At 42.7% G+C, this 107,098-nt stretch overlaps 24 protein-coding genes and 1 long non-coding RNA gene across 40 annotated transcripts; 15 read left to right on the plus strand and 10 right to left on the minus strand.

Annotated features, from left to right (window-relative positions):
- Positions 1 to 227: 227 nt before the first annotated feature.
- Positions 228 to 20,441, plus strand: LOC132261281 (titin). 5 transcript variants are annotated; one of them, XM_059760016.1, is made up of 15 exons: positions 5,268 to 5,388; positions 7,629 to 7,878; positions 9,993 to 10,336; positions 10,398 to 10,547; positions 14,022 to 14,221; positions 14,347 to 14,481; positions 15,033 to 15,643; positions 15,707 to 15,732; positions 15,833 to 17,551; positions 17,605 to 17,824; positions 17,887 to 17,980; positions 19,151 to 19,606; positions 19,667 to 19,816; positions 19,901 to 19,915; positions 19,980 to 20,441. In XM_059760016.1, exons 2-15 carry the CDS (start codon positions 7,742 to 7,744, stop codon positions 20,268 to 20,270), a joined length of 4,548 nt encoding a protein of 1,515 aa, XP_059615999.1. In that variant the 5' UTR covers positions 5,268 to 5,388; positions 7,629 to 7,741; the 3' UTR covers positions 20,271 to 20,441. The 5 variants fall into 5 exon arrangements, with proteins under 5 accessions (XP_059615998.1, XP_059616000.1, XP_059615999.1 ...); XM_059760015.1 differs by lacking the exons at positions 5,268 to 5,388; positions 7,629 to 7,878 and adding an exon at positions 228 to 931; XM_059760017.1 differs by lacking the exons at positions 5,268 to 5,388; positions 7,629 to 7,878; positions 19,901 to 19,915 and adding an exon at positions 230 to 931.
- A 121-nt stretch (positions 20,442 to 20,562) lies between these two features.
- On the minus strand, positions 20,563 to 21,804 carry LOC132261282 (zinc finger protein 510-like). Its single transcript, XM_059760020.1, has 2 exons — positions 21,542 to 21,804; positions 20,563 to 21,477 (listed from the first exon to the last, which is right to left on the minus strand). The coding sequence occupies exons 1-2, from the start codon at positions 21,701 to 21,703 to the stop codon at positions 20,572 to 20,574; spliced, it is 1,068 nt and encodes a 355-aa protein (XP_059616003.1). The 5' UTR covers positions 21,704 to 21,804; the 3' UTR covers positions 20,563 to 20,571.
- Positions 21,805 to 21,883: 79 nt separating this feature from the next.
- On the plus strand, positions 21,884 to 24,119 carry LOC132259652 (proliferation-associated protein 2G4). Its single transcript, XM_059757375.1, has 4 exons — positions 21,884 to 22,076; positions 22,357 to 22,454; positions 22,734 to 23,481; positions 23,707 to 24,119. Exons 1-4 carry the CDS (start codon positions 21,998 to 22,000, stop codon positions 23,946 to 23,948), a joined length of 1,167 nt encoding a protein of 388 aa, XP_059613358.1. The 5' UTR covers positions 21,884 to 21,997; the 3' UTR covers positions 23,949 to 24,119.
- Positions 24,115 to 24,678, minus strand: LOC132259663 (MICOS complex subunit MIC13 homolog QIL1-like). The gene is made up of 2 exons (XM_059757388.1): positions 24,569 to 24,678; positions 24,115 to 24,506 (listed from the first exon to the last, which is right to left on the minus strand). The coding sequence occupies exons 1-2, from the start codon at positions 24,577 to 24,579 to the stop codon at positions 24,158 to 24,160; spliced, it is 360 nt and encodes a 119-aa protein (XP_059613371.1). The 5' UTR covers positions 24,580 to 24,678; the 3' UTR covers positions 24,115 to 24,157.
- Positions 24,679 to 24,776: 98 nt separating this feature from the next.
- Positions 24,777 to 25,955, plus strand: LOC132259653 (queuosine 5'-phosphate N-glycosylase/hydrolase). The gene has a single exon (XM_059757377.1). It carries the CDS (start codon positions 24,907 to 24,909, stop codon positions 25,915 to 25,917), a length of 1,011 nt encoding a protein of 336 aa, XP_059613360.1. The 5' UTR covers positions 24,777 to 24,906; the 3' UTR covers positions 25,918 to 25,955.
- A 116-nt stretch (positions 25,956 to 26,071) lies between these two features.
- Positions 26,072 to 27,880, plus strand: LOC132259654 (pyrimidodiazepine synthase-like). Of its 2 annotated transcripts, XM_059757378.1 has the most exons (4): positions 26,072 to 26,284; positions 26,380 to 26,960; positions 27,037 to 27,158; positions 27,307 to 27,462. In XM_059757378.1, exons 1-4 carry the CDS (start codon positions 26,128 to 26,130, stop codon positions 27,335 to 27,337), a joined length of 891 nt encoding a protein of 296 aa, XP_059613361.1. In that variant the 5' UTR covers positions 26,072 to 26,127; the 3' UTR covers positions 27,338 to 27,462. The 2 variants fall into 2 exon arrangements, with proteins under 2 accessions (XP_059613361.1, XP_059613362.1); XM_059757379.1 differs by lacking the exons at positions 26,072 to 26,284; positions 27,307 to 27,462 and adding an exon at positions 27,769 to 27,880 and having other exon boundaries at positions 26,358 to 26,960.
- Positions 27,881 to 27,885: 5 nt separating this feature from the next.
- On the minus strand, positions 27,886 to 28,499 carry LOC132259661 (uncharacterized). The gene is made up of 2 exons (XM_059757385.1): positions 28,433 to 28,499; positions 27,886 to 28,366 (listed from the first exon to the last, which is right to left on the minus strand). The coding sequence occupies exons 1-2, from the start codon at positions 28,477 to 28,479 to the stop codon at positions 27,886 to 27,888; spliced, it is 528 nt and encodes a 175-aa protein (XP_059613368.1). The 5' UTR covers positions 28,480 to 28,499.
- Positions 28,500 to 28,577: 78 nt separating this feature from the next.
- On the minus strand, positions 28,578 to 33,939 carry LOC132260027 (putative 1-phosphatidylinositol 3-phosphate 5-kinase). The gene is made up of 2 exons (XM_059757930.1): positions 29,061 to 33,939; positions 28,578 to 28,990 (listed from the first exon to the last, which is right to left on the minus strand). The coding sequence occupies exons 1-2, from the start codon at positions 33,823 to 33,825 to the stop codon at positions 28,641 to 28,643; spliced, it is 5,115 nt and encodes a 1,704-aa protein (XP_059613913.1). The 5' UTR covers positions 33,826 to 33,939; the 3' UTR covers positions 28,578 to 28,640.
- LOC132260028 (anaphase-promoting complex subunit 13) lies at positions 33,855 to 34,520 on the minus strand. Its single transcript, XM_059757931.1, has 3 exons — positions 34,410 to 34,520; positions 34,064 to 34,210; positions 33,855 to 33,965 (listed from the first exon to the last, which is right to left on the minus strand). Exons 1-3 carry the CDS (start codon positions 34,419 to 34,421, stop codon positions 33,885 to 33,887), a joined length of 240 nt encoding a protein of 79 aa, XP_059613914.1. The 5' UTR covers positions 34,422 to 34,520; the 3' UTR covers positions 33,855 to 33,884.
- A 163-nt stretch (positions 34,521 to 34,683) lies between these two features.
- On the plus strand, positions 34,684 to 37,157 carry LOC132259419 (exocyst complex component 3). Its single transcript, XM_059757051.1, has 2 exons — positions 34,684 to 35,077; positions 35,136 to 37,157. Exons 1-2 carry the CDS (start codon positions 34,839 to 34,841, stop codon positions 37,114 to 37,116), a joined length of 2,220 nt encoding a protein of 739 aa, XP_059613034.1. The 5' UTR covers positions 34,684 to 34,838; the 3' UTR covers positions 37,117 to 37,157.
- Positions 37,158 to 37,513: 356 nt separating this feature from the next.
- LOC132260998 (venom carboxylesterase-6-like) lies at positions 37,514 to 39,295 on the plus strand. The gene is made up of 2 exons (XM_059759461.1): positions 37,514 to 38,578; positions 38,637 to 39,295. The coding sequence occupies exons 1-2, from the start codon at positions 37,552 to 37,554 to the stop codon at positions 39,293 to 39,295; spliced, it is 1,686 nt and encodes a 561-aa protein (XP_059615444.1). The 5' UTR covers positions 37,514 to 37,551.
- A 316-nt stretch (positions 39,296 to 39,611) lies between these two features.
- On the plus strand, positions 39,612 to 41,451 carry LOC132259640 (venom carboxylesterase-6-like). Its single transcript, XM_059757355.1, has 2 exons — positions 39,612 to 40,683; positions 40,741 to 41,451. Exons 1-2 carry the CDS (start codon positions 39,651 to 39,653, stop codon positions 41,388 to 41,390), a joined length of 1,683 nt encoding a protein of 560 aa, XP_059613338.1. The 5' UTR covers positions 39,612 to 39,650; the 3' UTR covers positions 41,391 to 41,451.
- A 418-nt stretch (positions 41,452 to 41,869) lies between these two features.
- On the plus strand, positions 41,870 to 43,448 carry LOC132261021 (isovaleryl-CoA dehydrogenase, mitochondrial-like). The gene is made up of 3 exons (XM_059759511.1): positions 41,870 to 41,995; positions 42,058 to 42,211; positions 42,478 to 43,448. Exons 1-3 carry the CDS (start codon positions 41,870 to 41,872, stop codon positions 43,446 to 43,448), a joined length of 1,251 nt encoding a protein of 416 aa, XP_059615494.1.
- LOC132259649 (PDZ and LIM domain protein 3) lies at positions 43,448 to 59,489 on the minus strand. Of its 9 annotated transcripts, none has more exons than XM_059757366.1 (10): positions 59,282 to 59,489; positions 56,357 to 56,505; positions 56,133 to 56,255; positions 55,735 to 55,936; positions 46,502 to 46,648; positions 46,361 to 46,405; positions 45,836 to 45,927; positions 45,518 to 45,568; positions 44,147 to 44,297; positions 43,448 to 44,061 (listed from the first exon to the last, which is right to left on the minus strand). In XM_059757366.1, the coding sequence occupies exons 1-10, from the start codon at positions 59,393 to 59,395 to the stop codon at positions 43,939 to 43,941; spliced, it is 1,197 nt and encodes a 398-aa protein (XP_059613349.1). In that variant the 5' UTR covers positions 59,396 to 59,489; the 3' UTR covers positions 43,448 to 43,938. The 9 variants fall into 9 exon arrangements, with proteins under 9 accessions (XP_059613349.1, XP_059613348.1, XP_059613353.1 ...); XM_059757365.1 differs by lacking the exon at positions 59,282 to 59,489 and adding an exon at positions 57,403 to 57,845; XM_059757370.1 differs by lacking the exon at positions 59,282 to 59,489 and adding an exon at positions 56,697 to 56,744.
- On the plus strand, positions 46,657 to 48,805 carry LOC132259644 (cell division control protein 6 homolog). The gene has a single exon (XM_059757359.1). The coding sequence runs from the start codon at positions 46,980 to 46,982 to the stop codon at positions 48,462 to 48,464; it is 1,485 nt and encodes a 494-aa protein (XP_059613342.1). The 5' UTR covers positions 46,657 to 46,979; the 3' UTR covers positions 48,465 to 48,805.
- Positions 49,995 to 53,593, plus strand: LOC132259642 (kinesin light chain-like). Of its 2 annotated transcripts, none has more exons than XM_059757358.1 (3): positions 49,995 to 50,314; positions 50,825 to 51,854; positions 52,481 to 53,593. In XM_059757358.1, the coding sequence occupies exons 2-3, from the start codon at positions 50,850 to 50,852 to the stop codon at positions 53,018 to 53,020; spliced, it is 1,545 nt and encodes a 514-aa protein (XP_059613341.1). In that variant the 5' UTR covers positions 49,995 to 50,314; positions 50,825 to 50,849; the 3' UTR covers positions 53,021 to 53,593. The 2 variants fall into 2 exon arrangements, with proteins under 2 accessions (XP_059613341.1, XP_059613340.1); XM_059757357.1 differs by lacking the exon at positions 49,995 to 50,314 and adding an exon at positions 50,334 to 50,730.
- Positions 59,400 to 61,589, plus strand: LOC132259664 (uncharacterized). Of its 2 annotated transcripts, XR_009468320.1 has the most exons (4): positions 59,400 to 59,508; positions 59,666 to 59,762; positions 61,033 to 61,132; positions 61,200 to 61,589. It is a non-coding gene; the product is annotated as an uncharacterized LOC132259664 (long non-coding RNA). The 2 variants fall into 2 exon arrangements; XR_009468321.1 differs by lacking the exons at positions 59,400 to 59,508; positions 59,666 to 59,762 and adding an exon at positions 60,826 to 60,847.
- An 824-nt stretch (positions 61,590 to 62,413) lies between these two features.
- On the minus strand, positions 62,414 to 63,065 carry LOC132261022 (uncharacterized). Its single transcript, XM_059759512.1, has 3 exons — positions 62,844 to 63,065; positions 62,713 to 62,784; positions 62,414 to 62,557 (listed from the first exon to the last, which is right to left on the minus strand). The coding sequence occupies exons 1-3, from the start codon at positions 63,063 to 63,065 to the stop codon at positions 62,414 to 62,416; spliced, it is 438 nt and encodes a 145-aa protein (XP_059615495.1).
- A 3,207-nt stretch (positions 63,066 to 66,272) lies between these two features.
- Positions 66,273 to 68,270, plus strand: LOC132261023 (uncharacterized). Its single transcript, XM_059759513.1, has 4 exons — positions 66,273 to 66,948; positions 67,005 to 67,602; positions 67,930 to 68,044; positions 68,125 to 68,270. Exons 1-4 carry the CDS (start codon positions 66,273 to 66,275, stop codon positions 68,203 to 68,205), a joined length of 1,470 nt encoding a protein of 489 aa, XP_059615496.1. The 3' UTR covers positions 68,206 to 68,270.
- Positions 68,271 to 69,667: 1,397 nt separating this feature from the next.
- On the plus strand, positions 69,668 to 71,857 carry LOC132259641 (apyrase). Its single transcript, XM_059757356.1, has 3 exons — positions 69,668 to 69,867; positions 69,950 to 70,379; positions 70,672 to 71,857. The coding sequence occupies exons 1-3, from the start codon at positions 69,752 to 69,754 to the stop codon at positions 71,767 to 71,769; spliced, it is 1,644 nt and encodes a 547-aa protein (XP_059613339.1). The 5' UTR covers positions 69,668 to 69,751; the 3' UTR covers positions 71,770 to 71,857.
- Positions 71,858 to 72,181: 324 nt separating this feature from the next.
- LOC132259877 (arrestin homolog) lies at positions 72,182 to 73,753 on the minus strand. Its single transcript, XM_059757686.1, has 2 exons — positions 72,603 to 73,753; positions 72,182 to 72,540 (listed from the first exon to the last, which is right to left on the minus strand). Exons 1-2 carry the CDS (start codon positions 73,651 to 73,653, stop codon positions 72,395 to 72,397), a joined length of 1,197 nt encoding a protein of 398 aa, XP_059613669.1. The 5' UTR covers positions 73,654 to 73,753; the 3' UTR covers positions 72,182 to 72,394.
- A 434-nt stretch (positions 73,754 to 74,187) lies between these two features.
- Positions 74,188 to 75,925, plus strand: LOC132259784 (peroxisomal targeting signal 2 receptor). Its single transcript, XM_059757543.1, has 3 exons — positions 74,188 to 74,348; positions 74,645 to 74,847; positions 74,990 to 75,925. Exons 2-3 carry the CDS (start codon positions 74,650 to 74,652, stop codon positions 75,749 to 75,751), a joined length of 960 nt encoding a protein of 319 aa, XP_059613526.1. The 5' UTR covers positions 74,188 to 74,348; positions 74,645 to 74,649; the 3' UTR covers positions 75,752 to 75,925.
- A 1,322-nt stretch (positions 75,926 to 77,247) lies between these two features.
- On the plus strand, positions 77,248 to 106,024 carry LOC132259648 (HIV Tat-specific factor 1 homolog). The gene is given in 9 exon segments (XM_059757364.1): positions 77,248 to 77,372; positions 82,497 to 82,859; positions 82,861 to 82,925; positions 82,928 to 83,101; positions 83,104 to 83,381; positions 105,144 to 105,310; positions 105,385 to 105,571; positions 105,638 to 105,756; positions 105,830 to 106,024. Coding segments are annotated over 8 exon segments (1,245 nt in total). The 5' UTR covers positions 77,248 to 77,372; positions 82,497 to 82,704; the 3' UTR covers positions 105,930 to 106,024.
- Positions 77,408 to 80,805, minus strand: LOC132261024 (uncharacterized). Its single transcript, XM_059759514.1, has 5 exons — positions 80,793 to 80,805; positions 79,887 to 80,363; positions 78,888 to 79,019; positions 77,656 to 78,813; positions 77,408 to 77,588 (listed from the first exon to the last, which is right to left on the minus strand). The coding sequence occupies exons 1-5, from the start codon at positions 80,803 to 80,805 to the stop codon at positions 77,518 to 77,520; spliced, it is 1,851 nt and encodes a 616-aa protein (XP_059615497.1). The 3' UTR covers positions 77,408 to 77,517.
- Positions 84,189 to 92,397, minus strand: LOC132259646 (uncharacterized). Its single transcript, XM_059757361.1, has 6 exons — positions 92,145 to 92,397; positions 86,778 to 86,990; positions 86,342 to 86,569; positions 86,161 to 86,272; positions 85,965 to 86,021; positions 84,189 to 85,434 (listed from the first exon to the last, which is right to left on the minus strand). Exons 2-6 carry the CDS (start codon positions 86,815 to 86,817, stop codon positions 84,483 to 84,485), a joined length of 1,389 nt encoding a protein of 462 aa, XP_059613344.1. The 5' UTR covers positions 86,818 to 86,990; positions 92,145 to 92,397; the 3' UTR covers positions 84,189 to 84,482.
- Positions 106,025 to 107,098: the final 1,074 nt, after the last annotated feature.

Below are 107,098 nucleotides of genomic sequence, written 5' to 3' on the forward strand. Positions count from 1 at the left end.
CATTCTTCGACTCCCTGCACTTTCCAGCGCTGCTCCCCACGCGAGAGCTCAACCCCGGCGCTCGCTTGAGTGACCACGGCTCACCTGTAGTGGTGTATTGAAATCGAAAATGCCCGTGTTGATGGTCTGATACGGAGCTCGCTGTTTACTCGCCACGACAGAAAAACGTCGGGGCAGAACAGCTGCTGCGGCACGATTGCGCGCTCCGAGTCTCTCTAGTCACCACTCGAGCCTCCGCCACGACACTCTGTGGCTCCGTAGCGCCGCGTTTCCCCCCGTTTTTCCGTGTCTTTCCGGGTTTTCACGCCCCACGAGCGATCCTTGTGCGGAGGATATTCAAATTTCGCGCGTGTGTCTTTGAATTGTGACCAAAAATTAACGAATCTTAATTGGATTTTCGTGTGCAAATTGGCGGCTCGTTTTCCTCATTCCTCACACGGACAGTGAGGCGAGAGAGAGAGAGACTCTGTGACAATTCTCACCTAATTCTACCTCACTTTGCAAAAAACTCTCTGGGTAATTTTGTGTGTCTATCAGTTGTGTGAATTTGCTCCGAAATCTCAACCGGAATCGCAACGATAAGAGCCAACTTTCGAGACTTGAAAGCCACCGAACAGCTTCTGCATTATGTGCAACATGATCTCGCGCCAATGACGAGCCGGAAGTGTAGTGAATTGCGGTGCACGCTAGAGTAGCTCGCCAACTGATGTGCTCTCAGCCTAGACCTCTCGCTTGATTGTCTCTGTCCAAGTGCGGCGCAGAGTGACGAAAAAAGTGTCTCCGCCATGAGTGAAAATGTGGAAAACAGCGAGTACGATCGGATCTCGATCGAGGACGCGGTGGATCGACTGACCCTGGACGATTATCGGCGGATTCTGCGGGAGTTGGACCAGAATCGTGATCTTCAGAATCGGAGGCGCGAAAAATTGAGGTACAGTTGTCGATCACACGCCAATTTCACCCAAGAAAAACACTAGAACCACCGTCAGTGGAATTGAACTGCCAATGGCACAGCTCGCGATCCACACTCTGTGGTCATGCGAGTGTTAACGGTCGAACGGGCATCGCCTTGACCCACCAGCACACTCTTCGGTACATCATCGTCTGCATTTGAGCAATTAACAGACTTTTGCAATTAACGCCACGGAATTACACGAAACAGCTACGTTTATTGTACAATTAATTAGTCATATTTTATTCACTGACGAAAAAAGCACACAACTTTTTCCCATCACTGCCGTCGCTCTTCGGCAAGATCGTGCGCCAATTCAACTATCTTCAGGCGCTTTTGCTCTGCGATCATCGCATTTCCCGCTCTTTTTTGTCTCTCATCACATGAAGAAAAATTAACACATATCCAACTTAATTAATAACACTTGGCGTATTACGTGCGTTGTGGCAATTATCGGGAAAAGGTGCTTCTTGTCATCGCAAGATTGCCTAGCATTTATGCGATAACATTTGCAATTTGATTAAGGCGAGTGAAAAAGAGCTCATGAACATTTAATAAAGTCTAACAGACTGAGGAAATAGAAGCAAGGTTTCTTTCAAAATCACTGCTCTCAGGGATGAAATTCAGTGGATTTCCGAAATTTTGGATTAGAAATCATGATTAACAAATAACTCAGAAGAATTGTGTGATTTTCCTTGTTGCTCTTTGGGTTTATTGCGCTCCTTTTCAAAGTCAGAACCTTCTTGAGAGATTATCAGTTGTGAAAGTTCCAGTATTTCAAATTATTAGATTGTTTCCACAATAATTCGCAAATTACAAAAAAATATCAATATTTCTGTGAAAATCCACTGAAAACCGCTTTTCTGGGCGTCTTCTGAGCGTCGATCTGCGTTTTCAAATCATTTCCATCCAATTTTCAAGCTCTCTTATTAAATTTGAATAAAAAATGCATGTCTTTTAGTAGATTTCATCTATCATCAGTCAGAGATATCATGAGAAACACAATCATGCGCAGAATGCGTGTTTATCTTTCATTTTTCAAACTAAATTTTAATCCGTTTGTCTCAAGAATAATTCCATTCAGCTTGAAAGAGAAGAAAAAGTCACACAGTTTTCCCACTACAGTTCAGCTGAATTGCAGATCAAATATTTAATTTTTTCCATCCGGAGCGATATTATGCTCCATAAGAAACAATAAATTGTTGACTAAATATCGCTTTGGCGCACATTATCTGTGCAAAGAAATAGTGAGCACGCAATAAGGTGGCAAATAGAGACCCAATTTTGATGATATTGTGTGGCAGAGTGAATTAAAATATAAGACACATGATAAGATACACTGCAAAATGTGCGCAACTCCTGTATAATTAGCCAACGGCAGAAGAAGATCGTGGAAGAATTCTCAGGCATTCTTGCCACCAAAGTGTGCTAATTGAGCTTTTACGGCATGTGCTTGACACCTTATAAATTCACCTCTGGCGTCTCATGTTTGGCTCTTATCGTGAATTCGTCCAATGTCGTGAAAATACAAACAATTGAGCGCGCGGTAATCAAGATGATGCGACATGTTCACGTCGCACAGATTACAATCTGAGAGCGTAAAAATAAAAACTCTGAAAGAAAGAGGAGACAATTTTTCGTCCAGATGAGGTTTTTGACCGTCAACTTTTCAGGAAATGCCGGAAAGTGGTGAATTTCACTCAAAAAATCAACTCCAATTACGATCATTATGCAGATGCACAATACATGGAAGAAAAGTACATAATTATTATTTGTTGCACGATCATTAAAAAATCTGCAGATGCTATGATTTTGCAAAGCGGAAAAATATTTTTGTGTGAATACCGACAATTATTGGAGAGGTTTTAAATGTGTTTCTTTCACACATAATAAGATGGTGTGGAATTTTTCCTCATTATCTATGATTTTCTAGCTCAATGATTGAGCTGTTTATGCTGGAAAAGGATATTGAAGTTCAGGATTTGCACTTATTTAAAGAGTTTTCAAATCATAATTAACACTTTCATAAACACTCAACAAAGTGCCCAAAAATGTATAATAATTTTATGATATATTTCCTCTTTCTCTGCATCTTTGAAGCTCTGAAGCCTTAAGTGGTGATGTTTTGAATTCACTTTTAGCCAAACAATCTTTCACTCATCGAGTTGAAGAGTGTGTTGTAAAAATCTGACATAATTCAGAGATAAAGGCATTTCCTAATCATCTTCCACGGCTTATTGAACCACTTTCTGCACTCCAAGACATCTTGGAAGCATTGCAAAACAAGCCAATATTCAAATGAAGTGCGGAGAAAAGTTGCAGCTTTTCATATCACTTCATGTTCATGTTTTTCCATCGTTCTGATTTATGTAAATATGCGTCTGTTGCCGCTGAATCTGTTTCGGTGTAAGACAAGAATGTGAAAAAAGAAATGATCCGCACACAAAGCGAGAAGATATGCGCAATTCTCACGGACGGGAAAAGTAGGTGTGCTTCGCGGAGTGAAATTCCGGGCAGAATTGATGAAAGTATAGGTGAGAATTGGACAAACTCAAGGGCATTTACTTGAGAGTTTTTTCTTATGAGCAATTTCCCTGGCGAAAGATTGCATAAGTTGTGCAATATTTTGGAGAATTTCTTCCTCAAACTCGCACATAAAACCGTACACCATTCAAATTGAGCCGCGATATTTCTTTTCGCCGCACTCATTAACGCCATGGCGAAGAAACGGAGAGAAATGCGCGGTGAAAGATTTATCAATCGCCCGCTGATCGCTTCCACATCGTCAGATAACAGTTCAAACAATTACTTAATGCCATACAAACGAAATGCGAGAGTGAGAGAAGACTGGCAAAAACCAATGCAAATGATTAAAGCTGATCGAGCGGATTTTCGTGGCAGAGGTGAAAAATCTCTAAATAATCTCTCAAACAGCATCGCAAAAAGGCTTTCATTTTCGAGAGAGAGAGAACTTTGAACCACTTTTTTCTCTTGCAGCATCCGAAAATTGCCAACACAATTTTCTATTGTCAATCATTTCTCTTTCATAAAAGTGATCAAGCCGCAGAGATCAGTGGAAAAAACACAACCATGATGTTCAATTGTGATTTGGAGGAGAAATTGATTTTTTCCATCCAACTTCTTCACACCTTTTTCTCATCTTCAACATTAATATTGACTATTTGGCAGAAAATCTCTTCGATTTTTTTTCACTCCAAAGCTGTGTTGCATTGCAAAGTAGGAAAAGATTAGGAGTGAAAATATGATGTGTTTTTTGTGGATCTAATTGGATTAATTATGGTATCTGCAGAGCTTAATCATAGAGATTGCTTTGGATATCTGGTGGAGAAAAATGCCGAAGTGTTGATCTTTCCGCGGGGCAAATTGGCAGAAGCACGCCAAGATGTGCAAGAAGTGTTGCAGTGGGAAAATGCTAATATTGCCATTACTTATTCTATGATCAAGATAAATGGAATTTATGCAGAAGAAAATAAGGCAGAGGCTGACGAAAAATCACTCCCCAGTTTTCTCCCTTTTGCATGGCAAATTATGTGAAAGAGCAGACGATAAGTATACAAGTCGTCTTTATACTTCACAAATGATCACACGATGATCTTTGCATCTTATGTTTAAACAAAAAAAATCTCTTTGGCAAAGAAAACTAATTCCCGCTGAATTTTGGGTAAAGATTTCCATATCATTGCTCGCCAAGAAAGCTTTAACGTTGATAAAGCGGATAAAATAAATCGTTTGATCACTGATTTTAGGACGAAAAATCGTATAAAACAGCATTTTCGCTTTATCCAAAGCCAGATTCATCCAGATCGTGTTTTAGAGAAATATTTCTGCTGTTTTGTAAGGAAATATCGCAAAGATTTCTGCTGTGTTTGAATACAAAAATCACCATCCAACTGCTTTTTGAATGTCTCTTTTGGAAATTTATCGCGAGATCTTCATTAGAATATCTCCTCCCGTGATAACGCTGACAAACAGTTAGAGATTAGACTCTATAAATTACCACGCGCGAGATAATGCGCTAAAATTAGTGAAGTATACAATGTCAAAACTGGAAATCAAGATGGAATTCACTGCATCTCATCAATCAAAAACTAACTGAATTCGCGCGGACAATCTCATCTCTCTCTCTCTGATGGCGAATGAGAGGCATTTCTCTTCAGGTGCGCGTGATCACCTTCTCCGGAGCTTTTTCCAGTTCTCGTTGGGTCTCAAGTGGAAATGCTTTGCGTCTCACAATCAGTTGAGCGCCTTCACTCGAGCCGCGTGCCTGCTTTTTTCAACCTTCCACGGCGCCTTTGTCAATCCATTCTTGGTTGGAATTCCTTGGCAATTTGTGCTGCATTAAATCAGTGGAAGATCGCGCGGATGCAAGTGAAATTTCGTCAAGTGGTGAACCAATTTCTTGGACAGTTTTCAAGGTGTGACGATAAGGCACTTTCGCGAAACAGTGCACTTGAGGAATCCGCGTTCTGACCTTCTCTCAATGTACCTGGAGAATTATTCCAGGCAAAGAGTGTGTTGTGTATGCAATTGTGGGGATTTAGCCACATAAAACCGGATCACATCGACATCCACTTGGCAAGAATCTGTGAAATTTCTTCGCCTCGAACATTTTACCGTAGTAATCTTTCCAATGGGACTTTGCTTAGCGGACCCAGCACCATCATTTTTCGATCGATCTGATCGCGATGGTAATTTGCGTAGCTCTTTCTCCTCCTCTCTCTCTCTCTTGCACACCAACAAGGGTCACTGTCAACATATCTTAGAGGCACTTTCAGCTGCCATCCACGAAATGCGTGCCATTAATCGTGCGCCAAAGCAATTGCGAGATTTTCAAATAAGTATATGATAAAATATTTATGGTAATTGCAAGTGATCACAGCTGGCAGATGATCGAGAAATTTGCCTTTGCCGTTTTCACGCTTCACAATCACTTTTACTGGCTGTTTTTAGAAAGCACAACATGGCAATTTTTGTATCAAGAATACTTGATAAAATACTAGAGATCGCCTTTGATCACTTCCTGATCGCATGATTATGGATTTATTCGAAGATTTCTCAAAAATTTACATTGCAACTGAATTCTATTCAAATGTCTTAATTGATCATTCAGATTCAGACTGTGATCAGAGCTAAAAAAAAACACCCAAGATCTCAGCGAAAACCCACCTTGAAGGTGACTTACTCTCGAAAAAGATGATAAGAAGAAAATTAAACACAATTGCGACTATTTCACACAATTTTCACACACTCACACACCAAAAAGCCATGTTACAAATTGTTTCATGGCCGTTTAATGGGATTCTCTTGAGAAGAGATCAACATTTCATATTAGTATTTCCCACCAAAAAGCAGTAAAACACAGTGATCTTCCCTCTGGTGAGATGAGGAGATAAATTGAGCCACTAATTATGTTGATAGAGGCAAAATGTCTTGCAAATTGAATGGAAATTATAACATTAAATTTCACGTATGATTGCAACACAACCATCTCCCCAAAAAAAGTAGAAGCCATAGAAAGTGGCATTATATCGCATTTTGCACTCAATTTGAAGGCCAATTAAAATGCTATTTTATATTGTGCTATCCAGGCAGGGATTTTATGGGCTGAAGAAAGTCTCTTGCAAGAGAGAGAGAGAGGCGACAACTCTTCACAAATTCTCATGATTTGTGTTGCATTGTGACGCGCATTTTTCACATTACAATCCATTCATCCAGTGGAGAGGCAGAGACCTTGTCTGGTGACTGCAATGATTTTCTTGTCTTTTGCATACATCAAAACATTTTCCCTGGGCTTCGCATTCTGGGAAAAAAGCACTGGATAGAGCAAATATAACAAAAAACGTGATCTCTCGGGTGCAACACTAAAGGCATCATTTGGTAAATTGTCCAATTTCACACGTGATCCTTGCACAAATTGGATGAATGTGTGCGATTCCCGCAATTTCTGGCCACTCCGTGGGAGATATTCTGTTACTCTATTCACTGAATATTCATTTAATGATGAGAATCACTTGATTGTTGTCGTAAATTTGTCTTTTTGGCAGTTCCTCTCTTAGCTGCTAACGGTGTGTCCGTTATTGCATTCATCGACAGACAATTTCTGCTTTTATCACATTTAGAAAGGCAAGATTGCACCTTATCAAGTAATTCACTGAATTCCACTCGATAACTCGCGAAGGCCAACAAAAAGTGACCACAAAACCCCCAACATTTTGATTGATAACTGTTTATTTATGCACCAAAAATCACGTCAACGATCTTCACGTTCTTGACCAATTTGGGCAAATGTGTGGCAGCGAAAAAAAACTCATTCACATTGCAAAATCGTGTGTCTTTTCACTTTTCATAAAGTGTCACAGAAAAAATGCATTGTTTCCGAGTGATTTGGAAAAGCTTTTAGTGTTTGCATGGTGCAAAAAAAGTACATTAACTCTCTCGTGACGATCTGCACGTTTGCTATTAATTCAAGTGATTGATCATGATCAACTTTTTTCCATGAATGCACGTGATTTTTAGGAAAATTTCCCACCTCATTTGCTTATCGCGAATTTACTCTCTGCGAATTCCTCAAGTGGAGCTGTTGATAAGAAAGTGTGTCTCTTTCGCAATTGAATACATCTGAAACCACTTCTTTTTCCATTGTCGACATCAAAAGTGTAGACAATCTGCTGGTGTCCACTCAAGTTGTGCGCCTGAAAGTGGAGAGAAGTGAGCGCAAAAGGCGGGAAAATGTGTGAGAAGTGAAGTGAGTCGCGTGGAAATATTTGCATGGACTCTTGTGAAGGAATGAGGATCAGTTTTGGCGACAATTTGCCCTTCCGGATGACGATCGGCACGGGAATCACGTGCGTGATCGGCGTGGTTGGGAGCGCTCTGCTGCTCGTCCAGGGCGCCCGATATTTCAGGTAAGACGACGCTTTTACTGTGATCTTCCGACCGGAACTGCCGGAAATGCTCGCCATTGAACTCTTTTACACGCTTTTTTCCACTTGTCGCTGGAGCACTTCCAGCCGGCCGGTCAGTCACAGTTGAGACACACACAGTGAAGTTCACGCCAAAATGGCAGAGAGCAGAGCATCGAGGATCAGGTCAGATGTGCAAATTAGCCGTCTTATCAGACACACACAATTTCTGTCCCACGGCCCAGAAATAGTTCAGTGAACACAGAGCAATTTGTGAAGCTATCGCGTCTTCAATTGAGCGAGATTCACTGCTCGTCAATTGGATAATCTCGCGCCTCAGCAGCGCCCATAAAATCGATGGCTAAGACCACCTTCCACTCGCTCTTACATCAGCCCAGCAGCATTGCATAATTTCTCCCCGGCGAAATTTATTATTTCTTTATGCTGCGCGCCTCGGACTGGTTTGCCGAAGCATTCGCTTGACACACTCGGCCCTCCTTCACTCTCCAAAATTGTGCAATCCTGCCCAGAGTTGAGCCACAGCGCTGGCATTTCTCCTTCTAGATGACACTCAACTCATCATTAGCGGCAGAAGCGCTAATGCTCGTGTTTCATAACTCATTTTGCATGGCAATTATGTCTCAAATTCAATGTGTTGAGGTGTTTGCAAACAAATTTCAGGTAATTTCCACAAATTTTCCTCCTTCAACATTGGACAAATAAACACGTATGGCTTTCTAATTGGTAAATCCGGTATTAGATGTGATAAACTGTGATTCATAGAGAGATGTAAGCTAACACTGTCATTCGATGGGTGAATCGAAAACTGCAAGAAGTCAATCATTTATGTCTTATATATAAAATCCTATATTCAAAAAAGTTTAAAAAAAATGATTTCTTTCAATTTCTTTGGATAAAATGTTCTCAGTATCGATTTAAAAACAACTTTTGGATGCTAATATTTTCTATTTATCTATTAATTTGGCATATTTCATTCAATATTCCAATAAAATTCACTTAAAAATTCACAAAATAATTATTATAGGGCAAAAATTAACACTTTATCAAACCATTAGCGGATATTTGAGTAAAAATTCAGCAAATTTCGCAGCGAAATAACCGCTCAATTTTCAAATAGCTCTTCTAAAAATTGCAATTTTGACTTTTAATACAGATTTTTATACCCAGAAGGTTTTCAATTTATCTATGCTCTCAGCAACTCTGTGAGCGCCGCAACTGGCGCACTTTTCGCACGTCCAGCTGACCAGTGCAGCCAAGACGGACAATTGCGAGCCCAAAAGAGGCGAATTGTATGCAAAGCGAGCTCCAGTCTTATCACTAATTGCCAATTTGATACTTTCCGCAAAATGGTGGGGAGCCGCTGGCATGGTTCGTTGACCAAGAACTCTTACTTTCAGTTGGTTCGCGGCGCGCGATTAGATCAGTCTCTCTGGGTTTGACACAATTGTGGTTTAGGCTTGAGGATCATCATCCCAAATTGCCGTCGCAAGACTTTCGTCATTCAATTGTTTGCACAATTATCTGACGGCGTGAGGAAAAAAAGTGTGACTTTTAGCAAGTCACAGGTGGTTTTTGCTGCGTCGTGTTGAACTCCTTGAGCTGTTCGAGTGGATGATGTGAGGTTTTTTGCACAGGCTCAGAGAGATTTCTCACTCAAGTCAGTTGACTGATTGTCGTGTGAAAATGTGGTCCATCATCGGGATACTCGGTTTTTCAACCATAACAGCGACACTTGAGCCTCCGATTGGGATGAACGCGGTCAGTTCTGGGACTCAGTCCAATTTGGCGGTCTTCATGGTGCTCTTCATGTTCTGCGCCATGGAAGTGGTGCTGATAAAGATAATTGCCGCCACAGCAACGACGACAGAAGAGTCAGTGGATTTCCACGAGGAAGATCGCCTCAATAACAATCATTTTCCCGCCCAAACTCAGTGAAGCGAAGACGAAGAGAAAGTTGTAAAGAGGATTTTCTGTGATAGGAAAAAAACAGGTCGAGTCTAAAAATACGCCCAAAATGTGACATTATCGGCCTCTAATTGAAATTTCCCTTGCAAATTTCACACTAATTTTCACCTTGCCTTGTCCTTCTTCTCCAGTCAAGTGAGTCAGAGGCGCAATTTGCGAAAGAAGCGTGCCTCGGATGCAAATCAAGAGACCAGCACGCGCTCCTCCTTTTGCTACCTGTGCAACATCCGCGTGGCTCTCGAGGACATCACAACATTCGCCATCTGTCGCGGCTGCGACAGGACAGTGTGCCGCGGAAGGCGCTGCTCAGATTGGGACAGAGGAACCGGATATTGGGAGTGCATTTCCTGCATCCGCAGCAGAGACAGCCAAATCAGGGCCGGCGAGTGGATACTCGATCAGTTGAATCAGCGCTTCAAGAGTCCACGGAGTGACACATCGCGCGATGATCTGTCCTTCAAGGATGCAGAAACACGTGAGAATTCCGCCTATGAAATTCTTGTTGACAGAAATCTGAAAACGATGTGCTTTTGCAGAGTCCGAGGGAAGCTTCCTGGGATCGGCACACTCCATTTCTCTGGAGCAGAAGGAGAAGGTCAGGGAGTTTCTTGAGGACATCATAGCGTCAATGATCGGTGGATCACTGGACAATGTTCCTGTTAATCAAACACACAAGCATCCGAGCTGTGAGTATTTTATCCAACAAGACTTTCCTTTAATTAGAGTTTTTCACGATTTTCGCCCTCCTTAATGTGTTTCCTTATTGGCTGTCATAGATTTTTTTCTAATAATCACACAGACAAGTTGTTCTGTACCCTCTAAATGTCCGCTTGAGACAAAATAAAACTAAAGATTGTTGAGAAGATATTTTAGAGAGACAAAAAACCACAGAAACAATTCCCGATTTTTTGCATGATCGACAGAAGATTGTTTATTACAATCTGGTTTATCTGCAGCCAATGATGAGGTTGTTCTTATAGAGATTCATTTAGAGTCGAAAGAATATAAGAGAATTCTCTCCAAACCGCCTCCATATTCACGCTAAACCCTCTACATTTAGGCGTAATGTTTTCCTTTGAAGATATCCAGATATTCGTGAGATATCACAGAGAATTGAGCGGGCGATTGCTCAAACTGGAAAATGCCATTCAGCGATCAGTCTCAAAGAGTGGTAAGTCGAGTCAGTCTGTGTATTGCACGAAAGGCCACGTCTTTGATCGATTGCACTCTCACTCAGCACTTCTTTTCTCTCTCACCGCAATAATGTAAAGTGCGATTTCAAGCGGCGCATTGCATAACACACTTTTGGGCGGGAAAATTTCCTTTTAATAACTGCCACCGGCAGAAATTGCAGACTCTGTGTCACTGTTAATTGCTCAAGTGGTGCGGAGATTAGCGTCAGGCACACATCTCAAGGTTGACCCGCGCGCGAGGTGAGCAAAAAGAGTCACTGCCAAGACTTCACGTGCCTTTTTGCCTTAGTGATCTCTCCATTTTCGTAATGCGACTCCTCAATTTCGTGTGATGTTTGTTTTTTAGCAGCCGCTCAAATGATTGATTTCAGACACAAAAGCTCCGCTTTTTATTGACACGTGATTGAGCCTGTTTTTTATCATCGTCATTCCGCTATCGCTGCGATAAGAAGTGAAATGCAATTCTCAAGTAGATTTACGTTGAGTCGTAGGATGTGTTATCATCAAATTGTCTCTCTCTCACTCTTTATCAAGAAATGCCATTATTTACAGGTAGTTTTTTTCAGCAACGAATTGTGGAGGAAAAAAATATGTCTATTTATCTTGCAGAGCGAACAAATAACTTCACAGGTGTAAAAGAAACGCTCATAAAGACTTGTAAAATATCTTGATATTGAGAATTATTGGATCATATAAAATTCTACCTTTTTCCCCTTTGGAAAACTTACTGTCTTTTCCAATATTTTCCCAAGCACACTAAATATTTAATCACTTTAATTGATTTTCTCTGTCCACGCGTTCCATTTTCCCCCTGTTTTCGACCTCTCTTCAACTGTGAAATCTCGCAGTCATAAAATCCACGAATATTTTGATAATTATACACTTTTTCTGCATCACATTTTGAGTGTATTTTAAGGTGTATATTTCTCAAAAAACTTTGCTTCTGTGTGTTGGAAAAACACAACCAATAACGGCGATTTGTTGGCCAATTATTATTGCCGCCTTTTCCCACCTGTGAGCTTCCAACATCGTGCTTTTCTTGCCTTTTTCCTCGTCCGTCTATTCCGAGTGAAGCAGTCGTGCTGTCGAGACGCACTTCATATTTCGCTCCACTTCAGAGGACTTCGGCGGAATATCTTAACATTAAGAGACTCTATCTCACAAAAATGTGATCATTCGCCCTCTCGATTTGGTGTCTTATCGCGGGGGAAAAAAATGTTACTGTGTGAAGTGATAAGGGTATATCAGGGCAAAAAGGTGATTATCAGTTGAAATCTCTCGGGCAAAAGCGCGCGCTGATCCGCCTTGAAGCGAAAATGTTGTGAAATATCTTCAAGAGGCCACGGCTGGAAATTTAGTGTGGAAAAGCCAAGTGGACGGTGAAGAAGTGTTATTCCGTGGTCAAGTTTTCCCGAGAGAGTGAGAGAGAGGTGCTTTTCCGTCCAAGACAAACTCAGTCAATTGCCCAGATTAATTGCACAGAGAGTGGAAAATGTGCCGCTTTTTCCCACATTTACAGCGTTAAATAACCGACTGTAAAAGCAGATTTTCTCACCTTGACACTCGGCTATTGTGTTGTGCATCATTCAGTTCGGGAGTTAATGGATTTTTCTAGCTGGCGAATTGAGATTAATGCAATGCAGAAGTGAGAGCTTTTGCCTCTGCCATTGCTTTAAGAATTCCTCCAGCATTTTGCGAAATGGACGCATTCCAAAGTTGCAATCAATTCCATCGGGGTTGTCGAAATGAGGCATTTTTAGATGACTTTCCAACGCCACAAGTGTGACTTACCGAAAGCACATTACGTAATATAAGATATATTAAAATTGTTTTTCAATATTAATCGTTAAGTGTGAGTGTTGAGAAAAGTGAGGTAAAGTTGTACTTATAAAGTGAGAAAGCACGCAGTCAACGTGAAGCTGCGAGACCTTTTTTGGGGTCAACATGATCTCTTAATTGTTTTCACAAGGAAAATAATATACTTAGTCGCTGTGATTGTTTAATAACAGGGTGTACAGAAAGATAAACTTCAAGTTGACTTTTAATGGAGCTTCACTTAAACATCGTGTTTAGTCATGTACGAAAGCAAAAAAGTGGGAAAATCCTGAGTGAAGGGAGTTTTTTCAATGCACTTTTTCGCTCAGAATGCCGTCAATGTGCTTTTCTCTTGAAGGAATAAACGCGATAAAGGAAAGTCAATTAGATTGAAGCTTTAGAAATGAAGCAACGGCGTTGAAACTAGGAAATTGATATGATCAAAGCTTAATAAATATGATTTTTACGGTTTTTACACACCCTGTGACTTCCACAAAAAGTATCTTTATAGATTTTTTCTTTAATGATGTTTATCTATTCCAAGGCCGAAGCCACTCTCTCGATTTTCTGTGCAATTATCTGAAGATTATCCGCTTGTATTGTGCCTCGAAAAATTGCGCATCGCTGAGAAGAAGCAATTTTGATTGAGTGTCTGAGAATTTTGTCTCTGAAGCATCAAACGTGAATTCTCTCTGCAGAGAAAGCGCTAAGATGCTCGAAGTCATTGTGGGACTCCTTGGCATCGTCTTCTCCTGGTACTACGCCTTGGCGGCGTTCGTCCTCTTCGCCCTGGCGTACATCGTGGAGGTGGAGTTAGGTAAAGAGCAAAAAAGGCCAGAGAGAGGAGTACAAAAATCGATTCCCATTACAGCACCAGAGTATAAATAACTTCAGATAGAGCGAAAGCTTTCAATTTTCAACGGAATCATTGCGCCCAGCGATAAGATAAGAGTGACCAGGAATTCTTAAGCGACATGTAATGGGTTTTGTGTTTGGCCGCGAGATACTTTCGACTCTAAATTTGTGTGAATTATTGGAATTATTGCAACCTTCGCACGCTGACTATCTATTTTTTGCCTTTTTTATCACTTGAGCTGGGAAATCTGCGCGAATTCGCGGGATTAATCATCATCATTTTGTGGTCATTTTCAGATCTACCTCTTCAGGATGAGGAAGGCCCAGGCATTGCTCATGTCAATCTCAAGCGATTGATCCAGAAAGTCATCGAAGAGGCACTCAATCTGCCGGATTTGTTCAATTACAGCGGCTTTCCGCCTCGTCCAGAGTCCCATTTGCCCTACTTCAGCAGCAAGAAGTATGAGCAACTGCTCGCCACAGCTGTGCTCAACAAGGTAAGACCGTTGGAACCCCCAAAAGACACCGCCACAGATGATAAGACGCCCACACTTTTGAGGCTTCTGTGCCACATAAAAGCCCCGCAAATTTGCAATTCATTTCCGTTTGGTCTACTTTAAAGGTGGTTGATCACTATCGGAACCCCAAGAACCACCAAGAGAACTCGTCAGGCATCCAGTCGGGCAGTGAATTCGACAGCAATCACAATGCTGTGACCGAGAAGACGGGACTTTTGTCGCCAACAAGCCAGAAAGCGGTATAAAAAGCTCAAATTCTAACCAAGATCGATATTCAACGTGCTCTAGTTTGCTTATATTTGCCGTATTGGAGGCCAAAATCAATGGGCAGAGAGAGGAAGTGATAAAGGAAGCCTTCAATTTGATGAATTATTTCCTCCAGAAACTATTTTGAGGCCAGAAAAGGTCTGAAAACTTGTCAAATTTTCATTTTAATCAAACAAAATACTCATCAAACTAATTCAGAACACCAAAAAGCGCGTTGAATGTCTGGCACGTGGAATGGTAGTTGAGATTCATCAATGTAGTGAAGTGAAATAAAAAAGATAATTCGCTGAATTTAATTCATTCTATAATTCTCGGCCAAAGACACTTTCCCTGGAACACTCACTGGTCCGATGGGCATTCACTGATGAATATGGAGATGAAAAGTGAGAACTTGCGTTCTCAACTGTGACCGTCCATCGTGGCTGTTGCCAGGGAATTGGCCGAGAAGCTCCCCAGAGTGAATTAATGAGGCGTGAACAGAGATAGTGGAGGATTAATGTGACTTTCTTTGCTTCCTGTGTAGCTCGATAAGAGACTCGAGGAGGCTTCCCAAGCGTCGGAATCGAGCCTCAAGACGCGCAGCACTGACAGTGACGAGACATACCTCAGTGACTACATTCAGAAGCACCGGGTGCCGCTGCCGGACTTGTCTGCCGCCTCCTCAGAGGGCACAGTCGAGGACAACAGTTCGGAGATCGCGTCAACAGTGGGAACTGAGGGCACTTGGGAGGAGAATTGGTTGTTCAAGAAGCGCAAAGTCAAGACAGACACAAATTCCACGGCCATCGGGATGCTAGTCCCGTCGCCAACTGAGGAAGTCAAGGCGCTGATAGGCGATAAGAATGTCGATGAAGTCAGTGACTTATCAGAAGCCGGTTCAGACGCCGAAGAGGATCACCAAGAGCGTCCAGCAGCGAAGCTCGTCGAGAGCAAGACAATTATTGGTGGAAAGAATGAGTTGATCTCACTTGAAGACACCTCATCAGCCACTGAGAGTCTCCTCTCCAACCCAGACTCCGGGATTAACGTGACAGAGGCCAGGAATGAGGCGCTTCTCGATCAGGACTTTCCCGAACCCACTGAGGCCATCAATCCCACTGTCAATGGCACAGACGCTCCCATCCCGACGCCCAGGTGAGTTACAAATCCTCTCCTTGGCTAAACAACATCCATTAACTTGTGTTAATGATCTTACAGACAATCCACAGTGACTGAGAATCACGGTAAGTTGCTTTTTGCATTCAAACCTAGACTAACACTCACAGCTCACATTTTAATTGCACGCTAATTTGCATGTTTCTCACGTGAAACCAATTCACACAGTCACTCCCAGAAGTCAAGATCTGTACAGGGAGAATCATCTCAGCCACTTGAAGCCGGACGACCTTCCGGAGGGCAATGGAATTACCAATTCTCCCACTTTCCCGGGTGATTGGGTTCTCATTCAGGGATGTTGGGAAGTCAGCGATCCCAATCAGAGTATCCTAGTCAATTCTGGACAGTACACTTCACCTCTGATCGCTCTGACACCAGAGGAAGAGAAGCTGTCAGCTAATCATCAAGTTCTCTCGCCTGACAGACTCTTTGGCTATAAATTCCTCAACGATATGAAGCCAGATACTCTTCCGTCTCAGAATAAATCCACAGATGTTGGAGTGTCCGCACTGAGAATCTTCAGTTACGGATATCTGAGTGACATGAAACCTGTCGATCCACCGGCACAAGATCCTCTGCCCACGCCAGAAGTGGAACTCTCCAGTACGGATGAGTTTGTCTGCGTGATGAAGTACGATGAGAAGCGACAATTGGTCATTTGTGGATCGCCTCAAGCGCAAAGGAGGGAATTCTTTGAGGAGCAAACAGAGACTGAAGCTTCCAATGATTCTCCTCAAGATTGGGAGCCACAAGTGTGTGAAAAAGTCGAGGAAGAGGCGAAAGAAACTCCACCAGCGGCTGAAGAGATGAAAGATGAGGATGTAAAAGTTCCTGTTCCTCTTCCACGACAGAGAAGTCTGAATAAATCACCGGAAGAGGAAGAGCATCCCTTAGAGATCCGATCAATCATTCAGGAGGACTTGAAAAAAGAACTGCCCGTGGAAGAAGATAATCAAGTTGAGGAATTTGAAAGCAAACTCACTGAAATTCATGTGCGAGTTGAAGAAGTTCAGGAGGAAGTGAAGATTGTGGAAAAAGTGGAGAAAATTGAGCAGGAACATGTGGAAATTCACGTCAGGACAATTGAGGAGCCTGAAAAAGAAGCTGATGACACAGAAAAAGTCACTCAAGACAGTGATAAAGCTCAAGTTGAAGAGAAAAAGGAAGTAGAATCTGTTGAATTGATTGAGTTGGATGAACCTAAAGTTGAGATTCATTTAAGAACAGCCGAAGTACCAGAAATTCACTTGAGGACTGTTGACAATCCTGAAGAGAAGGAAGTAACAAAGCCATTAGTGCTTGAAACTGAGATCTTAACAGAACAGAAGATTGAAGAAAGCAAAGTGTTCTCACAGACAACAGAAACTGAGGAAGAACTCAATGCAAAAATTGCAGAAATCTTGGAAGAAGAAGAACCTGAAGAGCCAGTCAAAACTGAAGATATCATGAGTACAAGTCAGGAAATCAAGGAACAGCTCAAGAAGATCGTCAAGTCAGATGATGAGGAGAAACCGGAAGAAGTCCAGAGGCCAACGACTTTGGCAATTGAGCCTGAAGATGAAACTGTTCATCTTCGCTACAAGAGTCCCATTTTCCAGCAACTCCTCCCCAAAAGCCCTCCTCCTTCGGTCGTAAAACTTTCCACCATTCCGGACGATGATATTCAGAAGCTGATAAGCGTGGCGAATATCATCAAGAGATCCTCGTACAGTCCAGAAGAGATGGAGAGGGAATTTGGTGATGGTAGCACTAATCTTACTAACCGCGAAGAAGCACCCAAAGTCTCAACTAATGCTGAGTCTATTGAAACAGTGTCCAAGCCTAGATTGGGAACGGAATCGCTTACTCCAGAGCCAGACAGTCTTGAGGATGAGCACTTGATTCCTGGTGAGTTTCTCTATTTTAGAAAGTGGGACTGTTTGTAATTGATGTCGTTGCAGGATCCATTGCCGAGAGAGAACATCTGAAGTGGCGACATCCTGACACTGATATGCCAAACAATCCTTATTCCCCTGAAGCCTTGCAGCAGCGCCTCGTTGGGAAGACATATCACAGTCAGAGCTCAGTCACAAGCACGAGTTCTCACATTGAATCCCCACCGAAAACGCCAGAAAGGTCCTTGCAAGTGGTCCTGGGGGAAGAGAGTCCCGACTACAAGAGGTATTTTGAACACATTCCCAAGTGTCCTTCTTGGTGCTTTATCCTCTTGACTTTTTGTGCAGATACGGCAGGGATTATTACATCAACGACGCGAAGAAATCGTCCGGCAGCAGAAAGAAGCAGCCCGAATCGCTGAGTGCATCCGAAGAGGACAAAGTGAGTGTATTTAGTGACAATCCCTTGAATGACTCCTACATCCTCAACAAATTCCTCTCGGGCTCCGGAGGAAGCCTCGACTTAGCCAGAGGCACCAAACTGCGTCGCAGTGTGTCCCTGAAGTCCTTCCGCACGCGGAACCTCCTGGACGATCTGGAGGTGAACTCCGTGGACCGCAGAGTGCGGAAGACGAACTCCTTCAGACCCACACCCAAAGAGTTGGCAAGCTTCGAAGCTCAGATGCTTCACAGCGACCTCAAGAGGAATAGTTTTCGCTCCCTCAGCGGGACCAGTAATTTCGTCCTCAATCCCATTTTTGACGATCCCCACGAGGCTGAGGAGGAAGATCCTCTGCAGAGACTCAAGAGTGCCTCTTCAGTGTCTGTCCTGGACACGCGGGCGAGAGATTCTGATACAGAGAGTGATGTTTCCTGGAGATTTTTCGCTGGGCAGGGAAGTGAATGCGTGGAAACTGTCTTTGATGACCTCAGCTCTTTGCGGAGGCGACCGAAGAAACACGTGAAATCCGTGAAACCCTAAGCGACGTTCCTAAATGTGCCAACATTCCCACGCTTAAGCGTCCTTCGTTTTAATTTAATTCACTATGTGGAAAATGGTTGTAGAAAATTTGTTTCCTCTTCTTCTCTTGCAAATTTAAGCCCTCACGAAAGAAAAGCCAACGAATAACCACAATTTTTATGTACAAATTGATCCTCTTTCTCTCTACTTCTTTTTTTCTTCCTTTCTTCTGTACAAAAAGGCCAACCTATCGAAATGTGCAATGTAGCTTCTATAGTAATCAATATAAGCACTAAATAAATGATAAGCATTTGATAAGATCAATGGAAAAATTGTAAATATTGTCTAATACACTGAAAGGTTTGATAAATAGAAAATTGCAATGAATGCTGATGTTTCTCTCTAGCTCTTAAGAGACACTTGACACAATTTCTAGGGTAAGTCTCTGATATCACTGTACTTAAGCATTTACAAAAAAAACTGAGGGGTGGCTAACCTTCTAGACAGACATTCTCGGCTAATTATGGACTTGATGGCCTATCGAAATGCGCTCTCAAACTAACAAATCATCACAATCGCACTCTTAATTACCGAATTCATTGTGGCTGTGGCATCAAAAGTACCCTTTTTCCTCATATTTCTACTCCGCAGTCGGGACTTTTTGTCGCCACGCCGATCAGAGTGGATGAAACAGAGACAACAGGACTGAGCATTGAGTCCTCAGAGACCAGCAATACGTCCCTCCAACTCACGGACAGCCTCACGCCCAGCGAGGACTCGGACACCACGAGAATCTATGAAATTGAGACGCGCGAGACGCGATTGCTGCGCGAGAGTGTCATTATGAGTTCTAAGAAGGCCGTCGGAAGCACCAGAACCCCTCCCTCGACCCCAACAGAGGAGAACGCCCAGCCGCCGGCCTTTCCCATCTCCCCGCAGGCCATCGAGGAGGAGACCAGAGTGCTGCAGGAGATCGAGGAGAAGCGGACAGTGTCGCCGAGCACAGTCAAGTTCTTTGCGCCCAAGAAGCCTCCAGTCTTCTCCCCAACCACTCCCACTGCCCCCGAACAGCCGGCAGTGAATGGCTCATCGATGGAGAAGAAAGAGGTGAGTTGAAAGCAATGTAATTTGTCCAGGACTAAGTGATTTTCATCTTCTTTTCGTCAGATTAACAATAACAACGAGGAGATGAGCAAGACAGTCATTGAAGAGGAAGTTTTATCTACTCTGCCGTCCGTTAAGAAGTTAATGAGTGCCTTCACGACCGCCGATCAAGCGGAAGAGGCTAATAAACCAGTCCACAGAGCCAGACCAAAAGTAAGTCATACTTAGGCTTAATAAACTCCGAAGGAATGTCATTAAGAAATTCTTGCCTTTAACGCTCTCTCTTTGGATGATCAGATAAAACTGAGAACGGTATTTTCCGCGAAGAAAACCTAGATTTTTAAGATCTACAATTCCTCCTTGTGTGTCTTTTCAGTCCCTGCCCTTGGCGGCTGACCAGGAGCCTTTCAGAGCGACTGAAGGAAAGAAGATTTCTCCCAGCAATGGCAAGTCACCGATCGTGCCCGGCTACAGCATCACAGCCAGGAGTTTGTCGAAGCAATTCCGCGACGAATTGAAACATTCGACGAGCCAGGAAGACGAGACGCCCAGAGAGGAGGAGCGCGGCAAGAGGCACAGCAGCCCAGAGCGTCCGCCGAGTCCTGTACTCGTGCCAGGACGTCTCAAGAGCAACATCGCCTTCTTTGAGAACCTCCGCAATAAATGAAGCGCTTTTGCCCTCTCTCGAACCTTTGAGAGAAAGGCCAAAGGCGCTGTGGAGAGAGCCAGAAAGTGCCATTGTTAGGGAGATTCATCCGTTCATAAGTCTGTAAATACATTGTATATCGAAGGAGTGTCTATTCTATACGTGAAATATTATTATATCCTTTTTGCGAAATCACTTGTTTATTTGCAACAACCCTTAGGCCTAAGTCTTATTGTGTGGGAATTTAGAGATTCATAATGTAATAATCTGGTCAAGAGAGAGAGTGCAGAAAAAAGCCGAAATTTGTGCTTACCAACTTACTTCAAATAATCTGGCCATTTTCCTCGTGATTCCGCATGTGCCTTTGGTATGATATTCGGCATTTGAATTGCTTCCTGCAAATGCGACACACGCACCGAATTCCTCCCTGATGCAATTGCTGAACGTGCTTCTCCAGCGAGACTTTGTAGTCAAACTCCTTGCCACAGTGCGAGCAATCGAAGCGATTCAACTTGTTGGCTTCAGACAGCCGCTCAATCACTTTCTTCCGATGACTGTAGATTCGCGGATGAGCTTGCTGCTGGTGGGTTTTCAAGTGCAACTGACTGTCCAGGCATTTGCCGCACTGGTCACACTTGAAGGCCTCCTGATTCGAGTGATATTCCATGTGATCCAGCATGTAAGTGAGGCGAAAGAGCTTCTTGCCGCAGCACAGAACGAAGCCTTCTTGCTGGTGCATCTCCCTGTAGTGCGCCCGCAGCTCCTTCAGCCGCTCAAAGGCGACGAGGCAGTAAGTACAGGACAAGGCATAGAAAGCTTCCGCCCGGCGAAAGTCTTCATCTGTCTTGTAGCGTCGTCGTGGCACCAGAACAGCTGGCAGAGTCTCTTCTCTCTCCTCCTGAGCAACATATTGCGTACATTGCACTTCCCCACAATCCACTGACAATCTCCGCTGGGCAAATCCATCCTCCGAGTCGTCTATCACTTCGCCATCCTCCAGAATCTCCTGATCTTCAATTATCTCCACACCATCGCTGTCTTCAAAGTCCTGTTGCACTCCACCGGCCACGTCTGTCACGACGAACTCCACAACAGATCCATTGGCTCCGTAGATACCAGTGAAGAGCTTCTCACTCTCCCGGACGCTCCGGACGAACTTTATTGACTCTGTCGCTCTCAGAACACACTTCTGGCAAACACTCTTTGGCCACAAATCCTTTCGCCCAATCTGCAAAGCAGCACATAATTATAATTCAGTTATCTCTTGCTGTATCGCAAATCTCTTTACTTACACTGACACCCAGGAATTCCTCCAGAGATTCATGAAAATTGTCCTGGAATATGGACAAAGTCTCGCCTTCGATGTTTCTGGCACACAATCGGCATAATTCGCCAGCCTCTTGCTCAATTCCCGATTGCACAGACAATATCTTCAGTTCCCTCTCCCTGGACATGCTTTGGACATTGAAGAGATGCAGATTCAAAGCGCCCACGAGCGGTCAGAAATCTCCAAAACAAACGCACCCACGCGAGCTTCAAGTGACAGATCAAAATTTACCACCCTATGGTGAGAGTCGCTGATCGAGTGGGGAATCCGCCGGCGGTTGCAATTCAAATCCCCACCGCGCGGCGAAGCGGGCGAAATGCCATCGGCGAACGCTTGGCCGTGGTGAGTTTGCTGTGGTGCTGCTGCTTCGTGCCGTGTTGATAAAGATTCTGTGAATTTTCAAGTATTTCCCAGCAAAAGGATGGCCGACGGCAGCGAGAAGACGATTGCCGATGAAATCGTGGTGACAAAATACAAGACAGCTGGTGAAATTGTAAATAGTAAGTCGATGAGCGAGCGAATGGAAAGTTTTTGTGGCCACGCGGCGACTTGTCGTGGAAAAAGTCGTCATGCAGGCAAAATGGGTCGCTTCGTGGCACTTCCACGCCGTCGGGGATGATTGGGAGGATGTATTGGAGGTCCTGGGTGGCGAAAGGCGGATGTCTGAGGTGGGAAATTGAGAGAAAGGAAGGGTGAAAATGGGATGGGGTGACATAACCTCAAAAGGGGGTTGTTTTCTGTCATTCAGAGTTTCCCTGATAACATTTCACTTTCTTGCAGGGACTCTCAAGACTCTGCTGGAGCATTGCGTGGCCGGCGCCTCGGTCAAGGAACTATGTGACATGGGCGATAAACTCGTGACGGAGGAGACAGGAAAGGTGAGAAATGCGAAGCGAGGAGGGAAAGTCTTCCGGACGCCCAATGATCGGAACTTTGCGCTCGAGGGAGGTATTTCTCGCTGATGTGGCAACTCACTGAGGTTCATCTGAGTTCTGGGCATCTTTTGGGTGCTCAGCTGTGCCACGGAAATGAGAAATCACCCCGTGACGGTAGAAGATTATGAGATATGAGGGCTTTTCCGGGAAGAACATCAAGTTCTTTGTTCTTTTACTGTCTGGAGTTGTGATTTGATGGGGTTTCCGTCTCTCCCCGGGCAGGTGTACAAGAAGGAGAAGGAGCTGAAGAAAGGCATAGCATTCCCGACGTGTCTCTCGGTGAACAACTGCGTCTGCCACTTCTCGCCCATCAAGAGTGAGCCCGACTACACTCTGAAGGACGCGGACGTGGTGAAGATCGACTTGGGGGCACATATCGATGGCTTCATCGCCGTGGTGGCGTTCACGACGATTGTGGGCGCCACGGCGGACACGCCGGCCACGGGACGCAAGGCGGACGCCGTGCTGGCGGCCTACTGGGCCAGCGAGGCCGCGCTCAGGATCCTGAAGGCCGGGAATGGTAACTACAAGATCACCGAGGGCGTCCAGAAAGTCAGCGAGGCGTTCAAGTGCAAGCCAATCGAGGGCATGCTGAGCCACCAGCTGAAGCAGTTCAAGATTGACGGCGAGAAGACCATCATTCAGAACCCCAACGATGCACAGAAGAAGGAGCACGAGAAGTGCGAGTTCGACGTGCACGAGGTGTACGCCATGGACGTGCTGGTGAGCACGGGCGAGGGTGTGGGCAAGGAGCAGGACACGAAGGTGGCGATCTTCAAGAAGACGGACGAGAATTACCAGCTGAAGCTAAAGGCCTCGCGCGCCTTCCTGTCCGAGGTGAAGAGCAAATTCGGGACGATGCCATTCAACTTGCGACACTTCGAGGAGGAGACCAAGGCTCGGATGGGCGTCGTTGAGTGTGTGTCACACAAAGTCATCGAGCCATTCCAGGTTCTCTACGAAAGACCGAGTGAGTATCGCGCAAAGGATTCCCTCCTGATTGTCCTGTGCAAGGCTAAATTACACTGAATCGCCAGGGATTCAGTGGCCAGACACCTTGCTAGAGCAAACTCTCTCCCGGATGCCCCCACAATTAGCAATGTCCCAGACATTGCTCTTTGGCATCCTGGGATGAACAATCCTGCCACGCAATATCGGGAAGTAATTTGCTGACTTTCTCTTCCTTCTCTTGCAGCCGAATTTGTGGCACAGTTCAAACACACTGTTCTTCTGCTGCCCAACGGCGTGACTCTCGTCACTGGCCTCGACTTTCCGGAGGATCACTACAAGAGTGAGCACAGCGTGACGGATCCGGAGCTCAAGGAGCTGCTGAGCCACGCAGTGAGTAAAGGTGGCAAGAAGAAGAAAAAGAAGGCGGCCGCTGAGGTGAAGGCCCAGGAACCAGTTCCGGATGCCACGGAAGCTGCCAATGCGTAACTCAATCTTCCTTCCCGCGATTGCGATTGTCTCTGGCGCCTTTTGGATACCATCTCTTCTGCCCTGTGTTTTCCTCCATTACAACTGACACACACCCGAACTGTTCCCGTGAGACACTCAGTGACTGGATTGATGACCGTGAATTTCAATAAAGTGAAGAGACAAATCCTCCTTAAGAGCATTTAATCGAGCTACTGCGCGGATTCAGGCTACTTGTCCTTGACCGCTGGCGCCTCCTCGAAGGACGACAGAGCGCCTCCGACGGCATCCTTGGCTTTCTTCGTCCACTGGCCGACGTAGCAGGGAAACCGATGGATGAAGTTGAAGCTGGCTTTCACGCCCTGGTTCCAGTAATACTTCACCACGAAGCACGCCTCGCCGGATGACGGTAGCAGAGGCAGTTCCACCGGTACTTTCTGCCTCACGCCCTGCCAGTGAGGCCTCAAACTCTCTCCCACGTCATTGTACAAGGCTGTCGTCTTCGTGCTGGACGCCCAGACGCCCTGGTCAACGCTGTACTTCACGGCTCCGTACACCAGCCCGGATTTGATGAGCAGCCTTCCGGGAGTTACATAAAAGGTAAGGTTATGATTGCATCCAGTGTTGTGTGTCCAACTCACTTGATCACCATGACTTCTGCTGGGGATTGGAGGCTCGAGGATGGGTTAAGTTTGCTCCCAAAGAGGATTTTCGGGATTTTCAATCCCCTGCTGAGCTCAGAAGCAAAATAAAGTGGTGAGAAACTCAATTCGGGTTGCCTGAGTTGGCCAAGAATGTCTGAAGAGGGACTTGTCTGAGGATTTTCATGCGAATTGGTCAAAAAAGTCCAAGACTTTGAATTTCGCGACATGTCAAGACTTGTGCAATCGCGATTGACTCCTGAAACGGGCGGCAAAAAGCCGAAAAATAATCATTTTTGGCTTCACTAAGTGACCTTCCACTTGTTTGCGCGGAGAAAATGGCTCTTCAGCCTCGAGCTTCTGGTGAATTGATTGTGAAATTGGCGAAACACCTGAAAGTCAATGGATCTGGTGTTGATAAACTCTGCCGGGCTGTTTTGGAAGGACTCAAAAGCAAGGAAATCGACGTAGAGAACTTCTCTCAGCACGAATTCCATCCCAAACCTGAGGATCCGAAGTGTTTGAACTGGTTGTTCCTGATTGACACCCTGAACTTCTGCTTCTGGACGCCGGGAAATGCCACCAAGTGGAGAGTTGAGGGTCAGACCGGCTACTTTGCCCTCTGCGCAGCAATAAATCGCGCCCGGAAAGCCGGCGAGGATATCACGAATCCCGAATACTACGTGAAGCTCGATGTTGAGGATCTGGAGAGGATTTTGAGGTGTGACGATGGGGAGACAAAGGCTCCGCTGATCCAGGAGAGGGTGAAGTGCCTGAAGGAAGTGGGTCAGACGTTGCTGGAGAAGTACGGAGGGAATTTCGAGAATTGCGTGAAGCAGAGCGGAAAATCGGCTGAGAAACTCCTGCAGATGATTGTTGAGGACTTTCCATGCTTCAGGGATGAGGCCAGCTATGAGGGACAGCGCGTGGCGATCTACAAGAGAGCGCAGATCCTGATCGGTGACATCTGGGCGTGCTTCCGAGGAGAGGGAATTGGCGAGTTTCCAGACATTGGAAAGATCACAATGTTCGCCGATTATCGCGTGCCGCAGGTTTTGGTGCACTTTGGCGCTCTGGAGTACAACGAGGATCTGATGAAGCGCCTCAAGAGTGATGAAATTCTGGAGAATGGATCTGAGGCTGAGGTGGAAATCCGCGGAGCGTCGATTTTCATTGTGGAGGAGCTGAAGGACAAAGTTCTGGCGGAGATTCGTGAGAAGAAGCTGGAAATTTCCACGAAGAATGTGAATTCTGTGCTCTTGGATCACTTCCTGTGGGACTACAGACGTCGTCATGCTGCTGAGCTGGAGTACATCCCCTTCCATAAGACCTACAGTGTCTTCTACTGATAGTCAGGCGACAAAATGTAATCTCAGGGATTCTCCACGGGAGAAGCCACGATAATAAACTATTCATTCATTCATTCTCCACGGGAGAAATAAAGAGCATTTGCTTAACACCCTGTGTCTTTAGCACAGCCGCGACGCGAACCACTTCCAATTGAACATCTGGCCTCCACCGGCTGCCCCCCGCGGCTCCTCCCCCTCAAACTGGAAGCGATGTCAAAAGCGGTTCGTGAGTTCAGTCACTCGCTCAAGCCTTTGGTTACTGGGCACGCGGCAAAAACACCTTCATTGTCTGAGTTTTCAGTTTTTTCTCGGCGCCTCAGCAATCAAAAGCAGTCCAAAATGAGCAACGGGAAGCATTTGGCCACAGGTGAGAGCGATCATATGACTTTGCCGGCTGTAATCCTCGATTAAACAGCGGCAGTATTTTTAGAAGTGACGTAATGACCTTGTCACGCCTTTTAGGAGCCCCACTGCCCACACTCCAGGACGACGGCAAGATCAGGCTCTACTCCATGCGCTTCTGTCCTTATGCGCATCGCGTCCACCTCGTCCTGGACGCCAAGGAGATTCCGCACCACTCAATCTACGTGAATTTGAAAGCCAAGCCCGAGTGGCTGTACGAGCGGAGTCCCATGGGCACAGTTCCGGCCGTGGATCTGCCCAATGAGAGCGGCGGTGCTAATCTTTATGAGTCTCTCGTCATCTGTGACTATCTGGACGAGAAGTTCCCCCAGCGACCTCTCTATCCGCGCACGCCGCTGGCGAAAGCCAAGGACCGACTGTTGATCAAGAAGTTCGACACGGTCATAGATGTGATGTACAAGGTTTTCGTCGGTGAACACGTGCCGGGAACTGTGACGGAGATCAGCAATCGCCTGGACTTCTTCGAGAAGGAGCTGCAGACGCGCGGAACGGACTTCTTCTGTGGCAATGCGCCAGGAATGGTGGACTTCATGATCTGGCCGTGGTGCGAGAGAGCCGATATGTTCACCTTCTTGCTGGGCGACAAGTACGTCCTGGATGACGACAGATTCCCCAAACTGGTAAGGAATATTCAAGGATTGTTCATCTCTTCAGGCTCAGACTGTTTTGCAAATAAATTACCGCTCAATCTTCCAGGTTAAATGGCGAGGCCTGATGAAGGAGGACAAGGCGGTCAAAGGATTCGCCATCAGTGGCGAGCTTCATGCGAAATACATGGAATCTCGACAGCAAGGAGTGCCTGACTACGACATGCTCGTGTAAGCGCTGGACAATTGCCATAATTAACACTGCGACTCCAACTAATCACGCCATATCGCTTACCTTTACCCTAAAACTGCCCAGCACATTAATCGAACAAAATGCTCTCAAGTTGCTAGTTTAAGAGTTCCGGATTTTCTTTTGCAGCAATATTGCTAAGAAACAGCGAACATCCTAATGCAAGGCGTGCTTTCATCGCTGTTCTTATGATTTACACACTCTTTAAAATACATTTCACACGCTTGTCACGCGGGTCACGGAGTGCATTTCCACTTAATTTTGATGAGAGAGAGAGAAAAAGAATTTATATATACACACACTCGAAAAAACACACATTTTTCTACAATTGTATTGAATTAAATAAAGATTTTTCCAGAGGCAATTTTTGGTTGCTTTCTTGAGATGTTGAGAAATTGGATTTTCGAGAGTTTTATGCAAAGATATTTGTTTACTCGACCTTCTGTTTGCTTTTTTCTTTAAACCATGGTTGAAGCTTTTGTAATTAATTGTGTAATCATTCATATCTGAATTGCCCAATTTAAAGGGCAACCATGTCAACTTCTGCACTGAAACCACTGAAACACTTCCGTTGTTCTTCTATTTTTCCAGACGTCTCGGAAGGAAGAGAGTCTTCCACCATACAATCGAAAGAATATGAGAGAAAAATGTAGGTTCTAAGCTTCATTTCCTATTTATACTCTTTCTGTGGTTTTGGTTAAAGAGTCCTCAATCCTTGTACACTAAGAAGACAACTCCAAGAATAAAGAATGTGGGCGTTTCATACTTGTGACTTGCGTGGAGATCCTTCTTCGGGTCTTGGAAGAACATCATTGAGCAATGGACGCCCTGCTGAAGCTTGGGAATCACACTCACCAGCGTCACGACTCGAGAGCGTCGCATTCCCACGGATTTGGCGCTCCTCTTGATCTCCTGCGCCAGCAGTTGACAGAGAACTTTGCTCCTCTTCGCATTGTACTTCCTGTAGTCTGAGTAGATGTTGCAGCGATCCTCAAAAGCACTGTTCATCAGGCTCTTCAGCTGATCCGCCACAGTTTGTGGCGTCTTGTAGAAGCGCAACTTCCCATCGCAATTCTCATTGACGTCGAAGCGTGAGTCGCGACGGCGGGTTTTCTGGGTGACGAGGCCAAAGACTAGGGAATTCGTGTAGAGACTGTGATGAACAGGAGCCTTGATGATCGATTGCCTCCTGGAAGTGACAGAGAAAACAGTGGCGCGTTGCCTGTGGATTTATCTTCTGCACAGAGGATTTTACCTCGAGGGACTCCTGGATTGAGGCCTCAGGCTCATTCGCCGCATCATGCTATCCCTCCGGAAATCCATGGCGGAATGACTACCCATGAAACCCTCATCGACTCCAGCAACCCTCATCGACAGGCAATTATCCTGTCAATCATCGCTTGCATGTGAAAGTGATTTTATTATTGTGGATTTATTGTGTACAACATGAGGAAATAGAACTGTCACTTCTTCGCCAGTCCCTCCCATCGATCCGGCACCACCAGGAAGTACCTCTCCATGGCCTCGCTGAAGCGCTGCTTGTACGGCTTCGGCGAGATCACCGTGGGCAGCTTCCCTTGGCCGCCGAGCAGCCCTGTTTGCTTCACCAGCGACTCCAGTCGCTTGTCCAACGTGAAGGTGCGAATGTAGTCAATGATGCCCAGCACGAGCAGCTTCTCCTGCCCATCCAGACCGACCAGCAGAGAGTAATCCATCACATCGTTCTTCTCCAGGAATGACGCATCCCGATGAATAGCTTCGCGCAAAATAGTCCGACTATGCGTGAGAATGTAGAGCGGATTTGACCACGACACTGCAAAGAATTCACAGAAAAATATTTACCTAAATCATAAGAGCTTCGCTAACAATTGATTCACACTCACTTTGAATGAGATTCTGGTCAAGCAGCACAATTTCTCCCTCCTGATTTGTCGGATCCACCAAGCGATTCCTGTCCGATCCCTTGAGATCGAACTTATTGGAGATTTCACGATCGAAGAAGAGATTCTCCATCACCAGCACAGATTTCTCTCGATCGCTGTCCTTCTTCTTCACCACCACCTTGAACACGCCCAGGATCTTGGCCAGAAGCGTCGGCTTGTCGTGCTGCAGGCAATCGTGGATGTAGTCAAAGTAGTTGGGAGCGAAATTCTCAAAAATCGCCACATCCTGCTTCGTCATCTCCTTCAGCACGAAGCGATCGTCGGTGGTCTTGGAGAACTTGGAGCCACTCTTGCCACCCTTCGCCTCCCACTGGATGCTGCGGCACAGGGATCGGGCGAAGGACTGTCGCACCCGCTCAGTCTCCGCCGTGAGATACTCAGGCGGCTTCTGTCCCTGACTTCCCAGACTGTTGCTGCTGCACTTCCGATCGACAGTCGCCTTGGCCACATCCTCAGTCACCTCATCCATCGACTTGGACTCCTTCTCGCCGGAGAATCGTCCAGGCGGTGGGATTAGCACTTTGTTGCGCAGCAGATCAAATTCCCGCGCAAAATAGACTTTGCAGGTGAATTGCGTGGTGGAATCCTGGAAGTGGAGCTCAATGTGATGGGAAGATTTGCTCTTCTCACTCTCACGATCCTCCTTCTCACCCGACGACTCACTCTTCCTCTTCACACTCGGACTGTTGCCACTCTCCGACACCTGTGGCATCGCCATGATCTCCAGACACTTCTTGTAGTCATTCGACATGAGACTGTAGGAAATCATCGAGCTGAGATCCTGATCGTGAACGAGAATCGGAAAAGCACCCAGCGGAAGCGTGTGATGTTCATGCAGTGGCAGCGGTGATTGGAGTGTGTTCACTTGGCCAGAAGACGGAAGCAATTGACTCAGGAGACTCTTCACTGTCTTCTTATCGAAGAAGTCCTTGTTATTCTTCTCACTCTGAATCACATCCACAGCTTGACTCACTCCCTTTCCCGCCACATCATCCCCATCGTCTGTGGATTCACTGCCCTCCTCAACATCCGCCCCGGAATCGACAGATGAGGAATTCTTGGTCTGACTCTCCGCCTCATGAAGACGCGGACCCCAAACTTCAATACTCTCCGCCAAGGCTCTCTTCACCATCAGCATGGCATCATTGATGTCCCTGGAATTCACCTCGCGCTCCGTGAGCAGCGTCTGGACAATCTCCACACGCTGCTTGAAGATCATCTGATCCCGATTCACGAGACTCTTGAGACTCAGCAGCTTCGGCGATTCCACTTCCGTCGAAATCTGCGCCAGTCGATCGTAAATCTTCGCATACACTTCGTATCCCTTCTGCGCGAACATCTTAATGTCCTCCAGCACTTTGTTGCTGTCATACGGCTTGGCACGCCTCAGCTGGATCACCAGCGGCGGCAGGGAAATCTCCCACACCTCAATTGGCGTGTACATGAAACTGGCCACAATTCCCTTGTGGCTGAAGTAGTGAATGTGCTGCCGATGGAGTGAATGATTGCATTTGGCATTATTGTTCTCCTGCTGGACACTCACGTCGCGCCTCTTGTACGCGTGTCCGTGGAAGCGCTGCTCCAGATATTTGGCAAACGACAGACAGTGCGTGTCATTGGAGATGGGAACACTCGGTGTGGACTCTTTGCACACAGAACACCAGGAAGTGATCAGAATACTGCCACCATCGGGACTCCTCTTCTGCTGATCCTCCGCCAGCTGCACTTGGATGCATCCCATCGAGTGCACATACCTCCTCACGTGATCCATCATCGGGCAGTTGCACGAGGGACAAATGTAGGAACTGCGGAAGCAGTAGCGCTCCAGGAAGTGGCCCAGCATGATGTCATTCTGCCCGTAGAACTGCATATTGAGAAAAGAGGGCTGAGCACAGAATGTCGGCTGGTGGCATGAGGATTTCGGACTGTAATTGTAGCTGCAGAACAGCACAGGCAGTCTCTGGTGATTCTCAATGACCAGTGCATCCTTGTAGATGAAGGAATCCAGGCATTTTTGACTCTCCTCCTCACTCTTCTCATCAATCTTCTGCCTCCTCATTTGCCTGGTCTTCAACAGACGACCTCCAGTCGCTCTGAAACTCGCCAAAAGCCCCTGCAAATCCTTACTATCCATCGAACTGGTGATCTTGTGATTAACAAAGTCATGAGACTTCTTCACCATCGCCACATCCTTCTTAATCTCACTTCTCGTCGACTCCTCGAGACTGGGAATCCTCTCGATTGGACTGGAGAATTGCTTTGAGTAGTACAACTCATTAGGAAAGCGTGACCGCAAGTGACACTTCCGCCCAATCTCCGTCTCCAGGAAGGGCAGCGGAAAGGAGACAAATGGCGACACTGAAAGCACCGTCGAACTCAGGGCTGTTCGGAATTTGTTGTCATACAGTGGCTGCACGTGAAGCTCCACAACTGAAGACTCTGGCTCTTGATCGATTGCTGGCGGATTTGTGGCTCTCAGCGGATCTGAGCAATCCGGAACGTGTTCTTTGTGAATTGCCTTATCATCTATGCGACTCTTCAGCGACTTGCTCTTCGTCGTGGCCTCTTCCTCCTCCAGTGGCTTCACCGGTGACTGCTCCTTGGAGTCAAAGATGTTGGGCTTCGGTGATGGTGGTCTGGCGAATTCATCCAGCAGAAATGACATCTCCAGACGCCAATTGTATCTCACGTACAAGAGAAAAGAAGCCACTCTCTTCACTCTCGTCAATTCAGCATTATTCCCACCTCTCAAGAGGACACAGAAAGCCCGCGGAGACGACGGCATCTCGAAGAACATGAGTGTCTTCGTCACTCCTTGCTCATCAGTGAACGTCCGGATGCAAAACATATCACAAACACCAAGTGTCGGACGACCAATGTTGGAATCTATGGATGAAACGACGTCACACTCCAAGTATCTCGACAATCTCTCCAGCACAGACAATTTCACGTCCAGCACGAGAGTGATTCCTCTCTTCCTCAGCATATCCTGGGCAATTCCCGCCACATTCTTATGCACCAGCACCACATTCGGCTCCAGACTTCGAATCCTCGCCGTCACATTGCGCAGATATTCCTCCTCCTGCAGCATGAGAGTCTCCAGACTCACGAACTTCCCCTCCACGCGCTGATAGACAATCGGACACTGCAGCAGAAGTATTCGAGGACGCTCAACTTTTGTGATCATGTCCTTGTGCGCGACATTCTTCGTGAAAGCCACGCCGCCGATGATCTGGGATTCGGTTCTCTTGCCACCAGGGACTTTCTTGAAGTTCACAAAGCCACGGATATCCATGAGATCCGCTCCATACTGGCCAGGCTTAATGGTATTCGACACCCTGGCGCACAAAGGAATGAGAATCTTCGACCACTCCGGATCCAGATTCTCATTGCGCAGCAACTGATGCAGAAGACGCTCCTCGTGCGTGCAGAACGCCTCCAAGAGTGGCTTGGAACCCGCCGTGGACAGAAGATTGTTCTGCAGATCGAAGTCTTTGATGGAACTGATGGAATTGTCCTGGAAATCACCGAAAATGTTTCCCTCCGCAAAGGCAGGACGCGCCACAATGGACACATCGACATTCTGCTGTCCTCCGTGGCGCGAACAGATCTGCGAGGAGAGAATGTCACTCTTCTGGATGGTCTTGTACAGACTGTCCTCCTCAAATTCCGCCTCTTCACTGCCCGGCGGCACGACAAGCAGGAATCCCGCCTCAATCATGGTATTGAGAATGGCTTCGGCTTGCATCCTGTCCGATGACTTCTGATTCGCCATGAGATAGCGCACCAAATCCCCTCCGCGATTGTGCATTGGGAGATTCTTCAGAAACTCCTCGCTGAGCAATTGCAGGGATGTCAATTGCTGCAAAATCGTCTTCCTGTCGCCACTCGTGAGCGTTGTGTTGGGATACGACACCAGCTTCTCCTCCTGATATCCCACTGAGATCTTCCGCCTCAGCGGCGAACTCACAGACAAGTCAGGACTGCTGATATTCGGTCCTTCGGTGGCCAATTTGATGGACAAATCATCCTGCAACGCTTGCAAATCGGACTTCAAGTCGAGCTGAATTTCTGGTGAATTGAGATAGCGCAGAACAATCTTCGAGCAATATGTGCACACTTTCAGTGGCTCAGAGCACTTGATAATCTTTCCGGGAACCACTTGATTGCAGCACTTGGAACAGAAAATCTGCCCACAGAGGCGACAATGGTGCTTCCGACGGAATGTGGAGAACTTCTGTGTGCACTCGTAACACTCCTTGGACTTGGCGTCCGGCATCCAGAATCTCTGCAGCTCCGTGTCTCTGTAGCTCTGCAGGTCGCGATTCCCGAAGGCCACCAAGTTGCTGATCCGTTGCATGATGCTCGTGGGAGTTCTCACCTCTGCCGATTCAGCTATCGAGGCTGAGTCCGTGGGTGTGTTGGCGTAACTGCTCTCACTCACGTCAATGGGAGTCCCTTCCCTCTCCGCGGCGCCGCTGGGCATCGCCGAAGCGCCCTGGAGACTCTCCTCGACGATTGTTGGATGGAGAATCCTGGGCGGATCTGCCGAGGACGTGGAAGGAGCCACATTGACTGAGTTGTAGCTGGCATTGTAGGCATTGGTGATTTTTGTGACAAACTTGGAGAGCAGCGTCTCGGGCTCCTCATCCCAATCTCTGGCGAACTCCGTCAATTTGGTCGGGGAATGTAGATTTCTGTTCATTTTCACAACACTCACACTGCTAACGTCCTTAATCACTGATTCACTGTGCTGGGCGTGGCTCAGATACCACCGATATTCTGGTCAGTGAGCGCCAATTCGGGTGCCAGCGATCCCAGAGCTAGATCATTCCACTTTTGCTCCTGAAACCCAGAAGAAGAAAAACGCAATTATGCGCTGTAGAGAAATGGAAAGTGACCGAGAATCTGTGGAGCGTGGAGGAGAGAGATTGCGTGCTCACCTGTTCCTTGAGCGTTAAATGGGAATCTCCATTGTCCGCCTCCAGATCCGGCAGATTCTCAATTGGCACCGCAATCTGATCGTGCGGAAGCTCGTCTTGGCGCCACTTGTTGTCAATCACTTCCAGCAGATAACCATCACAAGGTGCCTGCGGGTGTTATTTAACATCATTATAAGCCATAATTTTGCTGTTTGCCAAGACAGTTTCGTCACAAACAGAGCACCATTGTTCGCATTGCCCCCACCAATGTGCGAAACGTCTCAATAAACACCCCGAAAACTGCGCTTCTCGCACAGCGTCTGCTGATAAAAATAGCCTATAGCATCTCCCACACCTGCTAACATACCTGACTGTCCATTCTACTTGCGAAATCCGCACTGAAAATGATCTTTTCTCACGGAACGACGCGCTCTTCTCCAAGAAAACACACAACTCATCGAATCAGCTGACGTGCCTCCCCCACTTCATCGACTTCATCGACTCGCGGAGAATTTCCCCCGAAAATCTTTCACATTCCATTTGCCAGCTGCCGATGCAATCGCTGAGTTTCTCTCAGTGTAAAAAGTCCTCACCATCAGTGAAAAGCTTGCGATTTTTCGGGAAAAATCCACATTTAATCCGATAGTCAAATACGTGAAACATATGTGAAACATGGCGTTTCAACGATGTTTTATACGAGTTGCACTGACGTCGTGACATTTGTTTTGTTTTCGTGGTGCAGCTGAAGGCTTTTCCACAATTTTCGTGATTTTGAGGCTTTTCCGTGGGATTTACAATGGATTTGCAAGAGCTGGAACGAGAGGCGAAGGAGTTGGCGATAAGAGATGTGAAAAATATGTTGCCACGCTCTGGGCAACTTGAGAAAGTTGATCAGTATCGCAACAGAATCTCCCGGAAGAAAGCTTCTGTGGAGTCACAACTGAAGACAGCGATGCAGAACCAATTGGACGGTGTGAGAGTGGGTCTGAAGCAATTGGAATCTTGTCTGGCCAACATTGAGGACATTAAAGTTAGGTAAGGGTAAAAAATTGTCCTGATTATGAAGTACAATCTTACGGAGTTTGTCTTGCAGGATGAAAGAAGTGGAGGATCTCCTGTCCACAGTGCCTGAAATCAATGATGCCCTGGATCCGGTGCGAGATGAAAACACAAAGCACTCTCAATATGCCACAGCAATGGAGAATCTGAAACATATCTTCACCGTGCAATCGAGTGTGTCAAAGACAATGCAGTGGATTGAGGAAGATAAGCTCCTCCACGCCCATCAGTGTCTGTCGGACTTGGAGAATTCTCGGGATGATCTTCTCTTTGAACTGCATAAGCTGCCAAAGCAGTATGTGCATGATAAAATCACTCTGAAGCGATACTTTGAAAAGGTGGAGACTGTTTCTCAGGAGCTGGAGAGAAAGATCCGCCTGATTCTCAATCGCGCTTTGAACACCGTTCGGAAGGAACCCACGGTGATTGTCACAGCACTGAGGATTATCGAGCGTGAGGAGAAGAGTGATCAGTTTGCTTTGGCGCAGCAAAAGCAGACGGGATTCTTGCCTCCGGGAAGACCAAAGCAGTGGCGAAAGATGGCCATGGATGTGCTCAACAAGTCTGTGGTGCAGAGAATTGAGGGATCAATGCTGGAGGAGCGCACAGACAACAAGCTGTGGCTGGTGAGGAACCTGGAGATCACTCGTCAATTCATGCTTGAGGATTTGAGAGTTGTTAAGTCGCTTTGCGTGCCGTGCTTTCCGCCGCACTATGACATCTTCAGTGAATACGTGAAGATGTACCATTCTGCTCTCTCCAAGTCACTGGAAGACATCGTGCTGCAAGGATTGGAGGGCAATGAGTACGTTTCGATATTATCCTGGATCACAAATACCTACACAGGTGCAGAACTCATGGCACATCCGGAACTGCGTGTGGATTTGACAATTGTGGGGCCACTTATCAAGCCTGAATTGCTGAAGCAGATGGAAACGGAGTATCTGAAGACTATGGAGAAGAATTACGAGGAGTGGATGACGAAGACGCTGGAGACGGAGAAGCAGGACTGGCAAAATGGATCACCGCCAGATGAGGAGGACCAGGAGAAGTACTATCACACCTCAGCGCCGGTGATCATCTTCCAGATGATAGACCAGAATCTCCAGGTCACCAACACTATTCACTCCGAATTGACCTTCAATGCTCTGGTGCTGAGCATCCAGCAAGTGGTGATCTATGGAAGGAAATATCGAGTGGGCATTTTTGAGTTCAAGGAGGCTCACTTTCGCGATCGCAGTCGGGCTCCATACTTCACACAGCACATGATCACCATCGTGAACAACTGCCAGCAAATGATTGAGCTGGCGCATCAGATGAAGCAGCTGTACTGGCCAAAGGCGCGCACTGATCGCTATGAGCACTTCGAGGAGTTGGTCAGTACATTCCAGCAACTAAGAGATGAGGCGGCGTCGTTCCTCCTCGAGGAGGCCTTCCTGGATCTCGAGGTACACTTCAATGAACTCTTCACGGCCAAGTGGACAGGCTCCAGTGTCACTGTGGAGACAATTTGCGCCACCCTCGCGGACTACTTTAATGACTACAATCATCTGAGAGTCATCAACTTCGAGTATGTGATCCAGGAGGCGCAGAAGATTGTCGTGAAGCGCTACCTTCGCGCCATGTTGTCCAAGAGGATCAGCAAACCGCAACAAGAGTGTCATGTGCTGGCCAAGAAGATCAACGATGAGACAAATCAGCTCAGAGCGCTATTCGATGAAACTGGATGTGGAATTAAGGGTGCAGATTCTCCGATTAAGATCATCTCGACGCTGGCAAATCTCCTGACTTGCGACTTTGAGATGCTCGTGTTGGATTTGCACACGCTTTTTGCAAATTATCCGTCAATCAGTGAGGATCAACTCGTGAGGCTCTTCTACATTCGCAATGACATCAAGATGAACGAAGTGAAGGAGAAGGTCCAGGACGCCATGAGATCTAGGAAGACAACAGTCAGTCACGATAAGCAAGATAGTATTTTCAAAGAGATTGTTTTCTCCGACAGATTGTGGTAATTCAACGAAGAAAAAAACCAATAAGAATAAAAATGGAGTAAAGCAAAGGTTTTTTATTGATCTGAAATAATCTTTAATGGTGGTCATTGAAGATATCGTCAACGTGAATGGGAAAAACCTAAATTGGGTCAATTATTTCAATCCACTTCAAAAGTTTACATATACATAATATATAATGGCTCCTAAATGAAAGTTGAAATGAAGCTTTTTCACTATGATTACTTCATATTGTGCTTTTCAGTGATATAAAGAGACTATATTCTTTTTCAATATACAGATTAATGTGCTGTTTTCCCAGAATTAAGAGAGACACGAGAGAGAGAGACACTATTTTGAGAGAATTAAGTGGGCAAAGAAACACGTTATCTGTGGAATACAGGGAATATTATCTGTTGTCTGATGGTTGGTTATCAGTCGTGCTTCAGAGCTTAAGTGATGCATTTCAAAGGTGGAATTTTTCTGTGTCTCCTCTTCGGAATATTGGCAATTGAATCGGCCAAAGATGAGGCTATTGTGGAACTCCTTAATGGTCCCATTCGAGGAGTGAAACTCCCAAATCTGTACGTCTTCAAAGGGATCCAATATGGAGATTCTCCTGTTGGGGAGAAACGCTTCGAGTCAGTTGGTCTCTTTCGAGAGAAGTGGACTGAAGTGAGAAATGCCACAGAATTCGGTCCAAAATGCATTCAACTTCCTCACTTGGGTGATCCAGACAAAACTGAAGTAGTTGGAGAAGAGGATTGTCTCTTCCTCAATGTCTACACCACCAGTTTGGACACTGAGAAGAATCTCCCAGTCTTCATTCACATCCACGGAGGAGCTTTCATGTACAATACTGCAAATAATTTGGATCCTGAGAGAATTCTTCAACATCAAGAGGCTGTCTTTGTCCTCTTCAACTACCGACTCGGTGCGATGGGATTTCTGAGTACTGAGGACGAAGTTGTGCCTGGAAACATGGGATTGAAGGATCAAGTTGTGGCGCTGGAGTGGATTAAGGAGAATATCAAGGCTTTTGGCGGGAATCCAGATTCAGTAACGATCACTGGACTATCTGCTGGTGGCGCAAGCACGCATCTTCACTACTTCTCACCACTCTCTTCGGGATTGTTTCATCGGGGAATTTCCCAGAGTGGATGCGCCCTCAATCCTTGGGTTTTCGCTGAGCGCTCAAAGAAGAAGGCCAAAATCGTGGCTGAGAAGCTAGATTGTCCAACTGGAAGTGTTAAAGAGATGATTAAATGCTTGAAGAGCAAATCTGCACAGGATATTGTGATGAGCGCAAGACTTTTCCAGCCATGGCTCTACAATCCCTTCTCGCCCTTCGGTGTGGTTGTGGAGAAGAAAGGAGTTCGTCCTTTTCTCACAGATCACCCAGAGGATCTCATAAGAAAGGGAAGAGTGTCTGATCTGCCGTGGATTGTTTCGCTAACGGACTCTGAGGGACTTTATCCAGTTGCAGGTGAGAAGCACTAGTCTAGATTCTAAGATAAGTAATGTCTAATCGGCTGTCCTTTCAGATCTCATCGATCCTCCTTCGAAGATTGAAGAGTTGAACAGCAGATGGGAAGAATTGGCTCCTGCTGTGCTTGATTATGGCGGCTCTGTCTCTCGCCACGATCAGCCAAGTGTGGCGAAAATGCTGAAGAAATTCTACCTCAATAGAGAAGATATCTCTGAAGAGAATTTCGACAAATTCGTAGACATGGTCAGTGATAGACTCTTTGCTGCCGGGATTAGTTTAAGTGCTCGTCTTCATGCTGAATACCTCAAATCTCCTGTTTATCTCATGTACTTCACCTTCCCCGCTCAATATGGAGTGCATCACATTTATGTGCCTGACCATAAATTCAAAGGAGCTGGTCATGGTGATGATATCTTCATGATTTACAAGACTGCCTTCAGAAAGACTCCTCTGAGTGGCGAGGAGCAGCAAATGGTGAAGCTCTACTCAGAAATCTTCACTTCTTTTGCCAATGGAAAGCCTCAAATGGCAGATTTGACGATGATTCCCATCACAAATAAATTAAGGATGCCTTTCCTGCACATCAAATCGCCATCTGACATCTCAATAGAGATCACCGAGGGATTTGGAAATGAGAAATTTTGGTATTCACTCCCAATTGCTGAATTCGCCAAATATAATGCTCCTAAGGCGCCTCCGAAGATCGAGCTGTGAGGCTTATCAGCTGTTATCAATGTCATAAAAAAATGTTGTTGAGCCAGAAGTTCATTTTATCGTAAAAGAATAAATAATAAATGGCTAGACGAATGTAAATTAGAGCAAATACTGATGATTTGTAGGGCATATTTGCACAGTTAGCGCAATATTGTTCTACAATTATTCAGAGTAATTGAGATCACGCAAGATCATTAAAAATTCATGGTGTTATGTCAATCTTCCCGACCATGTGGAAAACCCCTGAAACTAAACCTCACATGGAGATAATGAACAAAGTGAGATAGAAGGCGTTTTCATTGAACTGGTCAGTATAATATCTCGAACCAATCAGTCGTGCCTGATAGCTGAGAGAATGCATTACGCAAGTGTGATCATTTTCTGCCTCCTTTTGGGAGCAATTTCTGTGCACTCCGCCGAAGAGGAGGAGGACGTGATTGTGAATCTCTTCAGTGGACCAATTCGTGGTGAGAAATTCCCTAAATTCTACGCCTTCAAGGGAATCCAGTATGGAGAGTCTCCAGTTGGCGAGAAGCGTTTCGAGCCCGTTAAAGTGTATCGGAAAAAGTGGACAGAAGTGAAAAATGCCACGGAATTTGGTCCATTTTGCGTGCAACTATCTCATATTGGTTACACGGAGGCGGCCAATGTCCAGGGAGAGGAGGATTGCCTCTTCCTCAATGTCTGGACATCTAGTTTGGATAGTGAGAAGAAGCTTCCTGTCTTCATTTACATCCACGGTGGAGCTTTCATGTTCGGCAGCGGATCTTCGTTCACACCTGAAAGAGTTGTTGAGAATCAGGAGATGGTTTTCGTCACGATAAACTACAGAGTAGGAGCGATGGGATTCTTGAGCACTGAAGATGAAGTTGTGCCTGGAAATATGGGATTGAAGGATCAAGTTGTGGCCTTGCAGTGGGTCAAGGAGAACATCCACTTCTTTGGCGGAAATCCCAATTCTGTCACACTTACTGGACTGTCTGCCGGCGGCGCAAGCACGCATCTTCACTACTTCTCACCACTGTCAAGAGGACTCTTCCATCGCGGTGTGTCACAGAGTGGATGTGCCCTCAATCCCTGGGTACTGGCTGAGAATTCCAGGAACAAGGCCATGGCAGTTGCTGCCCATTTGGAGTGTCCGACAGGGAATGCGAAGAAAATGATTATGTGCCTGAAGAAGAAGCCTGCAGAGGAAGTCGTGAGGAGTGCTAAACTCTTCTTTCCGTGGCTGTACAATCCTTTCTCACCTTTCGGAGTGGTCGTGGAGAAGTCAGGATCTCTGCCTTTCCTCACAGAACACCCAGAAGTGCTCTTGAGAACAGGAAAAATAAACCATTTGCCTTGGGTTGTATCTCTAACGGACGCCGAAGGACTCTATCCAGTGGCTGGTAAGAATGAGCTCTAATTTCTCATTATGATTTCTACCAATATTGATATTCTTTCAGATTTCGTCAATCCACCATCAAGACTTGATGAACTGAACAGCAGATGGGAGGAATTGGCTCCTGCTGTTATGGATTATGCTGGAACTGTTGCTCTCAAGGATCAGCCAAGTGTGGCAAAATTCATAAGAAAAGTCTACTTTGAGACGGAAAATATATCAGAGGAGAACCTCGAGAAGGTCGTGAAAATGGTTGGCGATCGACTATTTGATGCTGGGATTAGTTTAAGTGCTCGTCTTCACGCTGAATTCGCTAAAGCACCAGTCTATCTAATCCACTTCACATATCCTTCACTCTTCGGTCTCCAGCGTGTCTTCGCACCATCGTACAAATTCAAAGGAGCTGGACATGCGGAGGAGAATATGATAATCTACAAGACTCCGTTAAGGAAACTTCCTCTTGGGACTCACGAGAAGATAATGGTGCAATTATATTCAGAGTTCTTCATCTCAGTTACCAAAGGCAAGCCACAATTTGGTGAAATGCCTCTGATTCCCGTCACCACCAACAAGCGGATGCCTTATTTGCTCATAAAATCACACAAGGATTTCACCATTGAGATCACCGATGGCTTCGGCAATGAGGACTTCTGGAAAACTCTTCCAATTCATGAAACTCCAAAGGGGAATGACTTCACGAAGACCGAATTATAGAGAACGTCGTCAACAGTGTGTGTGTGTTATCAGATAGTAATAAATCATATTGCAAAAAGCTGAACGAAATATTTTCATTTCTTCTGCTTTAAATAAATATTGGATGTTTTTAACATACATATCATTTTATATCTGTCGCCTTAAACAAGGTCATAAAGATGAAAGTGAATTACCTCGATTGTTGGAAAAAAATAGTTTAATAGGTTGTTGAAACATTCCATTAGATCTAGACTAGATCTAAACGATCCAAATTTCTACAAGTGTATCGAAAAAAATAGTTTCTTCAATGATTTTCATGATCGGATTACAAAATTTAAATTCATATTGCTAATAAAAATTATTTTAGAAGTCAATAATCGCAAAAGTACTGATAAGATTGATAAGCACATTGTACTTGATATGACAATTTTCAATAGCAAATTTTCGGAGTTGCTACAGTAGACAACATTGAGTGCTCTTGACATCATTGACCCTCTAAAATGGTTTTGAGAAGAATTCTCGCAAGTACAGTGACGAAATTTGCCTTCAGGGCAAATGCTGTGAGACGTCTGTCTTATTATCCAATTGACGAAAATCTCTATGGAACAACTAGTGAACAGCAACAGGTGCAGAATTTTCCAAAACTTTCTCTCAAACTCTCTCCTTATTGCGTTTTTCTTATTTTCAGCTGAGACAGGCAGCTTTTAGTTTCTTGCAGAAGGAATTGGCTCCACACGCGCAGGAAATCGATAGACAGGACAACTTCAAAGATTTGAGAGCGTTCTGGAAGAAAATTGGATCCCTCGGATTCTTAGGAATACTGGCTCCAACGGATTATGGAGGTAGTGGAAAAGTTTTCACGAAGAATGGTGCCGAGTTTGCTTATCAAATTCAGTATCAGCATACAAAACTAATGCCATGCAGATAAAATAATCAAATAATCTGGAAAATTCTAGTGAAAAGTAGTTAAGTGAAAGAGAAAGAAGTCTGAATCATATTTTCTTTAAGAATATCAGTGAATGTCACCCAATTAGATTTATGTTCTTAAGTACTTCAACCACCTTATCGTACTTTTCTCTCAATCTGCCGATGGTTTTTTCGGTGCTAGGCAGTGCGGGATCTTACCTGGATCAGATAATCGTTATGGAGGAATTCTTCAGGGCTAGTGGATCATTGGGCCTGTCTTATGGGGCTCATGTGAGTCTCTGTCTCAACCAACTAAAGAGGTTCGGCACTGAAGAGCAGAAGGAGAAATACCTTCCCAAGCTGTGCAGTGGAGAGCACATGGGCGCCCTCGCGATGAGTGAACCCAATTCCGGCAGCGATGTTGTCTCCATGAGCACTTGGGCTGAGAAGAAGGGAGATTATTACATCCTCAACGGCAGCAAGTTCTGGATCACCAACGGTCCTGATGCTGACACCTTAATTGTTTATGCCAAGACTAACTTAAGTGGTCCTGCGAAGCATTGCATCACTGCGTTTATCGTGGAGAAGGATTTACCAGGCTTCAGGACTGGTCGGAAGTTGGACAAGCTGGGAATGAGAGGAAGCAATACTGGAGAATTGATCTTCGAGGACTGCAAAGTTCCAGCAAAGAATATCCTTGGAGAAGAAGGACAAGGTGTTTATGTTCTGATGACAGGATTGGATTATGAACGCCTCCTTTTCGCTGCTGGACCATTAGGAATCATGCAGGCAGCTTGTGACGTTGCTTTTGATTATGCTCACCAGCGCAGAGCTTTCGGCCAAAGGATCGCGGAATTTCAACTCATTCAGGCAAAGATGGCCGATATGTACACCGCTTTGGTATCTTCCAGATGCTATCTTTACAATATTGCTCGTGCTGTAGACAAAGGAGTCGTCAGTGCTAAGGATTGCGCAGCTGTTTTGCTTTTTGGTGGTGAGAATGCAATTAAAGTGGCGCTTGACTGTGTCCAGATCTTGGGTGGGAATGGATACATTAATGATTACCCAGCCGGAAGACTTCTCAGGGACGCTAAAGTGGGTCAGATTGGAGGAGGAACGTCAGAGATTCGCCGTTTGGTGATTGGAAGGAGTCTCAATAAGGAATACAAGTGAAAGGTAAATTCTCTGTTTATTAGCTTCCAACTTTACACATTGATTCCTTTACATTGAATAGCGCAATATTTGCAATATAGACAAAAAAATATTTTACCGCTTGTGTGACAAGTTAATCAACATTCCAAATGAATCAACAAGATTTCCTTATCATACGTATTTTTTTTTACACGAAAAGAGGTGTGAAATAAATTGACTAGATTTTTACACTCGAGAAGAAAAAAATGAACGAAAGATGGTGAATTAAAGTATTGTTTTCAATAAAAATTAGAGTCATAAAATATACAATACAAGGAGACTATAAATAAATTCCTTTTATAAATATAATAATTAAGCAAAATATTTTCGTTTTGTGAATTATTCCCATTTGTTTTAATCATCACACGTAGAATTACACAAATATGCAAGATTTGATTTTAGTGTGAATGGTAAGTTTTGCGATGTGAAAAACATTTTTTTTTCTCTCTCTTTTCTAGAATATTCACTATGTTCAGTAGGACGTGTCGCCCATGACGCTGTACATCAGGCGCTTGAAGGAGCCGCTCTGGTGTATCTCGTTGGGATCTCCGAGAGCGTAGTTAGGCGAAACCGGTGGATAAGTTGCAGTTGGTTTCTGTGTAGTGGATTGAGGAAATAAATCAAGGACACTCAGTCAATTTAGCTGATACACAATTTGAGAACAGTTTTCAGGAACACACCTTTTGAGGAGCTCCACGGTGCGTGGGCTGAAAGACTTTGGTCTGCACCGGCTGGGGCACTTCATGGGGATTGCCTACGTCGTAGGTGTCCTCCTGAATTGCTCTGTATGTTTCACTCTTCAGTGGATCATAGAGGACGGTCTTCTTGTAGCTATTTAGCGGTATTTTTGTTTATTTGATATTTTTTGATATATTTTTTTAATTTTTGATTTGGATGGAGGAGCGACAAGAAAAAAAGAGAAAGAAAAAGGTGCCCAATTGAGTGTTAGAGTTATCAGTGAATTTTCTAACAAGAGAAAAAATCTAAATGAATAATGGGTGATGATCTTAAACAAAAAAATAAAACAGATAACATATTGTAACAACTTTTCTCTGTCATATAGTCTTGTATAAAATTTTCTTCTTTTTTTTCATCCTTAAGATTATTAGTCAACGAGTGATTAACATTGTAACATCACATTACTCAACAACGTTAGGTAACAGTAACGAACAAAAATTTGTTTTGTCTTTGGAATATGTTAGTAGCTTTGGGAACAGTCTGATCGAGGACAAGAATGATTGTGTTAGTGGAGCAAAAAGTTACCATATTGTGAAAGTGTCTTCAAAATATTTGAAGAGTTAATTAAATAACGATGAGTAGTAGTGATCACGTTTGAAAACAGACAGGCAATCCTAATTCTGCGGATAGCTGTAGGGATTGTAGTACGTGGGGATGGTTTTATTTTGGGTATCGTTAGCAGCAGTGAAACCACGATAGAATCGTGATTGTGTAGGATATGATGTGTGTTGAGACACAAATGGTGATGATGGTGATGGTTGCTGATGCTGAAGTTGCTGTTGTTGCTCCAAAATTTTTTGTTTTTGTTTCAGAAAAGAAAGATCGATGAAAATTCTACAATTAATGGTGTAGTCAAGTTCATTTGGCTATTATTCCAATATTGGACATTTTGGTTTTTTTTTTTTCAAACTACAAACTACTTTTTCAGCTTTTGTGACATTGCTAGAGTTAGGAACAGTTTGTTTTTTTTTAGTTCTTGAGATGCATTCTACAAAACATTCACTACAGCTAAGTTTTGAGGGGTTTTTCTTTTTTAGGGGATGCTTTGGGATTCTTAAGCAAGTTCTACGGACACTACGAATGGTTTCTGTTTCTGTATAGATTTTGTGCTTTTTTGCGAGATATAGTGAGAGATTTGCTGTATCGAAAGTGAAGCGGTTTTTTTTCATCTAAAGCAGCAAATACTAAATCCAACTGGTAACCACAATCTCAGTGAAACTCGAAAAGAAATCCAAAAATGGTAGTTTATCTTTTGGATGTGATTTTGAAACATGAGATCATGATTGATTTTGATACAACTCTCATCTGATTACCCTTGAATTTTTGTAGGTTTCGGCCGATCGAGAATAGTATAACCATTCGATCTAAGAGACAAATAATAATACAAGAACTGAATTATTCTCATCAAACTATACAATTTTTGACATTTTTCCCAAAAAAATCAAACGTCCTAAAGTGATCTAGTCGAGAGAGAGGAGGTACATTTTAATCTGAATTACATTCTGATTTAGAAATGATGTGAGAAATGGAAAGGGGAAACGACATTCTACATTTCGACATGGGCGTTCATAAATCAATTTTTTCTTCTAAATGTGTATGGAAAAGGCGAAGAGGTGAGGAAATGTACTTACGGTACAGAATTTGGAGCGGTCTGGTGAATTGTTTTCTCAATATTGTTGTCTGAGTACAGGCCAATCGGTGAGTTGAATTGCTTGTGAACAACCTGAGTGAGAAAAAGTAGTAAAGATTTACTTGTGAGACATTGCTTTTCTTCGGATGTTAAAAATAATTCATAAAAATTTTCTACGAATAAAGCGATAATTTTTGACGGACATTTGAGTCATTTTCCTGTCCCAATTCGTATATTATTTGGTTTGCGAGTGAACTTTGAAAGTAAGAGAAGGAAATTTGAGAGAAATTAGTGGGTGGTTGGGAAATTTACAGCGCAAGGAAGTGTAGAACTTTTCTATTGATACTCAAAGTATACTTTTCATACGCAATGAAGAGTTTACCATTTCATTAAGATCCATCTATAGGACTCATTTTAAGAGAATTATTACATGAATTTCACTACAAGTCCTACACCCCCTGGCAAATGCTACAGATAGAAAATTTGAAGGGTCACTGAAACACATAAGAATGCTCAATTTGTCCACCTTTGATCCATCATCTCCGACAATTCGATGAATAGTATCGGCCACCTTTAAGAGTGCAAGTTTAAAAACATTGACAAGGGCACAATGTATGCATTAATCACGGAAAATGATTACAAGAATTTCTTTTCTCGGGTCATTTACCTTCTGCTTCATGAGCACATCCTGGAAATCATGGTGAGGTGGGCCCCTCATAGCCGGATTCGGGTGGTGCCTCAGGTAGGACTCCGTTGGGCCGGTGTCCTTCTTCACCTTGGCACCGGGCAGGATCAGCGGAGTCGTCCGGTAAGGCTGGTGGGTGAGAAAGAATCAAATTTATTTTTGGCTCACTGACAAAAACATGGATCGCTCAGCCACAAGATCATCACATTCGTCAAGCTATTTATAGTTTGCTTATTATAAAACACTGACGCAGACGGGCTTATGAGTGTGGATTTTTCTCAATTTTCACGCCAAAGTAGCGAGGGTGAGGCGCTAAAGGATATATATTTTGTCTTGAATTTCCCGCCGTAGGAATTTGCCACAAGAGGGACATATTTGTGAGGTTAGACTAGTTCCCGCGCTTTCTGACAGCCACAGTGTTTGTTGTGTTTGAGTTCCTGGAAAGTTTTGACGGATTGCCATGCCTCAGACGCGCAGCAGGAGAGCAAAGGCGTTGGTGAAGGAGGAGGATGAGTCAGAGAGTAGTGGGAGTGTGAAGAAATTCGAGTCGAGAACTCCGCGGAAGCTGAGGAGGCCTTTGGACAGTGATGACGATGAGGAGTCTTCGGGTCAGGCTAGTGAACAGTCAACACCGCCCAAGGTGGGCAAGTTCCAGAGGAAACCCACGAGTGTGGATACACCAAAGAGATTACTCGAGAAGATTACCCTAGAGGATGATGAGGAATCTTGTTCGTCGTCTTATCAGAAGGCCAGAAAGATGCTAAACGGTTCAGCTACAGATAATCTTCCCGGGAGGGAGAAGGAAATTCAGGAACTAACACAAACTCTGCAGAAGGCTCGTGAAGAACAACAATCAGTTAGTATGTACATCAGTGGCCCTCCGGGAACTGGCAAAACAGCCTCCCTGACAAAGATTCTCTCTGATGACGCAATGTCGCGAGCCTTCAAGAAAGTGTATGTTAATTGCACTTCCATCGCCTCTATTGGAGCGGTGTATAAAAGAATCTACAGTGAATTGGACAGTAAGAAGACACCGAAATCCGAAAAGGACTCTCTCCATGCCATAGAAGAGGTGCTCAAGGGAATGCGAGGAAAAATGCTGCTTCTCGTGTTAGATGAAATTGATCAGCTTGTGGGCAATAAACAGGCTGTTCTCTATACTATCTTTGAGTGGCCAAGGAAATTCCCCGACAAGCTAGTTCTCGTGGGCATTGCCAACTCCCTGGATCTCACAGATCGCCTTCTGACACGCCTGCAGAGCCGCTGTGAGCTCCAGCCTCGGCTGATGCACTTCGCAGCGTACACAAAACAGCAAATTGCTGAGATTCTCACTAGTCGTCTCGAGGCAGGAGGAGTTTCTAAGCTCTTCTCTGCAGCCACTGTCCAGCTTCTCGCCGGGAAAGTGGCCGCAATCTCAGGAGATGTGCGCCGGGCACTGGACATTGGCCGGCGGATTGTCGAGGTGGCTGAACAAAACGCCAATTCGAAGAAGACTCTCTGCATGGATGACTTGGGAGTGGATTTCTTGCCGGAAGACACCCCAATCGCACCCAAGCAAGTTCTGGACGTTATGAATACTGTCTACAGCACTTCGCAAACCCTGAACGAGGATCTGGACGATGTTTTCCCGCTGCAGCAGAAAATCCTCATCTGCAGCATTGTGCTGATCCTGAAGAATGACAAAAATCGCGACATCACCCTTGGGAGGCTCCACGAGGTTTACCGGCGCGTGTGTGAGAAGCTGACAATCGTGGCTGTGGACAGGGCGGAATTCATGAGTCTCTGCTCCCTCGTGGAGACGCGCGGCATTGTGCGGATCCAGCGCAAGAAGGAAGTGAAGCTGCACAAGATCACGCTGCAGTGGGACGAGCAGGACGTGACGAATGCCCTCAAAGATAAACAACTCATTGCAACTATTCTCAACTCGACGTCGTGCCTCAAGTGAGCGCGCGGCGGTCAGGACGTGGGCGTGAGGATCCCAAAATAGCATCAAAAGTATCATGAATGACGGCGACATTTTAACAATGTGTATATTTTAGAGTTTAAAGTCACAATCTATTAATTTTATATTGCAAAATCTCTGCACGCATCCTTGGTACACTTTGAGCGGGAGCACAAAATAAATTTGTCCATAGCCTGAATTCTTCTCGTTTTATACTTAGAGAGTGAAATCTACATGCTTTTGTCTGTGGTGCGCTTTCAAAGGGTCGAATTCAGACATTTCCAAGGAACATTTATAACTCGAAATCAACAAATAACCAACCGATAGCGAGTAATATTTCCGACATATCACGATATACTGATCGTATTACGAGGTGCATTGAAACATATAATTGAAAAGTATTTATCAAGACCAGAATTCAACAATTACATGCTCTAAACTTAAAGATAAAAATTTATTTGTCATTACTATGGGTATAAAAGAGAAATTACTGTTTCGATCTACAGTTTTTCCGAATAATTGAATTCAGTTGCTAACACAGATTTTCTTTTGTGAAGAAAATGAAGACACTATTAGCAGCGGTGCTTCTCTTAATGTTTCTGGGCGGAAATCATATGAAAGGTATAAGTTTGTTCAATAGATTTCGACTAGAATTACATGTAAATTATGTCATTCCTCTTTTGGTTGTTATTATAGTTCATGCAACGTCTGTTTATTGTTATCCTGGACGGCCTGGATGTCACGATTGATAGTCAGAATAAGAATAAAATCTTTTGCAATGTCGCTTAAATTGAAGTCATTAATTATGTGTATAAAACAATGATTAACAACGAGTCAAACGCAAAACTATGGACTAACTAAAGCGACATGAATGTTTTTTTTATGAGTTATGCTCAATTGTATCGAAATAATTGAAAAAATTAACAATTTTATGGACCCATAAAATAATGTAATTGATTTTGTAGAGAAAAGTATTAGTTGTTTTCTTATAAAGTAAGATCTTTTCTACATATTCGGCAGTATTTTGTGAACACTGAGGTGAACAATGAAGCTATTTGTAGTAGGTGCTTTCACTGTTATCCTTTTGATATGCCAATTAACTAGATGGCCTGACAAAGGTAAAATATTTCTTTTATTTATGGCCACATCAGCACGATTACCCCTAATAAACTAGTTATATAATTTCTCTTTATTTATGTCTAGATCTCTCAAATTGTAACCTTTGTGGTTAAACTGGAATAACAAATCAAGCCATTGTAATGTTATTCATTGAAATAAATTAGTTAGAAATACAACATAAGTATTTTCTCTACAGCAAGATCTTTGGTGTTGAATTTAGAAATTTTCACAAAGAAATTCACTGAAATACACAAGATTTGTCATTTATTTTCCTCTTGCTTTTTGAAACTCAAACGTTTTTTCCAGCTGGTTTGAGACTGGAATACTGGAAGGGTTTAATTTGACAGATCGTCCAGTGCAAAAAGTCGCAATTGGTAACTTGTTGGAGTGCATCTTTTTCCCCATTTTTACGACCAGCGAGTGGAAAATCTAGTGCAAACTACTGAATTTCTCTCAGTCAAACATATCTGCTTTGCAATATCTGCAAATTTGTTCAATTCCCTCGTTAATTGAGTGCAAAAGGTGCAAAATCAGGAGGTGCAAGAGAATCCATTGAACCTGCATAATCCTCTTGTTTCTGGCCAGGAGAAACAGGGAAACAAGTGTTTGGGTGGTGGAAGGATATTTGGAAGTAGTTCAGAGGATCCTGAAGTACCTCTTCCTGGGGTTTCTGCAGGAAATCCGCCAGGAGAGAGCGCAGAAGAAGGTGTCAGCTGAGTTCGTGTTTTGCGGAGGTGAGAATGCTCGACGAATGACTAATTCTTGAGTGAATGTCAGGGAATTCGTGAATATCTGTGAAGGCAAGTGAGCTGAAAGATGGGCGAGTGGTTGACGGTGCTGAACAGCGCGTGTGGGTGGCCGGGAGATGATGGGTGGAGCGCTTGCGCGCTTTCCCCGTCAGTGGAAAAGGGCTGTTGGGTAAAGTCCTTATCGATTTTGTGCAGTTTTTCACCAGGACGTTCCTCAGGAGTGAGTCACTCGCGTGAAATTATGTAATTTATACGCAGTCTTTGTATTTGCTTGTGGTGGAAATTCCTCCAGAGTGACTTGTGACCACCAGCACTGCCCTTAACGTGCTTTACCGTAGATTTTTCGCTTAGGAAACCCAGAGAAAGTGAACAATGTCGAGGGTCATCAACGACTATAGGATGTAAGAATGTCCTCCAGTTGGCGTCAGTGTGTCTGGGCGGAGCAATTATATGAATACTGAGCAAACTCTCATGGTTGTTTTCCCTCTGTTGCAGTCGAAAGATCGAGTCAATTGGCAAGATGACGCAGATGTCCCAGGATGAGATCATCAGCAACACAAAGACAGTCCTGCAGGGCTTGGAGGCACTCCGTGTGGAGCACTTGACACTGATGTCCAGTCTGGCGGAGGTGAGAGCTGTGAACTCGGACAGAGACAAGTGCGATTTGGTGCAGAGGAACATTGAGAACATCGATTTGGGCCTCGGAGAGGCGCAGATGATCCTCGCGCTGAGCGCTCATCTGCAGAATGTGGAGGCGGAGAAGCAGAAGCTCCGCACGCAGATTCGTCGATTGTGCCAGGAGAATGCCTGGCTGAGAGATGAATTGGCCAACAATCAGCAGAAGTTGCAAGTGTCAGAGCAAATGGTGGCTCAGTTGGAGGAGCAGAAGAAGCATCTGGAGTTTATGGAGTCGGTGAAGCAGTATGATGATAATCAGGAGAGTGTGGAGACGATGGAGAAATCTCGTCGGGATCCCGTGGTTGAGCTCTTCCCTGAGGAGAGCGAGGAGGAGCGCAATGACTCAGACTCCACGTCTGTTCAGTCCGGCGGCGATCTCAACTACAGCCACATGTCGAATGTCACTGGCTACGAAATCCCCGTGCGCCTCAGAACACTCCACAATCTCGTCATTCAGTACGCCTCTCAGGGGCGCTACGAGGTCGCTGTGCCGCTATGCAAGCAAGCCCTTGAGGATCTCGAGAAAACCAGTGGTCGAGATCATCCCGACGTGGCGACAATGCTCAACATTCTGGCACTTGTGTATCGAGACCAGAGCAAGTACAAAGAGGCCGCCAGTCTCTTGAATGACGCCCTGGAGGTGCGACAGAAGACTCTGGGTGAGAATCATCCAGCCGTGGCGGCGACACTCAACAATCTGGCCGTGTTGTATGGCAAACGGGGAAAGTACGCCGATGCGGAGCCACTGTGCAAGCGCGCCCTCGAGATTCGCGAAAAGGTGCTGGGCAAAGATCATCCGGATGTGGCAAAGCAGCTGAACAACTTGGCTCTCCTCTGCCAGAATCAGGTGAGCTTCATTTTTTTATGCCTTCTCAAGGGGAACAATAAGATGTTTTTCTGCTGCTTTTGTCGCGATTCACTTGAGCGGAAAATTGCCAAATGGGAGTGCAACAGTGGCTGTCCGGGTTCCATTTGCAGATCGGAAAATGGCTTTGCTTGCGGTTAGAGTAGATATCTGAGTGTGAAGTGGCTGTAATTCACGCGGCAGGGATTGTTGGGCGCACACGAGACTTGAAGTGCTTCCAAAATGCAAGAACAGCTGAAATGCACTCAACATTCGTGACCTTTGTAATGGGTGAAGAAGCTATGACAAATGGACACCAAAGTTGCTTCGAGCATTGATTAATTGATTTCATCATGTAAAATGCCCGCCAATGTAGAGTTGAACAAAATTTGGCAGCGATCCAAGACTGGGCTGTGTTGGGAAAATGCTTTTTCCGATGGAGAAGAAATCACATCTCGTTCGGGTATTTTCACCATTGAAATTAATGGGCTTCACCCAGAATCTCGGGGGCCACTCAGTGGGTGAGAAATGAATGTCATCGAATGTTTTTCAAGCATAATTCCAACACGCGATCTATTTTTGCGTGTGCTGTTCTTCTGATTCATGTGTATGTTTTGCTGTATTTGCAGGGCAAATACGACGAAGTGGAGATGTACTATCAGCGCGCGTTGAAAATCTATGAGGCAAAATTGGGACCAGATGATCCGAATGTGGCGAAGACGAAGAACAACTTGGCCAGCTGCTTCCTCAAGCAGGGCAAGTACCATGAGGCTGATGCGCTGTACAAGCAAGTGCTGACGCGGGCTCATGAGCGTGAATTTGGAACGGTGGATGCGCAGAATAAGGTCATCTGGCAGATTGCGGAGGAGCGCGAGGAGAACAAGGAGAGGAATCGCGAGAATACACCGTTTGCCGAGCACGAGGCTTGGATGAAGGCGGCCAAAGTGAATTCGCCGACCGTCACGACGACGCTGAAGAATTTGGCTGCGCTGTACAGGCGTCAGGGCAAATATGAGGCCGCCGAGACACTGGAGGATTGTGTGCTGAGGTGCAAGCAAGACGCCATGGAGGCAATGAAGCACCAGAAGGGCGCTCAATTTCCACAATCTCATCACAAGACGGGAAAGAGGGAGAAGAATCCGCCAGCGACCCTCAATGGCAATATGTAAAATCCATCAGGACGCGCGATTGAGGGATCCTTGAGTGTGATTTTCGGTTTTGATGTGCAATAACAATTTTGGGTTTGCTTCCTGTGATTAATCAGAATTTTCGTCAGAATTTCTACCAAAGTACTTAGAAGGTATTTTCCTAAATATTTATAGAAGTGAACAAAGCTTAGAGTATTTTCAGTATAATTACGTAGTATTAGGCTAAATATTCACTGCTTCGCCTTAAATATCCGCCCAAAGACTAAGTAATTCAAGTGCAACGTGTGAAATTTGAAACAATTTCTTGGCTTTAAAGGACAAATTAAAGCACATATTTAGTTATTTTAGCATAAACATAGTGAGATTTGCTCAAAATCACACCCAAAAGCGATTAAGAAGCTCACTTAAGGATTCCTCATGGGCTTTAATTCATGAACAAAAAAGAAATGCTGCAATGAACAATATTCAATATGTGATTTCGTGTGTGCTTTTTTCTCATTTAATCGCGGCAATATCTTAATTTCACTTAATTTAACCATCAATTTGAATTGTAAGAGCATTGAAAGAAAAAAATGATGAAATGAAGAGCTTTTTCGAGTGAATCTTACTTGATATTGAATTGGTGCCTCGAAGTTTTCATCGCCGTGTCTACTAAATCGCTGACCGTGTCTGAAGGGATAGTGTGTGGTCATTTTGGACTGGAGCTAATCCTCAAGTGGACACAGATATTGGAACCTTGGCGGAGGATGAATTTCACAGATTAACAGCCGCGCTGATAACTCACGATATAAATTAGAGGATGATAGAGTTTATAAATACTTTCTCTAATGGTTGACTTTCTTCGCGCTCTTTTTTTTTTATTATATCCGACTTTGAAACTTCCTTTGCTTTGGGATGGGAAATTAAAAAGAGTTTATTTTTGGCGATGACACCACACATGTTATGCAATAAATTTACCAATATAGCCACTGAGAGAAAGCATTTATTGAAAAATCATCGTGATTTTTCCTCTAGTGCGACTCGATTTTTTGTATAATACTTGAAAGAATTCTAGATTGTAGAGAATTTATTACGGAATTTCTGTGTTGATTCCACTGGCGATATATTGTAGCACTACGTGAGATTGCTTCTCGGGGTTTTTTTGGTGGAGAAAGTGTGAAAAATTCTGTCGCTGCGACACCGTGAATTTCCCAAAAGCAACTGAAATTCCGTTGTAATAAAATTTGAGGAGAAACTGGGTGGATTTGCTTGACCCACACACACACATTGCGCACGCAATCGTCTCTCCGTCGTCCAAGGAATGATCGTGATCGGGATCCAAGTGTGAAAAAAGCACAACCGCGAGCCATCAACGTCATCCAGACAAGAATGCTTGGCGGTGAGGCGCCCGAAAGGGGATCACGTAAATTGCATTGAAAGCTTGAAATTTTCCATTAAGCGCCTTTTGTGAGCGTGAACATTTTTATGGACAAAAATGGGAGATAAAAATAAAGTGGAGAATCCAAAATATGTTATAATATTTGTGATGAAAACCACCCAATGGGTGATCGTGAAAAGAAGGTCTGTCGATGTGGAAATTGGGAAAAAAGGTCTTCCACACATCGACAGTGATCAGAATGTTGCGGCACATGTTGGAGTTGAAGAGCACAGATGATTCTGCACGGGACTTTTCCTTTTAATACAACTTCATGGGTGGGTGGAATGAGAAATTTATTGCCGATCTGCCTTCGGGAGCGCCTGGCCACTGTCCAATGTGACAATGTTGTGTGAAAGTTTGCAAATTATTTCTCTTTCCAACGCACAAAGTGATATAACGATGCCACAGGAATGTTATAAATCGCGACTTAAGCTGTTCTCAATTCTAAAGAGTCATTCTTATGGGTCTCTAAGTTATTTTCAAAATTGTTTTCAAACATTAACCCTTGAGTGGTGTTGAATTGTCCGGCAAAATGGCGTAGCGTGAAGTGGTAAGTGCATTGTTATTATGTAGTATTAGGGAATCTGTAGAATTTCGCCCAGTAAATTCACGATTCATCAATCTAATGGAAGTGTAAAAATGCAGAAATGCTTTTTAATTTCACATCATTGTGTGACTACGCCACTGAATTCTGGCGTCGATTAAGAGAAAATAAATTTATTGTACCTGATATTATATGAGTATATAATAGTTTAAGCAATTCATTAACATATGTCGGCTTCTGATGATTTGTCACTAATTGAGCCATTTGGTCTTATTTTAGAATCCTCGTCAGACTCTGCATTTTCACAACACCACTTCTACCCTCTCAGAGATAAGGTGAGTAATTGCGCACCAGAAGCAGTGCAAGATGATCAGAAGGCAAGAGAATCCACACATTTACATAACGTTAATCATCTAACCAGGGGGAATTGCATAAGTCCGACATTCACGAGAGTGAAACACTCGAGAACTATAATGGGGGTGTATTGTGAAATATTGGTTAACTTTTCAAGGGAACGGATTTTCATCCTTAATCTCATGGCATATTTCGAAATGCTCAGTTGTTTATTGCTCACGAATATTTCGTGGTGCCCTCACTCTGTTTTCATAATAAAATGGGTATAAGAATAAGTTCAAACCCGCCATTGAAGCCAGCATTTCTGTTTACGATTCGCATTGGACGCGTGCCAGTGAGGAGTGAAAATAAATTTTACATGATCACGTACTCTCACTTGTTGGATGTAATCATTCATTCGAGGGGGCTGCTGCTGCTCACCTGATTGAGGATCACGCTGGCCTCCTCCTGGGCCTCTGCCTGGTAGTCTCTGGTGAGATGTGGCGAGAAGCTGGCGCTGGACGGTGGCCGCGGCGACAGCTGGGGCGCTTCGTAGCCCCCGTACTCATTGAGACGTGGAAATACTGTTTGGGGCAGCGAGTCGTACGGGGATTGAAGCCTCGCTCCGGCCGGGGACACATGTCTTCATGAGATGCGTCATGAGCCACACACAGCGAGAGATGCGATTTGAGAGGGAGAGAAATGGACACAGATATGATTAGGACGTGATCATGATGGCTGAACGCACCATCGAAAGCCGTGATTGCGTGAATTAAGCGTTAGCATTTTGTTAGATGACGCAGACACTGAGCGGCTGCGTTGGGGGTGGTTTTCTCTACCTGTAAGGCTGGCTGTTTGGAATTGGACTGAGTTGCGACTGTGAGACTGGGCTCAAGGGTGGAACGGTGGATGAGCATCTCGATGATCCATTGCTCAGGCTCTGGTTGGCCACCACATTGTTTCTACAGCATTCAATGGCATTAGTTTGATCGATTAATCCGTGCACTGTGCGTCACGATCTCTACATGAACTCTCTAAACTCATTCGCATGTGGCTGACTCACCTCTGAACGACGACTTTTATCCTGTTTCCGGCATTCTTGAAGAGATGCTGGGCATCCTCGTGCCTCAAGTCGCGACTATCGTAGTCCTGGATTTTTGTTATCATGTCCCCGCGCACGAGTTCGCCATACGCTGGACTTCCCAGTGTGACCTAATGAGAAATTGTACGCATGATTTACGACACGGAGTTGTTTGCTGATCAAATAAATACTTGTGAGGATGTTGAAATTTTATGTATGTAGAAGATGATCAAGAATGCATAGAATTGGGTTAATTGCTTAAGTTCATTTAATTGCCATCCCAAAAATAAATCTTTTTATTAAAACTTCCAGGAAGATTCACCTTTTTCACACACTTTATATTCTTCAGTGCCATTAATCATTGAGGTCATGATCTTCCCGGAACGCGATCATTGTGCCTTAGCAAATGCTTCGAGTCAAAAGACGAGAAAGAAAACATCAAGAGAGAAAAACAACAATTTTTCGGGAGCAATATAACGAAAATGCGGGGAAATTTGAGTCACAATATCACTCGTCGCCTGAGAAGAATTATTGCTCATAGAAGAGATCAACAACACTCTTCGTCGTCGTGATCTTATTTGAGGTTCCTAAAAGAAACATTCTTTTATATCTGTCTCGAAGATCTTTTTTCAGCTATTGTGAGTTACAGAAAAAGATCCACAATCGATCGATTGACGATCGGTGGTCAATGAAAAGCTTTAGCCAAAGTGTACTTCACGATCCATTTGCTGTGTGTGTCTCTAAGTGGGACATTGTTGTAAAATTCTTCTCACAAATTTCGTTCTCTTTTGGCGCATGTGTGCTTGAGATGATGAGAAGCATTGATATTTCGAAAGAATGCCTCTTATTTTGACTAAAAATCACAGTGAAAGTCACACTTTTGACTTTAGTTGCCGAGCCCTCAAGGAAAGAAAAGCGCAATTGGAGCGAAGTCAATTTGCAGAATTGTGCGCCTGAAAGCGTGTCAAGGTGAGTTTTCGAGGATGTTGGCCCAGTTGTAGGGCTGATTCTCAGCATTCGGCGGCTACCTTTGTGATGATCAGCGGTGTGTCCAAGTCACTGCCACCCACGAGACGGATTCCCCATGGAGTTTGGGCGCCGTCTCGCTGCAGAATCACCACAAATTCATTCAATTTGGGACTCATTTGTCCCCTCGACTGTTTTCCTGACTCAAAAGTTTAGAGACGCTAAATTTAGCCACACTTCGACAGACGGCAAATTTTTGGCGAAAATTAATCACTTTTCCACAGCAACTGCCAAAATTGCAACACTTCTTGCAAATTTTCCCGGATAGAGAATGAAGAGAAGAACCAGAAATGAGCGAAGAAAAGAGTTCACTTTTTCAGATATGAGAAGAAGAAAATAAAATTGCACGATCAGAGTGAAAGAAAATTGGTCGAATCGGAAGAAAGTATCAGTTCAAAAGCTGCCAGTGTACTAATTTGAGAATCTTCCCTCTCTGCAACATTCACTCTCTTGATCAGATGAAGAATCCACGTGATTGTCGGACAGAGATGGGACTCACTGAGGAGGCGCACAATTGCATTTCTCACTCCCTCCGTCCCATTTACTCCGTCAGTGGCCAGAAATGCTATGGCAATTTACTATTTCGACTCATCTTTTTAGTGGCAGAAGAGCCAGGAAGTGGCGATCACAGTATTTGTGTCACAGTCTCAGTAAAATACGAGAGGATTTTCGATGTAAACATTTGAACTTTCACTCTTTTTTCACTCGTTTGTGGGATAGAGAAATGTTAGTGCCATAATTTCATTTGATTTATAATCATGCATGATCATGAGTTTTGATATTTGGCAAAGAAGAGAACATCTCACGGATGTTTGAAAGCACCAAATGGGCCAGAGATCAACGTATTCTGCATTTCTTGGAAAATTCTTAACCGAAAAGAATGCCGAGTGGAGAGAAAAATCATTAAATGTTATGGTTTTTCGTTCCACGAATTCTGTGAAAGTCAGAGTTGATAGTGATTAAGAGTGTGATGAAAAATTAATGAAATTATGCGGACTTTATTTAAGAGGGTAAAATAATTTCCATTTTAACATTAACCACGACGAATAGCTAAATCAATCCAATTATTTCCCCCAGTTCTGCCCTCAGTCTGACCTGAAATGGTGTAAATATTGTAAAGAGAAATGGATAATATTGCCGAAAAGTTTACTCTGCACAATATTTTCCGTCAAGATCATAAGCAGAAACACCGCTATTGTTGAGAACTTCATTGTTCGCAATGTGCTATTTAGTGAGAGTCTAAAATGTATCTTTTATACAAAAACCAATAATTGCGAGCGAAATTAGAAATTTAATTACGATTTCACATTGATAAGACTTCTATGTACTGCGAACACTTTAATAAAGTGTAATTTGTAAATTTCATTCTTATTTCCCATTTACATTTGCATGTTTTATCAACTCCACATTTATAGTTCTTTTTCTTATGCTTTTAAACTTCAGTTCAACAACCAAAGCACAAGAAAATTTTGGCATCCAATGTTGAGAAACTCAAAACCCACCCACATTTCATGTTTACAGTGATGGTAGAGTGAAATTCTGGATCAATTTCCCAAACGATCGTTAAATTAATCAATGGACTGGGAAGGCAACCAGGCGCCTCCATTGTCACAACACTTCAACAGCGTCTTCCGGCCATTCTGCCTGCCGTTAGGCGAATTGCGCGCGAATCACGAGTGAACATCGCGTTAGTTGGGGAAAACGTTGGAAAAATTTTTATTGAAAAGTACATTGTGTAAAATTGGGAAAGATCTGCTAAAAATAGTGCCTGAATCGCGCCAGAGATCGGGACAAGTGTTTCAATTGCGGCGTAATTTGAGTTTTTCGGTGGGATCATTTAGAGCATGAAAAGTGAGACAAGGAGAAATTGACATGACTTACGGCCTCATCGACAAATTTCACCCTCTTCTTCTGCGAGCGCGTGCTGAAGATCACCTCACGCGGGTCACTCTTGCTGTGTGGCACACGCCAGAAGGCCGGTCGCTGGTAGGACATTGCTGATGGGGGAGAGACACTAAAAAGGGCTTCACAGCACGAGCAATCAGGATCAACTTGTGGTGAGAATCACTGGGAGTCTGCGGATTGACGCACGTTCAGACGCTCTTCGGGTATGTTTGGGACAACTCACTCGGCCGCTCGAGAGAGTGAATCGTTCTACCACATGACGAAATTTATTGGCAAATCGAAATATTTGTTTTCATTACCGCTACACTGCCAGAAATCTAAGGGTTTTTGCTCAATGAGTGCCTCTTTTGACTCTTTCAGTATCTGCGCATTGATCTTCAATCCCAAAGACCGCATCTGTTCTGCCTATCCTTAATCATCAGGACATTCGCATGGTGTACTGCAAATTTCTTACAGTGTAGGTAACACAATACCATCTCGAGTCTTTGTGCCAGATTTTTACAAACGAAATTTTATCACAAGAAGTGCTGAGGAAAGTATTTTAATTGTTGTCAGGCGAAATGACAAGGCGTAGATATCAAGAAACATGTTTTCTCCCATCTATTTTAAGAGCATCTTCTTCCTCCCAAATGGCTCCACTGACCCCTTCAAAGTGCTCTGCTGAAAAAATGTGTCTCAGACTTTCCAACGTGCTTTTTGATCTCCGCCAGTCGAATTAATTATGCCCAGATAATTGTCCATCAATTCTCTATTTTGAGGCATTTCTCATGTCATTTGCCATGTGGAATGCCAGTCAGGAGGAGGCATAAAAAAAATAAGATAACATGAATGTAAATGAAAGTTTTTTATCTCAATAGTTTTGGCCCACGATTTTGAGAGACAAGCGAGACATTTCGCCACTGTGGGAAAAATCTCACGAGTCTTTCGCATAGTTTTACCCTTAAAAACCACTTTCGCCTCTGCAAGAATATAATTGAGGTATTTTTAGAACGCGAAATCACACCCAATTTACTCATTTTGCTCATCAAAACGATGCCAAAAAGTGCGAAGGCATGTCAAATGGTATTTTGTAATTTGTCGCTTGGCATTCCAAAATATATTCCTTGATATTTCGATAATTTATTGAATGATGAACTTCACATTAAATGCATTGATTTCTACTTCCGCTCCCAAAAAATATCGATTGAACTGAGTGTGTAAATTTAGTGTTTGAATTCATGTATGGACAAATTAAAGTCAATTTTCCGCATCATAAAAAGTCTTTAATGACATATCGTGAATTTATTATTATTACTGTAATTACTTTACACGCATTTATTTGAAGCGTGATTTTTGAAAAATTAACAAAAATATATTGATATAAATGAAGTATAATTACGACAAAAAAAATTCGCAACAAAACAAGCAATAAATTAATATTTACAATATATAAAAAGTAAAATTCTTCTCCAAAACTCCCAGAGCGCCAAATATTTCGTGAATTTCGAATATGTCTTGCGATGAATTTTATCTACAAAATTGCAGGCGTTAAGGATATTTTAAGTGAGTGTTAATTTTAAATTGTTCTATGCTTGGAATTATTTTAAAGTTCATATATTTATGGTAATTGGCGTTAATAAATTTACATTATTTCATGCATCACTCGTTGTAATTATTTTTTATAATTAGTATTAAAATGTAATTTCGTACTTTTGCATATAAACACATTTTTTGTGTGAAATTCCCAGTTTTGTGAGTTTCCTGCTCGCCTCAACAAGAGCTTGTGAATTGATCATAAAATGTGGATTTTCTTTGCAATTTTGAGTATTGCCATAATCATGGCTGCTGGTTAGTCCAAACATAAAGTTTATTTCCCGTTTTCTTCAACTATACTATGTGAAAAAACTTGTTGCAGATCCGCAGGAAGAAAGAGCTTGGACTACAATTTACAATCCCACTAATTGGGGTGATTGATAATTGCTATTTGAATTTGAAAATAAATCTATTTGATTAGTATTATTTTCAAAAATTTTCTTTTTCTGTCGTGAGTTCAGATTTGATGCCCAAGAAGAGAGACTGTAACTCTTCTCTGCCAGGAGGAAGAATAAAAACAATCACTGTGTGTATTTCATTATATTTTATTTGTCGTTTTCGCTGGTTTTTTTTAAATAAAATAATTCAATGGGATAAACAAGAAAATGAGAGATGAAGAAGAGCTAACTTAGGCCATCAATAAATAACTTATTCGTACTGGTAGTGCGTCTTCTGGGCCTGAGGCTGCTTGTAAGACGCCGCTCCGGAGTACTGCTGGTGGTTGTTGTGATGGCGATGATCGCTGAGGTGTGGCGGAGCTGGTGTCTTCACGACAATGTCCGTGGGCTCACGCACGACCTCAGCCTTGAAGCCCTCCTTGGGGTCCGCCGTGTACGTGACAGTGCGGATGAAGCCGTCCGAGTCCACGACGGAGTAGCTCCCCTTGATGACACCGCCATCCCTGATCTCCTTGCGGTTCTGGTAGTTGGTGTACTCGTCGTCTTTCACGTCGAAACCGAACTGGTAGGAAGAGTTGAACTGCAGGGCGGGAGGAAATCAATTTTAGAGCTGGAAGCATTGCACAATTGAGGCGCGACAGATGCCTGATCTCCACCCACCGCGAGATCGAGAAAAAGTGGCCAGGCATAATGTCGCGATCATGTAACGATCTCACGAGACCTGTTTCTGGTCTCTCAATCCACGCAGCGCGCATTTCAATTCAGTGAAAGTCCAGGTTCTCAAGCCCCACTTTGCACAATGTTGTGCTCTGTGTTGGCTTTTTGCAAAGAATTTAACTCTGTGCTGATCTTGGGCGATCTTCTGGTATTGCAAAATATTATGAGGAAAATTCCGCGAACGCGCGATATTGTGAATGAAAGGGAAAGTGATAAATTTATGTAAAAGATCTGGCTGATCAATTAATGAACACGACTCTCCGTGGAAGTTCAATGGTATATTCAAAATATACTCGCGATTGTGGTGTGCAGAAAAAAAACATGGAAAGAAATTAGCATTAAACGCCCGAGCTTGATCACACAGCTGAATTACTTTGCTTTGCCTCCATCGAAAGTGTAAGTCAGTGAGAGTTGAGCGATTTCACGCGAGACGCGCGGGGAGTGATCTTCGGCGGATACTTACATCATGGTCTTCCGGTTCCTCGTCTTGGTAGGATGGACGATGGTGGGAGGTCTTCCCGGATGACTTGTAGCCGCCGCTCTGGGGACTACTCACGTAGTGGAGCTGGAATAGAGATCATTGATCATGTGAGGTGAAAACCAGTTGAGAAAATCTCTGCCGAGTCAATGGCTTTATCGCTTTCCCCGGCGTGATAGCAAGAGTTGACGGTCAACTGCATAATTGCCACCAGGCAAAGGTTAAGGTTTCACTGAGATTACCTGTTGCTGCTGCGGCTGCGACTGCTGCTGATGATACTGCCGGACAGTGGGTGACACATAGGCTGTCTTGGGCTGAAAGAGGGTCAATGTGAGGTTGTATTGCAAAAGGGGAATTCACTCGCATCCCTTACAGCTTGCGAGGGGTGTGAGTAGTGCGGCGAGACGTCCTGGTTCGAGGGTTCGTAGATGGGTGTGGCGTCGCCTGAGGACTCTCCGGCCTGGTTAGCCTGGGCCAGGTGTGCGTAGTACTGTCGCAGATAGGCAGGATCCACTGTGGTCTGGGCCTTTGGCCGTGGTCGACCAGCAACCGTGGCGACAATCACGAGGAACGTGGCGATTTGGAAACTCTTCATTTTCTCACTTTGAGACGCGTTGGCACGATGGAAAACAAAGCACTGGATCCCCAAGAACAACTCACCTAACTTTTATATTGCAAGTTCACACAACCCCCAACAAGGCACGAGCACAGAAAACCGTGTGAGCTTAATCCAATTATCCAGGCGATACTCAAATGTTGAACTGGAACGGTGTCTGTTTTATAGTGGTGGCCACTTTCGACGTTCCACGCGAATCTTGGTGGGGAAAATTGTTACAAGCGCCAAGTCAGCTATCACCGAAGTGGAGAGACCATCGAGAAAAACGGAACACACCCACCTTTTTGGACACTGTCGACGGCTACAGACTCCTCAGCATCCCGCGCAAAGGCCAGCAAAAATCTGCGGCGCATTAGAAGAGGGCCGGAGATTTTCAAGGTGACGCCCAGACAATATGGGCATTCTTCTTAATGCCAAGAGGCCAGAGGAGCCCAAGAAGAGAGAGAAAGATCAATTGCTCAGCTGGATGAGGTTTTGGGGAGCTCTTTGCTGCATGAATGCTTAATTACATAATTTGCAAGCCATTGAATTTTTTCCACCTCAGCCTCAACGTCAATATATTCCCCAAATGCTCCCATGAGAATCGCGTGGAGGAAATAATCATATAACCATCTCTCAATTTTCATATACAGCCAAACTCTAATAAAAATGTGAAAGGTCTTAAACACTTTTCGACGCTATGATCTTGATGAATTTATAAAATAGAGTTTCCCCACTTACCTTTCCTCCATTCTCGCCATTTCTTCTCTCTGGTTGCAATTTTTTTTGTTATTCTGCACACTGACCTTATCAAAAGAGTCCAAGCATTCCGCCACACGAGACCTTTCTTAATAGCTCTGCTGTGCCATGAAACGAGAATTGGCCAATTAAACAAATCTTCCTCAAACTTTCGACACTTTTATTTCCCCAGCAACAAAAAGAAACACAGCATCTGGCCCACATTTCTCCATACAAAGAGACAATGATCTTCCATCTAGAATTACATCAATTCTGTCGTTTTTATGCAACGGTCCAACAAGATAAAATTGACAAAGTGATTTCATTATATAAGACTCGGGTCAGGCGTATCAGTTGGTCATATCTTTTGCATAATGCCTCACCGGCCGGTTTTCTCAGCAGAACATGACCTAGTCTCTGAGGAAAATTCTCTCTGTGTCTCTCTTTTCTCCAAAAATCCGTCAAATTTATGATCATCCAATGCAAATTGACAGAGAGCGCATGAAGAAAGTTGGGTAGAATTTTATAGCTTTGCTTGTAGAACAAAGTACAGTACCGGCCAGGGTAATTACACACAGAACGGTGGTCAACGTCTCTAGAATGCTGATTTCGAAAGGGATTTGAATTACTCCAAAGCATATATCTTTTATTTCAGAAGCATCAGAACAATTTCCATACAATGAAACCAATGAAACCTCTTGAGATGGATGAATTTTGTGAACATCCACTGTATTTACAGACCGCCAAATCCCCAGTAAATTGATGAGCCGTGGAATATTAAAGATGCAAGTTGACCTGAAGATTCGTGAGGTTCAATGTCATGAGGTGGCTTCTTCAGCTGCTTAAATTGCGGACATCGCGGTGCGGTGAAGAGTTGTTTTTATTGCATTTAACAACTCTCAAATATCCACCATTTTTTTTTCCTAGCTCCAAGAGATTGTATAGATCAGTATCGTGTGGATGTTTCTAGGTCAGTTTTCAACGTCTCTCTCTGCGTCGCGACATTTGAGATGGAATCAGGCATTTGTGGTTGATGCAGATCAGAAATTTTTCGGATGCATTTGACGGATGAGTGATTTCTCTGCTGTGGTAATTGAATAATATTGTTATCTCACTAATGGACCTAATTAAGTACTTTCACCTGTGGAGATTTTTCTCTCGCAGATCACTGATTTTGGGCGATTAGGCGTGGCGATACTTGTGACCCACATGGTGGCGAACACCCCACTTGAAGTTGGCATTCTTATCTGTCTTCACGAATGTGAACACCGGTCCAGTCCGTCCGCCGTGCGATTCTGGGAATTGCAATGGAGATTAGCTGGAAAGATCACAGTGCCATTTAGACCAGCGTGATCACCTGCATGATTGCCACAGATTAATACAGCAATGATAATTGCCAACACATAACCAATGAACTTCATCGTGCCCAAACACTTCCGAAGAAATTCCTCGCGCGCCAAGTACTGAAAGGTCTCGAGATCTCCCTCAGCATATTTATACAAATGGTTCTCGTCTGTTTTTTCTTTGTACCTTTCAGTGGGTCTGCAACACTTTCTTCTGCGGTTGACAATTGCCCAACTGCTGAACCATGAATCCAATGATCGTGTGAGATCTGCAATCAACATGACTCTGTATCTCACTTTGGTGGGGACAAATTTTGCTGTTCACAAATGTCCATTGCAAATGCGCCGACAAAAGAGAGAAAAATGCATTGCGCGATTGGAAATCGACATAGACAGACAAGTTGAAAGTTTATTGAACTGTTTAATGGCTAAATTGAAGTGCACGGAAGTTTTTCATACTAATACTTATTGTCTTGCGGTAATTCGTGGCTTTTTCAACGCCCTTTTTGTTACCCCGTCTCGTAATTCACTGCAAAAGGTGTTGAAGAGGAACTCGATTGTCCATTTGGTTTATTCCTCTATAGTGAAACTTTTACATTTTCCCACATAAACATACTGGTTTTCTGTAGATTACTTTAGAGAAATTCAAAACATGAAATGCAGATTTATATATTTTAACCTCGTAACTTAGGTCCTTATGACTTATATTATGGCATAAATTGCAAACTTTCAAGCAAATATTATCTTATACATTCGTGTGAGCATTCTGCGAATCTCACAATGCCTTTCTGTCTTCTCTCACTCTAAATATAATGATATTAATGCGTGAAGTCGCAAGCCATGAAGAAATCCGTGACATTGTGCATTGGAATGCGAAAAACCACCTTTATATTTGGTTAAATCGAATTTACTTTTGTCCATTCTTTTCACCTGACACCGCTTTTCTACCCAATAATTCGCTGCAGCCACAGGAGATCTCATAAATAGGTGATCACACGACACACGAACGTTCAGTTCTTGTGTGGTAGGAGAAGAGAAAATATATCCATTGTATTGTGTGAGGGGGAGGAAAATGATATAAAATTTAATATTTTGCCTGGGGTAAATCAAGCTGATCATCATAAAAATGCCTCACGCGCTGTGGCTAGTGATCTCACTGTCGGTCATTGGAATTGTGACATGCAATCCAACCACTCTGCGTCCACTGTATGGACAGAGGTATGAGGAAGAGGCCCTGCCGCCGATCTACAATAGTTTGAGTGATGTGCAGAAGTATCCACCGAGTGAATACACGGAGCCCATCTTCTTGCCTATTCCCGCCAAAAATTACCACCCCCAGAAGACGCACGAGACCTTAAGCCGGGAGCCGAAAGACTTCAACCCTCTGGACTTCAGTGCTTACACAGTGAGACCCAGTAGAAATTCTAAAGCTGAGGAATCCGAGGAAGTGACTGAGAGTTCCAGGGAAAGTACAGTGACAAATGCTCCGCCAAAGGACTTCCCAATGCCCAGTTATGTGACGTTTTATGGCAAAATATTGCCTCGAATTGAGAAACTACCGGATAACAGACCTCAGCCTTTGATAGCTCCTCGGCCAAAGCCTCGACGCTCTATGAATCAATTCCTGGGAAATCCTACAGCCATTCCGCTAAGGCTGAAGAATGATGAATTGAGAGCCAATAAGCAGACAAAGTTCAGGGATGTAGAATTTATCCATCCGACAGTTGGCAGGGCTCGAGATGTGGACAAAGCTCGTCTGATTCAATTTGAAGACACCACGGAGAAAAATCAAGATTTAGAAGGTGAGAAGTTTTCAATAGAAAATGCATTTTTTTTTAAACTAAACCCTCAATTTCAGTTGAGAGAGAATTGACAAAGAAAATCCTCTACGACGATGTATTTTACCATCCGGAAAGCAAGAGAAAACATAAGAGAAAGACACCCAAGTTGGCATCTTATAAGAATCCCAAGAATAAGCCTAATGACGGAGATTTCTCATTTATTGTCTTCACCGGTGACAAAAATGGGGGCAAGAGCTTGGACAAGAGTGCAAAGCTCAGGAGTCCTTTGAAGAATTTTCCGGGAAAGAAACGAGAGCGAGGAATTATCACTAACACGACTAAAGTGTATTATAACTTTGAGCACACTCACAAGCCGAATAAGCAACAGGCGCAGGCGTCGGATCACTACGAAACAACCCTTCCCAATCCTGAACTCTCAGACGCCACTGAGAGATATTCTTCCAAATATCGCACACCAGATTGGGAAATCCTCTCGGATGAGAAGGAATACTCTGGCCAACAGCGACCACCCTTTCTTCCCACTGTTCTCACACCACTGGTGAGAATTGAGAAGCCCCAAACTGATGACTACCTTGACGATCAAAAGGAGGCAAATAGTGATAAGTCTGAGAAGCAGAAGAACAGAGATTCAGACGATGTTCAGCAATACTTTCAGTGAGTATATGTGGGCAGTTTCAGCCTCAGTCATCATGTGTTCCCTTCCCACTCTGTCCAGGGATCTTTTCCGCTTCCAACTGGAGCCTGATGCCATTGAATTTGGGCATGTGATGGAAAATCCTCGTCACTGGGAGGAGCGTTATGAGCGAAATGACATGAAAAAGCATCGGCATCAGGGAAAAGTTTGTTAACTTTTCTCAATACTTATCCTTTTTCCCACCTTCACTTTTCTCCACCTTTTGAATGTAGCAAAAACACCGTAGAACAATTAATTCTTGTGACTAATGAAGCAAATATTCTCTTTTTGCATGAAATCACATCAAGATTCGTTAATGTACTAGGACATGATGGTAGTTATAATGCTGGTGCACGGAAAGGAAATGATAATCACTTTGTAGAATCTTTTGAGCGCAAGGGAAAGGGGAAATTTCAGAGAAAAGTATTTAATCTTGGTTTAGAAATAAGATGCTTGTGACCATTCTTGATTAACGTGAATTCTTCTCTTCCCCTTTTTCACAGGTTCGCTGGGGCGACAAGGAGGGTGGCTACGGCGAACACGTCTGGGATCTGAATCATCACAAGGAAGCAAAGTCCGCCTGAGAGAGAGACAAGAGTGATCTTAGAGTAGAGAATTTTATATACACACACACGTAGGGACAATTAAAGAAGAATGATGAAAAGTGTTTGGATTGTGTTTGATTTTGGCGCGAAGGGTGATTCCGGAAGGCCCCTATGCGTCTACCTGTCATGGTCAACATACCGGTCAGACCGGTTTCCAGGATGCCGGATCACATGAGGGTATTTTGCGTCCGAGAGAGTGATAAACAATCTCGTGATGTCTTTCCCATGAAAAGGGGTGACCCGGGAATGATCAAAATGTGTCACATTGACCCTTTGTGTAGACAAAAACCGGTTGTGACCATTCTCAGTGGACCCTCTTCCCCGGGGCCGAAGGGTCGTCGGTCATGGGAATCTCCTCTAGACTCAATAAATAACTCTGGTCATTCCCATCCGAGACACTCTCTCGGGTCAATAGCAATCTTCTTCTATGCTAATAGAAGACCCTCACAGAGGGAGAGGGTTGAAAACCGGACTGGCCAGTTTCGTCGCGTGAGAATTGACGAGAACAGGACTTAAATGCACTTGAAGGATATGCAAATGAGGATTCACGGAAGGGTATTTTGCTAATCTCACATTCCTATGAATTCCATGCCAGCAGTCATCATCATTTCTCTAAATCTCTCCGCATTCGCTCAACTCACGATCGGACAAGGGGATGCGCTCAGGAGTCTAAAGGACACGCAATTGCCATTAAGAGTTTGACTATCACGACCATTGACACTGATGAGAGAGTGGAAAATTATTTTCTCAGACGCGTGTAGAGGAGATGCACGATGTACACGTTATCAGTGTAATTAGAGATAGACCTGAATTATTATCATTTCAGCAATACCAGATGGATTACCTGAACAGAGGCGAATTTATGGAAAAACATCGGTGAAATAATAATAAATAAAATTTGTTTCTGGAAGTCTTCATGTGGCATTTTAGCACGTTTTAGTCTTAGTCTAGCACAATGTGCTTGGGCAAATTTTTCTTAGACAAATAATTTCTTGCTTTAGTGATCATACTTTTTCTATACGTAATTTACCTGCCAATCAATAAAACAAGTGGATTCCAATGGATGAAATTGATTATCCATTCATTCTTACGATTAATGTGGCTTTTGTGCATGCTATTTCGTCAATAAAGCTAGCGAAAAACGACTATAAAAATTACGAAATCTCCGCTTAGTTACGAACAATTGTGCAAAATAAATTCATGAGCTCTTTTTACCCGCCACTTTAACATCACACTCTTTGCCCATACGCAATATCTGTAAATTGTGCATTATATTGTTCAAATAACAATTAACACAGCAAATTAATGGCTATACTTTCTTACCCATTAATTTGCCATTGAGACTGACGACTGATAAGAGAATCTCTATTACCCAAGTCCAGCTCTTTTGGCTTCTGAAGACGATCCGTTAAGCCATAGTGATAATTTCGTCTCTGTGGCTCAGTTGAAAATTGGCATTTGACGAGAGTTTTGTGCAGTTCTGTCTCTGTTGACTGTCTTTTAGCCCTGTGATTGCAATCCTAGAATGGCTTTTCACTTTAGTAAATCAATTACAGTGTTTATGTGCATGTCCCTGTCACTTTTGGTTTCTGCACAACTTTTTCCAGTCTCAATTATCCACCTCAACGATTTTCACGCACGGTGAGTGTGCATGAGAGAAATACACTTCCGCTTCGCAATTATAGCGGCAAATTCGCGAAAACATCTCCTTGACCTTCACCAGGTTCGAAGAAGTCAACAGTAATTCCGGCACGTGCAAGCCCGAGGAGGGGGAGGTGTGCATTGGGGGCTATGGCAGGGTCGTGACCACCGTGAAGAGACTGTTGGAGGAGAAGAAGGACTTGAATCCCATCTACTTGAATGCCGGCGATAACTTTCAGGGCACTCTGTGGTACAACATTCACCGATGGAATGTCACCAGCTACTTCCTCAATCTCCTGCCCGCGGACGCCATCACGCTGGGCAATCACGAGTTTGACCATCAAGTCGCGGGCGCCGTGCCATTCCTGGAGACCATCAATTCGCCTGTTCTCGTGGCCAATGTGGACGCTTCGGAGGAGCCGACTTTCGATGGGAAATTCAGAAAATCTCTAGTCATTGATAAGTATGAGAGGAAGATTGGCATTATCGGCGTAATGCTACAGACAACTCCGGTAAGTCTAAATCACCCTTATCTCCATGGATTCTCACTGTCATGCTTTATCTGGACGAAGTGTGAGAGATATAAGCTTTTGGGATATTATTGATTGATGAGTGAAGATCGTGGACGGTTTTGTTGATATTTTTGTGTGAACTTGAGGGGCTAATCACTTCATTTGACGGAACATTTTCCACTCACTGATTTTCATGTCCAATAAATTCCAATAAATTGGAATTAATATGTATTGCCGCTTGAGTAATTATTTAATTCGAAAGTTTCATACTTGTTAAACCATCTCTCTGCAGAATATCGCCAGCACCGGAAGATTGAAGTTCACGGATGAAGCCACTGCGGTGCGAGAGGAGGCGGCGAAGCTCAAGAGCGAGGGCGTTGATATTATCATTGTCCTGTCGCACTCCGGACTGGATGTTGATATCAGGATCGCTGAGAACGGAGGCCCGGATATCGATGTGATCGTCGGAGGACACAGTCACACATTCCTGTGGACAGGAGATGAATCTCCTGGTCCTGATTTCCCCCGCGGAGAGTATCCAACCATCGTGCAGCAATCCCAGCACGGAAATAGAAGAGTCCTGATTGTTCAGGCGTCAGCATATACGAAATATTTGGGAGACATCACGGTGTATTTCGACGAGGCTGGAGAAATCGCAGACTATAGGGGAGCGCCTATTTATTTGGGTCCCGAAATCCAGCCTGATCCTGTGATTCAGGCGGAATTGATCCCCTGGAAGACGGTCGTGGATGAGGCGGGATTGAAGGTTGTTGGCTACTCAAAGATTGAGATCACGAAGCAAGGATGCAGCGATGGAGAATGCAATTCTGGAAATCTCATCACTGATGCTTACGTGCATTCCTACGTGACTCACTATCCCAAGCCCGAAAATGGCTGGATTCGCGCTGCCCTCAGCGTCACAAACACTGGAGGAATTCGATCTCTGCCCTCAACTCCTGGCCCTCTAAACTACGGAGATCTCGTGGCCATTATCCCGTTCGAGAACACGCTGGATTCACTGGAACTCCGTGGCAATTTTGTCAAGGATATGCTCGAGTTTGCCGCCACACAGTCGCTCACGTGGCTCCAAGTTTCCGGGATGCGGATCGTCTTCAACATGACAATGCCAGTGGGCGAAAGAGTTTCCTCCCTGCATCTCCTCTGTGCCGACTGCAGCGTTCCCAAGTATGAACCACTGGAAATGGACAAGATGTATCGGTTTATAATGCCATCCTTCCTGGCCGGTGGCGGCGATGGATTCTACGTGGTGTCGGAGAATAAGCAAAACCATGTCGTTGGCCATATTGATATTGATGCCTTCGAAGAGTACGTGGCCAAGATGTCACCCCTAATCAACCCCGTCACTGGTCGGATAACCGTTGTAACGTGAGGAAAAGTCGTTGGAAAGCTGTGCGGAAATTATATGAAGAATTTTTAACACCTGGAAGTCTGTTTATCCCCGAAGAGACTGTTAGAAATGCAAAAAATAATTTCCAACGATGCCTTTCCTTCATGCTCAAGACACTCTCCTTGACATCCTTGTTGACATCCCATTGGTGGAAGGAATACATAAGGGTTCCCCGCTCACAATGAAAACACCTTTCAGGGGTGGAGAATAGTCCTTTTAAACTTTAAATGGCCACCGAAGCCGGCATTTAAATGCCTTGAAGATCGCAGTCTCACAGCGACCTTCACCTTTGATAGTTTAAATATCCTTTTTCCCGTGTGTGCCTTCGAACTCAGTCAAGATTCTGTATCCATACAAGAGATCCATCAAGAGGTGTAAGTAAAAACCCATGCCATTCAACCCAAAAAGGACACTTTATTGAGCACACAATTTGGATTGGAAGCTTCTTTCTGTAAAATCAAAATCAATTGGGCAGGGATTGGATGGGGTTATGCAGCATTTCTTTTTTAAGCTTAAATACTCCATTCGCTTTTTCAAGCAAATGAAGTTCGTTCGTTCTTCTGGAGATTTCATGTCTTTCTTTTTATTTCAATTGCAATTTCTTGATTTACTCTGGTTCATTCATACGGAGTCGGGCAAAGTCTTCGAAGACAATATTGTCATCATCATCGGCATAGTGAGAGTTTTCATAGCGATGACGCTCGATGGACTTCATTTTCTTCATGGCATTCACGCGCTCCTTCTCAATGGTCCCTGTGGAATTGGAGGTGTTAGTAGAGTTGGTTTTTAGTGAACACATGCTTGAGAATTCTTACCTGGGGCCGGGTTAAGAAGTTTGAAAGGCACATCGGTGACAAGCTCGCCTCCGAGGCTTCCAGCACTGACTTTGACGCGCAGAGAGTAAGAGATGACGATGCCCATGGCGTCTGAGGGACTCTTGCCCTCGCAAATCAGCGTGGATGAAGCCAAGTTCACGTCGTCATCCTTGAGATGGCCATCAAGAGCGATTCCACGGCGATCCTTGTTGCTGGACGCCAGAGGAACGAGGTAGAAGGTCTTGGTGAAGCTGGCTCCGGGCGTGATGGGGCATCCCTCGCGGGTCTCCAGCGAGGCGACATGCTTGCTGAACTGAGCATTCACCATTGTCACTTCGCAATGCTGCACCACGAACACCTTGATGTTCTTCACCGCCTTGCGGGAGTTGTTGGTGATCAGCACGTTGGCGGCAATCTTCTCGCCATGATAGTAAGTCTCGCGGTCCAGCGTCACTTCCAGATTTATCTTGCCCTGGGAGAACGTAAATCCCTTGCTAACGAGCGAGCTGGGCAAGCGACGGCCACGAGTTGGCGGAGCGAATTGCAGCTTCTTCACCACGAGTCCCACTTGGCTCCTCTTGTGGTGCTTGTCATCCTCATTGTCGCCCACATAGCAGCGGATGGCATACTCGACACCCAGAGGCTTGCCTTGATCCTCCTCGCCAGCCTGGAGAGTGACTGAGCAGGGAGAGTTGTTGGGGAATTGGAAGGTGAAGGGGAAGGCGTTCGAGCCCAGCTTCTTCACAAGACGCTCCTGCGTGGGCGTCATCTCCATCTTCTGATTCACCATTGGCACAATCTGCTCCTTGGCAATCACCATCTCCTTGGAGAACTTCACTCCCATCACCTCATCCTCCTCGCGGCCGTAGCGATAGGTCGTGGTGAGCTGGCCGTAAATCTTCCGACCGCGCAAGTAGTCACTCTCCACCACTACGACACCGTCGATGGGATCGCAATAGTCCAGGTGATCGATGAAGTCGCGCTTCCCGAGGTACACCGTCATCTTCCCATTTGGGGCGGTTTTCTTAAACACTTTCACCGCAACAACCATATTTGCTTGATCTTCTATTTTTCACTGGCTTTAGAGAACTTTTAAGACGCTTTATGAAGGCTGGGGAGTTTCAACGTTGAAACACTGAAATCACCAGAAGTATGACACCATTCGGTTGGACTGCTCCTTATATACTACCCGACTTTGGCAACTTTTGGGGCTTCTCTTACGTGGAAAATCGATGGGGTTGATTTAATTTGCCTTCCTTGTTTTTACACACCTCACGGATTCCAAATGAGATTATTTCGTCACCAGAAAAAAACACACACCACGAATAAGGGTTGAATAATCGGCAGGCAACAGTCCAATTTATTGATTTTCCATGAAGGGCGTCAAGTGGAAAATTCTTTCACATCATCACCCACAGAAGCTTTGCAATTAGGTCGATTAAAGTAATATTGAACAGATTGAAGGGGACAATATTTAAGTAACTCATAGGGAAATCACAAAAAGTCCGTTATTCAGAGGCATTTCAAAATCTCATCTTAATTGGAATTTTACACACCACACAACAGGTGGCGCAACAGCAGTGACGTTCATCTGCTGAAAAATCCCACTTGAAAATAGAGATTCTGCATCAATATGCAAGGTTTTCCTGTGGTTACTCCTCAGCATTCCACTTAATTTTCACTGAATTACCACCTAAACTCGCCGTGCAATGCATAGGGAATAGATTTGTGCAATTACATCAAGTGGTAAGGCTGATTTTCCTCTTGCATTCTGGGCACTCTGATTTTCGCCTATCACACCCCAATTGCGTGGCTTTTTTATCACTCACCTGAGCAATTCTGCCACGGCAGATCATCCAGATTGCTAATCTGACGCCCTTGGGGTCTGTCATGTGGCCGGGTGGCTCGGGTGAGGCGGCAAAGTGGCCGCAGCAGGGCCACGAGTCGTGGTCAGTTTGTTTATGAAATCTCCATTTGGGGTGGCCTCTTCACTGTCTCTTTCTCTCGCATGTTCCGGCGCGGGACAACGCATAATTATCCAGTTGCCATGCCAACCTACTTGACCCCCAACCGGCATGGATACAGCGTGCGCTTCTCCAGGTTCAACGCCGACCGCCTCGCCGTGGCCACGAGTCAGTTCTTCGGGCTGGCCGGCGGTGGGACGCTGTTCATCCTGGAGCTGACGCCAGACGGAGGCATCCAGGAAGTGCAGTCCTTTCAGTGGAGCGACGGACTCTTCGACGTGGTGAGTAGAGAGGATGCTCATAATTTCCGCACAACTTGACTTACAGATAAAACTATTTATTATTAACTAAAATCGACCCGTAATCTATCGATTTGACCAGGAAATTCGACTGTGAAACTATTCTAATGGGCTAACTTTGCAGGTTTGGTCAGAAAGTCCGAGCGCGGTGATCACAGCATCCGGCGATGGCGGGCTGCAGCTGTGGAATGCCGACGTGGAAGGTCGCTCAACGGTGCCCCAGAGTTGCTACTCTGAACACCGGAAAGAGGTGTACAGCGTGGACTGGAGCCGGACGCGCCAGGAGCAGTTGATGCTGAGCGCCAGCTGGGACTGCACAATCAAGCTGTGGGATCCGCAACGGAGTGCCTCGCTGAGCACATTCCTGGGCCACTCGGAACTCGCGTACAGTGCCATGTTCTCCAGCCACATTCCCAACACCTTCGCCAGCGTGGGCGGCGATGGGTATCTGAAGGTGTGGAACACCCTGGGCCACCAGCGTCCCACGGCCGTGGTGAAGGCGCACGACGCCGAAGTGCTGTCGTGCGACTGGGCGAGATACGAGCAGAATCTGCTGGCCACGGGCGGCTCAGACGGATTAATCAGAGGCTTTGACCTGAGAAACTTCTCACTGCCGCTGTTCGAGCTGCAAGGGTGTGAATACGCTGTGCGGAGGATCAGATTCTCACCCTTCCAGCCGAACATCCTCGCGGCGGTGTCTTACGACTTCACGACGCGCATCTGGGACTTTCAGCGCACTCCTGAGGCCATCGAGACAATCCGGCACCACTCGGAATTCAACTATGGACTGGACTGGAACGCCTTGCGGTGCAACCAATTGGCGGACTGCGGCTGGGACTCGCTAGTGCACGTCTTCACGCCGCGATGCCTGAGTGGGGCGGCTTGAGTAAGTGTTAATTTGTATTGTGATGCCGGGAGGATGACCTCCCCAAGACATTCCTATTGCATGACACCGCGTGGTCAAGTGGACAAACGGTTTTTATTTATAGACGGTATCCTTTCTCCTCTAGAGTATCGTGAAGGGCAATAAAATATTTTCTCGAACCATGGTGATTGCTTCCTCGCGTGGCTCACGTGAGGGTTCAATGGAATTTCGTGGTGAGTCTGTGAACACCTCCCAAGACACTCGGGGACACTCCTTCAGGGAAATTTCCATTAACTCTGGCGCTCTGTCGACAATGTCCAACAGAGCCTCCGTGCTCAGTCCCGGACAGTTGATCATGCTGAGGCTTTGAAGGGTTCGCAGCCAAAGGTGGTGAGTGAGGAAGTCGTAGGAGAGATTCATGAAGCTGTTCAGCGTGAGCCGAGGCAGATTCCTCATCTTGGCCATGGTTCTCTGTGCTCGTGGTGTTAAGGTCGTGTCCTTGCTGCACTTCAGTTGTAATTCCTTGAGTTTCTTGCGTCTCAGCAGTTCAGCAATGGCTTGGAAGAGACTTTCGAAGCTCTTGTTCTTCAGATTCTCAAGTTTCAGCTCTTGCAGAGAGGTGAGATTGACCAATGACGAGCAGAACACGTGGTAGTTCTCATAATCTCCGTCCGGAAGGATGAGATGGACTCTCTGGAGAGTGGAATTGGCGCTGAAGCATTTGGAAATGTTAAGAAATCCGTCTCCAATTAAGTTTATGCTCAGATCCTGGACAGTTGTGAGAGCAATTAGGTAGTCGTGCGTAATGAAGCGACCGTAGATAATGATTGGACGCCCTATGCGGAGCTTCTTGAGATTTTCGGCGCACAGAATGAGACAGGAGAAGTCGCTGGCGATGGTTTCAGAGTGAGTGAGATATTCATCCACTTCCAGACACTCAATACTGCTCAAGAGTGGCAACATTCGGTACACTAGACTCAAGCTTACAGATACTTGATGCAGCTTGAGGCACTTCACGCTCAAACAGTGATCTGCGATGATCCTGAAGCACTCCTGATCACTGTTTCCCATCCCGAAGTACGTTATCTCACGAAGATGAGGACCGATGCGACGGAAGACATCCTCTTTGGTGCCTCCCAGAGATTTTTGCCACACAAACTTACGGATGAATCTATAAGCGTACAGTGCAATGTCATGGAAGCGCTGGCAAACCTTCTCCAGCGCCATAAGATCACGAATGGAGCAGCGAGAGAAGATCTCAAGGAGACAATCGTCGTTGAGAGTGAGAATGGACATGGCTCGCGCGTGAAAACTGCATCACAAAGACACCTCCCTCAGTTATATCACCGCCCAATCGATTGTTTATCTGACATTGATAAAAATAAATTAATTAGATTAATTGCATCAAGTTCATCGGCCATCGACATCGTTAGAATTCTTCTGTAAAGTGTGATTTTTGAATCGCATCCGCGCCTGAAGGTATGCAGAACTGGGCGTATAACAGTTTAAATGGCAATGTTGACAATTTGTGTGCTAAATGTATTGTTTTGGAAAGTCTTATCACCCTTTTCACCGTGATTTCCCAAAAATTCTCACCTGATTCTTCTCTTTATCGCAACCCGAATTGATCTCGCACAAGAAGGTGAGAAATTCTTTCTATAAATGAATGTTTATTGCTTATATTGATGTAAAAGTGCGCCAATATGCTTTTGAGGTTATATTTGTCCGGGAACCTTAATTGGAATTTACCCGGAGGAGAGTTTTTCTCTGGATTTTCGCAATTCCTTCTAGAGAATTGAACAAAATTCGGACTTCTGATTTCCTCTGTGAGTTTTTCCAGCCTTCTGAGCATCTGTCACTGAAATATAAAGGGAATTTATATGGTTGATATTCTGAATGCTGAATTTTGGAAATTAAATACTCACTTTCTTCCTCAATTCTGTCCACATTCTTGCAGGAAAACTCCTTCTTTGCATTCTTCAGGTCCTGCAGAACCTGCTTCATAAATCCCGGAGGTTTCTCGTCAAGCTTCTGAATCTCCTCGTCGTCTGGCTTGGAAGTCAGTGATGCTGTTGTTTCCTCATCTTCTGCGTCCTTTTCCGGGATTGGTGTTTTCCTCTGAATGGTCTCCACCATTCCCTTGAGATACTCCATCGTTTTGTCCTTCTCGTCTGACATTTTCCTGAGAGAGCGATCCTCCAGGCGCTCACCAAGGAGACTATCCACGAGACTGCCCTTGCGCTGCTGCTCAGCCGTGGTTTTATCCACGCCATTGTCTATGAAGCGAATCTGACCCTTGATGAAGTTCTCAACAGTCTCACCATTATTCCGGATGCACTGATAAATTTCTCCCTCGATGGGATCAATAATCTTCACCACTTTTATGTTCTCATCCTTGGCAAGTTCTTGCTCAACTTGTCGCTCTCTGGCCTTCTTTCGGTCTTCAGGGGTTTTCTTGGGCTCTGATTTGTGACTGGAATTTGAATCTTCCGATATAGAGTCTTTCTTCGACTGCACTTCCTCGTCTTTCTCGAGATTGCTCACGAAATCTTTGGAATCCAACTTTGTGAAGGTTTTGTTGAGATTATTGAGATTGTGGTCAGTATCGCCATTTGTCAGGGTGTCTGGGATTCTTTGTCTGGTGACAAAAGCCTTCTTTTCGTTCTTCACAGCATGAATAAGCATGTGATGGAGTCCTGAGGAGATCGCCAGGATGTCCATGGGCTTGAATTTTGTCAGTTCTCTGAAAGCCGACTCCTTTCGAATGTCTCTCGGCGAGGCCATGGTGGTGAAAAATCTCTGATCGTCTGTGAGGAAAGACATGGAATCCGCTCCAGTGGTCAGGAGCTTCATGTTCTCCCCATTGGGTGCCAAAGTGATCCTTTCGAAGAACAACTCTCTGAGTTGGGAGCACTTGTAGAGGAAATTGCAGCCTGTCAGCAGGAATATTTCATCCCTCGGTGAAATATGAATGGAAGTAATTCTGCATTCGGGCTGGAAATCCCTCAGTTGCGTCAATTCTATGTATGTCTTGCCACCAAAGTGTCCAACAATGTAGACAATGGACGTGTTACTGTTTCCTGCTGGTGAGGAGAGAGTTTGGACAAATATTTGTTATGAGAATTCTCACGCAGTGACGAGAAGTGTGTTTTCTCACCTGTGACGAGGAGGGTGAATGTTGAGCCACATTCCAGGATATATGGCTTAAACTTTTCATTAAGTTCAAAGGTTTTGAGGTCGCCAGGTGGTGTCTCAGTGAAATTCCCACAGATTAATAATTTGTCGCTGCCTAGAAGAAAGTGGGAAGTGAGAAAGAGAGAGAATCAGTCGTCCTCCTTTTCCCAATGAATTCACTGTTTGATTTGTGGCAAATTCCTCATTTAATATTGAGAAGCTCGACTTGATACACTTTGATGTCACAAACGTTCAAGCGAAGGAAGGATGTGTATGTCTATATATGGGGCAAAGGGAGGCATTTAGCTACTATTTAGATACATGATTTTCTCGGAAATTCACGTAATTTGTCACCACTAATGGATCCTTGTGCATAAACAAATAAAAAGTTGTCCCCTTGTGCTGAGTATTTGGCACGTGAAATGTTAATTATTTCAATATCTTTCATACATTAATATTCCTGAAGGGGTGTTTTAATTTAAGGATGGAAAAATTAGAGCTTGACGTTAAAGGTCATGCCTTATTGACGATAATATGTACCTAGAGTGCTTACTTTTCTTGAATTAAACTGTTTAATGAGTTCAGTGGCTTTTGAGTTCATCAGATAATGTCACAGAGTGAAAAATGTTCTTGAAATCTTCATTAGTTTGCGCATAAATACAAACTATTTAAGCATAAAATTTAACTGGATGATATTTTGTAGTCTTTCTGCAGTGAACAGAATCAATATTCTAGTGAAATACTTTGGTGATATCCAATGAAGTGTCCGCCTTTTTATTAAAACTAATGGAATGGAATTTGATACCCTTGAATTAGGGCTCATTTCGGGAGATTGATATGACCCTAATTAGAGGCAAAATAATTTTTTATGCTCGTCATCCACAAAGGAAAGTGGATATGCTTCATGTGCAAAAGGTTTTTCATTTAATTAATGGTGCTATTTTGGTTGCTTTTTGATGTATAAAATTGGTTTGACTTTCACCTGTTATCACTGCAAAATGTGACGTTCCAGCCGTGAGATGACTCACTTCCGATAAGTCGCTGTTCATGTCCTCAGTCATGGATAACGGGGTGTAAAAGTGGGCGTGAGGAGACTCTTTGAGGCTGCACAGGAAGTTCGTGGGCAGGAGATTTCGGCCACAGAAGAAGAGTCTGTTGTCCCGTGTTGCGATGACTGAGAAACCCTTCCCGAACACCATTCGCACGACTTTGTGACCCAGGTTTTTGATGTCCTTGATGCAGGTGGGCTTTGTGATGATAATTTCCTTGCTCTGTCCAACGCCCAGTTCTCCAAACTCATTGGCGCCCCACACAAAGCATCGGCCAGATTGGCAAATAACAGCGCTCTGGCCATATCGACCGGCGTTGACGGTGACGATGGCGTCGTTCCGGATGAAGAAGAAGTGTTGATGGTCGTCGGACAGGTGTGACTGTCCCAGAGTGAACACTGCCCCTGTCTCTGCGGGTGAGTGTGGACGATAAAAGGGGTTAGAATGTGTGTTGGCGCTCTTCTTGGGTTTATTGGCCGGCAAAGAGGGCGAATATTCGCAATTGTGGCCGGTTCGAGTGGTTGTCCGGATGTGGTGTGAGGATTTTCATTTTGTGAACGGCAGAGAAGCCAGGAGGAAGTCACTCCCCATCGCGAGTGGCCTACTTTGAACTTAGGGAGCTTAGCCGAAAGTCAGGAAAATTGTCAGGAGGCAAAGAGAGAGGGAAATTCCATTTGAAATTGTGTAATATTCTCAACTTGTGGTCTCTTTGAGGACTTCTTTGTCACTTCCGGCGTTTGTATTCTTTTGCAAAGCAGAAATATTTCTTCATGGATATATTTCATGCAAATTGTTAATGTAAAAGATACAATTTGAATGAAATTAGATAATTTTCTCACCAGGAATTTCCATTTGTGTCCGCAAAAGTCCTTCAATTGCCACTCAAATCCACAACAATGTCATAAAAAAAACGTAAAAATCCGTCCTTAATACGTGTTAATTTCAATTTTTTCCAACACCAGAAATCACTGATTTCCTTCCTTAAATCAATTGTTCCACATTCTTAAGTTAGGCACAATAGTAGATTAATTTTCACGTGTTATTCTTCAAGTATATTCGGAAATAATCACGATAGAGTGGAAAAAATTCACATTAATAACGCGTTCATTGTGGGTCACGTTAATATTTCACGTCTGGAACTAATGATGAATTGGGTCGATGGAATCCCAACGTGTGTTCCATTTTTTCGTAGCTAGACAAATGCTGAAGCGCTGGAGGGGTGGAAAGAAGGAATATTGCTCCCTGTTTTCTTGTGTGGGAAACCAGCACCGCTTAATGTGGTCAGTTCGCCGGGCAACGATCGACTGACTGTGTGGTGTGCTTTGTAGTCCTTTTGACCATTCATTGAGGCTTTTTTCCGGCGGGACTTCGTGCATATGTTGTAAAGACAGGGTGTGCCACATTCATCCATTTATTTGTGGCTCAGCCCACGCTGTAGAGCTTCTTTAGGGCACTTGTTCAGGTGGTGAAGCGTGTTTTGAGAACGTGGAAATGAAGTTAGACGAAAACATTGTCAAGTGAATCCCTACTTTCACATGTCATGTGATTAACTTGAAAGTGTATACTTGAATTGCGACCAATAAAAGTAAAGTGTGGGTTGATTCTGTGTAAAGTGACTAACCTGGCACACAAAGTAGTGTTTGAGCTTCATGGAAAGTCGTGTGAAAGAATAATTTGGGCAATTTTTTTCGGGATGGAAGGTGAAAAAGAAGGGAAGGTGGAAAGGTGGAGGAACGGAAAAAAATCAGATGTTGAAGTGTAAAAGCACGTGAAGAAATAATTTAGTAAATCAATGTAATTTAATCAGATATTAAAATAACTGTTGTGAGGTGAAAGGCAAGTTCTACGCCCTGAGCATTAGCATTTAAATACAGTTGAAACTCCATAATCAACTGCTCGTTTGGCGACGTAAAAAAAAATGTCCCATGAAGGGAAAAAGCTCAACCTTTTGCTACTCTTGAAACAGCACAATCAATATAGTTTGATTTTATCAGTCACTCTGTGAAATTGAAAAGATAGCTAAGAGTATAGGATAATGGTCTCTGCATTGGGTTATTGAAATGAATTTTGCGTGACGCGGATTTCCGTCCATTATGAATTTTTATTTGCGTTGTATTGACAGATTTCAATGGAGTGTGACAAATTATAATCTAGAGTTGTTTTAAATGAAAACTCGCATTAATTTGAAACAGATCGCTTCTAATTGTTGCAGAAGAATGTGAATTTATTTTAAAGTAAATAGTTTATATTATTAAAATTTCATCAGAACTAATTTGTTTCATCCATTCTCCATTTTGATTGTTGCCTTCATAGAGATTTCATTTTACTCAAAGACTGAATTCAGATCAGTTTTACTATTTTAGTGACTTTTTCCTATGTTTCACTGCGCAATTTTGCTCGTAATTCAATCCTAATGTTGTTATTCAAATGAATGGAGAATATTATGGTCAGTGATTCAAAAGTGTGTTAGTTTCGAATGTAATTAATACGGAAACATGATATGGTTGGTAGTAATTTTGGCTATTTCAATGGTCAAATTTCAGGCTGTCTCTCTGTCACATCTCAGCATGTCCGGAGTCGACGAGGAGACGGTCGACGCTGGGGCGGAGGAAGTGCCCAAGGGGGAGGCAAATGAGGTTGTTTCCGCTGAGCCGGCAAAAGCTGTGAATAGTGAGGAGCAAAGTGAGTGGTGTGACTTCGAGTGCGGCAGAAGTATTGAGTGCTTCGACGGATTTGGGTGGGAAGAAGACAATGAGTGTGGAGTACGCTAAGCACGTTGTGAGGGATGAAAGTGGGGCGGCAATTTACGTGGATCCCAGCACAAAGTTGAAATATCGCTGGTGCGAGGAGGCAAATGAGTGGGTGATGCAAGCGGCGACGGAGACGGAGCACTATTGCTGGTGTGCTGAAGGAGGAGCGGCTTGAGAATGAGTTCTACACGTGGTCGAGTGAGAGGGGTGAGTGGGTGCCCAAGGCGGGGGAAAAAATGGGGAATATGTGGACAAGGACGGCGTGCGGTATGCTTGGGATGCGGAAAAGAGCGCCTGGTTCCCTGCAATCGATGAGGATTTTATGGCACACTACCAGATGAATTATGGATTTGTCGAGAATACGGGTGAGGTGTCGAAGGGGGTGGAGCAGCCGGTGGGGTGGCCAAGCCGGAGACTCCGGCCAGTGAGCCGAACTGTGGGATGAAGAAGAAAACACCGCAGGAACCACCGAAATGGTTTGATTTACCACCAGAGCAAAACACTAAAGTTTACGTGTCGAATTTGCCGGAGGACATCACGGAGGAGGATGAGTTTGTGAGTGTCATGTCCAAGTGTGGCATGATTATGCGGGATATTCAGACGCAAAAGCTCAAAGTGAAATTGTACATGGAGACAGATGGGCAGCTTAAGGGTGACGGATTATGTGACTATATTAAGGTGAGTCCTTTTTATACACAAATCTCTACACATTCTCTTACAATGTATCTGGGTTAAATGTGACATAGTGAACTAATAAGAAAAAAATCCAGTCGATGGTTTTATCATATAAAATTCATGTTTTGTTTCCTGAGAAAGATTACTATGAAGTGATTCTTGGGATTCTTAATGTGGTATTGATTTGAGGGCTGGCATGGGCGTAACTTGCTCTGGTTTTCTTACAAATCAGAGTAAATGGTTATTGACTTACCTGCTGAAATCTTTATGGATAAATACGAAAGCGACAATTGAGACAATATGTTTTTCCAGCTTAGAATGAGAAGACGCTTTTCTAACGGCTCTCTGTCTGTGTCAAATCGATAAAAGAGCAGTTTATTTATTGTAATGCATCCGGTATAAATGATGCAATGACAGAGAAGAAACCTTGAGGAGTCTATAATGATTTTTCAGCATAATTTGTGTTGAAATGCGGGGTGTTTCTACGACACTTTATTAATGAAATAAATGCGTCGTTAGATTATCGCATTGATTTCGCAATATTTAAATTGGAAATATATCATTGACAATTCTACACAGAATTAATTATATGTAGGAATATAACTATAACTGCGATTGTATATTTTTTCCTTCTGTATTCGGCCCTAAAACGGTGACTGTTTTTTTTTTATCTTTTCTATTAATGGAAAAAAGCATTACACGCTAAAGAGAATTACATGAATTATATAGGAATAATATTCACAACAGAGGAATAACTCCTAAACAACAAATGTACATATAAATATTTTTAGACAGAAAAGTAACTTTTCATTTCTTTTTTTTTCTAAAGAAAAAAAGTATAAAAAAGCTATCCATCTCTTTCTCGCATCCTAAATAATACTTTGTATTAAAATGACCAAATATTTGATTGATTCTTTCATTTCTCCCTTCAAAAGCTATAAAAAAAGAGACATTTAAATTAAATACAAGCTAAGAAAAAAGATGGCACAACATACTTGTTTCTCACTGTGCGCTCTTATTGTATAAAAAGCTCCTATGAGAGAACTATATAGTAAAAAGGACTTTAATGGTAAAAGTGTCATTGTCAAATTAGATATGGATAACTTATGCGGTTTCATTTCTCATTTTCTCCTTCTGCTGAAGCTTCTTCTTGCGCATCAAAATATACTGTCGTTGCTTCTCAGGTGATAAGCTACTCAGACGGCGGCGCAATTCGTCACGACGGAGCTTCTTCTCAGCTTCAGATAGTTTCCTCGCGTTTGCTTCGTTGTCCTCTGTTGTTGTTGTTGTGGTTGATGTTGTCGTGACATCGTAGACTTGGCTGTACTCTTTCTGATTCCGATGGTGGCCGTGGTGATGCTCTCGATGGTGATGATGACGATGGTGGTGGTCTAGGTCAACGGGTTGCTCATCGATGTTGTTAGATCGATCGGTTGTCGTTGTTCTGGGAGTTGTTGTAGTTGTCGTTGTTGTTGTAGTTGGTGTTGGACGTGGTCTTTCATACGGATTCAGACCTGGCGGAAGAGTGACTATTCTGTAGTCGAGCGTTGAGGGTGTGGTTGATGTGGTTGTTGTCGTTGGTTGACGCTGATGATGATGTCTGGGATTGTAGGGTTTCTCGAATCTCTGCCTATGCTTGGCCTGTTGTCGTCGGTTGTCGAGTCGGATTTCAACAAGGGGATCTGGCGCATAGGACACAATTGGACGTCCAATGTCAACAATCTGTGGTCTTCTGCGATGCGGATTCCTCAAGTGATCCGTGCGACCTTGTCGATTGAGTCGCTGTTGTGACCTTGACACACCCTCCTGATTGAGATTGTCGACGCTTGGCACACTGTTTATGTGATATCCTCGCCGGTTGACTGATCTGTGGCGAATGTTTGATGACTGGTTGTTCGGATTCGATGTCACGATGACTTCAATCTCATTGGCCAATTCATTGGGGAATGTTTCGTTCCACTTTGCATACACTCGCTGACGATTGCGCTCACTGACGAAGGGCATTCGGTGCTGACAAATGAAATTATGCTGTTCCACACATGGCTTTGCCGACCACCTAAAAGTTCATTGATTGCCAAATTAAAATATACAGTTCTAATTACCACAAATAGACTAGAATTGTACATTCTAATTTGCAATTTTTAGCAACTTAAGTTTATTTTCTGCCTCTTTACATACATCGTGACAAGTTAATAAAGTGTTTGGTATGAATTTAGCGAAAGAGAGAGAGAGAATTTCTCAGAATAGCGCACTGCATATTCTTCTTATCTTATGGACAAAGTCATAAAGATTATGCGTTATTGCTCAGAGGTGATGATATAATGTACTGTAGAATTTCCCGTTCAAGTGTAACGAAAAAAATATTTGCATGGAATACAATATAAGAGATGATTGCATTACAATGTTAATTAATTTTCCAAATGTTCACGCGCGCGCGGCAGAAATAAAGCAATGCATCGTGCATGAAAGTTAATTAAATTGTGTCTCCTTATGGCCAAGTAAATCATCTGCATTAAAAGCCACGATGGAGGCTGATTGGAGGAGAGGTTGGCGAAAGAGTGCAGTGAGAATTTAATTTGCAATTACCTGAATTTCAAGGTGGGATTCATCATGGAACAGTGAAATTTCATGTCTTCGGTGCTCCTGCAAAAAAAAAACAAGCGTACACGAGTAATTTCTTGTTAATTTTTTAATTTTTTTTAATCACGAGATAACAAGAAAGTATCAGTCGATAAATTGTTGTCAAGCTTTTTAGCATAAATTAGTTAATAATTGCAATTACCCTGGTTTCATTTGACTGAATGCCTGGTACTTCATGGCACGTCCATTGTAGCCCCACTGCCATGTCTTGCGCTCCCAGTTGTAAATGCCACCAATCCACTTGGGTGTCCTCTCTGCAAGAGTGGATGGTTATATAGAGCGTGTGTGCTTCCCTTAATCCTGCACCGCATAATCTTCTTTACCTGTTTCTGCGCGCAAGAGATGCTTTCTCAGGCGATAGTCTTCGAATTTGAATGGCTCCGCGAGTTTGCTGTTGCGATCTTTGCACTCAAAGTGTGCATCCAGCCAGCTGGCCTTCTCGCTGGAGAAGTAATAGCATTCATTGCCGAGTCGGACGAATTTTGGCGGGCACATGGCATACATTCGTTTGGTGCGACGACCACTCACTGGACCACAACTGATCAGAATAGCTGGGCAGAAATGATATTTCCATAAATGGACAGATATTTGCATGCCACGAGAGAGGAAACATTCTTTTTCAATTTTTCAAATTGTTTAGCGGATGGAATAAAAGGGAGAGAAATGCTGGTTGGACATTTGCGGTAAATCACTCAGAATTAATCTCTATTTTTTGGCCAAAATACATTTTCGCGGATTATTTTTAAGCTTCAAACTTACAGAAGAGTGTGACGATAAGGAAGAATCTTGGGAACACCATTTTGTATGTTTTTTGTGTGTGTATCTCTTGAAATATTCTAAAGTGCTTCTTGTGATATATTAATGTGTTGAATGATCCGGATCCTGATTACAGCATCTCCAGTCGCTTAAGAGGAATCACAGATGTTCTGCCTCCCATTGGTAACTCACCCAGTGAATTAACACCATTTATGTCTGTAAGAAAAAAACGGACAAATGAAAATGGTGCCATTGTTGGGCATTTTATGGATAAGGTGACACTTGTGATCTGAAAATATTGGCATTGTATTTTATGAGTTTCTGTGCTAGATTCTCTCCAGTGAATATTCCCCATTCTTTCTCAGCACCGCAACAAGGGAATTTTCAATGTACGGTGTGTTTATATACATCTCTTGCGCACCGACAATAAGACAGCAATTCATAACGAGAGCGCTCGATAAGATTTACAAGGAGATGGTGTAATTGAAAATGAAAACAATAAGGCAGGAAATTCTCTCTAGAGCGATACTTCAAGAGTGTTTGGCATAAGACGTGATGTAAATTCACCTATTTATTCACCAATAATGAGATACTGCTTCTCGTCCAAGTAAATTTAACAATATATATTGTGTGATACAAAATGCAGAACATGTGATAAAGGAGAAAGCCTTAAATGTCGATTGGGAGAGACCTTAAAGTCTTGGTCAGATTGGGTCACGACGTGACACAGCGACAGAAACTGGCTGGAGAGCGTCTTGTTTTGGAAACTTGATCAATTCACACAATTCAACAGTTAAATGTTGGTGGAAAAAAAGTATCAAATTGTCGTTCATTTTTGGCAAAGACGAGAATGTGGGAAACATTAACTGCATGGCTCAATTCTTCCTTCCTTGTCTGAGAATTTATTTATTGTACAAATAGTTGAAATTTATGGGAAACAGATTGACTCTTGCCTGTTGAGCATTTTTCTCAATGGCTCTTGTGCTCAAATGTGATTTACGGATGGGAAGATGGTGTGCAATAACATGAGCAATTGAACTAATTAAATAGACATAAAATAAATTAAATGGCTAACAGGGAAATTAGTTGCATTTCTTCACTGCATAATTACTGTAATGCCGAGATTGTAAGCTGAGTAGGGGAGATTTAGAGAGTTTTAGCCACTAATGTGATGATTTGTGTTCATGACTAAATGTGTGACTAAAAACCTATTTTAAAGAAAATCAATTCAGAGGACTAACATCATCGGTTAAATCATTCATGAGTCTGTATGAGTTGTTATCCATTGGATACGTTGAATTGAGTTCCGATCGATAAAAGAACATCTTGTCTTGACTATGATATTTTTTTTTAGTATTTCTCAAATCATACACAGAATCTATATATTTGTTCCCAAACGATCAATTTAGATTGTTCAATAATGTCGAGAGAAGAATATAGTGAGGCTGCGTGATGAGAAAAATGATATTAGCATTTATTTTGGCAATTGAACGCGCCGGTCCGGCTTTCATTTGTGCTAATTTATGAAATGATATGCATATGTTTGATGGTATGACAAGACATTTGCATAAATTTGACATAAATATTTAAATGTAAATTGTGCAGAATTCTCACTGTTTCATTCACAAGATGGGCGTAAACCGGAGGAGTGTGACTCAGTGAAGAAGTCACATTGCGGAAAGTCGAGAAAAAATTCCATATTCATAATTATATTGGAGACTGTTGGTGTGGTTTTGCTTGTCCATTTTCTCAGGTTTGTTCTGTCTGTTCAGTTGACCTCTTGTACATTTGCTATATATATGTTGATTGTGCGTAATAAGTGAAACCTGAACTATAAATCATATATTTCGTGGAAATATAATTCTCCATCAGGAGTTGGCGTTCCATGCTTACGCATATAATTATAAAAGTTTAGACATTTGAATTTTGGCGCAGAAGCTGTACGGGGAATTTATGGTTCTTCTTGGTAAAGGGGTAAGAGTGCTTCCAATATGAGGTCTAACACAAATATAATTGAATGTGGCGGTATTTAGCATAATTTATGCGTCTAAGGAGTTTCGCACGGTTTGAGAATTCACCCATTAATTTGTTTATTTATTGGCTGGTGTGCCTGTGATACAGATTTTCGCAAAAAGCCAAGAGTGAGAGACACTTTAATATGGGAGAATTTGCGGCTTCACATTGTGCCAGTGGCAGTGATTTTCATCAGAAAGTCACGTTTGCCCATTTTCAATATTCGCCAAACTGTGTGTTCATGCAAAAAGGGATACAATTCTGGGCACAACCAGAGGCAATTGGTTTGAGGATGTCTGATTGGCATTTTGCAGCACAGTGAGCAGAAGAGAAGGGAAGAGGGGGAAAAGAGAGGGTGGAAAATTTTCAGCAATTTCCAATACTCTGGCGTCGCATAATTAACTTTTAAGAGGGAACAACATAAATTCAGTTCCAGTGTGTTGTAAATCAATTTGACCTCTTCCGTGAAAAATTTGGCCATTAATTCTAGTGATTAGGGTGGTTAAAAATTCAAATATTACAACTTGATTGTTTTATTGGATTTCTCTGTGTTCCTAATTGGTGGCCATAAAAGTTAGATTCTTTGGCCACAAGGAGCAGAGGCGATGATGGTATAATGTGTGCCTTCGCGAACTCATATACAAGAAGAGATGTGAATAGAAAATGTGGTTCAGATATTGACCTTGATGTCTGTGCCATCATGTGAAGTCAATTAGCAAAATATGTGTCACAAAGTCTCACTTAGAAGTGCGTCTTGTTCTTGTGGCCTTTTGCATATACAACAATCTTCCATGCTTTTCCACTTCACTCTCTCGTCTGCAAGATGGAAAGTGAGTCTTTGTGTGGTTGCACAACGCGTGGGTTTATCTGAATTTTGAGCATTATAAACTTTTTTTGAGGTTCTTTTCACATGAAAATATGAAATACGTGATGATGCTGGAATTTTATGCCTTTCTTCGGCAAAGAAGGGATGATTAATTGTCCTGACAGCACTTATCATAAAACTTGTGGATTTCATTGATGGTTAAAACATAAATTCATGCGCTCTGTGCTGTTGTTTACAAGAATATATGAGATTTGCAAATATTCTCTCTCATCGTAACATTAGCAATGTGATCTCCAAATATCACGATATTTATGAAGGATTTTTATGGCTTTTTTTCAGCTCCACACACTCTTATTTACGCTTTGTGGTGATTTCTTTCGCGGCATCGCGTTCACACATTAGCGGAAAGATCACATTTCGAGCATGATGGAAAAAGTGCGATGACTGTTATTGGAGATACTGCCATTAATGAAAATCAACCAGAGAATTTATGCACAAACCACTCATAGTTGTGAATTCAATGGGATTGCGCAACTATATGTCTTCCCTGGAGATTGCAAATGTAGAGCAAAGTTTTCCTATCGTTCCACTGGGGGAATGGGTTGAATTGATAGAACAGCACCTCATCGCATGGGAGAGAATTAAAATGTAATAACTTCTTGAGCTTCAATTATAACAACAAACACTTGGAGCCTAATAGCTCTTGATTTTCTCGTGTGGCGTCTGAAGAACTCACATAAATCGTATTGTGATTACCATATTTTGAAGATGGAGTCAAATGTACAATTTGCTCCTTAACTGTCACTTAATCAAATATATATAAAGTCTGTCTGGCGATGGTTTTTACACACACGCAGTGCTAGGAAGAGAGATAGAATGTTGGAATTGGTGAAGAACTTCCAGAGGATATAAATAGATGATGATAAGAGGTCTGTGTTTATCTGAAGAATTTTCCTAAAACACTCAATGGATTAGTTGATCAAATATTTGCTGGGAAAATACTTAATATTCCACCAATTCCTCCTTGTTTCTGCACAACTTTTTAACTGTATGTCTTGATTGCAAACGCTAAATCTGTCATGTGAGTACTTTTGTGTCTTCATCTTGACCACAAAGTTAATTTCTTCTGTCTCGAGACGCATGTCATAAATCTCAAGTGATGTATGGGTTAATTTACTAGATTTGAGATCAAATCACTTGCAAAGTTGTGCACTTTACTGGGCTATTTACTCAAGATTGTCGATAGTGTGTACTTCAATGTGCATGATTTTCCTGGACTGCGCGAGGTAAATGGAATGGCCATGCGATATTTTTCTTATTGCTCATCTATAAATCCTATTTCACCTGCAGAACGGCATATTTGCCTCTTATCAGGTGTGTCAAGTGGTGTGTGGAGGGGAATTAAGAATACCTAAATGAGATGATACATACATAAATGTGTGAATTTCAACAACTATACAATATTTGATCAAGATAAGCTGATATATTTTGTAGAGAAAACTCAACAGTTTTGCGTTTACACAGTGAGACATTGTGGACAATTCGTGGTTTTTTTTCATGTTCTCCCTAAGTAACAGCAATATTCTTGAGAATGTGGAAAATTTCGCAGAATTTCCAATCACTAGAAAGCATAGTTCTTGACCTACAAGAAAATCCGCACGTCTCCAATAGATAAAAGGCGAGTCTATCTGAATGTTAAAAATTCAATCAACCTTTCCGAAAAAGCTGGTGTTGGTTAATTAGAATTTAATACACTATAAATCGATGATAAAATTGGAGTTGAACGAAGAGTTTAGCTATAAATACATCCCAAATAAAGAGAGTGTGAGAGAGAGATAAAGCATGACGAAGGAATAAAACTACGATGTGTGACTTTCACATTTTATCAACAAAAATAAACTTTTGTCAATTGCGTAAAGGGTTCTTGGCAAATGGAATTTGAGAAATGCCTGAGGGTAATTTATTGGAAGAGATGTTGATAATATGTATAGTGTGAAAAGGGAGAATTTGTCCTTCCTCAGCCAGAGAAAATACACGATGAAATATTTAAGATAGAGGAAATTGAAAGCATCAAAATGCAGTACACACAATGTACAAAACTTCTTCATGTACACTTTTATATATAGTTATCGAATTCTCAAGGGACGGGGGGAAATTGGGGGTGGGTGAAAAGGTGGGAGAGAAAGAGAGATTATTCAACAAGTTCACTCTGGATAGACTGATAAAGAATTCATGAATTACAAACGAGTTCTGCATTGCATGTATTTTACATGATTCAGAGTTCCCTGTGTGCTAAATTTTGTGTTTTCATGCAATTTCCATGTTGCAGGCTGGATAGTGTGAAAAATTCTAATGCTTTTTGTCTTGCAAAATCACAGACAATAATTCTCATGAATTTGCACAGTGTTTGAGAGTTGGTGGACGTTTTTTTTAGGGGCTTTTTCACTGCAATTTTTCTGCACAGTCAGTTAAAAACTTTCTTTTCACTGAGGACGGTAAAATGCACTGAATAAGATTAAATTTCATCTTACATTGTTCACTGTGATTGAACGACAGTGTCCAATTTTTTGGTGAATTCCTTCTGTGTTTGAGCAGTAAAGTAATCCCTCTTAATCACAACTCTATTCACACTTATTCACTTGTGGACACGAAAAGGGGAGGCAAAAGTCTCTGATTCACACTGTCCGGCGAGAGATTCGGAGCACTGACGCCCGTGATGCTTCACCGTTGAGGAGCAAATCGCAACTGAAAGTTGGATGAATTGATGTGTGACTGGGACCAAGTGGCAAGTAAAGCTGAATGCCAGTAGTATATGTAGATGTTGGGTTTATCTCACAGCGCCGCTCAATTGCTAACATCATCAGTGCAAGAGTGAGAGAGAGAGAGAAGGAGTATTATGTGCTGGTGTTGCTCTTGCAAATATGCTGGCACAGTGCGGGGAGAGTTAGGAACTTTTTCACTGCGAGGGGGTGGCATTAGTTTATGGGATGAGGAGTCACAATTTAAAATAGTGCGCAAAGGATTCTGGGCAGTGTCAATGTGTGGGAGATTTTCAATATTAAATGTCTGTCTTACATTGAAAGTGGGTGGTGGAAAATGGAAGGAAGAGCGAGTGAGAATGAGGAAATCAGTGACGATCGCTGCGGATTTTCATGAATGAATTCTGGGTGAATGTTTATGAACCAAGAGATGGTGATGAGTGTGAAGATTTCACAGAAATTCATGGTAAGAAACATCAGATAAGCTTTTGCTTAGTAAGGAATTGAATTTCTTGAGTTAATTAATCAGTCAAATAATTCCACACGTTATTGAGAAATCTTCTAATGAAATCAATGTCCAGTGGTGAATATGAGTGCATTTGAGAACGAATAAAAAAACGACAAAAATGAGTAAACCTACGGATTTATTGAGAATAATAACTACTCAATGTGTGATTCAAGTTCTTTATCAATAAATTTTATATAATGAATCAAATTGATCATTATATCATGTGAAATACAATGAATGTTTCGCTGAGTGATATTTATTAATAGTCTTTACTCATATATAGATTACAAACATTGATAAAATTTATGTTTTTTTATGTTTAAAAAAAATTTAATATCGCGAGTAAGAGGATAAATTTGTAGTTGAAACACCGAAAAATACAAAATCGTATTCCGAGACTGAGTTCAGCTTTTGCGATTTCGCACACAGTTTAAGCTATCAAAATAACTTTGATTCCGTGGCACTGAATTTTTGCTAATTCACATTAGTTTGGATGAAATATCAGCAGTTCTTTTCCGATATTCCATTAGATTGTAGCAAACATTTTCGTCTGTTGATCGAGGATAATGGGTTAAGGCGGTGGCGCGAAAAGACGAACTCGATGACTTTGATCACATTTCATCGCATTCAACTGAATGTTTAGTAGAAGAGAAGAAGAAGAGAGGAAAAAAAATCAAAGACGCAACATTTCTTTCACGTCGATTAATTAACACTGAAGCTCTTTTTCTCAGACGCTGTGCGTAGGTGATGTGGATGCAGACTATGTCTTACATTGGAGAGCCATAATTCAGTTCCTTTTAGCTCTGCGATTTCGAAGGCGAAATTGACATCATTGTCAGAATTTTGAGATCATGACACACACAGGCGAGTGTGTAATTGTGTTTCGGGCGAAAATCGTGGCTGGCTCATAAAATTTCGCACAATAAATATCCCTCATGTCGTCATTTGGGCACGGTGAATTTGCCACCCAGCGGTGAGATGCCTCATTTGCATGCAAGACACGCGGTGAACTTCTCAATGAATTGTAGAGTGAGTCGTCAAGTGAATAAACGATTTATCATATTTATGATACACCGTCCTGCGGTTACTTGCATGATGTTGTCTTCCAACATTAACTTGCTGTCTCATATCTCAGATATGTGGCTCGGCTCTGTTTTCATACTCTCTTTTCAGTGTACGAACGTCAAATGGGAAATCAATTAAGATTGCCGTATCGTGGAAAAATTCCTGTGAATTTGGGATTAATACAATTCAGGGAAAGGAATATCTTCATTAGATTACGTGAGGAATATTTTTAGACAAGCATCGCTCGTTCATAGCGCCATGTGTCCAGCTTATACAGACATAATCATATCTTAGCTCAGAGTTCTGGTGATGCAAAGATTGTTATATTGGCCGGTGGAGGAGGCGGAAGAACTAAAAGGGAGGATAAAAATATTTATGGATTTATTCTGCGGGAGAGAGAAAAGGTGGAGTTAACTCCTCCAGCATGAGATAGTATCGCATTTTTAGTAATCGTGCATAATTTTTCCACCATAAAATGTGTGTGCATAATAAATTTTCAGCAAAGAGCACCAAGTCATCCCGCACATGTGGGGCTTAAAGTGTATATGTATGGAAAAGGCAATTTGCAGAATTGCAATTTTTACGTGACTCTCCTGGACAAGTGGTAATTAGTTCACAGTGTGTATTTGCACAGTACAATTGCTGATTTCCAAGGCGGTTCATTGTTGTGTCTTCGGGGATTTAGGAGATTCTTTCACGTGATTGTCGGCATGGAATGATAAATAGCTAAATTCCTCCTTTGGTTTCGGATTTAAGGAAAAATACTCTGTCTGTTGTCTATGATTGTTGGTGATAGAAGTTTTGAAGACACGCATTTCGCGCACGAGAGGTGAATTTTCAAACTGTTAATCGCCGAGGTCGAAGATCTCTTCTAGAAAGATTTTTATTTTAGATTTCTTTTCGCGGCTAATAGTGTAAATTTGCAAACTTCCATCTGCATGCTAAACAAAAGAGGTGGAGAAGAAGAAAAATGAGCAGAGCAGGAAATGAAAGCGGTGAAATGCTATTTTTGGATAAACATCATATGCCAAAAATTACATGATAAGCTCATGTTGTAGCTATATATATACTTTAATCAACATTTTTCGTGGCATGATTTATTATAAATAATTGTGTTTGCCAAATTCCAATATCATCAATATCAATAGACGTCATCGTGCACGTCCACATTGTAACTCTTCCAGTAAATTTACATTTACCACAAAAATGTTTATCCAGATATAAACCTGTACTGGAAAACACATGTTAATTGCTACCGTATATTTTCCCCACATCAACCTCATTCCAGACTTTAACAAATTTGATTTGCTCAGTTTTTCACGCTGCTTCACATTTTCCGCCTCACTACGATATAATTTCATATTCATTCACAATATTAAATAACTGTGTAAATATTTGATTTTGTTTGCACGACCACACATATATAAAAATATAACAAGTGTTCCTTGAAAGAGAAAAGTCATGTTATTGTGCGATGTACTTTATTGTATTGATATTTTGTATCATATGACAGAATAACAGATCCAAAAAATTACATTTTCGCATCTGAATTTTGTGCTTTTAATTGGATTTTCCCAGAAACCTTTCTATTCAATTGTTATTATATGATATTCATCATAAATTTCAATTCAAACTTTGAAAATTAAGCTATGAGTGATGTGGGAAGTGGTAAACATTAAATATGTATGCCATTATACGTATCGCTAAATGATGAATATTTGCAGAAATGAAAGTTTAAGTCAATTGTCATATATCTTGTGCATAAGTGAAGCATTGTGAGTTTAAAGCAAACTGGCGGCTTCTGTGTAATTCGGATGAGACACACGTTACTGGCTTTGAGGCTTCACTAAAGTGATGAATTATCAATAATTGCATTGTCGTGGCAAATTCGTGATATATTATGTGTGTTCCACTGCTGGCACGTGATGTGGGCATAAATCGTCACGGAAAGATAGTAAAGACTAGCTTGGAAATACCTCTAATTTTGTGAGTTTCAATTAGTGAAATGCAAAACTTTTTGATCATTGATGCTGAAGTTCATGCTCAGCGTTAATTTTCCCTATATCTTCTCTTTCATTTCGCCCAGCATATCGCTATATGCTGTCCAAATTATGCGCCAAAACATGTAATCAGTGTGAAATGTTTCAATTAAATTCCAGCAATATGGACACGAATGTGGCTTTTTTGTGTTTTGGGAAGGGGAATTTTATGAGTAGAAGCGAGCACAGCAAAATGCCACACAGCATCCAGGGAGAATTTCATTCCATGTGGCGAAAGTGACCCCATTTTGCATGGTGTGACAGAATGTCCAGAATTCCTCAGTTCCCCAGTGCTAATTGGTGTGTAAAAAATGTGCAAAATGAAATTGTCATAAATCTAATTGGTATTTGAAGAGTTTTCCACAGAGAAAATATGATGTTCTTTATGAGTTCCGCTGTGCTAGATGTTAAAGAGACATGAGACAGACGCTTGTCTCATCTTGGCGCGGGAAAAGATTTGTTCGCTCATAAACCTATTTATTAATTGACAATCTTGCGTGGTGTATTTGTATTTTGGTGACGAACGGACACTTGTGGTTCCTTCAATCTCATATCGAGTGATCTTCGTTTGTGAATTTTGATAAGAATTGATCAATTTCACAATATATCGCAGTCGCAGTTGCATTATTTCTGTCCTAATTGAATCTTCATGAAACATGATTTCAGTTTTTAGTAAATCTACTTAATTTATACCTCGAGAAGTGCTCAATATGTTGGAAAGTGTGCTGCTCAAATTTTCCACTTACTCTCTTTTCCATTATTCCACTCAATTTTCTCACTCTATTTGGCTTCCACGGGAAAATTGTCTCTGTCATCTTCTGTATCTAACTACTGTTCTATAGGCAAATCTGTATCTATGCTAACATCGTTATCTGAAAAATCTGTCCTGTTTGTTAGAAAAGTTGGCGATGAAAATAACTTGGATTGACTCAAGTTCTGCAGTGCATGCTAAACTTGTTGTTCTTAGAAGGGATACTTAAATACATGTATATATAAATACACTTTAAATTAAACTCATTTTCACGGTCAGCAGACCATTTTCAATTATTGATTTTTACTGGTCGTTTTACTGCATTTCGCCTGTGTGTTTTCTCAGTGTGACAATTTTCCCAGAAAATGAGAGAAAGCAATCCACAGAAATTCAATTAGGCGCTCTTCTCAGGAATTTCCAGCTGAATTTAGGATTCAATTGAAATATTTTTCAATGAATTGTTGATAAAGACTGAACTTCTTAGGAATCCTTGTTTGGCATATTTGTGAATTAGTTCCTCATGGTAGATTCTGCATGCCTGCCGCTAATTAGGATCATGAATTGAGACGTGCAGACTCTTTTGGCAAACGCAAGAGAGTGGAGGAAAAAAATTCACTTTGTAAAATAAATATATATGAAAATCTTTTGTCTGTTCACAGTGTGGAAAAGTGAGTGAAATAGAGTACTTTTGACACTGGGTGAAGCACAGACATGGTGGAATTTCTCTGGTTTGTGATATTTTTCCCTCATTTCTCAACTCTAAATGTTGATTCTGGTGTTATTCTTTTAATAGCGAACAGACGCTGTGCTAACAGAAAATTCTCACCAATACTAGAGAGACAGAGAGAATTGTATAAAGGAAAAGAACTTCATCAAATATAGTGCTGACTTTTCATCCAAAGTGGCATACAAAACGTTCTCTCTTTTCATGTATGAAGAGAGTACATGAGTGTCAGTGTGATAATTTGCATTCTAGGATGGATATTGTAATTTGCTGGGGCCGAAGTGGAGAGAGAGTGGAGAAAATGTGTGGAGGCAAATGGTGAAAAGCGACAGAGATGAAAAGTGAGATTTCTCGTGTAATTGTATAGTCATCGGTGCTCTTCTGTGGTCTTCCTATTGCATCCCAGTGTTGCTGGATAAACAGCATTTCTCTATTTCAATATTTACCAGTGGGTATTTTGGTGTGGCTTTTTAGATAATTGCTCAGCAGTATAACTTCTTCGTGGCTCAAATATATTGTAATCACAGTTCAAATTGGAGAATCACGCCATTCATGAGAGTTTCAAACAAGAATTTTGTATCAAATTGTATAAGAGGAAATGCAATTCAAGTAGTCAATAAATCATCATTTTATTAATCAAATTTGCAAATTTGCCAAATCTATTTTAGATTTTAAAGTTGTAGATGATTTTCGGTGAATAATGATGGAAAATACATATGATTACGAGAATGATTACTGATGTGGAAGCAAAAGGGGTGATTATTTAAATAGGCTTGATTGAAAGCTCTCAAAATTATATACTGTGTAATATTTGTCGGTTGGCAGAGCAACAAAATTTCTTTGATAAAAGCGAAAGAGATATTCAATGTTGTTAAATATTAAATATCAAATGGTGAAATTTAGCAAATTATCAACTCTTTGTTCAGAATGTTTGCCAATATATCCTTTACTTTGAGGGGGAGAAGTCACCCTTTGTGAGGTTTAATGTGGAAATAATAGACAATTACAGCAATATTATTTGGAGATATGTCAACACGATGTATTCAACATAAATATTTGCTCTTCATGGACATGTAATATTTTCAATAATTGACAAAAGGTCTGCGGTGTTTGTTTTTCGTGTTGAGAGGTGGGCACAGAGAGTGTCTGAAAGACCACTTGAATGTGAGATGATTTCGACTATGATGAAATTTATTCCTCTCCAGAAGTTTACCTTAATCAATGAGATGAGATTTTGCTAATTGGTTAACAGTAAAGTTTACTGTTAAGGCGTGCGTCGCGTAAAGAGAGAGAGAATAAAAGGATGAACATTTTATGTAAGACTTTGGTGTGAGAAGAGAATTGACGTTTGAATGTGATGGATGTGATTAGCATATAGAAAAATATGGTTTTATTGAGAGTTTTGCTCGCCAATGTGCTTGTGCGCGATTGAAGAATTCCAGGACCACACCTGTGTGTTTACCTGTCATGATGCAGAGTGAAGGTGAACTCTTGGATGCTCTCTTGCCACTGTGCGTGTCTGTCAATGATGTCTTCGCACTAGCCAAATAGGTTTAGAGATGGAAAACTACGCAGATGCGATCATGATAGTTGATTATTCATGACATGGACTCCTGTTGTCGCTGAATCCAACCAATTTTGCTGCCCATATCGCCGCACTGCGAGAATTGGTGACAAATTGAGCGAAAATCTATTATGACTCTCATGATGAGGTCACACTGATTATTATTGTTGGTCGGTTTAGGGGCGATCCTCACTCTCTGATTCAATATGCAAATTGATGTGTAAATTGAACCATCTTAATTACCCACATCCAGACGGTCTTTTTCCTTCGCTCATCAGCCAAAATCGAGACTTTGTCAATTGCTCAACTCACTTCTCTTTCGCCAGATTCGACGGATTTTACTATTACTTGGGAATGAATCTCCCAAAAGTGGGACAACCAGCAAATTTGTCTCCTCTCTTTCACTCGAGATCTTTTTCCCCTCTTCATCAAACGCCTAATAAGGAGCCTCAATGCTCACCAGAAGGCCCAAAGATTTCTGTGAAGAAAATCACTTCATTAATTTAAATCATTTTACATGTGTAATTTATTGGTATGACGATTTATTGCATTTTCACTGTCAGTGGTTTAACTTGCAGAATCACTCTTGAATATTCAAATTTACTCCTACACAAAATGCGAGGCAATGGCAATTCATTGTGGAATTTTTTTCACAACTCGTGATGTCTCCTGAGTAAAAGTCTGGCATGAAAGCAGCTCAGAGAAGAAGAGGAAAAAACAGTGATTGAGGTATTAAGGTAGGTCTTTAAGGCAACTTGTCAATCAGATATTTAAATTACATGTATATTAAGATTATAAATCTCATATTTGAAATATTGAGAAGACGATATAAATCACAAATTCCAGAATCAGACATTTTCGGTTTAAGCTAGTTTATACATTGTCCCCAGAAATCCCAGATTCAAGTAAGCTAAACCGTAGCAACTACTTTTCCATTCTCTTATTGATTTGTATTCAATAAAGCAAATTGTTATATAGTTTTATGGAAGAGTTCTATATATATTGCAAGCAATTAATAAGACAATTAATCTAAGAGGTGAATTGTCATAATAAAAGAGGTAAAATATTATCTTGTGTCTCTCATGTTTGTTATATTGGAAAATGCTACCAGGTTTTACGGTTTTGCAGCGTGTTTTACTAGAATAAGGACATTAAACGGGGTGGTATTGCTGAAAATTCCCATGGTTGCGCACAATTCCCGTGAGCTTATGGAAATATGATATTGTCCAGAGATTCTTGGGTTATGGAGCAGCTGAGCCCCAAAGTGGCTTCTTGTCTCTCTCTCTGTGCACTGGCCTGGCGAGATGGAGGACATGATCATAAATTTAATTGTAGTATCTTGTTTTGTCGTTTTAATGAGACTATTTAGGAGGGAAACTTTATATGTGATGCCATAAAATGCTATTATAATAATTTTCACATCATGTGTCATTCCATATTCACCATCTAATGCTATTCAATTTGAGTAATGGGTCATTGAAATTGGATTAATCAAGCATTTTTTTTATAATTGTGATTAATGCTTCTGGGAGGACTTTTATTTGTCTTGAGCAAAAATGTTTCATTTTCGCAAGACGTCAGCAATTTTTTATTAACACCTACATATGAAATCTCTGTGCGTAACTTTATGGGCGACAATAAAGTGAAGCATAGTGTCTCGATGGGTCATCCGATGATAAATGATGGTCATTTGAAAATGGTACAAGTAGTTGGCAAAAAAATGGGTGGAAGTGCAGAAAAAAAGATGTACAACAAACACACACACGATGTGAGTTTCAGAGGTTGTGGAAAATGCTGGAGTGAGTTATATTTCTTAAAAGCAATTGCACATAAATCACAAGAAGCGGGCGGACAAGCCACAGCAGCTCTCCAATATGCAGTTCGGTGGATACATAAAATGAGTGGTGAAATAATAAATTTCCTCCCATGGCGGATGGGGCGCGAGATGGTTTCACGAATAAATTGTATGTGAAGCCATTGATTCATTGGTCGATTGACAATTAATCATTTTCGGTAATACGATATTGTGCCACAGTTTGATTAACATGCGAAAAGGTTTTTGGCTCCTTTTTTTCCACACTCCATCACGATGTGAAATTTGTAAAGCAAATATTCTGTCCTCAATGACTTCATTCTTTATCATTTTAATCTTGATTTTTTTTCTCAAAGTAATATTTCAGAATATTATGTGGGATGTTAATTTCACGTTGATCCGGAACAAATCATTTAGCTGTCTCTTTGGGTGGCTTTTATTATTTAAAATTGCGGTAGGTAATGTTAGAAAATAATTGAGTTTTGGTGTAATTTTGCGTGTGGGCGACAAATTTATCCTATCGCAAATTATTATTTTGATATCACAATGAATATTACTGTTCGAGATAGCATCAGAAATGGTAGTTTTTGCCAGGTTTTTCGCTTATGGGCAGTTTTAATGGACTTCGATTTGGGGCTGCCATGCAATTTATCACTGCAGCTAAATGTTCTCTCCCTCTCTCTCTTTCTCTCTCCCTATTAATGATATTTTCCACCAAGGGGTGAATATTATGATAAGGATAGCATTTTCAAATGCCCCAACATATCTTTTATCAGATCACCTAAAGAATGGGCAAACATTTTAGTGCAATTCCACGCGCATAAATCTCTTGAAATGAGCGGCATAAGATGAAAGTGGCAATAAATTGTTTACTCACCGCACTCCGAAAGGTTAAATCTGCCCAGGCGGGAGATGTAACTGTGCGAAATGACTGTATTTAGTGGTGGGGCCCCTGGCAGGTGGCGGTTTCGGTGTTGAGAAAGCTCAACCGGAGGCCCAGGTCAAATATCCGTGGCGATAAATTCAATTTTCGCGACGGTATCGCTCAATAATTGAACTCAATGCACCGTGATGTAATTGATTATTATAATTAAGTTGCAACTCACGATAAACTAGAGGAAAACGATGATGTTAGGAGAGTTTCTCCTCAGCATTATCGGCTAGACGGTGTTGTGATTGAATTAATTGTGCTCTGCCTCTTGCACAGCAAATTACTCATGGGCTAATCAGTCGATTTACAAGTCTATTTGCGTACGTCTTCGCATATCACTGGCAAAGGTGTGCAATTGTTTATCGCGAGAATCCCAAAATTGCAGAGAAAGTTTGTTCTCAAAATGGTGCAACTGAAATTCAACGTTAGATAAATTTTCCAGGCCAATTGAAACGTAAGCATTTTGTTGGCACTTTTCTGAATTCATCTCTAAACTTTCCAATTCACAAAAGTTCTTGTTTTTGCATGCACATTGAAAGCATTCTGCGGATGCAAATAATACCTGCATTTGCCGGAGAATCTCTCTCTCTCTTTATCTGATTAGTGAATTCTATTGGCAGTTTGTGGGCTGCAAATCAAGAGGCTTGGCGTAATGGAGATCAATTGAGGTGTGCTAATATTTCTCTTAATCATTCTTCTCTAAATGACTGAAGTCAAGAAGAAATTTTCTATCTTAAGTGTGTCGCAATTAGTCAACATTCATGTGAAAAAATATAGTTTCTTTTCTTGTGATAATAAAAGTCACTTGCTAGAAATCACGTTTTCATCATTCTCAAACTAACCATATTTGCTGTGTTTTAATTATTTAAGAAGAAGAAATGAGTGAGAATGCTAATTCTTATAATTTCTGAATTTCATTGAGAAAAATAAGAAATTTAGCGTTTAAGCATCAGTGAGTTGAAGCCACAGCGGAATATTCTGTGATTTAATGCCAATCTGTCTCGTTTTTCCTTGTTTGTCTTTCTTGAAATTCATTGATATCTTATTATGACTACATTTTTATTTAGCATTCATTGTAAATAAATCAACAATTGTCCATCCATTGCTGATCAACCTTCAAGCTGAAGAAGAGGAAGATGAATGTGATAGGAAAATAAACTGAATTGCTGATGATGATCTTCTGTTTTGGAATTCAATCTCGTGATCTTCTTTGCACTTAAAGTGAGCCAAACATTGTCTCAACTCTCACTGAAAACTTCAACGAAACTCACTCTCTAAATAGACAATATTGCTGCTGAGTAGATAAAAGTCTATTTTCAAATAGATTACTCTTCATCGCGTTATTTACTAATTATATGACCAAGAACTTGTGCAGATGCATAATATTGATGGATTTGCCCTCGGTGAGAGGGATCGACTGAAGTGTGGTTTCTTGCGTGGTGTAAATTGAGAAATTGCCATCATAAAACACATGAGAGCAATCGAGTGTGGTGAAAAGCGGGATGATCGTCTTATTTTTGGGCTATTGACAAAAGTGTTTCTGCCCACAAATTGCTTATTTGCCACTTCCGAGAAGTGTGGCTAATAAAATACTGATCTTGTGCTTTATTTGCTGACTCTATATCGATTCGTTAAATCACATCCTAAGCCCCAATTCGATGTGGTCGCGAAGAATGTGAAGAGATCGGCGATATATTGTCAAGGGAATTAAAATGAGACTCCTAAAAGTCTATCGTAAATCATATTCTTGGGCTTTTGTGTGCGCCTTCGGAAGATATGAATATGAGAAATGCACTAAATTGACGGACTCACGCAATAGAGCATTTTCGCGATGTGACATCATCTCAGCAATTGATGCATTTATTGCTCTGCAGACTCATATTGTAGATCATTTAACACGATCATTTTCAAGGCTTTCACACCACTGAATGCAAATGAAGCTGGGATTGTCAATTCGGCGAAAGATCACACGAGAATTGCTTCAATTTGGCAATTTTGGGTTCAACTTTGTTGAGTGGCCAATAAAAAGCATGTATAATTGTTTTGATTGAATTTGCAGAGGTTTGTTTGAGAGTGTCTGTTTATTTTGAACAGTTGATTTTAGTAAAACTGTCAATTCCTACAGATGCTTCCTAAAAATTTATTGAGGTCGAGCGGATTTGAGCAAATCGGAATGTGTTTTTAATGCTGTTCCCAAGGGTGGGCATACAAAGTATGCCAGAAATCAATATTCGGTTGAATTTTGGATGATATCTTGTCTTCATGCATGTTTTATCTGGTGGAATTCGCAATGAGAGGCGCAAAAGATGATTGCGTGAGGGCAAAACGTGATGATTTTTATCTCGTCACATTATAAATTCTTATCTTTCCCCTTTCATCCATGATATCTGCAATAAGTGAATAAGTGTCTCAATATTAAAAATATCTGGCGGCAACATTGTGGTATAATTTGTAATTTACACATAAATTTTATGCGTTTTATTCTCCGTCACTGTGCTATTTTTATCTCATGACAATCAGAGAGGAGAGATGTGTGTATATATTTAAAATGCGATATGAGGCGGCGAGAGAGGGAGAATTTGTAAATCTGATATCTATGGGAGAAGAGATGCTGTGTGAGTCAGTATTTGGAGTCTCTGAATAAATTGAATTGGAGATTCTTTTCCTTTTTGCGAAAGTTGAGGATCACCGCAAACTTCATGTATGGAATTCACGATGGAATTCTTCGAGAAATCTGAAACTAGCACGATTCTTTCACGGATCTCTTTCCAAATTGACTCAATATCTAAGTGATCAATTGTGCTGGTGAAGCTGAAAGAAAAAAAAACATGCTCGAGGCGCTCGTTCTGTTGGTGAAATTGTACAGAAGCACCACGAGTGTTGAGTATTCATTTCGCGTGGCAACAAAAGATATAATAACATTATATTTTTGCTGAAAATTCCCTCGATGCCGAAATATCACTCATGTGTGTGGTGTGAATAAATTTTCAAGATCAAACATTCAGCATAATTTTGCCATGTGCACAGAGATTTAGCATTTGATGATTAATCACTTGAGTGAAATTCCTTCAAAAACAACCCACCCAGCGTGCTTTCCATGCGCCTTCTTGCTTCAATCGTGTGGCGCTTGTGGAAAAAAGCGCGGGAAAATTGCTCATGCGAATGCGAGAAAGTGAGAAAAGAATGTGGAATTATACTCTCAAGGAGATGCCAAACATCTGTTGAATGTGTTGAAATAAACACACATTTATTTTATTCCTTCATTTTTTTTCCTTCATGAATGGATGGAAATGGATCAATTTCTTCAGTATCTTCCGTATATTTTTTTCTGCACAATCTGTTGAGAATTAACATGTCATTTCTCTTGTATTTGCAGGTGGAATCCGTGAAGTTGGCGCTCAACATTCTCGATAGCTATGAATTGCGTGGCAAGAAGTTGACAATGCAGAGAGCGCAATTTCACATGCGTGGTAAATACAATCCGGCATTGAAGCAGAAGAAGAAGAAGAAGGACAAGGAGAAAATGAAGAAGATAAAGGAGAAGTGCGATTTTTGTGCGAGTGTGTGTGAAAGTTTCATGAAAAAGCTCCTAATTGAATTTTTAATCATTCTTGCAGATTGTTCGACTGGCGCCCGGACAAGATGCGTGGCGAGCGGGCGCGGCATGAAAAGGGGGTGGTGGTGAAAAATTTATTCGCCCTCGAGACCTTCGACAAGGAAGTCCAATTAATTCTTGAGTATCAAAGCGACTTGAGGGAGGAGTGCACAAAGTGTGGAACCGTTCGCAAAGTTGCTATATACGATGTATGGAAAGTGCTTTGCGTGAATCTCCAAGTGAAAATCATATCGTATTGTTTGATGTCTTTTCAGAGACACGCCGAAGGAGTCGCTCAGGTGACAATGGCCGATCCAGAGGATCCGGAGGATGAACGATTCTTCGGCAAGAGGAAATTGGCGGCTGAGATTTAGGACGGAAAGAAGAAATTCAAGTAATTTCTTATAGTTTCTCCTTTAGTGTTAAAAATTTTACTCTATTATTTCTTATATTGTATCAAACACAAGAATTGTGGAGACGGAAACGGAAGCCCAGGAGAGATTGAAAATGTGGGATAAGTATTTGGAGCAGAAGGAAACCGAAAGGGAGGAAAATGACAGTAAATAATTTGTGTAAAATATATACTATTTTCATTAAACAGAGAATTTTTATCAATTTGTAACCGATGAATGTTTAATTTTAAAGCAGATTATAGGAAGTATAACAGTTGGGTGAATGTCTTAGGAGACCGAGACATTCTCCTGTTCCTATACGGTGCGTGCATTGGCTGTATTTCATATACACAGAATCTCAACAGAGAAATTCTGCACTCAGAAAAATGCTTATTGTGAAATATAAAAGGGGAAAATAGGCCAAATGCAAATATTTTTGTTATTTCAGACAATCTATGTTTATTCTGATAAAGGAATAAAGATATTTTTTTTGAGAAATTGGCCAACAATTTGCATCTTAGGTCAATAAACAGTATATTTACGACAAATAATCAAATTGTGTGAAAGGAAATGTACTGAAAATTTCAACGAGAAGCGCTTTATGCAAACGAAGAGAAGATTTATCTACATAGTTAGAAGCAATTCTAACTTGTTTAAACCATTTTCAATTAGGATTACATGGAGCAAAACAACCAATAAACTCATACAATATATAAGCAGTGAAATTCTACTTTAAATCTCAGTTATTCTTAAAGTCAGGGCAAAATTTCACACTTCTAACTTCAACAATGAAATATCTTTACGGACTTGTTTTCTTCCTGGTCGTTGTTGCTGCCCGTAATTTCAGATCGAACTTATGAGAAATAAAATTAAGAACTATTTTATTGAATATTGTGATTTTACAGATTTAGTGCAAGCACGCCCAGGGACTGAAGTTCCTTGCCTCCCTGGAGTAATATGTTAGCTGCAAGATGACCAAATAAATCTGCTTAAGTTCAATCAATTCGTATGTTTTCTCTCCCTTTCTTAAATTATTTGGTTTTCAAGAGATTCCACTGAATATTTAAGAACGTTATTGCCAAAACCAAGACCAAAGCTGAAGTTAAATTTATTTTAAATGATTGTTCCATGAAATTAAAAATTTCATCAACATTTCTTTAAATAAAAAAAACTAATAACACGCTATGTGCAAATAAATATTAAAAAAAAAACATTCAAGACGAATTAGTAATTATTTAAACTAATTAAATAAATTTAATTTATCAACTTGTACAATATATAAATAATAAATTTTATTTCAAAATGTAGTCATTCATTCTCAAAGTTCTCTCAAAATTGCATTGT

The sequence above is a fragment of the Phlebotomus argentipes genome, unplaced genomic scaffold (genome assembly GCF_947086385.1).
Source record: "Phlebotomus argentipes unplaced genomic scaffold, Phlebotomus argentipes genome assembly scaffold_18, whole genome shotgun sequence".
NCBI classification, from domain to species: Eukaryota; Metazoa; Arthropoda; class Insecta; order Diptera; family Psychodidae; genus Phlebotomus; species Phlebotomus argentipes.

What these genes read in the sequence shown, in the direction of transcription:
- LOC132259646 (XM_059757361.1), bottom strand. Translation starts at nt 86,817, where the DNA reads ATGGTGTTCCCAAGATTCTTCCTTATCGTCACACTCTTCT. An exon ending in CCTTATCGTCACACTCTTCT is followed by an intron (nt 86,570 to 86,777) that starts GTAAGTTTGAAG and finishes ATTTCTGCCCAG; the next exon opens with CTATTCTGATCAGTTGTGGT. An exon ending in AATCCCACCTTGAAATTCAG is followed by an intron (nt 85,435 to 85,964) that starts GTAATTGCAAAT and finishes ATGAACTTTTAG; the next exon opens with GTGGTCGGCAAAGCCATGTG.
- LOC132259652 (XM_059757375.1), top strand. Translation starts at nt 21,998, where the DNA reads ATGGCCGACGGCAGCGAGAAGACGATTGCCGATGAAATCGTGGTGACA. An exon ending in AGCTGGTGAAATTGTAAATA is followed by an intron (nt 22,077 to 22,356) that starts GTAAGTCGATGA and finishes ACTTTCTTGCAG; the next exon opens with GGACTCTCAAGACTCTGCTG. An exon ending in GGTTCTCTACGAAAGACCGA is followed by an intron (nt 23,482 to 23,706) that starts GTGAGTATCGCG and finishes CTTCTCTTGCAG; the next exon opens with CCGAATTTGTGGCACAGTTC.
- LOC132261023 (XM_059759513.1), top strand. Translation starts at nt 66,273, where the DNA reads ATGCCTCACGCGCTGTGGCTAGTGATCTCACTGTCGGTCATTGGAATT. An exon ending in GATGTTCAGCAATACTTTCA is followed by an intron (nt 67,603 to 67,929) that starts GTGAGTATATGT and finishes AATCACATCAAG; the next exon opens with ATTCGTTAATGTACTAGGAC. An exon ending in AGGGGAAATTTCAGAGAAAA is followed by an intron (nt 68,045 to 68,124) that starts GTATTTAATCTT and finishes CCTTTTTCACAG; the next exon opens with GTTCGCTGGGGCGACAAGGA.
- LOC132261281 (XM_059760015.1), top strand. Translation starts at nt 786, where the DNA reads ATGAGTGAAAATGTGGAAAACAGCGAGTACGATCGGATCTCGATCGAG. An exon ending in GAGAGTCCCGACTACAAGAG is followed by an intron (nt 17,825 to 17,886) that starts GTATTTTGAACA and finishes CTTTTTGTGCAG; the next exon opens with ATACGGCAGGGATTATTACA. An exon ending in CATCGATGGAGAAGAAAGAG is followed by an intron (nt 19,607 to 19,666) that starts GTGAGTTGAAAG and finishes TCTTTTCGTCAG; the next exon opens with ATTAACAATAACAACGAGGA.
- LOC132261024 (XM_059759514.1), bottom strand. An exon ending in ATTCACCCTCCTCGTCACAG is followed by an intron (nt 78,814 to 78,887) that starts GTGAGAAAACAC and finishes TCTCCTCACCAG; the next exon opens with CAGGAAACAGTAACACGTCC. An exon ending in GGACAGAATTGAGGAAGAAA is followed by an intron (nt 77,589 to 77,655) that starts GTGAGTATTTAA and finishes TTTATATTTCAG; the next exon opens with TGACAGATGCTCAGAAGGCT.
- LOC132260028 (XM_059757931.1), bottom strand. An exon ending in ATTTAACGCTCAAGGAACAG is followed by an intron (nt 33,966 to 34,063) that starts GTGAGCACGCAA and finishes TCTGGGTTTCAG; the next exon opens with GAGCAAAAGTGGAATGATCT.
- LOC132259642 (XM_059757357.1), top strand. Translation starts at nt 50,702, where the DNA reads ATGTCGAGGGTCATCAACGACTATAGGAT. An exon ending in GTCATCAACGACTATAGGAT is followed by an intron (nt 50,731 to 50,824) that starts GTAAGAATGTCC and finishes CCTCTGTTGCAG; the next exon opens with TCGAAAGATCGAGTCAATTG. An exon ending in CTCTCCTCTGCCAGAATCAG is followed by an intron (nt 51,855 to 52,480) that starts GTGAGCTTCATT and finishes CTGTATTTGCAG; the next exon opens with GGCAAATACGACGAAGTGGA.
- LOC132259649 (XM_059757365.1), bottom strand. Translation starts at nt 57,519, where the DNA reads ATGAGTCCCAAATTGAATGAATTTGTGGTGATTCTGCAGCGAGACGGC. An exon ending in ATGTGCTCATGAAGCAGAAG is followed by an intron (nt 46,406 to 46,501) that starts GTAAATGACCCG and finishes GCACTCTTAAAG; the next exon opens with GTGGCCGATACTATTCATCG. An exon ending in AAACCTACAAAAATTCAAGG is followed by an intron (nt 44,298 to 45,517) that starts GTAATCAGATGA and finishes ACCGCTAAATAG; the next exon opens with CTACAAGAAGACCGTCCTCT.
- LOC132259653 (XM_059757377.1), top strand. Translation starts at nt 24,907, where the DNA reads ATGGCTCTTCAGCCTCGAGCTTCTGGTGAATTGATTGTGAAATTGGCG.
- LOC132259784 (XM_059757543.1), top strand. Translation starts at nt 74,650, where the DNA reads ATGCCAACCTACTTGACCCCCAACCGGCATGGATACAGCGTGCGCTTC. An exon ending in GCGACGGACTCTTCGACGTG is followed by an intron (nt 74,848 to 74,989) that starts GTGAGTAGAGAG and finishes CTAACTTTGCAG; the next exon opens with GTTTGGTCAGAAAGTCCGAG.
- LOC132261022 (XM_059759512.1), bottom strand. Translation starts at nt 63,065, where the DNA reads ATGAAGAGTTTCCAAATCGCCACGTTCCTCGTGATTGTCGCCACGGTT. An exon ending in ACTCACACCCCTCGCAAGCT is followed by an intron (nt 62,785 to 62,843) that starts GTAAGGGATGCG and finishes ACCCTCTTTCAG; the next exon opens with CCCAAGACAGCCTATGTGTC. An exon ending in CGCAGCCGCAGCAGCAACAG is followed by an intron (nt 62,558 to 62,712) that starts GTAATCTCAGTG and finishes TCTCTATTCCAG; the next exon opens with CTCCACTACGTGAGTAGTCC.
- LOC132260027 (XM_059757930.1), bottom strand. Translation starts at nt 33,825, where the DNA reads ATGAACAGAAATCTACATTCCCCGACCAAATTGACGGAGTTCGCCAGA. An exon ending in TGACCAGAATCTCATTCAAA is followed by an intron (nt 28,991 to 29,060) that starts GTGAGTGTGAAT and finishes AATTCTTTGCAG; the next exon opens with TGTCGTGGTCAAATCCGCTC.
- LOC132259641 (XM_059757356.1), top strand. Translation starts at nt 69,752, where the DNA reads ATGGCTTTTCACTTTAGTAAATCAATTACAGTGTTTATGTGCATGTCC. An exon ending in CTCAACGATTTTCACGCACG is followed by an intron (nt 69,868 to 69,949) that starts GTGAGTGTGCAT and finishes GACCTTCACCAG; the next exon opens with GTTCGAAGAAGTCAACAGTA. An exon ending in TAATGCTACAGACAACTCCG is followed by an intron (nt 70,380 to 70,671) that starts GTAAGTCTAAAT and finishes ATCTCTCTGCAG; the next exon opens with AATATCGCCAGCACCGGAAG.
- LOC132259877 (XM_059757686.1), bottom strand. Translation starts at nt 73,653, where the DNA reads ATGGTTGTTGCGGTGAAAGTGTTTAAGAAAACCGCCCCAAATGGGAAG. An exon ending in ACTTCTTAACCCGGCCCCAG is followed by an intron (nt 72,541 to 72,602) that starts GTAAGAATTCTC and finishes CCAATTCCACAG; the next exon opens with GGACCATTGAGAAGGAGCGC.
- LOC132261282 (XM_059760020.1), bottom strand. Translation starts at nt 21,703, where the DNA reads ATGTCCAGGGAGAGGGAACTGAAGATATTGTCTGTGCAATCGGGAATT. An exon ending in AGGAATTCCTGGGTGTCAGT is followed by an intron (nt 21,478 to 21,541) that starts GTAAGTAAAGAG and finishes GCTGCTTTGCAG; the next exon opens with ATTGGGCGAAAGGATTTGTG.
- LOC132259419 (XM_059757051.1), top strand. Translation starts at nt 34,839, where the DNA reads ATGGATTTGCAAGAGCTGGAACGAGAGGCGAAGGAGTTGGCGATAAGA. An exon ending in ATTGAGGACATTAAAGTTAG is followed by an intron (nt 35,078 to 35,135) that starts GTAAGGGTAAAA and finishes TTTGTCTTGCAG; the next exon opens with GATGAAAGAAGTGGAGGATC.
- LOC132259640 (XM_059757355.1), top strand. Translation starts at nt 39,651, where the DNA reads ATGCATTACGCAAGTGTGATCATTTTCTGCCTCCTTTTGGGAGCAATT. An exon ending in AGGACTCTATCCAGTGGCTG is followed by an intron (nt 40,684 to 40,740) that starts GTAAGAATGAGC and finishes ATATTCTTTCAG; the next exon opens with ATTTCGTCAATCCACCATCA.
- LOC132261021 (XM_059759511.1), top strand. Translation starts at nt 41,870, where the DNA reads ATGGTTTTGAGAAGAATTCTCGCAAGTACAGTGACGAAATTTGCCTTC. An exon ending in CAACTAGTGAACAGCAACAG is followed by an intron (nt 41,996 to 42,057) that starts GTGCAGAATTTT and finishes TCTTATTTTCAG; the next exon opens with CTGAGACAGGCAGCTTTTAG. An exon ending in GGCTCCAACGGATTATGGAG is followed by an intron (nt 42,212 to 42,477) that starts GTAGTGGAAAAG and finishes TTTCGGTGCTAG; the next exon opens with GCAGTGCGGGATCTTACCTG.
- LOC132259661 (XM_059757385.1), bottom strand. Translation starts at nt 28,479, where the DNA reads ATGATGCGGCGAATGAGCCTGAGGCCTCAATCCAGGAGTCCCTCGAG. An exon ending in CAATCCAGGAGTCCCTCGAG is followed by an intron (nt 28,367 to 28,432) that starts GTAAAATCCTCT and finishes TGTCACTTCCAG; the next exon opens with GAGGCAATCGATCATCAAGG.
- LOC132260998 (XM_059759461.1), top strand. Translation starts at nt 37,552, where the DNA reads ATGCATTTCAAAGGTGGAATTTTTCTGTGTCTCCTCTTCGGAATATTG. An exon ending in GGGACTTTATCCAGTTGCAG is followed by an intron (nt 38,579 to 38,636) that starts GTGAGAAGCACT and finishes CTGTCCTTTCAG; the next exon opens with ATCTCATCGATCCTCCTTCG.
- LOC132259644 (XM_059757359.1), top strand. Translation starts at nt 46,980, where the DNA reads ATGCCTCAGACGCGCAGCAGGAGAGCAAAGGCGTTGGTGAAGGAGGAG.
- LOC132259654 (XM_059757378.1), top strand. Translation starts at nt 26,128, where the DNA reads ATGTCAAAAGCGGTTCGTGAGTTCAGTCACTCGCTCAAGCCTTTGGTT. An exon ending in CGGGAAGCATTTGGCCACAG is followed by an intron (nt 26,285 to 26,379) that starts GTGAGAGCGATC and finishes CACGCCTTTTAG; the next exon opens with GAGCCCCACTGCCCACACTC. An exon ending in CCTGACTACGACATGCTCGT is followed by an intron (nt 27,159 to 27,306) that starts GTAAGCGCTGGA and finishes TTTCTTTTGCAG; the next exon opens with CAATATTGCTAAGAAACAGC.